The 144,179-nt window shown below is 43.0% G+C and overlaps 3 protein-coding genes across 16 annotated transcripts in view; 2 read left to right on the plus strand and 1 right to left on the minus strand.

The window, feature by feature from the left end:
• The window catches only part of UROS (uroporphyrinogen III synthase), a 34,974-nt gene extending 30,128 nt beyond the window's left edge, over positions 1-4,846 (plus strand). Inside the window, exons 10-11 of one of the 4 annotated variants that reach the window (XR_009559290.1) lie at positions 1,877-2,017; positions 3,715-3,851. Coding sequence is in view for 1 of the 4 variants with exons in the window: in XM_030832058.2 (XP_030687918.2) it covers positions 3,715-3,849 (135 nt within the window). In the remaining 3 variants the exon portion in view is untranslated. Of the gene's footprint in view, positions 1-1,876; positions 2,018-3,714 lie in introns of those variants that run through there. The other 3 variants (XM_030832058.2, XM_070043855.1, XM_070043856.1) reach the window with 3 other exon arrangements.
• An 11,507-nt stretch (positions 4,847-16,353) lies between these two features.
• On the minus strand, positions 16,354-56,277 carry EDRF1 (erythroid differentiation regulatory factor 1). Of its 3 annotated transcripts, none has more exons than XM_060286157.1 (25): positions 56,033-56,277; positions 54,846-55,054; positions 52,784-52,850; positions 51,999-52,124; positions 50,798-50,922; positions 50,401-50,557; positions 47,432-47,533; positions 47,043-47,164; positions 46,224-46,335; positions 44,559-44,706; positions 44,357-44,465; positions 43,930-44,041; positions 42,045-42,302; positions 40,222-40,293; positions 39,771-39,921; positions 37,403-37,591; positions 36,875-37,075; positions 35,059-35,277; positions 33,174-33,397; positions 31,649-31,807; positions 31,325-31,474; positions 29,652-29,805; positions 28,180-28,295; positions 26,606-26,757; positions 16,354-17,202 (listed from the first exon to the last, which is right to left on the minus strand). In XM_060286157.1, the coding sequence occupies exons 1-25, from the start codon at positions 56,138-56,140 to the stop codon at positions 17,034-17,036; spliced, it is 3,711 nt and encodes a 1,236-aa protein (XP_060142140.1). In that variant the 5' UTR covers positions 56,141-56,277; the 3' UTR covers positions 16,354-17,033. The 3 variants fall into 3 exon arrangements, with proteins under 3 accessions (XP_060142140.1, XP_030687911.1, XP_060142141.1); XM_030832051.2 differs by having other exon boundaries at positions 16,354-17,205; XM_060286158.1 differs by lacking the exon at positions 47,432-47,533 and having other exon boundaries at positions 16,354-17,205.
• A 222-nt stretch (positions 56,278-56,499) lies between these two features.
• On the plus strand, positions 56,500-105,558 carry TEX36 (testis expressed 36). Of its 9 annotated transcripts, none has more exons than XM_060286417.1 (10): positions 56,500-56,693; positions 58,022-58,208; positions 58,756-58,923; positions 63,274-63,473; positions 79,537-79,657; positions 83,377-83,492; positions 88,267-90,927; positions 100,868-100,999; positions 102,483-102,563; positions 103,568-105,558. In XM_060286417.1, exons 8-10 carry the CDS (start codon positions 100,886-100,888, stop codon positions 103,862-103,864), a joined length of 492 nt encoding a protein of 163 aa, XP_060142400.1. In that variant the 5' UTR covers positions 56,500-56,693; positions 58,022-58,208; positions 58,756-58,923; positions 63,274-63,473; positions 79,537-79,657; positions 83,377-83,492; positions 88,267-90,927; positions 100,868-100,885; the 3' UTR covers positions 103,865-105,558. The 9 variants fall into 9 exon arrangements, 8 of the variants coding, with proteins under 8 accessions (XP_060142400.1, XP_060142399.1, XP_060142401.1 ...); XM_060286416.1 differs by having other exon boundaries at positions 58,059-58,208; XM_060286418.1 differs by lacking the exon at positions 58,756-58,923 and having other exon boundaries at positions 58,059-58,208.
• Positions 105,559-144,179: the final 38,621 nt, after the last annotated feature.

The following is a 144,179-nucleotide window of genomic DNA, read 5'->3' on the forward strand; positions in this document are numbered from 1 at the left end:
CTTTACATTGTTGTGTTAGTTTCTGCTGTATAACAAAGTGAATCAGCTATATATACATATGTCCCCATATCTTCTCCCTCCCACCCTCCCTATCCCACCCCTCTAGGTGGTCACAGAGCACCAAGCTGATCTCCCTGTGCTATGCAGCTGCTTCCCACTAGCTATCTGTTTTACATTTGGTAGTGTATATATGTTCATGCCACTCTCTCACCTTATCCCAGCTTACCCTTCCCCCTCCCCGTGTCCTCAAGTCCATTCTCTACATCTGCATCTTTATTCCTGTCCTGCCCCTAGGTTCTTCAGAACCTTTTTTTTTTTTTTTAGATTCCATATATATGTGGTAGCATATGGTATTTGTTTTTCTCTTTCTGACTTCACTCTGTATGACAGACTCTAGGTCCATCCACCTCACCACAAATAACTCAATTTCGTTTCTTTCTATGGCTGAGTAATATTCCATTGTATATATGTGCCACATCTTCTTTATCCATTCATCTGTTGATGGACACTTAGGTTGCTTCCATGTCCTGGCTATTGTAATTAGAGCTGCAGTGAACACTGTGGTACATGACTCTTTTTGAATTATGGTTTTTTCAGGGTATATGCCCAGTAGTGGGATTGCTGGGTCATATGGTAATTCTATTTTTAGTTTTTTAAGGAACCTCCATACTGTTCTCCATAGTGGCTGTATCAGTTTACATTCCCACCAACAGTGCAAGAGGGTTCCCTTTTCTCCACACCCTCTCCAGGATTTATTGTTTGTAGATTTTTTGATGATGGCCATTCTGACTGGTGTGAGGTGATACCTCATTGTAGTTTGATTTGCATTTCTCTAATGATTAGTGACGTTGAGCATCCTTTCGTGTGTTTGTTGGCCATCTGTATGTCTTCTCTGGAGAATTGTCTATTTAGGTCTTCTGCCCGTTTTTGGATTGTGTGGTTTGTTTTTTTGATATTGAGCTTCATGAGCTGCTTATAAATTTTGGAGATTAATCCTTTGTCAGTTGCTTCATTTGCAAATATTTTCTCCCATTCTGAGGGTTGTCTTTTCGTCTTGTTTATGGTTTCCTTTGCTGTGCAAAAGCTTTTAAGTTTTATTAGGTCCCATTTGTTTATTTTTGTTTTTATTTCCATTTCTCTAGGAGGTGGGTCAAAAAGGATCTTGCTGTGATTTATGTGATAACAGTGTTCTGCCTATGTTTTCCTCTAAGAGTTTTATAGTGTCTGGCCTTACATTTAGGTCTTTAATCCATTTTGAGTTTATATTTGTGTATGGTGTTAGGGAGTGTTCTAATTTCATTCTTTTACATGTAGCTGTCCAGTTTTCCCCCAAGCTACAGTAATCAAGACAGTATGGTACTGGCACAAAAACAGAACTATCGATCAATGGAACAGGATAGAAAGCCCAGAGATAAACCCACGCACATATGGTCACCTTATCTTTGATAAAGGAGGCAAGAATATACAATGGAGAAAAGACCACCTTTCTTTCTTTTTTAATGTTTCTTTTTTAAAAACAGCCTTTTTTTTTTTTGGCCGTGCTGCAGGGCTTTGTGGGATTTTAGTTCCCCAACCAGGGGGCGAACCTGGGCCCTCAGCAGTGGGAGCGCAGAGTCCTAACCACTGGACCACCAGGGAATTCCCTAAAAAATAGCTTTATTGAGATATAATTCACATACAATAAAACTCACTTTCTATGAATTACATATGTACCCTTTTAAAGTGTACAATTCAGTGGTTTTTAGTAAATTCACAGAGGCGCGCCACCATCACCCTCTCGGTGCAGAACATTTCAGAGCCACGAAAGAAACCGCATGTCCATTAGAGTCACTCCCCAACCCCCTAGCAACCACTAATCCAATCTCTGTCTCTGCAGATCTACCTATTCTGGACTTTTCATATAAATGGAATCATACCATACGTAGCCTTTTGAGACTGGCTTTTTTCAGTTGGCATAATGGTTTCAGGATTTACCCATACCGTCATGTGTCAGTACTTCCTTCCTCTGTATTGCCAGGTAACAGTCCCTTCTATGAATATACCAGAAGGAGTTTCTTGTTGTGGTTTTGGTTTGGATTCCCCTAATGGCTAGTGATGTTGAGCATCTTTTCATGTGCTGTTGGCCATTTTTATATCTTCTTTAGAGAAATGTCTACTCACATCCTTGCCACTTTTTAACTAGGTTGCCTTTTTGTTCAGTTGTAAGAGTTCTTGTTTTCTGGATACAAGTCCCTTATCAGGTATGTGATTTGCAGAAACTTTCTCCCATTCTGTGAGTTGTCTTTTCACTTTTTTAACGGTGTTCTTTGAAGCACAAAAGTTTTCTTTATCTAGTTTTTATTTTATTATTTGTGCTTTTCATCATGTATCTAAGAAAACATTGCCTAATGCAAGGTCATTGAAGATTCACTCCTATATTTTCTTCTAGTTTTATGGTTTTAGCTCTTACATTTAGGTCTTTGATCCATTTGGAGTTAATTTTTGTTTATGATGTGAGGTAGGGGTCCAGCTTCATTTTTTTTCCTCAGGGAGTTTCTTGAGGGGTAGCTGCTTCATGGGGGGGAGCGTGGGAGCTACAGGAGCCCGAGCTTCTGTGAGACAGCAGCCTCCTTCCCCTCATTCCCACACGCGCTGGGGAGGAGTGTCAGGCCACAGCGTCCTGAGGTTGTGCAAGGGTGGTATCTTGTTCACACTACCGCCAGCCTGCCTGGGGGGGTGGGGAGGGGGCTGCTGGGCAGGGGCTGCCATTGTCGGGGGGCTCACCTTCACAGACCACTCCCAGGCGGGTCCATGTCCACGGTGTTAGTCCAGAGGGGCGTGGGGATGAGCACGTTCTCTGCCAGAAGCTGTCGATCTTCTCAGTTCACCCCTGCGCTGGCAACTGAGAGGCAGGGTCATTGTGCCCCTTTCACAGATGAGGAAACCGAGGATCAAAAAGGCTAAGTGATTTGTAATGACAGCTAGCGAGGGCCAGAGTCACAGCGAAAAATCCTGTTCAGCACAAAGTGAGGCTCTGGACGGGACCTTCAGACACGAGCTTGTCTGGAGAGGGGCGTCCTGCTGACGAGGCCCAGGCCGTTGGAGCTTCTAATCTGGGATAACGATGGTCCTACAGGTAGCAGCCGCTGACGGTCACTGGGCGTTTGTGCCAGGCATGGGGCCATGCGGGTGGTTACACGCATTGCTCAGCTAATCCTCAGAGCAGCCTGAGGAGGAAATCTCTTAACCTTTCTGCTTCACGGAGGAGGGGACGGAGGCCCAGAGAGGGCAGGTCACTTGCTGAGGCCACCGTCCTGTGCAGCTGCGATGTGAACCCGACCCTCTGGCTCCGGACCCTGGTCCTGACCGCTCTGCTTTCCTAGGGCCCAGCCACCACCCCATGCTGCACGCAGAGCCCCTTTCAGACTGTGTTCAGTGCTCCACCCGGCCCCGCCGTGGCAGGCGCTGATTGATTCCAGGCCTCTCCTGCCCGCCCCCCACCCCACCCCACCAAGCCCGGGCCGCAGGGCTAGCGAGAGCTCGCTCAGGCCGATGGTGAGGCTGTCAAGAGACGGAGGCTTTTTGCAGGCGGTAGAGCTGGGTTCACATCAGGAGGTGTCATCTCATTTATAAGCTCTCACGTGAGGAGTGATGTCCTAACAGACAGGAGGCAACAGGCCCTGATCCCATCGCCCCCTGCGGGTGCACTGAGGCCCCTCTGTCTTCTCCCTGCAGTTCGTGGCCATTGGGCCCACCACAGCCCACGCCCTGGCCGCGCAGGGCCTGCCCGTGAGCTGCACCGCAGAGAGCCCCACGCCGCAAGCCCTGGCTGCGGGCATCAGGACGGCGCTCCAGTCCCATGGATGCTGAGTGAGAGGCCCCAGCGCCCTCCCTGGGCGGAGCTGCCCCTGTGGGCCCAGGACCAGGTGCTACTGCGTCCCGGTGAAGCCAAGCATCGGGCAGGGGCTCCTGGGAAACCGCCCCCTCACACTTCTGCCTCGCGCCCGGGGGAGCCCCCGCCAACACCGAGGCTGGGCCGGGACCCGGGGCCGCGTCAGGCCCACGTGCGCCTGACGTCCCTTCGTGGAGTCCAGCTCGGACCCCCGCCCGGCGCACGCGGCTCCTGTGGCAGCAGAAGGAAATCAAATAAAGTGCACTGGCCACTCCTGCTGACTGTGCCTTGTTACTTGCTGTCTGTGGTTTCAGTGCAAAGCTGTGTTTGGCGCCCACGTTCTGAGAACTGACAAACCTGGTATGAATAATAAAGTTTGCTGTGTGTGAAGGAGTTTTATTCATCTTACAGAAGGACCTCGAAATTCCTGCTTTGTGGACAACTGTAATTCGAATACAGAGAGGCTTTCTTTCCTTCAGAGACAGAAAAACCGCATCAGTCCGCTGGGCTTCCCAGAGGCTGGCGAGGGGGCTCCCGTACTTCGAGGGGCTCCCGTGCAGATGCAGGGCCTGCAGGGAGGTTTCGGGAATCCGTCCCCGAACTTTATTCCCATTTTTATAAGCTTGGCCTGGCTTCTGAGCTGGGTTGAATGAAACCCGTGTCTGTCTGTCAGTCACGTGAGCTTGTGGTAGGAAAGATCCCTGTGCTCCCCGCGCATGGCGGGTCCCGTTGGAAGGCGTTTGCAATTGAGCGACTCCAGCCCCGTGCAGGGGCTTTGCCTCTCTGATGTCCATTCCCGTTAACAGCCCTCGGGAGTAGATGTCACTAGTATTCCCATTTCTCTGGTGAAGAAGAGGAGACTCAAGAAGTTAAGTGACAGCTAGTGAGTGACAGAACCAGGATGAATTTAGAAGGGGTTTGTGGACTCAGCACGTAGACCAGGACCGGTGACGTTCATACACCACCTCACATCAGATGAACATTAGCTCGGGGGGGGGGGGGCGGCCGTCTGTTCCTGACGTGGGGGCAGGGGAGGGGTGTGTCAGGGGTCGGGCTGCAGGGCTGCCTTAGGTGGTCTGCCCACCACTTTGGTGGTGCTGAGTGCAGGGGGCATGCCCAGTACCCTGTTTTTGCTCCCGGCTCTTCAGAAGTGGCAGTTGGGTTTTGGGGGTCTTTTTGTATCACGTTGCCCAGAATTTGCCCCAACGGCAAATGCACGCAGTTATTTTTAGTCCCTTATAGTTTCTTTGTATTTTGTTGCTCAAGGAGACGTTTGTCCAGGTGCAAGCACTGCAGCAAAGGGTCCCAGGGCCCAGAGCCCAGCCTGCTGGGTCCCATAAAAGACTGTCCTTTGGGGTCGATGATGCCCAGACTGGGTGAGCCGGTCCCCTGATCATGTGCTTGGGGGTCAGGGCAAGGTCAAGTTGGTATAGAAACGGTGGTTTCTGTACTTTTGGCTAAGGCAGAGTTGCAAGCACAAACCTTTAGCATTATGAGCAGAACTGAAAATTATAAAGCTATGTATAAAAATCCTTTTAACAATGCTGAACCACGGGAGTCTGCTTTGTTACTTTACTAAGTGCAATGAACATAGTTTTCCTTTCCTTTGTAATTGTTTCCTTTTCTTTCCATTATTCTCAAGGATTGAAGCCAGTGCCGTGGCCTCAGAACCCTTCTGAGACCAGGGGTGTGGCTGGCGCAGGAAGCAGAGGGAATCTGTTCTGACCTGGGGCGGAGCCCCGTGCGTGCCTCACCGTATCACTGAATATGTGCAGGACCAAGGGCCGGGAGGGGGAGGCTCATCCTCTCCAGGCGAAAGCAAAGGTAGAATTGGACAAAATGGTTACAAACAACCATTTCAGGGCTCTGGAATTTGACCTGAGTCAGACGACACATCGAGAAGCGTTTATTCTTGAAAACCCGCCCTTTGGGCCAGACCAGCGGGAGTGGCCTCGTGGCCTAGAGATGCCCCTCACCCCTGTGCACCCACTGCTGGGACCCTAGATTCGGGCAGGAGGAGAAAACCAGGGCTTTTTCAGTGCAAGGTGGTGAACCCTGTAGGAAGGGAATAGGAAAACCTGCAGCGTTGCTAGTCTGAGCTTGTGGTCCCAGTTGGGATGAGCCACAGACCAATCAGAAATGGAACGGGGACCTCGTGGGGATGAGAGCTCCACAGAAGGACTGACTGGGTTAGCCGACTGGGAGGAGTACTTGTGTGCAGTGCAGTGCCGGCCCGACACAGACCAGGGGGATGCAGGGTGCGGGCCAGAGGGAACTTGTGGGGCCACGGGTGTGTCCTATAACCGATCGTGGCGTTGGTCGCACAGGGAGGCCATTTGTCCCGGAGGATTGCGTAAAATAATTTGGAGAGCGCTGGGTTATACACACGTTTTTCTCTGTATTATCGAAGTGAAATAGGTTAGACCACGAATCAGGAACTCTGGCTGCACATGAGAACCACGTGACGTGCTTCTGCAAAGGGAGTTGCTTCGCCCACCCCCATCCTACTTAATTGTTTCCTAGGGCAAAGCCCAAGCAGCAGGCGTTTTAGAAGCCCTCCAGGTGGTTCCCATCTGCAGCCACATTTGAAAACCATCGCACCTGGCCAGGGGGCAGTCCCCGGTCGAGTCTAGAAGCTGGAGAAGTACGAAAGAGGCGCTGGGCAGCGGAGGAGGAGACGAGAAACGTGGCTGGAGGCGGGCGGGGAGACAAAGGTGAGAAGGGGTGCGTGGGCTGCAGTAGAGGGGCCGCATCACCCCACGGGGGCAGGGGCGGGAGGCGGCCCAGGGAGGGTGAGAGCGGGACTGGGCACAGGCGACAAGGATTTGCTAAATGTCTTTCATCCGCATGGCAGCCTGAAGTGACCTTTTGGAGAGGAGGTGACCAGGGTTTAAGGAGAGGCGGGGCAGATTTGGAAAGATGGAGGTCAGTTTGGGATTTGGAAGGGTTGCTGCCGACTCAGTCCATCAGAGGGAGGTGAGCCAGGCGTCGAGGGTGCAGGTTTCCTGGCCGTCGCTGTGAGTGGGGGACCTGGGCTTTGGCAGCTGGGCTGGGGGGCTCCTGTTAGCAGTTTAGAACGTGAGGGCTGGTAGGCAAACGTGAGTTTTAAAGTGACTGGGGAAGGACCCCTGGTTCTGCAGATACTGGGGACGGCAGAAGGCAGCGTCTCAGTAACGTTCAGCTCCGGAAAGTTAAACCCAGAGAGGCCACACGTGGTTCTGCTCACCCCTTCCCAGAGGCTGACAGTTCCTCCTAAGGCCCAGAGTTCTGCTGGTTCGTTGTCTGTGGGCTGGTAGGAGAGAGTGAATGGCAACCTCAGGACAGGAGCTCGACAGGCACAGGTCCAGCCTGGGAAGGGTTAGCTTTGAGGTTGTGGAGCCGGCATGAGGCACGAGTCCCACACGACCCTGATAGAGCCCCCAGCCCCAAGTTTCCTGTGTCCTTCCTGAAGATCAGAAGGGACAGAACATGAGGTGGGAGAGGACAGATCAGGGAGCAGACACTGAACAGAGGTGCTGTAGAGGGTTCGCCGTATTCTGCGTTCGCTCTTTACCTGGGCTCTTGTGCGCCCACCCCAGCCGGTGCCGCGGAGTGTTGGTGCAGGAAGACCTTTGGGAAGAGAGTAAAGCATCGTGCGGGAATCTGCGCGCCGAACCAGTGCTGGGCCTCGGGCCTGGGGTGGTCAGCAGTGAGTTGAAGGTGTTCCCTTTGGACCTTAGAGCTGAGCTCATAATTATGGGATGCGTTCTCGGGCGCTGTTCCAAGTTTTAGATGCTTTAACTCATTAGTTACATGTAATAACTCACCTAACGAGTTAAAATAATGGCTCCGTGCCAACTATTGGGTTAAATGTTGATGCAATTATGTTAATTGTGAATGGAAGGTAAAATAAAAACATTGCGATGTATATGGTTTTTTTAGAAAATAAACTAGCAGGAAATCATTTTACTAAAAATTCTAATGTGTAACATATTCTTAACAATAAGCCAAATAATGACATTCAGGATTTACTGCTGTGTCTGAGAGGTTTATCCAGTGCAAAGGTGACGTCGGGTCACGACCTCTGACACCTAATGAGTCTGGGCCACGTGCTGGGAACCTGGGGGTCAGAGACAGCACGGCTCCTGCCCTCAACGGGCTGCAAACACTGTGAAGGGACAAAGTCGGGAGGCAGCTGAGCTCAGCAGAGCTGGTCTGTACTTCACTCGGCAGGACTGTGGCCGGGAGAGGGGGGCGGTCCACAGCTTCACTCTCCGAGGCTCTGTCGCCAGGAGCCTGACAGTGGAGTCCCAGGATGGCCGTCTTCGAAACCGAGTCGCCTGCCTTTTGTGTCAGTGTCATTGTCATATTTTCCTGCAGAGATTTTATTTAAAAAACTAGATTCCTTTTTTTTTTCCTTAAATCCATTTCTTACAATTGTCAAAGGTTCTTGGCTGGGCAATGTGGTGTCATGTGACTTCAGCCCTCGATCATACCTCTCTGCCCCTCTCCCGAATCCTGACCCAATCTTTTCCTCCCCAAACATTTTATAAATGAGAAGGGACGTGGCACCAGGGCTGACCGGTCTGACCATCAGTGCCTGGTGTGCGCCAGCTCCAGGCAGGAGGTGCAGGCGAGAAGGGCAGGCAGCATGCAGGCCGCCACACTGGGCTCCTGGGGTCCCACCTCCCTCACAGGTTTAACTTCCCCAAACTGGAAACGTTCACTTTACCTCCTGGAAAATTGCTCCTCGGCGCCAGATAAAGTGAAAAACATTTTGGAAAGAGCTGCAAGTTAACGATGTTGACCTGCACCCCACGGCCAGGTCAGCCAGGAGCTCCACACAGCTCAGCTTCCCCAGTCCTGTAGGCCCCCCTCCCCGTCCCCGAGGACACCCCGAGAGCTCCCCAACTCAGGCAAGAGGAGGTCAGCTCGGCCCATCCTCTGGGTGAACAGAGGCAGAGACTCATTCACACAGTCTTCAGTCTGCAGTGCTGTGGAATTAGCCAGCTGAGGGTAAACTCAATGAGGCCAAGTGACAGCAAAGCAGGACAGAGCCACCCGGCTGAGAACATTCTACTTATGAGCTCACAGCCCCAAACCAGAAGGGGAAGAAACCAGGATTCTACACGCACTGCCTCTGTCGTCTCAAACTCTCCCGCTGTTCCTGACCTCACCCGGGGTGCGGCCACGGGGCAAGGGATGACCCCGCTCAGCACAGAGCCCCAGGACCCCCTTTGGGGGGGCTGTTAGCCACTCTTACCCTCGTTGCTCACTTCAGTGCCCTAGTCACTCTGCAGCTAAGACAGATGACACAGCACATCAGCAGGCTTGCAACGATCAGTAAGCCTCCGGCCGTGGTGAACATAATCTTGAAGTCAGGCCTCTCAGTTATCATCCTGATGTCAAGCACACACCCGGGCAGAGAAGCGCTGGGGCAGTGAATGTGCCCTCACCGTGCCCCAGCCACTTAGCAACCTCAACATGCCTCCTTCAGTGGAGGGAGCGTGAGCCCAAACCACAGAGCCTTCTGCGTGTAAAACGTGGATACATCTTCCTAAGCTGCTCCCGGATGGGTAAAGGGTTTATTTGTGGATGAAAAGGGACTGAAACGCGAAGTCTAGAGAGAAGGAAGTCAGAAGGACACATGGTGCGAGGACTCTTTCTCCCCCTCTCACAGGCAGTAACGCGCAGTTGCAAATCAGACAGACCTACATTTGAGCCAGTGACTTCGCTCCCAGACCCTGGGCCTCCATCACTTTCAGAGATATGTTCACTTTCAGAGATATGTTCACTTTCAGAGTCAGGCTTAAAAATCTCCTGTGGGAATAACTAAGGGAATGTCTTTTTTTTCAAAAATGTTGTGTGTGCAATGCCAAGAATGTGCAAACCCACTTTGTAAATGATATGTGTTTCAGGGGAAAAAAATGTCAGTTCTCCCAATGACAAGTAGGTCATGCCATCTTAGTATTTAAGGAAATTCTAGAAGCTCCCCGCCAAACCCTTCCCCCGGCTCCGAGGTGGAGAGTGTCCTGCACAGACAGACCAGGAGCCACCTTCGCCAGGAGCCCCTCTCCCTTATTCTCTCTTTATCGTATGGTCACACGCCTCCCTCAGCTATTTTTCTTCTGAAATCCAACTGATTTCCTCAAAATCCAGTTTACCTGGAATAAGCAATTTGGTTAATCAAATACCCTGAACCTTGAGAAGCCAGTCCCTTCAAAGGCTTGGTAATCACTGGAGAGGAAAGAAGTAACTCCCTGAGAAAAGCCAACGATTGGAATGGTAAGCCACACCTCCCTGAGTCCAGGCGTCCTGAGCTGCATGAAACCAAATAAAAATAAATTTAAAATAAAATGAATTGTAGGGAACAAGACCCTTCAGTAATAAATCCCCTGCTCCTATGATCCTAAGAAGGATCTCATTGTCATCTAGAGGGAGACCTGACTTCCAGATGTGCCGTCTTCCGCCAGAGCTCGAGGGAGGGACAGGCAGGTTCTGGGGCTTTGAGACCCGTCGGGACGCAGGCTGTGTGACATCAGCCTTCAGAACACCAGCTCCCAATCACAGACTTCTCAGTTCTGTCCTGCATTTAGGTTGATTTCCGCCTCCCAGGAAATGCAGAATGCCTAGATGTCAGCCTTCAGAACACCAGCTCCCAATCACAGACTTCTCAGTTCTGTCCTGCATTTAGGTTGATTTCCGCCTCCCAGGAAGTGCAGAATGTCCGGATGAAATTTGTGCATCATTTTGTTCTAAGTCTTGCAGCTTTGCAGGTTCTGGTTTCCCTCAGAGAAAATATTTAGGGTTTGTCTTCTAATCAAAACATAGTTTGAGATTTTGATAAAAAGATGGAAGAAAAACCCTGCCACGTGGTGGGGAGTCAGTGTCCTTAGACCCAAGAGTTATGGCCACATGGTGGACACTATGTAGCCACTTATCACAACTCAGATCTGTGTTCACTGACATATATTGATCTGATTAAGTAAATTGATAAATATAGCTGACATATAGTTGATATATATAACTATATATTGATACATAATTTTTGTTTGGTTTTTTTGTTTGTTTGTTTTGGCTGTGCCACATGGCATGCGGGATCTTAGTTCCCTGACCAGGGAGAGTCTTAACCACTGGACCACCAGGGAAGTCCCTATAACTATATACATAGTTTTATAAATGACTATATATATAAAACATACAATTGACATATATGTCAGAGGTCTATGTGTGGTTATCTATGTTATACAGAGAGCATGCAACTGACAGTATAGTTGAGAACTGTATACTGACGTCGATAACGTACCGTGCGGTGAGAAGAAGCTAGAGTTTGGTTCTGGTCACATTTCTCTGATCACAAGGTATGGAGAGCCTGCCAAGCCAGTTCCACTAGACGAGGGGGTTCATTTAGCTACACGAGGGCTCCTTACGGAAGCCCAGGGGCAGGAGGGGAGCAAAGTGGACCTCACGGGCACAGGCGTGGGTCTCTCTCTGGCTCTGTGTAAATGTCGCATATCAGAGTCACATGGGAAGTACAAGATGCCTGCGCGACACCTTACGTAATTTTATTCTGCCCTTCATCTTCTTAGTTTTTGTTTTACAGGAAGTTTTTAGCTTCTGATCAAAAGCTAATTTCAAATTTAATAAAGAATGAGAACACAGCTGAAAGTGTGAATGCTGCCTGGGTAAATGTGATAAGATTAAAGGGTTATTGCTAAGTTTTCAGGCACAATCATGGTAGGTCAGATGCTTTTCTTTTTCTTCAGTGTGTCTTGGGAGGTGAGGCCAGGGTACAGACTCAGGAAGCAGAAGGAGGGCCTCAGAGCTGAGCAGGAATGAGGTGCGGCTGCGAGACAGCTGCGCCCTGGGAGGGGCGGCAGGGCCCTCACCCCGGCTGAGGCCGGGCTGGAGAGACCCGCCAGCCTGGGTGCACGGAACACCAGGGTCGGGGGGACTTCACTGACCAGGATCAGTGGCAGTTTCTGAGCAGGAAGGGGCAGTGTTTGGCCGGGAGACAGAAGCTGAGGTGGGGCCTGCGGTGACACAGAGAAGGCGGCCGGGGGCCTTCCCCGGCCTCCGTGCCCAGGGCGGAGGCTGCCCACCTGTGCAGACCAGATGCACACAGTCTAATCACACACACAGTTTTGTGGTTGCTGCTTTTCCTTCCTCTGGCCACCCAGAAATAAGTCGTGGGCCCTCCCTCGGGCTGAATCCTAGTAGTAGAACCACATATCTTTAAATTGCTCAAAAAGAGTTGAGGCCGGAGCCAAGCTGAAAGAACTTTGCACACAACTGTTGCCATAAGAGACCTGTGCATGAATCCGGTTGTCCTTTTCCTTCACATCACACAGAGGAGGAATTAGTTCAGTGACATAAAGAAATGGCCTCAGAGCGGACTTTGATGGTTCGGATCTTTTGGAGTTGTAAGCACATCTTTCTGTGCCTTAAGAAGTCCAGAATTTATATTGGGAACACTCAAAGAATCTCAATTACAGAATTAGGTCATCACGGGGGTTTCTATAATTACAGCTGTATTTCATTCTTGGAGCTTTAAAAAACATCTTAAATTTAACTTGCTGTGAATACTCTAGATTCAAAAATCATTCCAGTTGGAGTGAATCATACCTTTAGCCAGACATGTCACACTCTTCTCAGTGGTAGACCTTTCAAATATATTGAATATTTGGTTGCTAAGGAATGTAACTGCTTGTGATGCTTTGTGCGTTGTGACCTCAAAAGTGTCTAACTCAGTGGATTTATTCTATTGCACACTGACAATATACCAGATACTCAGGGCAAGGAACAAATAAGGACCACTTAAAATAATCCTACGCTGTTTCAGAGCATGAAATTAGCATTTGGATCTTAAAATGAAACGAAGCAAAATTACAAAATATTCACAGGACAGTGGGTAAAGTCACCTGGGTAAAATTTGGGAGTCCCGGGCTGTATCCCTGCTTCAACCTAGGCTTCTGAATCGGGGTGAATTGCTTCAACTCTATTCCAGTTTCCTCATTTGCAAAAATGGGGCTGGTGGTGGAACTAGATGATTCTAAAGCTCTGGAATAAAGAAGAATCCAATAATAAGCATCATGATGTTTTTCTTTAAAAAGAGAGGATATATTAACTAGGATAGGAAAATGATCTGGGACAATCCATGGGCCCCTAACATGTAAAAGGAAAATCTTGAGACTATAAAGGAAGGAGAAGAAAAATAAGATGCCGATGTGAAGAAGACTGCATGGTTTTTGTTGTTTTGTTTTTGCTTTTGATGAGCACCAGTGGGCTGGGAGCTGCAGCGAAGATGTGAAAGAGAAATCGACTCCTGGGGTTAAATCTAGAGGTGATTCAAGGCCTGGGGAGTCGTTGCTTTGAGCAGAGGCCACTCGGATGGATGCTGCAAGTCCTGCTTTCTCCTGGAATCAGAGAACAGCACGGATGGCTGGGGCCCACACTGAAAGCTGTCTCTCTCGTTTCCTGTGACTTAATGGTAATAGAACACATTAAAACTTGTTTGGCTCTCAGAAAATCAATACCAGAGATATGACAGTGACAAGGACCAGGCCCAGACAGAAGATGAACAGGGAAGAAGCTGCCCCAGATTGATTTCAGAAGGATTTCCTGGCATCCCAAGTCCCTGGACGATGCCTTTTATGACCGAAGAAAGCAGTTCATTTACTTCTTCAAAGGGTCCCTCGTAATAGAAGGCTTTCCAGCCTGGTATTGCTTCTGTCATCCTTGACTGAAATTTGTCAGATGACCAAGTTCTTAGTTAAAAGCTGTTTTCAATTACTGCAGACCTATATATACGGCCATGGCAGATCATCCCATCATACAGAAAATTATTAAGAACTTCAAGCCCAAAATATTTGGTGCAAAGCCACAGATTTGCTTACCTCGTTGCTATTAATTAACCTAAAAATCAATGACTTCCAGAAAAGCCAGTCTTAACTTTGCTTTGCAAGTGTTTGCATCGATGTGAATAGAAATCAAGTCCTTGACCCTTATCCGATGAAGATGATTAAGGTTTTTTCCAGAAACAGAGCCACAAAGCCATTCTGTCAATGTAGACTCAGCTGACTACTCCTGCACTCACCGCTCGCCTTCTGCAAAGGCAGCACGTGCTGGAAAGTTGTCAATAGCAGGGACAAACAACAGATTCCTGGCTGCCTTCAAGTGGCTCATTTCCCAAGCAGTCTAGCTCAGAGCAGTGGCTTGACATCTGTGACGTTGATTCCTGCATCCTGAACTCGTGATGAGAAAAATAGGCAAATGGAGAGCCAGAGGATTTCTAAGAGAAAAAGTCCGATTTCTTTTACAAAGAAAACAAACCAGACTTTTAGTAACTGAAGCAAATATGCCTCCTTAACTTAAAACCCAATGGGAAAAGCATTACTTGAGCTTTTAAATTACTTGATTGGAAAATCAAATTTCTCAACAAATAATTTTACAAAAATTTTAGGAAAGGTTAGAAAAAGCATCCTGAGGAATACCTGTCTGCCTTCCACTCTGTCTAGGGCTCTGTAGCCACGTTTCCCAACACCCACCGTCTGTCCCTCCACCCACCTCGGCCCCAATTTCACCGAGAGACAGGAAGGCAGCCATAGCCATGGGTCCAATCACGGAAGAGGCCACTCACCCCCTGAACCCCAAGGGCGTGGAAATGATTTTACTGCACTGAAAACTCAGGGATTCAGTGGAAAAGAGCACAGAATTTGAATTAACTACACTCCAAAATCCCTGTCCTAACAATTTATCTTTTTCTAATACTTGACAGTGTACAAAAGGTTTTCATGTGTATTTCTCTCTTGCTCTTCACAACTCTTGTCAGTGGCAGGACAGATACTGCTGTGCACGTTTCTAGATAAAGAAACTGAAGTTCCCCAGTTGTGTCTCTGGCCAAAGGTCGACCGCCAGTCGCTCCTGACCCTGCTTCTCCTCACCCCAGCCTAGTGCCCTTGCACTCTCTCCTTTCACGTGGTGCTCTTCTGTTTGAATATACACACCTGCATCCCAAATGGCCCTGAACAGAACAGCTTTCCAGCTCGCTGTAATTCCTATAATGTGCTCCTCCCTCTTCAAGGCAGGAAACACTTTATATGGCAGCTTATTTATGTTCCGAGGGTTAGACTACCAAAATAAGACTCTTGAAGCTAATTGGATAACTTTATTTTTCCTGTATCAGTTATCTTAGCCATCATGCTCCTTTCACTTTTACATAATACATAGTATGGCCACCATTACCTGTTCTTAACATAAACAAACCCCCCCAAAATTAATGTAATAAGGACAAAATGTGGGCACTGAAGTTAAACTGAAAAAGAACTCTCAACGATCAGGCCACAAATACCCCATACTTCTAAAGACGCAGCTAAAACACAGGCACTTTAAAAAGCTTTAATTTAAATTAAAATCAGCAAATGACAAAAACATTTTAAAAGGATCTTTTCTTCCCCTGTAGGAACTTTCATGTTATTGCTCTGACAAATGAAGAGAGCTAGAATTGATATCTTCTTGCTTAAAAGCACATCTTCCTCTTGACTGAAAGGCTGTTTGCTAAGGAGAGAGGTAAGATGAGCGACTCTAATACCGTGAACTCCAGCTTCTTTCTGCCTAAGTAGAATATCCTTTGGAATTCATTAACCCCCAAATTAGATATAATCAATGGACATGTCCGGGTTTAACTAACAAGAGTTTTATTCTGTGTGTGCGCTTGCCACAAGGGGAAACAGAATGACAGCTGTCCTGATATGAGACATCGTTGATTTTGTACAACTGCTTTACAATTTAGGCAAAACTTTCAATGCTTCAGTGATTAGCTGATGCAGATCTGTCCCAAGGACAATGCAAACTGCATAATTACAAGGAAGTGGACAAATGGCAAGTGATAATTCTGCCAGGCTATGAGAGCTGCCAACTCACCAGTGTAAACATCTGAAAATCTCAGTGTACGAAAAAGGAGTCTGTAAAAATTCAGCTTAAAACAAGTTTATTCCAGACAGTTTTCTAGTTTAGTTCATATTTCTTCAGAAGGGTGTGGCTAGTGAGTGGAGGGGGGCTGCACAGTGAAAATCATCTGCACGTAGCACCGAGGCGGGTCGGCAGCAGCATGTCTTCCCACACTCAGGCCAGGCCAGTGGACTTGGTGGCGGGGCAAGCTCTTGTCTACAGAGGCATCATGCACGTAAATCCAAACCATCAACCCAACAGGACAGAGGATGCTGGATCTGTAGGTTATGGTATCTTTTGAAACTGAGATCAATTAACTGTGACAAGTACAGACAGCCTTGCATGCTGTAGGCACTGGAAAAAGAGAGTATGTTTTAAGCAACTGGACAAGAGCCATTTAGCAGCAAGTAGTAAGTATAATATTCTAGTGAGAATTTAGTGGGTGGCAGAATTTTATTTTTAATGATGTTTTCATCTTCACTTTGTAAAATTTATTAATTAAACCAGTTCACATCAAAGCTCAATGTGAAGAATGTGAAATGGAAAACTACAAAGACATTTTAAATAAATAATTTATTTATTCAAAATAGTTTTCTTACCTTATTCACAGTTTCAAGTTTAAAATGAAAAAAAAGGGGGGGAGAGTACCAATTCTTGATCAACTGTCATACAAAGTCAGAGAAAAGCAGATCCGTTCAGAACATGCACTGAAGAGAGACCTGTGCAATGGCTAGTCTTCGAAAAATCCTGTACTGAAGCTTAAAAAGGGCAGGCTTTTTCTGTGCAATTGAGAAGGGAACACTGTGGATGTACAGGAAGTTTCTTTAACTGACCTGAACCACTAAAATCATTTGGATAAAAGTTCCCTTGACCAAAGTAACATTTATCCAAGATAATTATCTCTTAAACCCACGTAGCTTAACATACTTCAAAAATATTTAAAAGTGTTAACTGCCTCACAGCAAGTCTATTAATACTGAGGTACCACATGCTTCTCAGAGAAACGAAGGTGGGAGCTCTAGGTCTGATTCTGATGTTGGCACCTCCAACGAGGAAGCCAAAGAACTCAACCATGACTGTTTGCCACGGGAAATGAGAACTCTGTTTCCATGCCGTGCCTGTTTTAAGTGGATATTTCCCTATATTTAATGAAACGAAGCACCAAATGGACACACTAGCCCCCGAGTGCAGAAGGCACTGACAGCATCTCTGCGGATGCAGCCCCAGGCGGGAGTCACTGAAGAGCACCACCGTCTCCGCCGCTGCCACGAGCCAGCTGGTCCAGCAAATGGACGAGAACATCAATTCTTTCCAGGAGAGATGCGTTTTTGTTCGCAGTAGCTCTTAGAAGCTGGGAGTAAATCTGCTTGTTGGTTTTGAGGACTACATCTTCTTCAAGGTTACTACTGGGTTAAAAAGAGAGGGAGATGAAGCAAAGAGTGATGCCCACCAACAGCTGTAAAAGAAATCCAAAAACTGAACACGGGCAGCCCTGTCATCACTTTTCAGGTGGCAGCAGGTGTTCTATTAATGCCGACTCCATTGACTGCTTATGGGCCTGTTTTTAAACATTTATTTCAAACATCAAGTAAGCCAATGATTATTCTTTTTATAAATATTCGACTACCTACTATGTACCAGGAACTACTCGTGGTCATGAACAAAACAGACCCAGAGCCCCTGCCTTCATGGAATCCACATTCTACTGAGGGAAGAGCTGGGGGAAGACATGTTGAGACGGTGAAGAGAACAGACTGTGAGATGACACGTGCTGTGAAGAAAACACAGTGGGGGCAGGCGAGGGCGAGAAGCCACGCGGTACAGCTTCCGGGCACACACCTAGAGCGACTGTGGGACTGCTCCCCTGGAGCGAGCACTGCCGGAGATGGACGCACTGCCCCTCGTCTAGCTGAAATGATGTGCAGCTTCTGTGTGAAGAGTGCCCCTCAGCTGGAGAGTTCTAGAGGGAATTTCCATTTCAAAACTGTCTTAACAAAAATTTCTTAAGTTTGCAGTTTATTTTGAAAATATCTCCCCGGTAGGGTAGATCGATGGATTATATTTATGTTACTGAAAAAGACTAGTAATCACGGCAGTTCATTTCTAGCATCCTTTTTATTTTTTGAGTCCGGATATAATAAATGCAGAGCCCTGGCCACACATACAGAGAACAGCTGAGAGTGCGCACATGCACACGAGATCTGCCCGTGACCCTGTCCCCTCGGGAGAGCAAGGACTGGTATCCTTATTTTGTAATGAAAACCTAAATGATGTGAAAACTAAGCCCAGAAGGGTTAAATAATTTGGTTCAAGGTCAAAATGTTTTCTGACTTCAAATGCTATGTTCTTTCCACTCTCCAATATGCAAATCTTCTACCTTTGCCCTAGTGCCTGTTGGTCAGGCCTGCCGGAGAGCAAACCAGCAGCCTGGACCCTCCCTTCTGCCGCAGATCAAGGCTCAGGCTGTAGGGAGCCCCACTTCTCTCACAGCCCCACTACTGCTCTTCGACAGGACCCACCTCAGGCCGCTGCGGCCGGCCTGACCACGGACGGGCCCAGGCTGGCAGCCAACGGGAGGCTGCCCACACCCCCCTCTTACAGACCCCTTTCTCCTTCCTGCTCGTTCTGACTTTCACCAGGCACATCTCCTCTCTCCACCCCACGCCCACCCAGCACCACCCACAGCACAGTAAAAATGACCGTTCAAAACGTATTCACTCTCTGCGGTTCGGGCCTAAGATGGATATGTTTTAGGGTTTTTTTGGTTTTTTTGTTGGGGGCAGGTTAACATTCACAAACCTCTGATAACCTTATAAGACATTTAAATTCCTATCTGACAGTAATCAAGGCAATAGCACTTAACAATTAGAAACACTGTCTGAAATATGAATTGGTCTCTGTGGGCAATGACATCACACTGTCATTTCAGCTGATGCCTAAGGATAATTGATGGGCTTCTGAGATCGTAAATATAAAACCCTTTGATTTGTTCTGATCATAATTCTGAATGTTAAATCTTTATCTTCCAATTTCTACAAATCATTCCCTTCCTTAAGCAACTCTCATCAACAGTTAATGAAACCTGCCCAGGTCCACAAAATAAATAACTCCGGGAATAGTGATATTCATATTTATGAGAGGACCTCATACACTCGTCAGGGGAATGCACTGGGATGGCTCAGCCACCTGTTCACAGGGTCTGATTGCTGATTGACTGCTACCTGATGTTAAATATTTTCAATATTACTTCTTTATCTCAGGGCTCATACAGAGCCCTGCCAGAGCAGTGGAATAGCAGCTCCAAGACTCACATCCTTGGAGGACGATTATTGGGCTGTCTGTCCACCTGTCAGTGATCACTGTGCTGGTCGCCACTCTGTTCTGGCCTGCAGGGGTGAACCCTTGGACCCCGTTCCGCAGGGGCTCTGCCCTCACCCCGGCACTGACTATGCTGGTTGGTCCAAGAGCAGGCGCTGCTCAAAGCCGCTTCTCTAGGAACCAGGTTCAGGCCCAGGACAAATTCAGTCTCTCTTCTCTATCATTTAGTCTCACTGTGCTTCCATTTCTCTATATCTTCTTTTCTCTCTTTCTCTCTCTATACTGCAAAAACTTAAGTATTGTCAACAGCCGTATCATGCAATCTAGAAACTGGGAAACTGAAAAAGGCAACCTGAAGTAAAAGAAAGGAATTTATCTTATGCCATTAAGTTCTCTATAATGTACTTCACATTTTATTGAACCGTATGTAATTGCCAGTATTTGACCATTTTAAAATTGACCATGCTTAATAAAAATTGACATGAAGTATAGTTCTAGCTGTGTTATTTAGGATTTACAATGGTATTGTTCTTTTCCATTTTATAATTGGTTTTTGTTCATGTTTATTTTTCCTGCAGAAATAAACATTATGGTATCTACACACACACACACACACACACACACACACACACACACACACACACACACACACACACACACAGTTAATGAAACCATGAACTCTATTCTGAGCCGTCCTATCATTTCTTAGGGTTACCTTTTTCCCAAAAGAAGGTAACCTACATTCTTTTATTTTCCTTTTCACTATTCTTAACCAAATGTTAGACGGACATACCTGGCCAGGAAAACCCATAAATCTAAAGGGTCTGTTCTCTGACTATGGCAGACGGCATCCAAACCCTCAGAGACTACTTCTATTTTTTATACTTTTTCATTATATTAAACCCCAAAGCCAGCAAAAGGTCAAGAGGCTAAAGCAGTGAATATTAAAATGCAGTACAAGCGCAAATAAATTCTTAATCCAAAAAGAAAAAACACAACCCAACAGACAAAACTAGTGTTTCTAGCAGGACAGTGCTGACACAGCCGTCGTAAGTGCCTACACAATCTCAAAAGGAAAACAAAAATTGTTTTAAATTAAATGCATCTTAATTTTCTTAGATTTCTTTCCAATTCTTTAGGATTCTAAGAATTAAATTACCAAGCTCAGTTTATTCTATTCTTTTTTTTTTTGGTGGGAGGGAAGGGAAGAAACAGTCAAAATAAAAACATATGACTATTTCCTTTCTTTTAAAGGCTAATTTTGATTTCCCTTTACTCCAAAAAGGAATGTTCATTAATTCCTGGTGAAATAACTGGGCTTGCAGCACAGGATGTTCTCCTCTCCACAAAAAAATTATAGATGTTCACGTGTGTATCAGTGAGAGAGAAACAGTCATTGACTTACTAGTCAATATGTCTCTATGTTGTGCAACCTGTCAACATACTAACCGTATTAACACATGCAGCACATTTAAGTCTTTTATTTAATAAACCTTAAGAAACTAACAGAGATTAGCTAAATAGGACTTTATGCATCACGTGTAAAAAGTTTAGGTTAAAACTTTTTAACTAGAATAGTAATAACCTGAATAAACAGAACGTTAGAGGACCCTCCACTAAAATAAAAATGACTTAGGTCATATACATATGACTGTTAACGAGTATAAAGGATACTATAAGACTGAACTGTTACGTGTTAGCCAATTGCTTAAACCATGGATTTGTGAAAACCAATGAATCACTGTGTTTCTCACATGTCATATATATTTATACTGCCACTTTGTGGAAACCAGTAAAAAATTTCTCAAAATTTACCCACTGCTGTTAAAAAGGAAAAACCGTGAGTTTTCCCAACTGTGCGTCACTACACGCACAGCTCCTTTGCCTTTTGGTTCTTCAGAAGATGGGTGTGTTGGCTACCCTTGCTGTGCACCAGTAACAGGACATGGAGTAGCCGCCCAGGGTTAACAATGGGGCTGAACGCACCTAATACCCAGGGCTCCTCTCAAAACGAACGCTCTTCTTAGGCCAGAGAGAATTACTCAAAAACAATTAGGAGAGGGAGTTTCTGCTTAGGATGTAGAGAGCTGGAAAAAGTATCATTCCCACCCTTACGAAAAAAACAGCAATAAACGCAGGACAACCTACAAGATCACGACTTTGCTTGAACCCATCAGAGAGCTGGGGTTGCAGGGCCACCAACCAGTCTGAAAACTAAGGACAGAGAGGCTAACACGGGGCGAGACAGGAAAGTTCTTTCTCACCTGGGGCGGACACAGCTGGACACAGCAAGCAGAATTCAGCTAAAATCCTTAATGAGCTGGTAGAGGTCGAGAGAGGGCTGGTGAGGGAGGGGCTTGCAAGAGCCCCAGCAGGAGCTGACGTGAGAGCCTGATGAGAGTCCCAGGCCACGCTCCCGTGGTGCAGGCCTGGGCGAGGGGAACAGCTGCAGCAGCAGCAGCAGCAGCAGCAGCAGCAGCAGCAGCAGCAGCAGCAGCAGCAGCGGTGGGAGGGGGCGGGGCAGGCAACCCAAACCCACCGGACCCTTCTCCGCAGGAACCAGAAGCCTGAATATGTGGGGTGGGGCTGGGGAGGGAGCAGCACTGGTGGTGAAGGTCAGTGCAGACAGGGGAAGGGAAGGGAAGAAACACTAGCCCTGGGGGAGGGGCGGGAGCAGGGGGAAGGCCACACCCCTGGCACTCAGGGACACAGGGTCTGCCTCAGACTGAGGCTTACCCGAAACAAGTGCGAAGCCTGGCCAACTCCCCCTCCCCTCCCTAACAGCTACAAAGCACGGAGGGACCAGCAAGTGGAATACAGCTGGGAGCTGTTAAGAGCATGAAGACAGGCCCTCTTTGAGATGCCACAGGAAGAAAAAGACCAAACGTGAAGATGGAGAAGGCGGTACAAGAGGCCTCCACAGAGCTGCTCCACACCGACCCAGGCACTGCCAGAGGGGCACGGGAGGTAACCAAGGCAACAAGAAAATCTCAACCACAGCTCAACACCAGACCTGAAAAATGAACTCAAACTTCCCACACTGAAGGCCTAGCATGAGACAGGTGTACAAACTTGCCAGGCTTAATAATCATTTCCCTCAGTCTACTATCCTACAGGAGATGCCCAGTTTCCCACAAACAATTACAAGATGTAGAAAGGCAAGGAAACCACACACTGCCAGGAGTCAAAGAATCAACAGAACCAGACTCAGACACGACACAGATGTTGGAACCATCTGATAGGGGATTTAAAATGACAATGATTAAAAGGCTCAAATGGAAAATGTGGACGACATGCAGCATCAGATTGGTAACTTCAGCAGAGAGAGGGAAACTATAAGAAAGAACCAAGGGAAATACTAGAAATGAGGAACACAGTGACAGAGACAAAGAATGCCTTCAACAAGTCCAACCGTATAGGACACAAAACTGAGTCAACAAACAGTGAACTTGCAGACAGGTCAAGAGAAATCGCCTAAGCTGAAACACAGAAAGAAAAAACCTGTAAAAAACAGAACACCTAAAAGCTGTGGAACACTATCAAACAGTTTAATATAGGTATAAGTGGAACCAAAGAAAAAGAGAAATTGGAGAAGATATAAAAACACTGAGGAGGGAAAAAAAAATCATACCACCTAGCCATATAATGCCCACACTGCTGGGGGAAGAGAAGGAAGAAATCTTGAGGGCAGCTAGAGCGAAAAAGGTACATGACATACAGAAGAACAAAGATCAGAACAGCAGACTTTGTCAGAAAATGGGCAAACCAGAAGGCAATGCAGCGACATCTCTGAAGTGTGGAAAGAACTCTACACCCAGCCAAAAGATCTTCTAAAAGACCTGAAGAAGTAATAAAGACTTTCACAAGAAAGGAGGAATTCCTTGCTAGCACACCTACACTATAAAAAACGATAAAGGAAGTTTTTCATGTAGAAAGAATATGATACCACACAAAAAAATGGTCTATCTACACAGAAGTTAAGAGCACTAGAAATGGAATAAATACAGGCAAAAAAATTCCTTGTTCTCTTAAAACTTTATATAAACAAAAGGCATACTATCTAAGCAAAAACAGTAGAGTGTATTGTTTATTACATGTAAAAGTAAAATGAATGATAACAGTACAAATGATGGAAGGAAAAAACTGGCAGCATATTGTTTTAAAGTCTTCACACATGTGAAGCAGTATAATATTATTTGAAAGTGGCCTCCGATTAAGAATGTAAATGCTGGGTCAACCACCAAAACTTTAAAAAGTGGTATAAATAATAAATCAATAGTGAAATAAAAAGGAATCATAGAAAATGTTCACTTAACTCAAGGAAGAAAAAGACAAACAGAAAACAGCAAGATGATAGATTTAAATCTAACTACATCAATAATCACATTAAATGTGACTGGTCTAAAAATATCACCTATAGGGCTTCCCTGGTGGCGCAGTGGTTGAGAGTCCGCCTGCCGATGCAGGGGACACGGGTTCGTGCCCCGGTCTGGGTAGATCCCACATGCCGTGGAGCGGCTGGGCCCGTGAGCCATGGCCGCTGAGCCTGCGCGTCCGGAGCCTGTGCTCCGCAGCGGGAGAGGCCACAACAGTGAGAGGCCCATGTACCACAAAAAAAAAAAAAAAAAAAAAAAAAAAATACCACCTATAAGTTTGGATTGAAAAAGCAAGACTCAACTATATGCGATCTATAAGAAACTCACATTTAAGTTAAAAGACATAGATAGGTCAAAAGCAAAAGATGGAAAAAGACATTAACCAAAAAACACCTGAGCAGCTATATTAATATCAAAGATGGACATCACATGTTATATAAGGGGCTCAGTTCTCCAAGTCCTAAATGTGTATGTGACTAATAGAGCCTCAAAATATGTGAAACAAAACTGAAAGAATCGAAAGGAGAGACAGATGAATCCACACAATTGTCACTGGAAACTTCAACATGCTTCTCTCAGTAACTGACCGAACAAGTGGACAGAAAGTGTGAATACAGAAGACCTGAGCAACACGCTGAACCAACTAAACCTAACCAACATTTACACAACACTCCACCAAACAGTAAGCTACTCATAATTTTCAAGTGCACATGGAACACCTGCCAAGGCAAACCATATTCTTGGCCATAAAACAAATCTAAACAACTGTGAAAGAAGAGAAATCATATGCAGTTATGATCTCAGCCCATAGTGCAATTAAAATAAAGCAATCAATAATGGAAAGATATCTGGAAAGTCCCAATATTCAGACATTAAGCAGCATACCTCTAAATAATACATGGATCAAAGAGGACATCTCAGGGGATATAAGAAAATTACTGTGAACTGAAAGAAAAGGAAAATATATCAAAATTTGTGAGACATAGCAAAAGCAGTGCTTAGAAGAAAATTTATAGTGGCAAATACTTATATTTAAAAAGAAAAAGGGTCTCAAATCAGTAATTTAGGCTTCCACTTTAAGAAACCAGAAAAAGGGACTTCTCTGGTGGTACAGTGGTTAAGAATCTGCCTGCCAATGCAGGGGACACAGGTTCAAGCCCCGGTCCAGGAAAATCCCACATGCCGTGGAGCAACTAAGCCTGTGCGCCACAACTACTGAGCCCATGCACCTAAAGCCTGTGCTCCAAGAGAAGCCACTGCATGAGAAGCCCACGCACCGCAAAGAAGAGTAGCCCCCGCTCGCCCCAACTAGAGAAAGCCTGCCCACAGCAACAAAGACCCAACACAGCAATAAATAAATAAATAAAGCAGATTAAACCCAAAATAAACAAAAGCAAGGAAATATAAGTGTAGAAATCGATGACACTGAAAATAAAAAAACAATGGGGGAAGAGAAACCAAACCAAAAGCTAGTTCTTTGAAAAGATCAATAAAATTGGTAAACTTCTAACCAGACCAAAAAAAAAAGAAGATAAAACTAATATCAGGAATGAGAGAAGGGCTATCACTAAAAACTCCTTTAGCTATTAAAAGGCTAATAAGGGAATACTGTGAACCTATATATTTGACAACAGATGAAACTCAAGAAGAAAAAAAGACAACTTGAATAATACTATATCTACGAAATGAAATTGAACTAATTGTTAAAACCTTTCATAAAGCCAACTCTACGTTAAAATGGTTTCACCAATAAATTCCAATCTCTTTCAAAAAACAGGAGAGGGAACACTTGCCAATTGATTTTATGAGGCCAGCATTGCTCAAATACCAAAACCAGATAAAACCATCACAAGAGAAGTATAGACTAATACCCCTTATGAACAGACACAAAAATTCTCAACACAATATTAGCAAATGGAATCCAACAATACATAAAAAAACAATACACCACAACAAAGTACAAGTTTATCCCAGGGATTCAAAGCTGGTTTAACATTAAAAAAAAAAAAAATCAATGTAACCCACTATATTAACAGATTAAAAGATGGAAAATGATAGTCATTTCAATGTATATAGCACAAGCATCCGACAAAAATTTAACATTCATTCATGATAGAAACTCTCAGCAAACTAGGAATAGAAGGGAACATCCTCAACTTGATCTACAAACACCTGTAGCTGATGTCACACTTCATAGCAGGAGACAGAATGCTTTCTCCCTGAGATACTAAGGAACTGAAATCAGGAGAGGAATTAACTATAAAGAGGCAGCAAGAGGGAATTTTTGGATTGATGGAACTGCTCTGTGCCATGATTTTGTCAGCAGACATACATATCTATGCATCTGTCAAAGCTTGAAGAACTGTACACCACAAAGGATAAATTTTACTATATATAAATAAAACATAAAAAGAGACAAAAAATTATCTGTATCCCAATTTTATAAACTGGTAAAATACGCACAGGATAACTGATAAGAATGAATATATTAGGATAAATGATTCTCCTTTTTCTATTTTTCAAATTTTGTAATATGGCTGGATTATACTTATACTAAAAAAAAATGAAAGGCATATTGTTTATATTATTTTCCTGATCTAGTATTTACTACCAGAATTTCAAATTAAATTAATAATCCCAACATAATAACTCTGGAAAACAACATAATTGTATAAGATGTTATAGGTGTATTTGCTGAGATGCTTACTCTTCTCTTCACTAGTTTCTTGGGTAGAGAGACTTTGATGTTCTGTCACCTACTTTTAATGATGCGCTTGGCCCTGAGTATCTAAACTATAGTTCTGACTTCCCATTAAACACAATGCTCAGAAAAGTTACAAGAAACAGTCAAGGTCTTCATTCCAGGTCATTCATCTCTCTCAGGGAAAATATTACAACCTATAGGGTATTTATCCTTAGGCAGTAAGATTTCTTTGTTTCTATAATCTCAACACGTTGTAGGCCACATGGAGATGATTCTCACTCAATTTAACAAATCACGAAAGAGCACCACTTAAAACACACAACAAAGAATGGGGCCCATCCTTTTACAGTATCAGTAATAAAAAGTATATAGGTAAGGTGCTTGGAAAGAAATTTCCAAAAAATTTACCTTGTTTTCTTTTTAGTTGACGACAGCAGTTTGATGGACTGAAGAAGAAGGAATGACAAGCGAGATTCAAATATACCCAGGAGTTTTATCACTTCTTCTCGATTGAGACTAGGAGAAGAATCAGCAGCTGGAGGGGTCTCTTCACTCTTAGGCTAGAAACAACAAAACGTTATTTCACTTAAGCTACCTCACAGTTTCATACTAAAGTGATGGAACCGCCATTTCAATAATCCAGTAAACTTTTAAACCAAAAGCAAAAAAGAGCAAACCTGAGATGATTTTTCCCTCGGGGACAGCCTGCTGGCAGCCTCATCATGGCCTCCTCCTCCCTCCCCTGAGACATTTTGATAGACTAAACCACATAAAAAAAATGTCTCAGACCTAAAAGGCACTTACGTAGTAGAAACTAATCCTGAACAAAAACCTCCTGACTTTCCAACGTCAGACGCTCAAGGAGCAAGATGGAAATGGGTCCTGTATGGTTTGAGAACCAGAGTTTGGAAATAGGCTGGAGGCCACTGGGACTCAGGGAAGCTTTCAGCAGAAGGCAGCATGAATGTGGGAACACCTGGCAAACTGGAAAGGCCTTCCCAAGGAGCCTGCTTAAGCCCAATCACCGTTCAACTGCAGACAGTTTAGTGGAAATTATAAAAGAAGGCACAGACCTTTCTCTTAAAAAATCAAACAGGGCTTCCCTGGTGGCGCAGTGGTTGAGAGTCCGCCTGCCGATGCAGGGGACACGGGTTCGTGCCCCGGTCCAGGAAGATCCCACATACCACGGAGCAGCTAGGCCCGTGAGCTGTGGCCACTGGGCCTGCGCATCCGGAGCCTGTGCTCTGGAACGGGAGAGGCCACAGCAGTGAGAGGCCCGTGTACCTCAAAAAAAAAAAAAAAAAAAAGCAAAACTTAATAGACTTTATACTCCCAGGGCCTTATTATTAACCAAGGTCTATGTGGTTATTTAAAGAAATAAGTTTTTTTAATAAATTTATTTATTTTATTTTTGGCTATGTTGGGTCTTCGTTGCTGCGTGCGGGCTTTCTCTAGTTGCGGCGAGCGGGGGCTAATCTTCGTTGCGGTGCGCGGGCTTCTCATTGTGGTGGCTTCTCTTGTTGTGGAACACAGGCTCTAGGCGCACAGGCCTCAGCAGTTGTGGCACGTGGACTCAGCAGTTGTGGCTTGCGGGCTCTAGAGCTCAGGCTCAGTAGTTGTGGCGCACAGGCTTAGCTGCTCCACGACATGTGGGATCTTCCTGGCCCAGGGCTCGAATGCGTGTCCCTTGCATTTGGCAGGCAGATTCTTAACCACTGTGCCACCAGGGAAGCCCACAAGAAATAATTTTAAAATATAAAAGATGAACTTGTAAATTTGAGCTTAATAATTCCACCAAGAAAATGTAATAATCACTGTTAACAGGTTTTTATGCAGAGCATATGTATTTATGTATCTGTACACACACAATGCATATAGACACATATATACACATACACGCATCCCATATGCCCACTATACACATCATGTAGCATTTAGTTTAAGACACATAAAAAACAATGATAAATCTTTTTTCCATTTACCTGGTCAAATTCCTCTACAAGCTCCTTTCTGATGAGCTGGAATGCATGCTTAGTTCTCACCATTATATCAAGAGCCCCAGAAAGTGTTTTTAATTTTCCAATATTGCTATTCTGACCTAGAGTGTCAAACACAAAATGATCATTCCTTTAAATATAAATCTAGAAACCCATCCAATGTCAATGTATTAATGAAAATTCCGATTTTCAAATGCTGTAAAGGTAGCTCATGAGAATCCCAAGAAATCTTCTAAATCCGACTTTTGTCTAATAATTATCCCTAAAGAAAAATAGTAAGACTTGACAAGGCAATAAACAATCACTGTTTCCCTGCCTCACTATCTGGTTTTACAGGCACAGTATTAAACATTTTTTAAAAAGGGAATTAAGCACACTTACCATCTTAGCAGATTTGTTCCCAGTATCTACTTTTTTTTTTTAAATAAAAACGATGCCTGCTCATTCTAAGGAATTCAAACATGGCAGAAAATTCAAAGATGCAAATTGGAAAAGAAGATCACCCCAGACTGCCCCCAGAAAGAGCTACTATTAATCCTGGGTGACCACCCAAGACATTCAGCTAGGCACTATATACTGGCAAACAGTTTAAAAAGATGCTTTTAGTAAAAAGTATTTCTAAAAACTGTTCTGAATAGGTAATACACTGTCAAAATGTATAAGGTACAAATGGGCATACACTGAAAGCCACGGAAGTGACAGTGCCGTCAGTTTCTCGTCCATCCTTCCAGAGATACTATATAAAGAGTCATGCCTATGTTAAATATTAAATTTATTTTAATTTTATAGAAGAAAACAACTGAAAAGAAACCAATGGAATTGCTGTACTTCAAATAAATGTCTCTTGTTTCTTTACCACACAAGAGATATTTCTCAAAAGATCCCTGTGCAGAAGGGGAGCAGGTGAACAAGACCAAGGAGGGAATTTAGAAAAAATCGCTCAGTGGTGGAGCGCCAGCTTACTCCGCCGTGGGAAATGATAAATGAAGCGCCACGCTTTCGCCCTCCCTGCCCTCCCACTTCATCGCCACCTTGCTCAGGATCTGCAGTTAAAGTCTGTTCTAGAACCACAATCCAAAGCTGCCAGTCTTGGTTCTTCGTTCAAGGGGACTCAGTGAGGCCCACCACTTCTCCAACACCGCTTCTCCACTCCCATCTTGTTCATGATGCTTAAAATCTTTAATTGTCTAAACTAACTTGTCATAATTTTTTTTTCAAGTAAGAAATCCCAGGCTATATTTCAGTATATCTACTCATTAAACATAAGCTAATGCATTTCTCTAAGTTTTAAAAAGCATTTCAAAAGATGTCCCTACCCAAAGACATTAACTATGGGCAAATTCAAAAGAAAACAACATTGCTTACATCCAAGAGAGATCCATAGTCTGCCTCACTCTAAGACAACCCAACACTAAGCCAATGCATACAAATCTGCGAAATAAAGAAGTGAGACTTACTGGTCATCTGAAATTCTGCAAATGCTACTCTTTCTAACTGTACTCTAAGTAGTTCACATGGAGCATCTTTCAGAAGCTGAAAAAGCTTTACAGCTTTGCTGTAATGAAGATCTGCTAGCACCCGGTGCTGCTTCCTAAGATATTCATCACCAACCTAGAACCAAAAATAAAATAAATCCTAAGGCTTTGATTTCACAATAACCACTTAACCAAGTCTCTGGACCACTAAATACTTTTCAGTGTTTTGTTATAAGTCTTAGAGTTTTAGCTCTTACATTTAGGGTCTTTAATCCATTTTGTTTATTTTTATATGTTATGTGAGGGAGGAGTCCAACCCTATCCTTTTGCACGCAGATGTCCAGTTGTCCCAGCATGATTTGCTGAACAGACAATTCTTCCCCCAGTGAATTGTCTTCGAATTCTCTCAAGCTTGCTTTTGCCGTGAGGATATTAGGCCATCTGGACAAATGTGAATTTAGGTTGGGGGCCCTCTGTGGCAAGAGGAAAAGAGTCTAGGGCCACCTCAGAGTGGAAAAAACCCTCTCCAGATTCAGCTGGACCTCAAAGGACAGTATTTCCAGGATAAAGGCATCCCAGAAGTAAACCCACACCCAAGGAACTGCAAGATAATTTGTCTTGGTGCTGAGCTAAGAAAGGGAGAACAACAAAACAATAAAAAAATATCCCTGAGAAACTATAAGCACAAGACTCCTGGCAGAAGCAAGGCAACCTCTCTGAAGGAGGGCACCTTCAGTTCAGGCCTCAAATTATCCTTAGAAATACATGCATTTGAGCACCAGGATTCAGGTACAAGACTGTTCATCATATTATTGCTAATAGCCTCAAACTAGAACAACCCCAAAGTTCACTAATCATAGAATGGATAAATAAACTGGGATATATTCATTTAATGAATACTGTTGAGCTGAGAAAATGAACAGCTACGTGTATCAACCTGGAAGAATCTCCAATACATGATGTTAACTAAAAAGCAGTAAGCCACAGAAGAATATGTACAGTATGACTTGTTCTATAAAGTTCACAGCCAGGTAAAATGTAAACATGCCGTTTAAGTGGTAAAGCACAGAAAAGGTACAGACATAATAGAAAATCTGGGACAGTAGTTAATCTAGGTGGTAAAAGACAGAAAAGGTACAGACATAACAGAAAATCTGGGACAGTAGTTAATGTGGGTGGATACTGAGAGAGACTCAACAGGGAGGGGTACACAGGGGATCCCTGAAGGAGTCTTCCATTTCTTAACCTCAAGGTGAGGTACACAGGGGTTTCCTTTGTTTTTCTTTAAACTGTATAAATGCTTCACATACATTTTCTATGTGCTTTTATATGCATGCTCTATTTCAAAATAAAAATTTTTTTAAATGAGCAATGCATACTTTAAAATTGACATAGAACTGTTACTATAAAGCCTAACTACATTTTAAAAAAATCTAAATAATACACCCAGGCAAACACATAATTTTGCAAACTAAGACCCAATTATAATAAAAAAATACATAGCACAGGAGAGAGGGGAAAAATACCCACAGTCCAAGTTTTTCTCAAATGGCTAAAAGAATAGATGGCATTTTAAATGTCTACAGAAATGTAAGAAAAGCACCAGAACACCTTTAAATGGACTTGGCACTTAACTTGAATCGAAATGGCAATACCTGATTCCTCAGACAACTGTGGTACATGGACGCCAGCCTGTGATGGATGGTTGCAGCTCGGTACTGACAAAGAGGCTGTCGAGCAGACACCAAGTCCACGTCACAGTATTTCAGGGACTTCATCATAGCCTCACTGACTTCTTTTTCAATCTGTGTATTTTTTTTAAGGGGGAGGAAAAAAATGACAATCCCATAATCTTATGTAAGAATCTTAAAAACATTTAAATACTGCTTGTCAAGAAAAAGACTATAACAGATGCTCCATATGTGTCAAACAAAGGAATAAGTAAGGTTAAGACTTCTTTATAATCCAGCAAATATTACCTGCTCTTGAGCTTTTCTAGATAACGGAGCATAATCTTGCTGTAGAGTTGCCATAGTAAAATAAGTAGTGGACAATTCCCAATTCACTGAGTCCCAAACAGCTGAGTGTGTGTCTCGTGTTCCCAAGGATCTTAGAGCTTTCAAGTAGTAATCAACAGCCTGCAAGGGAGGAAAGAGGACCATTGTGACTGTTTAAATATACACCATAAAGTAAAACATGTCTCGCAATCACCCCAACATTAATTTGAGAGAATTTATAAAAGACCAATATCATGAGGAAAGGAACAAAGTAAATCAGTGACACGGTTTCAATGAAGAAAGTGATTTAAAGTGGGCTACATGTTGCCCACATTTCCTCTCGAGTCTATCATCAGCCCATCTGAGTGTCTTATGACTCATGTGAAGCATAAGGATGCATTTTTTTCATTTGTTTTCCTTTCTTTCTAAATGAGAATTACAGCTTATATAACTAGCAAACTAGAAAAACTAATCTGACAAGTCTATGGATAAAAAATTTGCTGGGTTTGATTGTATAAAGAAGCAACCCTTCCCACCTCTGTCACCACCATGCTGAAATACATGGTCATTGTATGTAATCAAATAAAATCACACTGAATTCCATCACCCAGCAACAATTTCTACATTTCTGGTGTGTACTTATCCACTTTTTCTGTGTATATGTAGGCTTAAAGAAAAACAAGGTCACTTTTTTTTTTTAAGTTCTCTATGCAATGAACATTGCTCACTAATGTAATTTAAACAGCTTCAAAGTTCTCAACTAAATGAGTGTTCTTGTACCTCCCCCAACGCTGGATATTACCATTTGCCAAAAAATGTTCACAATTTGATTAAAAAAACTTGATTTTTAAATTTCATAAAAGTTTAAATTTTGAAATTTTTCTTACATATTAACCATTTACTTTTTTTTTTTTTTTTTTTTACACGTATGACTTTTTTGTTCAAGGTTATTTGTTCTTCTATTGGGGCAGTTTATTTTCAACGATTCTTAATTGTTCTTTATATATTCAGGATTTATTAACCTCTGATCTGTCATGTATGCTCTAAGTATTTTCCCTGGATTGTGGATTGCTTTTCAATTTTGCTTTCTGTTGTGCCTTTAAAAAACAATTTTTATGCATTTGAATTTATCCATCTTTTATGTCACAATTTTTGCTCTTTGTGTTATGCTGCAAAAGTCCTTTCCCATCCTATCAGAGAACTGTCTACCTGTATTTTCCTCTGGGACTTCCAGAGTTTCACTTCTCTGTGTCGATCTTTAATCCATATGACGTGCTCTCACTACACCGATGTAATTTACTGAACAATTATCCTTCCCTACCTGTCATCTTCACTACTGAATTCTCAGTATTCTTCCAGTTTCTAAGTGTTTTAATGATCTGTCTAGTCCTGTGCCATCACCACAGCTGTTAATTATTTTAGTTTTATAACCTTTTAGTGGAGCTGTGGCAAAGTGTAAAGGACAATCAGGTGTGAATAGATGAGGTCCAACATGTAAGCAAGTTACCTTATTGTAATACAAGCCTTCTTCTGGAGAAAATTCACGTTTAAATTCATCACCTGCACCACAGTGAGCCTGTGCACAAATTCGCATGAGTCGTCCCGTGTTACATAATAAAAGGGCAGCATTTGTGACATCGTCAATTGACTGAAAGTTGTGAATTCCCTTTTCAAAACAAGAAAAGCTTTTTTTCCACAACTGCTGCTCTGCAGTAGACACAGTTTTGCTCACTTCACAAAAAAAGAAAGAAAACAATGGTGTAAGCAGATATCACCGTAAACCCACCAGTGTCTCTGGATGAGATGATGAGAGCGTGGCAGTGACAGGATGTCTAGTGGACCACCAGCCACCTGGACCCACTGCAGCGCACTATTCTCATCACACCTGTGTCCCCCCCGCCCCCGCCCCAAATTCATGTTGAGGCCCTAACCACAAATGTTGACTAAGGTCTCATTTATGAGGTCATAAGGTGGGACCCTGATCCAAAATGACTGGTGTTCTCATAAGAGAGAGAGACGTCAGGAACACACACACAGAAAAGACCAGGTGAGGACACAGCAAGAAAGTGGCCACCTGCAAGCCAAGAAGAGAAGTCTCAGAGAAATCCAACCTTGGACTTCCAGCTCCACATTGTGAGAAATAAATTTCTGTTGTTGAAACCACCTAGTCTATGGCAGCCGGGCAGACTGACACAACACTCGGAGTCCTCTTCTCTATTAACCAGATAATATTAAAGCAGGCATATAAAAACATCGAGCAAAGCACTATTGCATAAAGATTCAAAAGACATGGTCCCATGAATTTCAAGAGGCACAGTCTGTGTCTTCTCTAATTCTCCTAGGTTTCTGACAACCACTTTCCATATACCTTCACCAACTTCCTCCTCCAGAGGCACCTTAAAAGCATAGGTTCTTATATCTCAATTTTAAAAATGTATTATATACGTATAAATAACAACAACAAAAAAGCACAGGTTCTCCCACCGGCAATGACCTCTGTACCCCTGTGGCAAGTACAGCTCACAGATCAACAGGCACACAATAACTTATTCAACCTACCTGCTGTCCTCAGTTTTATCTCGGCCCTTTTGGTTTCCCATGCTGTGTGTACAGCCTCTACAGTTTCACCCATTCTCATGGCTTCAACTATCACCCCTATGTGAATGGTTCCCAACCTATGCCTTGCTAACCCAAAGAGCTCTAAGCACACATTTCTAACTGACTACTAAATCATACCATTCACGTACATGTCCACTGGCTTCTCAAACTCAACATGGGCGCAGATGAATCCATCCCCCTCTGCCTGAATCACTGAAGGCAACTCGCTGCTCCTCTAAACACCCACTGGACACTATATCTTTGGCTCCTTCCTAACACTGCCTACTCCGGTCGAGACATCCCACCTTTCCCACATCTGCCTGCTGCAATCATATCATGTTGCAATCTGCCCAAACTACACCTTCTTCCCACAAGCCTTCCAAGAAAGCCACAACTTCAAGGAACGTCTTCCTTTTCCCCACTCCTCTACTGTACGGCATTTGTACTTACAGCATTTTTCAGAGATTTGTATTCATATCTGGCTTCCCAGCTCGGAGGACTACGTCTTAGCCAATTACATATCCAGTATAGAGCCTAGCACATGGCTGACTGTCCAACTCACTTCTGAAGTGATCAGATGGAGGACGGAGGACAGTGAAATGATGACTCCCAAGGGGAAATAATATCTTTTCCTACTTTTATTCCTTGAGAATTTAATAATAAAAGATTCTTTAATAGTGCATCCGTTTATGACATAAAATCAAATGCCACAGTTCTTGGCTTGAACCATGTAAAATCAGCATGATTTTCTAAGAGAACGGGCAATAAAGACAGGACCCCAGAGACGTACTCACCTACTCTCTCACTCTGTAATGCGGCAGCCTGATTCATGTAAAAGACACCGATTTCATTTCTAATGTTACCCATTCTCTTCAATACTTGTATATACTGTTCTGGATTTTGACTTTTTAAGTCAGTAAACTGCAAGATTTCATTAGCAGCCTCATAACATTTACAACTAACTGAAAGTTGACTTTCTAAGTCCGTAGACAAATCAGTTGCCCATGCAAATCCTTAAAAGAAAAAAAAGGAAACATCACCATGAGTCATATGAACCCTTATTCCTTAGTATCTAAGTAATCAAATACTTTTAAGACAAAATAACATATAGTAAAATTATGCTTATACCATAATATGCAATATAGTATAAACATAGTAAGATTCAGTTAATACAACTAAAATTTTAAATTTCAAAAGAAAAGATCTCTGAATTTATTTTAAAAACTATATTTTCTTGGGACATTAATGTTGGATTAAAAGAAATATTTTTCTGCCTAAAAACAACTCCCAAGACCCAGATTTTACCAGGTCCACTGCTTACTGGTACAGACCTAAAGTTGTCCACTGACACAAGGTAAACCAGTTTTTCCTTTTTAATTACTGGAAACAGTTCTTGAAATAAAGTTCGGATTGCTACAGAGGCTAGTTATGTACATTAGAATTTGCCAATGTAAGTTTATGTCACTGAAGAAGCTGACAGATAAGCTCTCAAAGACTTAAACGTGCCCTCTAGTGGAGACTGGAGTAAACTCAGGTGCAGGGCCCAAAAATTCAAGGGAGAAAAAGGGTAGTACTCCTGCTGATAACTTTCAAGGAGCACATCACTCTTACAAAGAAGTAAATTATATGAAATTAACATGATGGGAATGGCAAAAACAAACTTAAGGATTTTATCACCATGTTTATTAAAATAAAATGATTATTTGAGAAACTCAGAAGGAGAGAAGGGGAGAAAGAGGGCAAAAAAACCCCACAATAATACATTTCCTCCGCCAGTATACCTCTCTAGATGTTAACAGTCCAAAGTTTTTTGGGATGTGGATATAAAGTGATATAAACAATTTAAGAGCATAATAAAACAACTCCATACATTACAAAAGCACCTAATGTCTCACTTACTGCCCTAATTGCAAGGTGCTTATATATAACTGTACTGAGCTAAGAGGGAGGGATACTGCTCTGCAGACTAAATTCTCCTATCTTCCAAAAACAGACAGCTGTGAACTACATTTAAAAAATAATGATCACTGGGGCTTCCCTGGTGGCGCAGTGGTTGAGAGTCTGCCTGCTGACGCAGGGGACACGGGTTTGTGCCCCGGTCCGGGAAGATCCCACATGCCGCAGAGCGGCTGGGCCCGTGAGCCATGGCCGCTGAGCCTGCGCGTCCGGAGCCTGTGCTCCGCAACGGGAGAGGCCACAACAGTGAGAGGCCCACGTACCGCAAAAAAAAATAAAATAAAAAAATAATGATCACTGTATCTTAGCCCTCAGGAACCATTCAAAAGGTGAACCATTCAAAAAGTAATTCATCCACTTTTACCAACTGTTACTCCTTTTCAAAAGAAATCATGGCTTGGTTAGCTGACTAAAGGGTTTCCCAGAAAAACCTTACAAAGAGAGAAGTGTAAAAAGTCAATTGTCTTCAGAGACTATTTTTTAACTAGTTCTAGTTGTATAATTACTAATTATAAAATACTTCAAAACCACTTTATACACAAATACACAGGATCATGTTCAATTTAACATTAAGAAATGAAACAAAACAGCAATACCGAAACACTAACATTTCTGACATTTTTCTGAATCAAACGATGAGTCTCACTGGCATACCTTGACAACTGGACTCCCTGTGGAGGCTGTGTAATATTTCCTGGTCTTCTTTTGTTTGGTAATTAAACTCTTCAAGGTGTGCCGCTCTATTATTTGCATTCTGGGCCAGCATTAGTTGGATATCACCACAGAGTGTTAAATATTGAGAAAGAAATAGCAGCACTTCAGAAAGCATATTGGTGCAGAGGCAGCAGTAAGTATCTATGTGGAAAGGGTAGGAAGGAGAACAAACACAGCACATTAAAAATGAAGGAATACAGTAAAAATTAAGAAAATCTGTTACCAGCTGAAAGCTTTGTACCACTGTATCTAAGTTTATTTTATGTCACATGTCACATATGACTTCATGTATTTCAAAATGAAGCGATGTTAAACCAAAGTGGAAAATACTAGGAAACATATACAAGATTAGAAAAAAAAATTTGTTAAATTTAAAACAGAAATAGGATTAAAATTTCACTGATTCAGATGCCTTCTCCGTTCTCTCCTCCCAATGCCTATTAAACATTTTCATTTATAGTAACTTACCATGGCTCTGCAAAGCTAATTTAATGTATCGTAACGCTCTTCCATATTTCTGAAGACTCATGGCAGCATCAGACAAAACATAATAGGCCTTTGATGACTTGAGAATCAGCTGGAGTTTCATTTTATGTTGCCAGGAACCAGGGATCATTCCAGACTGACTGGAATAATTACCCTTCTGAAGGGAGCCCACTACGACATGAGGGAAAAAAGGCAGCACATGTTATTTGAATATAAGTCTCACTGTAAAAAAATTTTGCTTCTTGATAAAAACCCTCCAGGCCTAGGTACTATTAATAGCTACAACAAAACTGGTAAATACTGTATCTTACTACTTAAATACAATGAAGTAGAAGAGCAGTGTTTTGACATTCTCACTTGGGACTTCCAAAGGCCTGCTTCTCCGTAGCTGTCAACTCTGTCACTCTTTCAGGGTCACTAACATAACTAAGCTCATGACTGACATCTACGTCCTTTCTCTAGTCTATGCGTCGACCTGCCAAAAAGTTCACCTTCCTAAAGCACAGCTTTAATCACAGTGGAACTCCTGTTGTAAAACATTAAAATGGCTTCTCACCACTTATTCAATCATGTCTCAGCATCTCAGCCCACTTCCTAAGCTCCATTTTGTTTAGCCTTACCTCCTTGTACTCCACGCCTACTCTCCACCAACCAAAATCAAGGTGCAGCTTGTTGCCTACATAGACCCTGTTTTCCCTGTATCCCATCTGGGTTTACTGCTTCCTCCACCAGGAATACTTTCTGAAGTCCAGCCCATTACTACCCTCTTCAGCCAACAAATGACCACTTCTGTGCCAAGCACCGTGCTAGGCACCAGAAACAGTGATATGAAGTTATATGGCCTCTGTCCTTGAAGACCCCACAGACCAAGGCTGGAGATGGGCCAATAACATAAACCACAACAAAATATATTAAGTGCAATGACAGAGAGAAGAGCAAAATGCTGTGGGAACCCACTCCCCATCATCTCCCAGCTTCAAGATGTCTCATTTTATTTTATTTTTTTTAAAGATGTCTCATTTTTTGATCAGCTCCAACACTTGAATCTTTCAAAGCAATGAAAAGTACTTAGTCTCTTATGGTTTTATTTGTGCATGTATTTCTTTTTCCTCTGCTACTGTTATGCATTTTCTATATGCGAGGCATTGTGAGAAAACCAAAAATGAAGAAGATGAAGTTTTGCTCACAAGTGTGTTCGTGTGTGTGTGTGTAAAACCATTAGACACAGCTGATGATGACTGAGGCAGGCCTCAGTTAAGTGCTCACAGGACAGAGTGGTGAGGGAACCAAGTAATTCTGGGGATAGAGGTTAGGACGGAGACCTTAAACAAGAGCAGGATTTTCAACAGCTGAGATGCGGAGGAAGGAGGAGACAGAAAAGGCATTTCAGAGGAGAGAACACCATGAAGGAAGCACAGAGACAGGGGTCTCGAGTGCTGGTGTGGTCCTCCTCATTGTGGGTAGACTCAGGCTGGCACACAGGAAGCACTACATAAATGCTGGGGAAATGAATCCTGCCACGCACACTGCCCCCCGCCCCCTTATGTTCATGAAGGGAAGAAAAGACCTTTTAGAAAGCACTTGATACTATTTTAAACATACTGGCTTTCAAAACACTTTTTAAAATAACTGAAACTGATTTAAAAAAACAAAGGGAGGGGGATATGGTTGGAAAAAGAAATACAACTTAGATTAAAATAAATGAGAAATTCAGGACTTTGACTTCAAAGTCCACATGTTCCTCATGAAGTGATGTCCTTGAGGAACAAATCAGACCCTTTATAAGTGACTCCTGCAGCTTATCCAAGTGCCGTAAGGAGACAACGGCTACCACTCCTAAGGTGCTCATTATGTGCACTGTTCTAAGCACGTTACATACATTAACTCACTGAATCCGTGTAAGAGCCCTTTAAAGTAGGGACTATTATTGTCTCTACTTTGAGAGAAAACAAGGCTCAAAAAAGTCAAACAACCTGCCCTAGTGAAGCTGAGATCTGAAGCTGTGCGGTTTGGTTCCTAAGTCCTTGTGCTTAAACCCTTGACTGCATCTACTGAAGTGGGGCTTTCTCAGGAGAACCCCACCGTGCTGAAGGCATTAGTTCCTCACAGCAGGTAACAGGAGGAAGCAGGTTCCTTATGTTCTTCTTAGAACTATCTATAAAGGATCGAAATTATCCTGTTTTATTTTATATTTCAATTGAAAGGATATCTTCCCCCACTTTCCATTCACATGATATCCTTTTTCTGAATTCCTTTCAATGAATGCCTTAATTGACCTAAGTCTGCTGTTGAAAAGGCCTACTATATTATTCCGCTGAAAAGGCCTTATTTGCACTTCAATTCAACTTACTTTTGTCCAAAAACAAGGCCATCTGCTTCTCCAGACCCTCAGGACCCCCCCTTGTGGATTCATCTTCATATTTTAGTGGGATTGGGGTGTTGGGGTCAGCGGCAGGGAGGTCACTTTCTTTTTTGATGCTGCTGTCCACAGATTTTAAACCCTTTAAAAGAAGAGAAACATTTACTATACGTGTCACTGAACACCAACTGGAAACTAAATATAAGGCAATATCTGGACTACTAGATACATTTAGGAGAATTTAAATTTTGAAAACAGACTTTAAAAAACTACTACATTTGACCTGAAAATTAGGAGACATTAATTTTCAACTTATGCTTAAAGGGGGGGAAAATCACAGTAGAATATCATTCAGAATAACATGTAGGCACCAATAAACAAACACTATTTGCATATCAAGTACAAGTTTTACTGAAACGGTGCAGTCTACACTGAAACTTACCTCCAGAACGTAGGTAAGCACAAGTCTACAGCGCTCTTCTGTGTCATGGCAAACTGGAAATGCGCAACTGGGCTTCAGAAACAAACATTTAAAATTATTAATATGCACTGATATGACAAATTCCATCTCCTGGGAATTACTAAAACTCTACAAGTCAATAATTTTGAAATTTTCTGTATATTCAGCTTAGTGAGGTATCTGACATTTTAAGGCTAATGCACTGTTTAATTGCAGAGTAAACTGATATAAGCATCAACAAAAATCTTGCTTAAAAAGATCTTCCAGCATACATGTTGCTTTAAGTACTTAAAATTCAAAAAAATAATTCTATTACAACAAAAAAAGCAAGAATGAGAGTAGTAATGTTTTAAATAAATGTATACCTAATCCGACGGGTGAGCTTGACTCCTAATCAGCACTAGTTCTTGGTAACACACAGTTAATAATATCATCAATTTAGCAATAAGTTAACAAGTATTGCCAATGGTCTCACTGTATAATTTATATACTTAATTAGGAGGAGAACCAGTTAACAGCCTCCATCTACTAAGTGATATCATGTGTAAGAGCTTCTGCGAGGCATTCCATTTGGTGAATTTTATGAGGCTGGAATTACCATTCTCGTTATACAGAGAAGTAAACACAGATGTTAAGTAATGTGTTCAAGCACTCAGTGAGCGAGTGCTGAGGCCGGGGCTCTGGAGCCATGCTGTCTGTACTTCAAAAAGTACTGAGATAAGGCAAAGCTACCATGAAAGACATGTTTATATGAATACTATGACTGTATTTCTGAGTGCTTTCAATATTGATAGAAAGTGCTGTCTCTGTAAAAAACAAAAAAAAAATCTGTAAGCATACCATTCTCCAAATGTAATCACATTCTGTTACAATGCAGTTTCCCAAATATAGGTACCTTTTACAATCAATGTTTTTGTTTATAATCAGAAACATTTTTTTACTGTACTGCGGGGTTCAAGCTGCAAGTGCACTAAAATTCAGAAAGACGGTTTGTGAGAGACAGAAAAAAAGGCAGTGGGGCTAAGGTAAATGAGAGGAGAAATGAAGGAAGAGAAGGTCAGAAGGACAGGCAATGTTTTGGGGTGACACAGAGGTGTCCTCTAAAAACCTATTTGGATATAAAATTTCCACCTGAAAGTTAAACTCAGAGCTTAAATTAAGAGATTATCTATAAATATGACAGGAAATTAATTATAATTTAGAAAAATGAAACATAATTACACTGTCTAGAAAAAGATGGATGGTATGACAGTCAACACAATTGACACCAAGAGAAACCAAAAGGGCAGGAAGCTCTTAGGGTCTTTCGGGCTGTGACCAGAGAAGAGACATGTCCAATCCAGCTGACATGGCCACAGTCACTGAAAAGCACCATCCTGTAGCACAGGGACAATGTGCCAGATTTCTCCACATATGGATCAATAATGAGCCACCCATGTGCTCTGATTCTACGTGCACCAAGCAACCTACACATTCAGTCTCCCAGCAACACAGCAATCGGGAAGAAGTACCATGGTGAGCAGCCAGGGCTGCACACTGGTCACTGGAAAGGAAAATCTCCCACATAAAAATTAACATATTGATGTGGTTTACACATCAGCCCACCATAGGTCTGCATGTGGATCAGTTACCCTGGGACAACTATAAAACCAAGTTTCAGAATTCATAGAGCTAATGATTATTAGACCCTAGACCATAAAAGATTTACTGAAGTAATGCCATCTCTTGAGATGCTAACTGTATTCAATTAACGATTGTTTGTTTTTCCATTGATGAAATTTTAATACAAATTTCAATATGCTTACTCTGATTTGATGAATGGATTTGTATTTTTCTGGAACTGACAATTCTCCAACAGACTTAATTATAGCTACTGCTTTGTTATCATCTGATGGATCAGAACAGGTGCTGTAGGATACGTTTTCATCACTGTCTGGCATCTCCTCCTCCTCTTCACTATAACTTTCATCAGAATTCTCATTTAATGGAGATTCTGAACTTTCTTTTTTAGGTTCATCCAATTGGAAGAGTTCTGAAAGCATGTAATTGGCTGAAGCAATAATCTTATAAAAAGAAAAAAATATAAGTAACTCATCAAAATCGAGCATTCTAAAGTGGAATGAATTTTACTACTGTACTAACAAATTTTAAGAGACCTGCAGACAGGCTGTTTCCACCACAGACTGTTAATACACACTGAAATGTTCCTGTTTCAAAGTACCAACACTCTGAATGTACTCTGTAAAATCCTCATGGGTTGATATGTTTATTTCCTAAAATTATTCCATTCCCAGCCCTCTCTCTTAAGAAAAAGTGGCAAATGTATTTCACTGGAGACAAGTTTTCACGTATAAAGTGTCATAACTAAAATGTTAGCAACACATCACTCCGTATCAACCAAGAAACAAGAATTTCTCTTTACACGCTATGAACTAATTAGTTTATCTTTAATAGGCAACTAATATTTACTATACGACCTATGGTTCCAGGGGGAAAACCTCCACTAGCTTAATGAGGGAAAAGTCCAGAAAATCTGGTTTCTCTTAAAATTAGCATTTATATATTAGCATTTATTTTACTCTACTGTTTAGGTAATTCTTAGTCTCAGACATGCAATAGTCTTAACACTATTTTTAACTTATTAACCACCATCACCTTAATCAGCAATTAGACATTTAAGCCAGAAATTGCTTTGCCATTTTTCTTCAAAAACAGTTTATCTTGGTTTGGTCTCTAGGATAATCTTTATCTCCAAACTGCACGTGGCCACAACTAAAAGGAACTTGGATCTTTAAAAAAAAAAAATCACAGATACTACATATCTCTTCTGATTTAAATAGGACACAACTATCCTTACACTGAAACATACAGTTGTCAAATTCAGACACCTGAGGGTAATAAGGGTGGTGTAAAACCATGGGCACAGAACTGAGGTTGTTTTAAGAGACGCTTTTATATACTGAGGTACAGGATGTGGACCTTATTCATACTGACATTCATGTAAATGGATCTTTCAAGAGACTATAGTTTTCCACCTTTTAACAGTGATAATACAAAGGAAAAACAGCACTACTTTACTAAAATTGTGTGAATTGTACATTTATAGAACAGTGCTATCCAAGAGAAATGTGAGCCAGACACAAAATTTAAAATTTTCTAGTGGCTACATTAAAAAAAAGTAAAAACTGGTTGAAATCAATTTTTTCTTTTTTTTTTTTTGCGGTACGTGGGCCTCACTGTTGTGGCCTCTCCCGTTGCGGAGCACAGGCTCCGGACGCGCAGGCTCAGCGGCCATGGCTCACGGGCCCAGCCACTCCGCGGCATGTGGGATCTTCCCGGACCAGGGCACGAACCCGCATCGGCAGGCGGACTCTCAACCACTGCGCCACCAGGGAAGCCCGAAATCAATTTTTAATATTACACTTGATTCAATAAACAAAATATTTCATCATGTAATGTGTACACACATGCGCACACACACTCTTCAAGATTCAGTGTGTATTCTACATTGAAAGCACATCTCGATTCAGATGAAGCACACTTTAGTGCTCAAGAGCCACACGTGGTACCTGGTTACCAAACTGGATCCACTGGGCAGCTGCAGACTATGAATTAGGCGGCTTTAATGTCTAGGCAACAATTCTCTATCAGAATGCCAGAATTCTTTTAGAGAGCATATGTTAATCTTACTTGAGGATGCCTGCCTTTGTCCAGCAATTTAACACAATTCAGAAGCAGGGTTCTAACAGTCCCATAGTGTTTCTTATTTTGATTCTTCTTCATCATCATGTTGCAAGCAACCCTAAAAGAAGTTCATATCAAATTTACTCCCCATTCATCGTTCTCTACAAGACTCAAGTCTAGGCACACTCTTCTTTCCTTCCAGTGGAATAAGGGCCATAAGAAACTACTAAATGTTGTGTTTTATATACCTGCCCTCCCCCTTCCCCATTTATTTTGGAACAGTATATAGGTGTATATATACATACATACATACACTTTTTTTAAACTATGAAAATCTAAAAGGTATTTAAAACCTTGGCGTAGATAATGTGGCTATACACTTAAGAATTGTAAGTAAGGCTAATTCTTCATCTTAACTTCTTAAAGCACTCACTTATATAAGAGAATAGCCACTGGCATTGTGAATGGATTTTGGTATTTGTCTTCAGTTTCTTCACAAAGAGTAGTGAGATCATAGAGCTTCACTATATCACTGCCACTTGCTGGGAAAAAACAAAAAAAACAAAAAAACCAAATAAACCTCACTTTACAGTTGCCACTCAAATCAATTACTATTCATTCAAGAATTAGCTTACCTTTAAATAGCCAATAGGTATGTCCTTCTTTGGTACAATTAGATTTCAAAAATGATAAAATATTCTGTGCAATATCTTTTATGACTTTAGTAGAAAAATTAGAGTTTTCCAAATTGGGAATCTCTTCTGTCTTTATCATTTCATACTTCTGTAAAACAGATAGAAGATAGTTTAAGAGAAAACCTACACAGCAACACTTCTCTTATGAAAAAGCGACCAAACATACGAATCCCGCAACTAGAGACCTACGCAGCATGAGAGTTTAAGGCACTGGTTTTTGGTCTTTTTTCTGCCCTGATACTCCAAAGAAATCTGACCCATCCCTGCCAGCAATGTGGTGGTTTACCACAGGAATAATTCTCAAGGGGGAGTCATCACCTGATTTTGAACCACACACTTAGGCAGGATCTCATTTCTGTCCTAACCACGGAACAAGTCACACTGTACACTTTCTTCTATTCTACCCTAATGGTTTTCCACTGGGAAGGTGGTAAATGAAGGCAGACTTCGCCCAGTAAACTTTCTCAAAATATGTATTTCTGGCTTTTTCTTTCCCCTGACACTATAGTCATCTGGGCAGTGTCTCCAGTATATCCTCTTTTCCCCTTGAGCTATGTAGTCTATTCCTTTACAGAAATGGAGCATGGCGTGTGGAGGCAACAGTAAGAGTAAAGGCTGCAAGGCTATTACTATCACGATTTTTTTTTTTTTCCCGGTATGTGGGCCTCTCACTGCTGTGGCCTCTCCCATTGCGAAGCACAGGTTCCGGATGCGCAGGCTCAGCGGCCATGGCTCATGGGCCCAGCCACTCCACGGCATGTGGGATCTTCCCAGACCGGGGCACGAACCCGTGTCCCCTGCATCGGCAGGCGGACTCTCAACCACTGCGCCACCAGGGAAGACCACTATCACGATTTCTAAAGCGCCTCTGTAGCTTTAGCTTGTCTTCTGCTTACACTTCCCTAAAGGCCACTTACCGTATTTTCTGAAGTACTCTAAGACTAGAAACTACAAATCAGTTGGAAAATAGACCAGATCAAAACAGAAGTGATCTCACCCTTCTCTAATCATCCAGACTCCTGTGTGCACTACACTGTGAATCCTTCACCCACTGTCTCCAATTTTTCTCTTTGCACATTCTTATTTCCCATTAGGTTAAACCGTTTTGAGTAGTGACCAAACCTTATTGTTTTTCCTCCAACATTTCTGATGGGGACAAAGTCCCTCATAAATAGAATATGCTCAATAACAATTTGCTATATAAACTATTTACTTTTATGCAATGCTGGGGCCTTTCCTTAAAACTCTGCATAAACTGAGTAGGTATTTGTATACTGAATAAACACCTCTACTGTTAGGACACTTTCAGGTAATTACTGTGGGTTCCTGGCATTAAAATTACAGTTCTCTGGCTACAAATATAGATTTTAGTACTGTATTATGACCTGCCCACAAATTACCTGTAAAATTAGACTCCTATAACATCTAGAATTCTGATATCACCAACTCAAACGTGAAAACACTCAAATTTGAGTTTATCCATAGCTATCTTCCTTGCCAAAATACACCTTAGTATTTAACAGTCTTAAAAACTTTAGTGAGGTACTTTCTGCTCCAATCTGTATTTGAGAGATTATTTTAAAATTTGCACTGTATCTATCTTACCTGTACAATTCCATTTACATGAAAACACATGACAAGCTCTGGTACATTGCATATCAAGTTGTCCAACCAATAGTCGATTCCAGTTAGCACATTAATTGGTTTGTTGTTATCCCTAAAAATACACATTTCTAGTGTTATTTGATTTAATTAAGCTGTTCCATAGTCAATCACCTGAGACTTATTTCCCCCATTAAAATATTTTAATCTATTCTCCCTAGTTGGAGAATGCCATTTATGCTTTCTCTTCTGATGAGACACGCACATGTAGCTTATGTGGTGTGTTGTACTTAACATCCTTCCACAAGCTTTTCTTGGACTTCTAATGGGTGTCCATCAGAGTTTTCAGTAAGAATAGGAGGAACTACGACAGCGGATGACGGGGAGCCTACTGCACGCTCTTCACACAACCTGAAGTGAAAGACTGACCAGCATGCATCATAGTGCCCAAGTCAGAATTCACATGGACTAGCATGAACACATACACCTGGAACATTAAAAAAATGCTCACAATTAGTTAACAGAAAGCTGGTAGACCATCTCCTTGACTAGTTAAATAGACTACATTATATTCTCACAAGTTGTAGATTCAGACTTAAGACTAGGTCAGCACAGCAGATCTCTGACTCCACTCACTGAGGACTAGAATGAAAAGCCAGCCAGAGGGCTTTCAGCATTTGCTGAAACACTCCTTCCTCACTGCAGCCATTTCAACTGGTGGGGCAAGAAGGGAAGTGAAAACAACTAGAAAAGGCAACGATGCTGGAATGGAGAAGCGAAAGCAGACGGAAGGCTGATCTAAAGGGACACGAGCCTGGTTACCTGAGGCGCAGGCTGACTGCTGGGTATCTGCCTCCTCCAAATATAGGCATGTTGGAGCCAACCAGCATATGTATGTCTTCAAACGTCCATAAAATATTCCGAGCAAAATCATTTTTAAGACCCTGTGATTTAAAATCAAATAGAAAGATTATATAATAAACAGGAGATCAGTAATCTCCCCCCATGATCCACAGAAAGATTAGAAAAAGGAAAAGACAAGGGAGACAAGGTAAATTAAAGCCACAGAGCTATAAGATCACAGAGATGCTTAGAAAGAGATTCAGGATCAAGTGGATTTCTTCCCCTATGAATCCAATTTAGACTAGTTTTTAAATGACGAAGTAGACTGGGGATTAGGTGTCTCACCTTGGACACCACGAAAAGCATACCTGACTGTTCTCCCCGTCATTGAATAAAGTAGTCAGGTTTTGTTCTTTAGGTGCTGAGGCCACATGCCCCACTATGTATGAGGGTTCAAGAGGCTCACCTCCCTGTGAAAAGTGCAAGGATAAGGAGTGATTCTGCTGCCGTAATTACTTTAAAATGGCCTACTGTTAAAGAGTATCACCTAAACATTCAAAGCATACACATCAAATCTACTCTTGTAAATCAGGGCTAATACAAATCATTAACTCTCATCACTGGGTGACATATTTGAGCTCCTAATTACCGGTTACTATAATAAGCTAATCACATTTAGATATTATTCAAATAACAATGAAAGATGATTTTAAGCTTTCCAAGCTTTTTTCCTTTTTTTGGGTGAATCAGAAGAGCACTGCTCTTTCAGCATACCCCATCCCTACTGGATTAAAAAATTCCTAAGAAACCTCAGCCGTATTTTTGAGACACTGGTCATCAGAACAGCCTCCAGTTTCACATTTCCTAGTGTGTGTTTCACAGAAGTCTAGTCCCTGGGTGAAAAATTTCTGGAGTCAGGTTTGAAAAACACTGCTTACCAATGATTTGCTTTTGGAGAGTAACAATTCTTATTACCATTAAAAAGCCCCTAAGAGGTCCTGCACTGGAAAAACCTACTTCGCCTCTGTATAATCCAATGTTCTCACATGTATCTGATCTCATAACACTTTCTTATTCTTATTAGATTCTGTGGAATATATTTTGAAAACACATAGGAAGAGGAATCTTTGACATGGGTAAACACAGTCCACCACTCAACTTTCCAACCATAAGGGCAGTTGCCATTAAAAAACATTACTTTAAACCTTTAAGAAACATTACTTTAGACCAAGATGAGCATGCATATGTGCATGCACATGTGAGTATGTGTGTGCATTGCTTATTCCTATGTGTGTGCTAACAGGCCTAGCACCTGCCTGCAAAGTACGTATAACTGCAAGCATGGGGGGGAAATCTCCAGTGCTTCTGCTATGTCTTGTCTTCTTTTCAAAGGGTCCTTAAAGGATTTCAAACATTTATTATATTGTTTATTTACACAGACAAGTTATCAACCCCCCAAACTGTATTTGCCAGGTAGCTGCTTTAGTGGGAGTTTGGGCTCTAGTTTATAATGTCCTCAATAAAGGTTTGGCTCACGGCCATACCACAGAGACCTACTTAAACTCTATTAATGCTTAACACAGGCCTCAAACTAGCCGTTTTAGTGTTGGGAGCAAGAATTCATGAGGTGATAGCTTACGAACAAAAATACATCTCTAAATGTTGAAATTTAAAGATTTATATATGTTATAAAAAGTATTCTGTAAAAGATTATTTTTAGGCAGGGTAGCTCTACTTAGGAATATGCCATTGCTAAGACAACCTGACTGCTTACAGGGCCCTTCTAAATGTGGGGGATACATGGGCACACTGGAGTAATGCTGTGAGAACAGGCCTCTGAAGTCAGAAATATCAGGGTTTAGACCCTAGCTGGAACTTCATCAGCTCTGTGGCCACAGACAAACATCTACTTTTTATGAGCTTTATTTACTTATTTGTAAAATGATACCATCAACACAATACATATGCAGCTCCAAGGATGAAACAAATTTATACGCCACACGTGGAGTAAAGTTCACGGCCTAAGAGGCATTAAGTAGATTCCAGGTCACTTCCTCCACATGCAGGTCTGCATATTCTCAAAAGCCTCCAAGGTTTTTCATAGTAACCCTTAAAGGACAGATGATAACACTCATAAAGGAGGAAATGGGTGGTAGAAGACTAGTATTTCTATTATGTGGTCTTTTTATAATGTATTTTGAAGTCAAGGAATACTAAGTAATTTTTTAGAAACTCCTTTAGTGAAGTATAATCACATATAGGAAAGTACATAAAACAAATAATACAGAATACAGTATAATGACTAGTTAGAAAGCAAATTACCTATGTAACCACTACCTAAGTCATGACATGGGACCCTCCTAGCACCCAGCACCCATGTCCCTTCTCATTTATGTAACATACCCACCTCCTACAGTTATCACTAGATGGACTTGCATGGTAATTACTCCCTTCCTTTTCCTTCCAGTTTTCCCAACTTTGGAAAAAATTTAAGGTCACTACAGTTTAACGAGGCATCTCTATCTGAAAACCTACTAAAACTAAAATCAAGTTAAAGCTATTTGTCCCCTATAACCTTATAAGTTGTGAGGATAGATAGTATCTGGACAAATGCTGAATGTTCAACGTGTGAGAATACACAGCAAGAGGAAAAACACAATTTACCAAGTTAAAGATCTTATTTTTACCTTCCTCAAGCTTGTCAATATATTTTCCTAAAAATAAACATGCACAATTTACATCTATGGAGTTATTTTATTCTTTGATAGACACAATAAGGACAAAAACAAATGAACAATAAGAACCAAGAATATAAGAGACAAAAGAGGTAACAGTCTACTCTCTCTTCCTTTCTAAAAGCTTTATAACATTAATGTAGGTTAAGTCTTAGCAACTTCATCTAGAAAATCTGCAGGGCTATTTCAGGCCTACCAATCTGACTAAAAGTTAAGGTAGAAGATCAGTATTTAAATTACAAACAGGCCTGTGAGTCTCAATATCTGATAGGTATTTAATATTTCTACAGTTTAAATATACTGTATCTCTTTATGACTTTAAGGAGATAATCAGTATCAATAAACATATTGATAAGCTATCTTAAATGTGGTAAAAACTTTTAAATGTTTTTGAATTATTTCTTAAAAAACATCAGATCTAGCCATTCACGATATCCCTTGTAAATTCCATATTGAAAAACTAAAGAAAGTACTTTTTGTAACTGTGAAGACATAAATTGATGGAATATTTTTCACTCCGGTTCGTCTATTTTTATTAACAAAATAATTGATTTTGTCTCCTTAAATGAGTTTGCTGAATTAGCATCTAAGTACTAACTAACCTGACTGGAAGCACTGGGGTCTTCAGAGACTGAAGAAGGCATTTCAAAGGGGGCAGGCCAAGAAGCCCCATCCGAATCGTTTGTCTGATCTGCGCTGGACGATTTCTGCTGTTTTGCAGTAGATGGGACAGGCTGAGCAGCTCCATCACCATTGATACTGGCCAAATCAGACAGAAAAAAAACCACACTGTTACTAAGTTAACTTTATGTAACAGGCCACCAGTTTTTAAAAACCAGATTCTATAATCAAGCACAAATCTCGTTAAAAAAGCAATATAGGGCAAATGTCAACAATAATAGCGGCAAAACTTAAATTACTTTTGCTGGCTTCAAATTACGTTTTAGATCAGAATTTCATTTTTCCTCTTAAGATAAAAATAAACAAGTAGCCAAGTACCTGTAATATAAAAACTTCGAAAGAATAGCCTTCTGATACCAGTGTTCTTTGCTTTTTTTCTTCCTCTGCCACTTCTGATCAATAAGTCTTTGATAAAACTCTTTTAACCACGTCCAATCACCAGTCTGAATAACATAAGAAATTGATAAATTAACCAAGCTTGCAGTCAAAACAATTCCTTACCTATTGCCCTCTTATAGGAAATACTTTTTATTTTTTAAATTCCACTTCATAAACCTACACTCGTAAAACATTTACCTTTCTAGACTCAGTCCCTATCAACTCTTTTAGGAAATCTCCCTGTTCTCCTCCTCTCTTTAAGCCAGACAAGGAGAGGTGACTCTCTCTATAACATGTTCTTCAGTGCCTGGAATCAGTCCCACTATGCACACTGCATTAAAATTATCTGTGTGTTTATAACCCCCAAATTATAAGCTGTTAGGAAGCAAGGACTGTGATTCTCAAGATCCTGCCCAGTGGCTAACATATACAGACTGAACTGAACTGTGGTCTTTTCAAATGGAAAAACATTTATTTTAAATGTCAATTTAAATCACTGTAACTTATTTTCCTATATCAAAGCACTGCAGGAATATTCTTTAAAGAGTAGACTATGGGAGTGGCAAGACCATGAACTATTTGCAACCATGAACTATTTATAATGACAAGGTAAATACAGAAGTACTGAATAAGCTTTCAGAAACTGAAATATTATTATATTATTATACTTTACAAAATAATAGGGGGAATAGTCATTTACCACATACAGTTTGAGAAGCTCTACTTTAAGAGAACCAATTAATTCTAATATAACTATATATTCATAGGAATAATTTTTTAAACATTTTTCACATTTCCTGGCAGCCATGTTTCATGAAAATGTCTTTAATGGAGACATCAAAGGACTTTTCAAAAATTTAACCAGTCCCTGAAATTTCAGATTTTTCACAACTTTCTTCATTCACTTCACCCTTTTCCTTGCAAGAATCCTGGTTGTTGGTTTCAATGAAGTAAGTTTCTTCACCGTTCTCTTTTCTATTTTTTCTTTATTAAAGCTTTTTTATCTTCAGTGAACCTTTTCACTTCTTGGTTGAAGTACTCAACCACATTTCCACTTTGGCCTTTCTTTGAAACAAAATCACATTTCTAGTTCCCCTAAGTTGTTAAAATAGTGTTTTTCTTGTTATTTTTCACGTATTACCTGAGATGATCTCATAAAGAGTTCCTGAATATCTAACTCGTCTAATAAGAGAGTCCTTCCTATGCGGTGCACTGCCATGCTCACGTGCGATTTGCTGTAGGGAATCTTCAGAAGCTTTTTTATGTTCTTGAAAAAAATCAAGAGAAAAAAACAATTTAGAAAGACCTTTGTAGTGTGATCTGGAATCTTTCAAATTTTAACTTCACTCAACTTTAAAGCATAATAAACCTTATTTCCTTAAGGTCATACAAACTGTATTTTACACAAAGAGCTACCTATAAACACATAGAAGACAGAGCTTTAGAACCAGAATCACCTACATTTTACCAGTCACCCTGTGTTAATGTAAATGACAGTCAAAGATTTATTTGTACACGATGGAATTTCATAAAGTATGTACAGGTCACACTGTTGCACTGACCCAGGCTTTTAGCATCTCAGATAAAATTGGCCAACTAAGGATCAACAGATTTTACCAAAAGTATCACATCTAATTCTCAACTAGTAACATTACATAACCCAACATTATAATTGCTATCATCAAAACTGCTATCATTAAAACACAACCATCAATACTAATATTAATTACCACTGCCACTATTTGGGGGGTTGCTCCCTCCTCTTTGAGGAAAGACGCAGTGAACAGTGTTACTTTAATAAAAAAGGTATTCAATAATCAGATAGTTGTAGCTTATTTCATCACTAATTTTTCAAGACTGCAGACAAAGCAGGCTATAAATCCCCAGCACAAACATCCCAACTACATTTGCAATAAGAACACTTACTTCAGAGTCAGAGACAACATCCACATCATTTCCCACTGAATCAATAAAGTCGTATGCCATCCCAAAGCTGAAGGAGAAAACAAAGGCCACAAAAATCACGTTCAGGGTGGTGCAGGTATTGTTTATAATAGAATACTACATTTCATCGTTTCTTGGATACACGTTTTTCACATTCTAACACCTCCGAAATCAGTATGCCTATCACCATTACAGTTGGCTAGTTTTTCCTTCTTAATGGTACATAAAATAATGGGGTCACTTAACAGACATAGAAAACAGACTTGTGGTTCCCATGGGGGAGGGGGAGAGGGAGAGGGATGGATTGGGAGTTTGGGATTAGCAGATGCAACCTATTATATATAGAATGGATAAACAACAAGATCCTACTATAGAGAACAGGAACTAAATCAATATCCTGTGATAAACCACAATGAAAAAGAATATGTACATATGTGTGTGTACGTGTGTGTGTGTGTGTGTATACATATAACTGAATCACTCTGCTGTACACCAGAAACTAACATAACATTGTAAATCAACTATAGTTCAAGAAAAAATAAATTAAAAAAAATTAAAATAATGGGGTGACTTAAAAATCAATAGCATCTTGGATTTGATAAAAGATAGTAATAACAGAATAGTAATAGAAGCAATTAATAGTAAATATTTAGAATAAAAACAATTAACAATTATTTTTATTTTTGTAGTCATGAAGTCTAAAAAATATCCAATAGAAAACAGTCAGAGTTATTATTATTTTTAGGTGGGGAGATGAGAAAAATAGCAACAGAAACATTTATCAGAATTTTTGTCTCTGGGATTATGTTCCCAGTGATATACACTACTACCCTTTTAAAAAATATATGAGAAAAAAATGCACATGAAACCAATTCAACCAGAAAGAGAAAAAACAGCTAACTGAGCACCCAACTTGTGCCAGGTACCACATGAGGCACATCTATAATCTGCAAGCCTGAAAGGCAGCCGATGTCACCATTTTTCAGTTTGTAGGAGGCAGAGAGTCAAGATACTTATTTAGGACTGCCTCACTTCAAAGCATGCTGACGATTTACCATGTGGTCTAGGCAAGTTACTTAACCTTTCCAAGCTTCAGTTTTCCGCAGGAAAGTTAGTTAACAGTACCAAACTCAAAGGGTTGTTGTGAGAATGAAATGAGATAAACATATAAAGTACTCAGCACAGTGTCTGTACACAGTCAATATAATTATCATTTAAATCACTTTATAACATTTAATTCTGTTGACCTACAATTTATTAAGCCATTCTTCTAAAAGAAGATATGCAGACTATTTCCAATTTTTTTTTTGCTAGTATAAATAGTGCTACAAACAAGCAACATTTTACAAATATAACTTTTACCTTCTGAGACATTAGGATAATTTCCAAACTACTGGCACATAAGGTACTAATGTATTTATGGCTCTTGCTATATGTTATGCAGAAATATGTTAGGTTCAATTGCTGAGAGGAAAAAAGAGAACCCCATATATTAAACGGTCTACAAGAATATGGACATCATTATATTTTTCTCTGTAAGACCCAGGCCACTCTCTCAACTTTAAATACCACCACCAAGTGTCAAAGTCAAGGGGGTACATCACTCGACATGCTGTGTTTTTACATCACTGCTTTTTCAGCCCAGACAATCCACCACCATTTAATGAAAAATTCCACAAGACAGGTTAGGCAGTGTTAAGGGTTTTCCTCATCATGTGCCACCCTGATTCTCTGCATTCACACATTCAAAAGGTATGTAAATTGGCTAAAATTAAAATAGCTAATGGAATTTTAGTGGTCAAAACTCATCTTTGTTAATAACATGATGCAGACTTGAAAGAAGCATATGCGATTGATATCTTCATATTTTAACAGAGTCTTATTATCAGGGGGATAAAGGACATTGAAAGTCAAATACAATCTTTTACCAAAGCGAAATCTTGGCACGTTGATGAGCATTACAAATTAAACTGAACAGCGAGTATTAAGAGTTTTAAGGTGGAGGGTTGAGGGACTGGTAAAAATGCCATCAGTTAATATTTACCTTGAAAATGGCTTGCTTTTCCTACTGTTGCCAAGAATGGTAGTTCCTGCTGGTCCTAGTTTGGCACTCTCTCGTAACCAGTTGGCAGGTGGGAGTTTCAAGTCTGTTTTCTCTTGGAGGCGTGCAAATGCTGTCCGAGGAGGGGCAGAAGAGTATTTCACCACAGCTCGGCTCTTCACTTCATTGCCTCCAAGAAATAAAGCTGATCCCTGATTAAAACATTAAATGAAATTTTAATATACACTACTAGGAATAAAAATACCCCATCTTAATAATAATAAAAACCCTACCACATCAGGCTTACAAGAACATATACTACATGTTACTAACAGCAGTTAATAAATGTGAGCGTGAATGTGTACCATTTACTTAGCTCTTTTTCACATAATTTCAAACAAAAAAAGATCAGTCGAGGAGTGTGATGGGTTATTAGCTAGGAAACAGGCCAACCGAACTATGTTTTAAAACATTCATAAAAAAGTGTAGAAGCAGAAACCAAGGAGTCAAGAGTAGCACGTTAACTAAATGCAAAATTTAATAAAACCTCTGTTCAATATTAAAGATGTATTTCAATGTCAATAACATACATCATTTAGAAAGTAGTTTGTGGTGAGATATCTGGGCCTTTTTTGTTTTTAAGTAAGCGTTTAGCAACTGATTAGTCAGTTTACGACACAAATACTCTGAATGTCTAACTTCATAGCAAGTCCCTGGGGGGTGCGCACAGATTTCACTTGCACAGCCCCAAGAAAGCTCAGGGTCTAAGTTAACTCTTCCAACCTTCCTTCACGTAGCCCCGCTTCGGCCTGGCAAACACTTTGCGCCCTTCTAACATTAATTAGCTCAGTGCCATCTCGGTGAGCTTGCTCTCTTCTCCCTTCAGCTCTGCAAGGCTGTGCCGACTTGGGAACCACATATTTACACGTACGCTTCTTGAGAGCGAAGGTCGTGTCTAACTCACCTGTCGGTTATCTTCGACTGGGAAGCCAGGACTGCTTTTGATACGAATGATCTGCAAGTAAATGCCTGAGTACACCGACAGGCACACGGACTTCCACTCCGTTTGGGGGGCCGTCGGGGAGGCGTGGAGAAGGCGCCAGAAGCCGCCGGGAACCGTGACATCCCTCCCGGCCGAGCGGGCCCGCAGCCCACGGAGCCCTGCAGGTCCCGCCCCACCGCGGACTCACCTGTGCAGAAGGTTCCTCGGACTCTCCTTGGGACAAGAGGCTGAGCCCTCCCCGAGCAGCGGCCCCGGCCGGCGGAGCCTCGGTCCCGGCCTCCTTAGAGTCCCCCATCACCTCGGTCCAGGTGAGGCGAGGTGAGGCGAGGCGACGCGAGGCGACGCAAGTCTCGACCCGAGAAGCCGTAACAAGTTGCCGGGCCCAGAGGCGCTGCTGGCCAGCAGAGCAGGAGCCAGATACGCCCCGCACTTCCGGCCTCTGACAGGAAGAACTGGACCGAACGCGTTCAAATCTCGCGACTTTTGCTCCAGAGGCCCGGCCCCGCCTCCCCCGGTAGATACCAGCTTCGCGGCGGGGGCGGGAACTGTCGTGCGCTGATGTCTGCCAGAGTTTCTGCGGGAAACTACTTCTCGCGTTATCTGACTCCCAGGCTCCACCCCTTGCACGCCGGTCTTTGTTGGCCAACCGTCCTCGGGACTTGGGCTTTGGGCGGAGTCAAAGTCGCAGAGGTCCTCTCTGCGTGGGCGGGGAAGAGCGGCCGTAGTTGTAACCAGCGGCTCCCGTTACGTAAAGTAGTGAAGTGTCAGCGCTTTTCCCGCCACAGCTTTCAGTGCCCCTTCGGTTTGCAGTCGGGCTCACAGGCCCAGGAAGGGAAAGACATGCCCAGGTGAGGGGCCGTCCAGACTCAAGCCAGCCCGGCCTCGGCGTACTGTCCGCTCATCGCAGTGCGTGCATGGACCTCGCGGTCCCGAGTGTAGGAGCGGCGGGGCTCCGCGGGGAGAAGAGGCCCTCCGCCTTTGCTGAAGGGATGGATTTCAGAGGAGACGGCACCGCCAGAGGTGCAGAGTTTGCTGTTTAGTGACGCCTGGAGCATCTACGGAGAGCCCCGTATTTGTCGGGCCTTAGGGAACTAGCAAAGGGCATTCCGGTGGTCCAGGGACTTCTCGAGCGTTAAAGGGCTCAGGAAACACCTGGGGATCTAGTTGACATGCAGATTTTGATTCAGTTGGTCTGAGAGGGGCCTCAGATTCTACATCTCTACCAGACCCCCAGGAGATGATGCCAGTGCTTTGAGTAGCAAAGAGGTAGAGAAATAGCCAAGGTCTGTGTAAAGCTTCGAAGGTGCTCGGCTCTCTTAACCTCTGAGCCGAAACCCAGTATCGTATCGTTACATGCAGCCACAGCCTTCATAAAACTGTTTTGTTTTGCAGTAAAATATTGAAAGTTTCTTGAAAACTTAGTTTTGCCTTGGCAATTACTTGGCTATCTCAATTTGTAATTTACATCAGGTGCTGATAATACACTAATTATCTGCAGATTTAGAAGTCCTTGTAACTGTTAAACTCAATTTACAAATTGTTTTCAATTGTAACAAAACATTTTTATGATTTATATTTAACAGTGAATTTAATATCATAGTATATTTTGTAGAACTTAAATCAACATGTATTGGTTTTGATATCTATAATTTTCTGTTTGTATTTTGCAGTCAATGTTTTTCATTTTTTGCAAGTAACACATTGTTATTTTACATTATAGTAAAAAGTTGAACACAACTTAAAGGTCTAAGGACATTAGGATGGTTAAGTCTACTTTTGGTACATAATACCATTAACTTGTGCAACTATTATCAATAAATTGTTTTTAAAGAATATTCAAGAACATTTAAATTGCACATTGTATGTTAATATAAGTGTACCTGTACTGTAAGATCCTGTGCGATGTTGTGATAAAAAAAAGTAAAGCAAACCTGTGATAAGATCTTAATTTCACAAACATGTTTATTTCTGTGTCAGTGTCCATAAAAACATCTCTACGGGGTAAAATGAAATGATTTAAAATTTATTCTTTAAAGCTTCATTTTCCTGTTTTTCTTTCTGATTATGCATTATTTTATAGTAAAATGTCATTTTATTAAGCTTTTATACATATATAATTTAGCTTCTAATCATCTTTGAATTCTGTTGTTTTATTGTATAATTCTGTGTTTGCAAGAAGGGATTTCCTGATGTAGCAGTGATTCTTTCTTCAGGACTCACATATACTGCAGGCCTCTTTGAGAAGTAAGTGCCTGAACCCTTGTTGATAATGCTTCGGGAGAAAATGTGCGGAAACAGCCTGTGAAAAGGCAGCGAGAAGAGTGAAACACAGAGAACCGGGAACGCAGCACAGAAAAAGAGAGGTCAGCGGCAGAGGGGACTATGGGAGCGGGCGTTGGGCTGGGGGAACCAGGGACGCCCAGGAACTGTTTGTGGAAGGAAACCTGAGGAGGGACCAGATATTCTGGGGCCTCTCACAGGGCAGGACTAGAGAGATTTAGGTAGTGAAGGAGGATGATCCCTGATGGCAGGAGAAACTAAGCACATCTGAATGACATAAAGTTTACACATTCTTCTAGCTCTAAGTGCTTATTAATTTTTTTCTTTTCCCTCTTCAGAAACGTTTATGTGCTGTGGGTTTAAGTTAATCTAATTGTTTTTAATGTCTGTGATTGAAATATAATGTGGGAAAACATGGGTCATTACTTCCAGAACTTCACATTTTAAGACACTTATTTATGTTCATTTTTATATTTTCCCAGTGTCTGCCTTCCCCTCCTTCCCTGCCCCCCAGCTCCCAGCCCCCGTCAAGGTGTACTTCATCATCTGTGGCTTGCTCTGCCCTGCAGGGGCAGTTATCCTGGATCTTGTAACCAATCAGTGCTCTCACATGTTTACCTGTCTTCCCAGTGCCTGACGCCATCACCACTGAAGAGATGTTTGCTGAATGAATGAACTGCTTATAGTTTGATGCTTCAACAAGTTGTCCCATAACCTGTGTCTGCTGGTGCTTTTCCTTTGCCTAGAATACCTTTCCCTTCCTCACCTGGCTCATTCCTAAAGACTCATCCGTCACAGGTATCATCCTTAAAAAGTCTCTCCTGACACCTCCCTCTCCTTACCCCATAGGGTCCCTTTCTTTGTTCCCAAAACTTGTATGTAGCTTTTTCCTGCACTTGCCCCCTTATAGAAAAATTACGTACTTGTATCTACGTCCCTTGCTGACTGTGAGCTCCTCAAGGGCTAATGTTCTGTCTAATCATCTGTTTCACCAATGCCAACGCAGCACCAGCCCACAGAACTGTTTTAGCCCTCGGGCTAATGCAGCTAAAATGACTGGTGCCAACAGGCTTTTAAAATGCTTATCAAAATGTTTGAGACATAAAAACAATGTTGTTGGCTCCAAGATATACATATTTTTAATCTTGCAAAATGAAAGCTACAATGTTTAATGAAGTAGCTACAAAATTTGCAGTGTCAATGTCATTAATTATTAAAGTTAGTATTCACACAGTTTGTTCCATTCTAAAACTATTTGTATGTTAGATTTTCTCTGCTTACAAAAATCCTCCCAGAACCCAAGATGATTTCAGAGAAATGCCAATCAAAAATTCATTTAGTTACTCGTAGCACACAGTACTTTCCAAAGCAAAATGAGAAATCTTTTCTAAAACTTTTACAGTTGCATGTAAGGCAGATATGCTTAGGGCCCTTGGAATTCCCGAACAGCCCCGCCTACAGAGAAGAAAACTTCAGGGAGTGCTTAGACTGAGGCTTGGGCCCTTCAGTCTGTTTGCCACCGTCCCCTCCATGACCTAGTGTCTTATACCTACTCAGCCTCGCTTGTGTACTTTGCCTGCTGGTCACTGAAAGTCCCTGGTTTTCTGATTCCTGGTCCTGGACTTTGAGCTGGAAGAGAGATTTGAGATTATCTGAGCCAATCCTGTCCCTCTTTAGATGAGAGCAGTGCAGTCCAGAAAGGAGGATAGAATTAACCTGTTGAATATCGTGCAAAGGTAGTTTAAATAGCAAAGGCAGGACTGGTACCCAGGTCCCGGAGTACTAGTAAGTACACTTAGTCTTTAAAACAGTCAAATTGCAAACACTGGCCAGTGGAACTTTGATTTGCTTCCGAATCACCTGAGGAACTTGTTAAGCGAGCAAATCCTCTAACCACCTCCAGATGCTAAGTCAGTATTGCTAGGCCAGTGCTGGGGAATCTATGTTTTTGGTGAGTTACTAGTGTCTGACCACCTTGGCCTGCAGACCACAACTTAGAACAGTGATCTCCAAGGATTATCCCCTGGGGTGCAGGAAGAACTGTGGCTTCTGTTTTGTCTTGTTTTTTTTAATCTGGAAAGTAAAGGCAAAATTAAGCCTTACTAATGCTTAACATACAGGTTGACACAGGTGCCCTTCCTTGGGCCATGGTCAGCTGGTGTATCAGTCCAGTATGATTGGGTTATGCAGCCAAAACAAATGATTCCCAGATGTCAGTGACTTAAACTAGGGATGCCAAATAAAATAAATAAATATAAGATAAACAGAAAAAATTGGGGGTAAGAATTTCCAAATATTTAGTAGCAGTATGTCATATGTGACATTTGGGACAGACTTTCACTGGTCCAGGTAATTTTTACTCCAGAACCCAGGTTGATGAAGCAACCTGCATCTGGAACTAGTAGGGGTGGTGGGGCAACAAAGAGATTGGTGAACCATAAACTAGCTCCTAAAGCTCCGGCTCAGAAGTGAAAAACACACTGCCTCTCACTTTTTTTGGCCAAAATGATACACGTGGCCAAGCTTAGCATCCAGGTGGTGGTGAAGACTAATGGTCCCCTAAGGAAGGACATTGGGTGTCTGTGGACCATTATGCCGTCTACCACGGCATTTGGTGGCTTGGATGGGCCACTGGATGCCATCCACAGGGTAAAATATGACAAAACAAGACCATTAGGGACTTCACTGGCGGTCCAGTGATTAAGACTTTGCCTTCCAATGCAGGGGGTGCGGGTTCGATACCTGGTTGGGGAGCTAAGATCCCACGGGTCTCACAGCCAAAAAAACCAAAACGTAAAACAGAAGCAATATTGTAACAAATTCAATGAAGACTTAAAAAAAAAAAAAGACCTTTAGAAGAATCTTTTCAGAGTTTTGTAATAAGATGGGGATGACCTTGAAAATCTCATGTACCACACAGATCACAGATCATCTTGTGACAAAGCACTTGAAAGAACTGTCAAGCTTAAAAAATGAGTTACTATATTTTGTTTTACAGAAAGTATTCCACATTTACTCATCTTTTCTGTGATGACAAGTAGCTGTCATTAGGATGGTGTAGGAGAGAGTTTCACAAAAATAAACAGACTTAATCTGTTCCTTCATGATAACGGTGATGTTTTTAACAATGAGTGAGAAACTCATTGGTTTTCAAAAGAACTGAATCCTATGGAGAGAGCATTTCTGAAAATAGAGGTTTGCAAATCTTTCCAGTGTTACATGATTTTGTTGCTAAAAGTGATATGTATCGCTTATTAAAAAAAAAAAAAGGCAAATATCCACACAAAACTTAGAAACTGAAATTTCTCACCTCTTTAAAAAGCTCTCCCAGATGGAGAGTTTTGGGATCCATGTCCTAATTGTTTTCTTTGATACTGCTAGTTGGCCTACTCAGAACGCCCAGACTGATCTCTTTGTCAGTCTCCAACTGATTTGTTTACCCCCAAAATGTGCATGTAAGATTCACTGTTCCCAGCTGCCAGCAGGGTTTTTCCTCTCTCCTCTATTTTATACATCCTGTTTTTAATTGTGTTCCATGACAACAGTCAATTGACCTTTCTTCCTCATGTACAAGTAAATGAATTGCATGTGAAACAACTAGCTAAGCATCTCTGAATTATTCCTTGACACCATTTAATTGGTTTGTAAAAGGAGGATTGGTGGACTTCAGAGACGATGGAGATTTAGCCAAATTTCATTTAAAACCTTTGCATGATTTGTGGAAACAATTGAAATGAGCAGTTTGACTTGGTAAGCGGTGTGATTCTTCCTAGTTAGTTTACTTATCTTTTGAGATACTTTAAGCAATGACAGCCATTAAAACCAAGTTTTAAAATAAACGGAACTTAGAAGCACACTTCAAATTGTTATATCACAGCGTTTTCAGCCAAGAGTCACAAAAATAAACCTATTTGACCACTTTATTCTCTTTAAAAAAAATGCTAGCGAGAGCAGAACTAGTTTGCAATCAATAAATAAAATATTTAAAATATTGTTTTAGACTTTAAACATTTTCTACTTTTGTATTTTTATGCTAATGTATTACTGCCAGTATATTATTTACAAATAAATTAAGATGCATATATTGGGGCTACATGTTCAGAATTTTTTTCAACTAATAATAGTATATGATAAGAGTTTATACACCACTGCTTTTAGAACCAAAAACCACATGCTAGCTACTCTTTAGGTCAAGAACAGTTAGTAAATTAATAATCTATATTTTCCTTTACACTTTAATTTGACCAGAGTAGAAAAATTTTAGAGTATAAGATAATGCAAACCTTGATGTGCCATTTACCAGTGTCATAGCAAGGAGCCCTCGGTTACAATTACAGGATACCTTACATACTTACTCTTGATAATTATTTAATTGTTGTTCTGTAGGCTAATAACATTTAAGCAAAATACTTGAAACTATTTGGAAATCATTTCGACTGCATTTGAACTCAATGCAGATACTTTTCTAGATACACGATGAACTCAAATTCTTTTGCAAGCTATTAGCCTTGACTTTCAGAATCCAGCACAGATGATCGTAGGGGCAGGTTGTCTCTGCTGGGTGTTACTTTCCCAGCAGAAACGTCCTTAGAGTCTTTGTGAGTTTTATCCCCCTTAGCTGATTATTACCCTAAATGAATCCTAGCAAAAGTTCCAAACTCACTAACGACTGCTCTCCAGGCACCTCAGTGGTGGCTGGAGCACTAGTGGTGGTTCATGCTGGGCACACACCTTAGGCTGAGGGTGAGAAGGAAAGAATTCTCAAATGAACCTTCAAATCAATCCCTCAGGCAGGCCTCTGCCTTTCCAGTTAAGGGCTTGGCCTTTGCAGACCCTAATGAATCATTTAGCTATTAAGCATTTCCAAGGAAGTTTCCAGTGGAGAGAACAAAAGGAAGGCATCACTTAGTGCAAAAGTGTCCAGTGTCAGAACTGGACCTTTTTACTAAACATTTCTATATTTGTCTTCCTGTGGGCATTGAAGAGATCTATTTTACCTTGTCAGTGTAATGCAGTCACAAGGCTGCACCCAGGAATGGAATCCACTGCAGGAGCATGTTGGACAGAATGGTAACTACTGGATGGACCATGAGTGTTATCCACATATGACAGTTTTTTACATATTTATTTACATTTTGTTCTCTCCAGGAAATGAAGCCAGAATCCACAGATGTCATAATCCATCTGCACGCTTTTGTTTACTACCCAGAAGGCAAGAATATTGCATTTTAAAAGTGTCCGGACTTTTGTTCTTTCTTATCACAAATGACTTGAGAAGATCTGACCATTCACAGTTACCCAGAGTGGAAGTGCCAAAGACATGCTTCCTGGAGCGCTTTGAGATTCAGGTACAAAAGGCATTTTATAAGCACAGAGTGCAAAAGCATCATTTATATTCATTTGCTGCTGTGGCATTTCTCTCTGGAATCTTCCTCGTGTCTGTCAACATCGTGCAAAAGGACTGGCCTCATCTACATTACAAATATCTCTCCTTTAATGGTCTGGAAGTAGGAAAGGGACTGCATAAGAGTGAGCTCTCGTGTTGGAGGGTCTCCCGCTTGTTTATTCCTAAAACTGGTTGGACGTGGTCGTTGTGGATGTCATGAATTACTTTGGAAAGACCTGAGTATGAACTCAGTACAGTGCTTTGTGCATCTTGGCTGCAGTGAATGTGTATTATCTGACTTCAGTGACTCATGGGAGAATCACAGCCTTAGGGAAGAGCTTCTGAGGGGTCATTTAGAATGGAGCCATTCTGGACAGACGGTGGTCAGTTCTCTGCTAGCTTCCGGAGTGGAGAAGTTTCCACCATGATGGCTCCTTTGACCCGTGGCAGATCCTTTCTTGCAGGGTCCCTGCTTGGTATGATTTGAGAAGCATCAAGGACTTTCTGCCCCAGAAGATCTCAGTGTGTGACATCACACACGTGGATGAGGGTTTGCCAACTGTATTAGTTAAAGTAGAGCCTGGCTTGGAGGGGCTCCCATGCCTCTCTGGGAATGTTCTAGAACATGGGGCATTACCCAAGAGACAGAGCCTGGGATGGTGTTACTCAGGTCAAAGGTCTGAGCGTGGGGGGCCATATAAATGAGTGGTGGGGCGGTGTGTATAGATGCAGGAGAGGTGCTTGGAGAGCAGGAGTGCTGCTACCAGGAGAGATGGTTCCCAAAGGGAGAGACCCATGTGCCAAGCCCTTCTCTTTTTCCTCTGCCCAGGGTCCCTTCTGAATCTGCAAATCAGCTGCTGCTTCTCCTCCTCCTTTGCCTTCTTCTTCAAATCTTTTCATCACAAAAATTTCAAATATATACTTAAGCAGAGAGAACAGTAAAATGAACCCCCATGTACCCATCACCATTAGCCACCTTGAAAACTGACCAACACCATCCAGTCTCCTTCCACACACCCTCCCCTTCCTCAGATGATTATTGAAATTAGCTCATACTTTTTTTAAAAAAATAAATTTGTTTATTTTTGTCTACGTTGGGTCTTCGTTGCTGCGCAACTAGAGAAATCTAGTTGCGGTGACCCGGAGCTACTCTTCGTTGCGGTGCGCAGACTTCTCATTGCGGTGGCTTCTCGTTGCAGAGCATGGGCGCTAGGTGCACAGGCTTCAGTAGTTGTGGCACATGGGCTCATTAGTTGTGGCTCGTGGTCTCTAGAGCACAGGCTCAGTAGTCATGGCGCACAGGCCTCGTTGCTCCGTGGCATGTGGGATCTTCCCGGACCAGGGCTGGAACCCGTGTCCCCTGCATTGGCAGGCGGATTCTTAACCACTGGGCCACGAGGGAAGCCCTCCTTAATTATTTTTAATTTAATGCTCCCTGTTGCATTTTTCTGGCCATTTTCTTCTGTCAATCACTGTCTTAAGTCAGTCTCCTGGATTGGCTATGAAAAGACACCTTTCTCAAGGGAGCCCTAAGCAGACACATTTCTCAAGGGAGAAATGTTGAGACTGGCCAAACGACGTAGGCTTAATTCAGTTCCACCCGACAGACACGCATCTAGTCCTAGGCACAGTGCTGGGTTAAGGATGTTGGCAGAACAGGGTTCCTAACCTCAAGGGCATATGATCTAGTTCTGGGAAGAGGACAAGGGCTGTAGCAAGTAGTCAGCAATAGGAGGCGGGATGTCACCACTGAGGAAGGGAAAAGACCAGCTGTGGGGGACCTTCCAGGTTGAGACAGACACACTGGGCTGGGAGGGGTGAGGGTTCAGGGAGGTCAGCAAGGGCCATGGAGCCTGAGGTGTTGAGGAGGGACTTGGAGGGTTGAGTGTGGGGTGGAACAGTGAAGGAAAAACACTTGCCAAAACGTGGAGGTGGGAATAGCTGAGGGAGCTGTGGGAGTGCCCCAGTTGGCTGGAACACAAGGTGCAAGGGGCTTGGTGGGAGGAATGGGGGAAGGAGGGGTGGCTGGGGGAGGAGGGCAATTGGTTTTTCCTAGGTTAAGAACTAGATAATACTTATTTCTAAGTAACGAAAACCAAAACTGGATTTTTAGGGCATGGCTATGAAAAACATACTGCAGACCACACTTAGGAAACCGGAAGAAATCAAGGTGGGCTTAATGGAAGTTAGGCAGCAGGGGTGGTATAAGAAAACTCAGGTAGCTGCCTGAAATAAAGTGGACCCAGCTTCCACTAGCCAGGCGATGCATTTTTTAAACATATAAATGAGGCTTATTGTGATTCCCCACTACATAAAATGTAAGTATAACTGTGGTCTTTTTTTTGCTGCTGAGTTCTGAGAAAATATGGGTTTTTTTGTCTCTGCCAGTGAAATAAATACATGGACAGAAAATTCCTAGCATTGCTTCCATGTAAGGGAGGGCAAAGAAGATGGTGAGCTTTGGCAAAACGTTCATGTTTTGTAAATGAAACAGAAAAGTAACTTGATTTTTCAAAAGAATAAGGTTTTCATTACAAATGTGGGCCCGTTTATGTTGGAAAATTCAAATGTAGCAAAACGCAAAAAGGCAAGAAAATGCATCGTCCCACTATCCAAAGAACATAATTTTTAATGTTTTTGTGTCATATGACGATTTGGGAACATGTTTTTGATACTGAATGACTTCGGTAATTCACCCCGCCCCCCTCCCCACCCCATTCATTGTGCTTATCGAGTGTTGGCATTAGTATTTCTATCTCAGTTGACTTTAAGAGTCAATCCTCCTTTGAGCTCAGATTGCAGATGGAATACAGGGGATCATCTCGATATTGAATGAGAGAGAAAGTTTATTCTCAGATATGCATGAAACCAGCCCTGTGCTTGTTTTTTGATTTTTGTTTTGTTTTTCGTTTGGTTTGGTTTTTTTTTGCAGGGCCTGGGGAAGACTGTAAATGGAGTCTGCAGAGCGTATGGCTAAATATCTAAGGTATATATTCAGCCAACAAATTATTAAATAAAATATGTCCTATCCTCCTTCCTTGGCTAGTACACCTTCATCACAGCCACCCCTTGGAGACTATTAAAATGTTCTATCCTCTGACCCTTCTAACAGGTGCCCCCTGGCCACCCCTTGGGCATAGGGGTACAAACACCAGGTCCTCTGGGCGTCAGGCCTAGGAAGCACACTGTGTGGGCCCCGAAGCAGGCTTGGAGCCATTAGGGAAGGCTCTCAGCAGCTCCAGGTGGACCTGTGTCCCTGTGTGTTGCAGGGGGGTTAGGGCAGGGGTGGCCAGAGGAAAGCCAGAGCAGGTGCCCCTCTGACTCTGATTTGAGTGAATTATTCCATGTTTCCATGTACAGGTGGTATGCTGGGTGCTGGGAACACAAAGGTGAGTGCAAACAGTTTAGTGGGGGCATATGCAGAAGCTGTCAAGGAAGTTCCCCCTCTCAAATGTGAACTTGCAACTATGACTTGACCCAGGCAGTAAAGTCAGGGAGGAGGTAACTAGGCAAAAAGGGCAGAGAAGAGAATTCCAGGCAGAGGGAAAACATAGGTGAAGTCCAGGTATCAGCGGAGAGAGGCACAGCCATTGTGAGGCAGGGGAACACGGTGGTAAGGCTGGGATGGGAGCCACAGGAGCTTGAGATGGGAGGTGGGGCTGGAGAGGCAGGTGTGCACTGACCAGGGGAGGTCTCGGTGACCTTGTTAAGGAATTTCTCAGGATCCTCAGTGAAAGGCTTTGAGCAAAGGGTCACAGGATCAGGGTAAACAAGGCTACCCCATCCTGAATTGATCCTGGCTAGACATAATGGTTCTTTGGACCAGTGGGATAGTGATGGAGATGGAGAATGGCAGACAGGCTCCAGGGAGATTTGGAAAGTAAAATGGCCAGGACTTCGGGGGGATTGAATTAGGGGCAAGTGGGAAATACATATCAGGGGAAATTGGTCAAATAAATGGGGTGGACAATCTGGGAACACTGAAAGGAGGTGAGGTTGGAGGGGTAGGTCATGAGTTGGCTCTGGGACATACAGGTTTGAGGTACCTTTGGGGCACCTAGGACGGTCCTCAGCAGGCAAGAGGATATACCGCTTGAGCAGTAAAAAGAGGTCAGGGCTGCAGACTTAGGTGTGCGAGTCATCTCCACAGAGGTGGTGAGCCAACCTTAACCTTAGGGTTAGGATTAGGGTCCACGGATGTGATGTCTGGGGAGAGACTGTCCACTCACCTGATAGAAATTAAACAACCCAAGCTTTCTGATGCAGATGAGAACCTTAAGAGTGGAATCACACCAACTGTGAACAAAAATGACAAAAACCTTCTAGCAGCCTTGCTCATGACATTGGTCACTGTAAACAGGCTTGTCATGCACAAATCACCTGCAACAACAAAGAGGATTAGGGATGAGTTGGTCACTGTTGCATGGGGACTTTTTGTGCTTGTGAGTTTAAATCAGATTCCTGTTACTTGCACACCATTTTGCCATGTGTATTTGTAAATATATCTTGCTGGCATATTTTATGCTTCAGTTAATTTAGTTGACATCTAATTTAGTTGACATGTAAAAATAAAATCAATTTTCAGACAAAATACCCATAAAATAAGTGGAATGCAATAATAGGTTTCAAGAAATTTAAATGTAATATATTTAGGCTTCTATTCTAAAGCAATTTCATCTAGAATGGTAGATATTGTAGATGTAATTTTTTCCTGAATCTCTCTCAATTATACAATAATAAATGTGGCTACTATATACCCAGAAATTTATTTTTTTAACATCTTTATTGGAGTATAATTGCTTTACAATGTTGTGGTAGTTTCTGCTGTATAACAAAGTGAATCAGCTATATGTATACATATATCCCCATATCTCCTCCCTCTTGGGTCTCCCTCCCACCCTCCCTATCCCTCCCTTCTAGGTGGTCACAAAGCACTGAGCTGATCTCCCTGTGCTATACAGCTGCTTCCCACTAGCTATCTATTTTACATCTGGTAGTGTATGTTAAGTCCATTGCCACTCTCTCACTTCATCCCAGCTTAACCTTCCCCATCCCGGTGTCCTCAAGTCCATTCTCTGCATCTGCGTCTTTATTCCTGTCCTGCCCCGAGGTTCTTCAGAACCACTTTTTTTTTTTTTAGATTCCATATATATGTGGTAGCATATGGTATTTGTATTTCTCTTTCTGACTTACTTCACTCTGTATGACAGACTCTAGCTCCATCTACCTCACTACAAATAACTCAATTTCATTTCTTTATATGGTGGAGTAATATTCCATTGTATATATGTGCCATGTCTTCTTTATCCATTCATCTGTCAATCGACACTTAGGTTGCTTCCATGTCCCGGCTATTGTAAATAAAGCTGTGATGAACATTGTGGTACATGACTCTCTTTGAATTGTGGTTTTCTCAGGGTATATGACCAGTAGTGGGATTGCTGGGTCATACGGTAGTTCTATTTTTACATTTTTGAGGAACCTCCATACTGTTCTCCATAGTGGCTGTATCAAAATACATTCCCACCAACAGTGCAAGAGGGTTCCCTTTCCTCCACACCCTCTCCAGCATTTATTGTTTGTAGATTTTTTTTTTTTTTTCCAGTATGCAGGCCTCTCACTGTTGTGGCCTCTCCCGCTGAGGAGCACAGGCTCCGGACGCGCAGGCCCAGCAGCCATGGCTCATGGGCCCAGCTACTCCGCGCCATGTGGAATCTTCCCGGACTGGGGCACAAACCCGCGTCCCCTGCATCGGCAGGCAGACTCCCAACCACTGCGCCACCAGGGAAGCCCTGTTTGTAGATTTTTTGATGATGGCCATTCTGACTGGTGTGAAGTGATACCTCATTGTACTTTTCATTTGCATTTCTCTAATGATTAGTGATGTTGAGAATCCTTTCATGTGTTTGTTGGTAATCTGTATCTCTTCTTTGGAGAAATGTCTATTTAGGTCTTCTGACCATTTTTGGATTGGGTTGTTTCTTTTTTTGATATTGAGCTGCATGAGCTGCTTGTAAATTTTGGAGACTAATCCTTTGTCAGTTGCTTCATTTGCAAATATTTTCTCCCATTCTGAGGGTTGTCTTTTCGTCTTGTTTATGGTTTCCTTTGCTGTGCAAAAGCTTTTAAGTTTCATTAGGTTCCATTTGTTTATTTTTGTTTTTATTTCCATTTCTCTAGGAGGTGGGTCAAAAAGGATCTTGCTGTAATTTATGTCATAGAGTGTTCTGCCTATGTTTTCCTCTAAGAGTTTTATAGTTTCTGGCCTTACATTTAGGTCTTTAATCCATTTTGAGTTTATTTTTGTGTATGGTGCTAGGGAGTGTTCTAATTTCATTCTTTTACATGTAGCTGTCCAGTTTTCCCAGCACCACTTATTGAAGAGGCTGTCTTTTCTCCATTGTATATTCTTGCCTCCTTTATCAAAAGTAAGGTGACCATATGTGCATGGGTTTATCTCTGGGCTTTCTATCCTGTTCCATTGATTGATGTTTCTGTTTTTTTGCCAGTACCGTACTGGCTTGATTACTGTAGCTTTGTAGTATAGTATGAAGTCAGGGAGTCTGATTCCTCCAGCTCTGTTTTTCTTTCTCAAGATTGCTTTGGCTATTCGGGGTCTTTCGTGTTTCCATACAAATTGTGAAATTTTTTGTTCCAGTTCTGTGAAAAATGCCATTGGTAGTTTAATAAGGATTGCATTGAATCTGTAGATTGCCTTGGGTAGTATAGTCATTTTCACAATGTTGATTCTTCCATTCCAAGAGCGTGGCATATCTCTCCATCTGTTTGTATCATCTTTAATTTCTTTCATCAGTGTCTTATAGTTTTGTGCATACAGGTCTTTTGTCTCCTTAGGTAGGTTTATTCCTAGGTATTTTATTATTTTTGTTGCAGTGGTAAATGGGAGTGTTTCCTTAATTTCTCTTCCAGATTTTTCATCATTAGTGTATAGGAATGCAAGAGATTTCTGTGCATTAATTTTGTATCTTGCTACTTTACCAAATTCATTGATTAGCTCTAGTAGTTTTTTGGTGGCATCTTTAGGATTCTCTATGTATAATATCATGTCATCTGCAAACAGTAACAGCTTTACATCTTCTTTTCCGATTTGAATTCCTTTTATTTCTTTTTCTTCTCTGATTGCTATGGCTAAAATTTCCAAAACTATGTTGAATAATAGTGGTGAGAGTGGACAACCTTGTCTTGTTCCTCATCTTAGGGGAAATGGTTTCAGTTTTTCACCATTGAGAATGATGTTGGCTGTGGGTTTCTCACATATAGCCTTTTTTATGTTGAGGTAAGTTCCCTCTATGCCTACTTTCTGGAGGGTTTTTATCATAAATGAGTGTTGAATTATGTTGAAAGCTTTTTCTGCATCTATTGAGATTATCATGTGGTTTCTCTCCTTCATTTTGTTAATATGGTTTATCACATTGATTGATTTGCATATATTGAAGAATCCTTGTATTCCTGGGATAAACCCCACTAGATCATGGTGGATGATGCTTTTAATGTGCTGTTGGAATCTGTTTGCTAGTATTTTGTTGAGGATTTTTGCATCTATGTTCATCAGTGATATCGGCCTGTAGTTTTATTTCTTTGTGACATCTTTGTCTAGTTTTGGTATCAGGGCGATGGTGGCCTTGTAGAAAGAGTTTGGGAGTGTTCCTCCCTCTGCTATATTTTGGAAGAGTTTGAGAAGGATAGGTGTTAGCTCTTCTCTAAATGTTTTATAGAATTCGCCTGTGAAGCCATCTGGTCCTGTGCTTTTATTTGTTGGAAGATTTTTAATCACAGTCTCAATTTCATTACTTGTGATTGGTCTGTTTATATTTTCTATTTCTTCCTGGTTCAGTCTCAGAGGTTGTGCTTTTCTAAGAATTTGTCCATTTCTTCCAGTTGTCCATTTTATTGGCATATAGTTGGTTGTAGTAATCTCTCATGATCCTTTGTATTTCTGCAGTGTCAGTTGTTACTTCTCCTTTTTCATCTCTAATTCTATTGATTTGAGTCTTCTCCCTTTTTTTCTTGATGAATCTGGCTAACAGTTTATCAATTTTGTTTATCTTCTCAAAAAAACACGTTTAGTTTTATTGATCTTTGCTTTTGTTTCCCTCATTTCTTTTTCATTTATTTCTGATCTGATCTTTATGATTTCTTTCCTTCTGCTAACTTTGGGATTTTTTTGTTTTTCTTTCTCTAATTGCTTTAAGTGTAAGGTTAGGTTGTTTATGTGGGATGTTTCTTATTTCTTGAGGTAGGATTGTATTGCTATAAACTTCCCTCTTACAAATGCTTTTGCTACATCCCATAGGTCTTGTGTCATCATGTTTTCATTGTCATTTCTTACTTGGTGTTTTTTTATTTCCTCTTTAATTTCTTTACTGATCTCTTGGTTATTTAGTAGTGTATTATTTAGCCTGCATGTGTTTGTATTTTATACAGATTTTTTCCTGTAATTGATATCTAGTCTCATAGCGTTGTGGTCAGAAAAGATACTTGATACAATTTCAATTTTCTTAAATTTACCAAGGCTTGATTTGTGACCCAAGATATAATCTATCCTGGAGAATGTTCCATGAGCACTTGAGAAAAAAGTGTATTCTGTTGTTTTTAGATGGAACGTCCTATAAATATCAGTTAAGTCCATCTTATTTAATGCATCATTTAAAGCTTGTGTTTCCTTATTTATTTTCATTTTGAATGATCTGTCCATTGGTGAAAGTGGGATGTTAAAGTCCCCTACTATGATTGTGTTACTGTCAATTTCCCCTTTTATGGCTGTTAGCATTTGCCTTACGTATTGAGGTGCTCCTATGTTGGGTGCATAATTATTTACAATTGTTATATCTTCTTCTTGGATTGATCCGTTGATCATTAGGTAGTTTCCTTCTTTGTCTCTTGTAAGAGTTTTTATTTTAAAGTCTATTTTGTCTGATATGAGAATTGCTACTCCAGCTTTCTTTTGATTTCCATTTGCATGGAATATCTTTTTCCATCCCCTCACTTTCAGTCTGTATGTATCCCTAGGTGTGAAGTGGGTCTCTTGTAGACAGCATATGTACGGGTTTTGTTTTTGTTTCCATTCAGCCAGTCTATGTCTTTTGGTTGGAGCATTTAATCCATTTACATTTAAGGTAGTTATCGATATGTATGTTCCTATTCCCATTTTCTTAACTGTTTTGGGTTTGTTATTGTAGGTCTTTTCCTTCTCTTGTGTTTCCTGTCTAGAGAAGTTCCTTTAGCATTTGTTGTAGAGCTGGTTTGGTGGTGCTGAATTCTCTTAGCTTTTGCTTCTCTGTAAAGGTTTTCATTTCTCTGTCGAATCTGAATGAGATCCTTAATGGGTAGAGTAATCTTGGTTGTAGGTTTTTCCCTTTCATCACTTTAAATATGTCCTGTCACTCCTTTCTGGCTTGCAGAGTTTCTGCTGAAAGATCAGCTATTAACCTTATGGGGATTCCTTTGTATGTTATTTGTTGCTTTTCCCTTGCTGCTTTTAATATTTTTTCTTTGTATTTAATTTTTGATAATTTGATTAATATGTATCTTGGGGTGTTTCTCCTTGTATTTATCCTGTATGGGACTGTCTACGCTTCCTGGACTTGACTATTTCCTTTCCCATATTAGGGAAGTTTTCAACTATAATCTCTTCAGATATTTTCTCAGACCCTTTCTTTTTCTCTTCTTCTGGGACCCCTATAATTCAAATGTTGGTGCATTTAATGTTGTCCCAGAGGTCTCTGAGACTGTCCTCAATTCTTTTCATTCTTTTCTCTTTATTCTGCTCTGTGGTAGTTATTTCCACTATTTTATCTTCCAGATCACTTATCTGTTCTTCTGCCTCAGTTATTCTGCTGTTGATTCCTTCTAGATAATTTTTATTTTCATTTATTGTGTTGTTCATCATTGTTTATTTGCTCTTTAGTTCTTATAGGTACTTGTTAAACGTTTCTTGTATTTTCTTCATTCTACTTCCAAGATTTTGGATCATGTTTACTATCATTACTGTGAATTCTTTTTCAGGTAGACTGCCTATTTCCTCTTCATTTGTTTGGTCTGGTGAGTTTTTACCTTGCTCCTTCATCTGCTGTGTGTTTCTCTGTTTTCTCATTTTGCTTAACTTACTGTGTTTGGCGTCTCCTTTTCCCAGGCTGCAGGTTTGTAGTTCCTGTTGTTTTTGGTGTCTGCCCCCCGTGGCTAAGGTTGGTTCAGTGGGTTGTGTAGGGCTTCCTGGTGGAGAGGACTGGTGCCTGTGTTCTGGTGGATGAGGCTTGATCTTGTCTTTCTGGTGGGAAGAACTGCATCCGGTGGTGTGTTTTGGGGTGTCTGTGACCTTATGATTTTAGGCAGCCTCTCTGCTAATGGGTGGGGTTGTATTCCTGTCTTTCTAGTTGTTTGTCATAGGGTGTCCAGCACTATAGATTGCTGGTCGTTGAGTGGAGCTGGGTCTTAGCATTGAGATGGAGATCTCTGGAAGAGCTTTTGCTGTTTGATATTATGTGGAGCCGGGAGGTCTCTGGTGGACCAATGTCCTGAACTCAGATCTCCCACCTCAGAGACACAGGCCTGACTCCCAGCCGGAGCAGCAAGACCCTATCAGCCACATGGCTCAGAAGAAAAGGAAGATAAGAAAAAAGAAGAAAGAAAGCAGAAAGAAAGAGACAGAGAGAGAGAGAGGGAGAGAGAGAGGGAGGGAGAGAGGGAGGGAGGGAGAGAGAGAGGAAGGAAGGAAGGAAGAAAGAAAGAAAGAGAAAGAAAGAATAAAGTTAAATTACTAAAATAAAAAAAAATTTTAATTATTGAAAATAAAAAAAGTTCAAAGTAATTTAAAAGAGAAAAAAAAAGAAAGAAGAGAGCAACCAAACCAAAAAACAGATCCACTAATGATAACACACGCTAAAAACTATACTAAAAACACCAAAAACAAACAAACAAAAAAACGGACAGACAAAACCCTAGGACAAATGGTAAAAGCAAACCTATGCAGACAAAATAACACAAAGAAGCATACACATACACACTCACAAAAAGAGAAAAAGGGGAAAAAAAAATCTATATATATAAAAAAAGGAAGAGAGCAACCAAATCAATAAACAAATCTACCAATGATAATAAACTCTAAATACTAAACTAAGACAGACATAAAACCAGAAACAAATTAGAAGCAGAAAGCAAACCCCAAGTCTACAGTTGCTCCCAAAGTCCAGCGCCTCAAGTTTGGGATGATTCGTTGTCTCTTCAGGTATTCCACAGATGCAGGTGCATCAAGTTGATTGTGGAGATTTAATCCACTCCTCCTGAGGCTGCTGGGAGAGATTTCCCTTTCTTTTCTTTGTTCGCACAGCTCCTGGGGTTCAGCTTTGGATTTGGACCCGCCTCTGTGTAGGTCGCCTGAGGGCATCTGTCCTTCGCTCAGACAGGACGGGGTTAGAGTAGCACCTGATTCAGGGGCTCTGGCTTACTCAGGCCAGGGGGACGGAGGGGTATGGAATGTAGGGAGAGCCTGCGGCAGCAGAGGCTGGCATGACATTGCACCAGCCTGAGACGTGCTGTGTGTTCTCCCGGGGAAGTTACCCCTGGATCATGGGACCCTGGCAGTGGCGGGCTGCACAGGCTCCCAGGAGGGGAGGTGTGGATAGTGCCCTGTGCTTGCACACAGGCTTCTTGGTGGCGGCAGCAGCAGTAGCCTTAGCATTTCGTGTCCGTCTCTGGGGTCCGCGCTGATAGCCACGGTTTGCGCCCCTCTCTGGAGCCTGTTTAGGTGGTGCTCTGATACCCTCTCCTCGCGTACCCTGAAACAATGGTCTCTTGCCTCTTAGGCAGGTCCAGACTTTTTCCTGGACTCCCTCCCGGCCAGCTGTGGAGCACTAGCCTCCTTCAGGTTGTGTTCACGCCGCCAACCCCAGTCCTCTCCCTGGGATCCGACCTCCGAAGCCTGAGCCTCAGCTCCCAGCCCCTCCCCGCCCCGGCAGGGGAGCAGACAAGCCTCTCGGGCTGTTGAGTTCTGGTCGGCATGAATACTCTGTGCGGGAATATCTCTGCTTTGCCCTCTGCACCCCTGTTGCTGCGCTCTCCTCTGTGGCTCTGAAGCTTCCCTGCTGCTACCCCCCATCTCTGCCGGTGAAGGGGATCCCTAGCTTGTGGAAACTTTTCCTCCTTCATGGCTCCCTCCCAGAGGTGCAGGTCCTGTCCCTATTCTTTTGTCTCTTTCTTTTTTCTTTTGCCCTATCCAGGTATGTGGGGAGTTTCTTGCCTTTTGGGAAGTCTGAGGTCTTCTGCCAGCATTCAGTAGGTGTTTTTTAGGAGTTGTTCCACATGTAGATATATTTCTGATGTATTTGTGGGGAGGAAGGTGATCTCTACATCTCCTCCGCCATCTTGAAATTCTCTCTGAGAAATTTATTGCTTGGAGTAGTTTGTAATGAAACATGAAATTTTCTGTGGATGTTTCCTTTAAAATGTCAAAAAACCTAAATACAAATACTTTGTGTGTTGATGTTTGGCTGTATTTAAGCCATGACAATGATTATTACTTTGGATATAAACACTATCAAATTTTCATTGGGTGAGTTCTTTTTAAATTAATGTTGAGTTATGTTCTGTTTATTATCCTGTTTGCTTATGTTTCCTGCCATTTTCCATTTGTCTGTTTGAATCCTCTTTTTTAATAGTGAGTTAGCAACTGATAATGTGTATTGATTTCAGTTTTGCTTCTAATTTACATTTTTATCTCTTTGGTTGATGTATTTGGCTTAATCATTTCATTTTTATAAGCAGCTGCACAATTTGTTAATTTAGCTAGATGATTAAATTTGGCTTTTAAAGAAAGTTTGTTTTAGAAAATGGTCCCTGAAGTAAATTAGCATTTGGTATTTCCAGCATGTCAAAGGGGCTGGTCTCTTGAAGATAAGTAGACATGTAACTCTAAAATTTAAAAGTGGTATTATAATTTTGAAACCTCTAAATATATAGATCTATATTATCCAGTAGGTGGTGCAAATCGACTCCATTTCAAATGGAAACGTAATTTAAAATTGTGATGTAACTATTTTCACTGTAAAAATAATATTTCAACATGTTTTCTAACTGAAAAATTGTTTTCCTCTATTTCTAAAGGAAGCTTGATTTACTGTCTCAGTGCTCATTTTTCTTGTTTTATTCCACAGGTACCATTATGGTGATGATCACTGTGACAGGGGAGCTGAGAGGGAAAATTGGGGGGGGAGCTGCAAAAACCAGGGAGACCTGTTAAAAATTATAATACAAGAGATATTTGGGAAACACTCCTGTTTACCACTGCAACAAAAAGAATAAAATACCTAGGAATAAACCTACCTAAGGAGACAAAAGACCTAGGAAACTATAAAACACTGTTGAAAGAAATTAAAGATGATACAAACAGATGGAGAGATATACCACGTTCTTGGATTGGAAGAGTTAACGTTGTGAAAGTGACTATACTACCCAAAGCAATCTGCAGATTCAATGCAATCCCTATCAAACTACCAATGGCAGTTTTCACAGAATTAGAACAAAAAATTTTACAATTCACATGGAAACACAAAAGACCCCGAATAGCCAAAGCAATCTTGAGAAAGAAAAACGGAGCTGGAGGAATCAGGCTTCCTGACTTCAGACTATACTACAAAGCTACAGTAATCAAGACAGTATGGTACTGGCACAAAAACAGAAATATCGATCAGTGGAACAGGATAGAAAGCCCAGAGATAAACCCGTGCACATAAGGTCACCTTATTTTTGATGAAGGAGGCAAGAATATACAATGGAGAAAAGACAGCCTCTATCAATAAGTGGTGCTGGGAAAACTGGACAGCTACATATACAAGAATGAAATTAGAACACTCCCTAGCACCGTACACAAAAATAAACTCAAAATGGATTAAAGACCTAAATGTAAAGCCAGACACTATAAAACTCTTAGAGGCAAACATAGGCAGAACACTCTATCACATAAATCGCAGCAAGATCCTTTTTGACCCACCTCCTAGAGAAATGGAAATAAAAACAAAAATAAACAAATGGGACCTAATGAAACTTAAAAGCTTTTGCACAGCAAAGGAAACCATAAACAAGACGAAAAGACAACCCTCAGAATGGGAGAAAATATTTGCAAATGAAGCAACTGACAAAGGATTAGTCTCCAAAATTTACAAGCAGCTCATGCAGCTCAATATCAAAAAAACAAACAACCCAATCCAAAATGGGCAGAAGACCTAAATAGACATTTCCCCGAAGAAGATGTACAGATGGCCAACAAACACGTGAAAGGATGCTCAACATCACTAATCATTAGAGAAATGCACATGAAAGCTACAATGAGGTATCACTTCACACTGGTCAGAATGGCCATCATCAAAAAATCTACAAAGAATAAATGCTGGAGAGGGTGTTGAGAAAGGGGAACGCTCTTGCACTGTTGGTGGGTATGTATATTGATACAGCCCCTATGGAGAACAACAGTATGGAGGTTCCTTAAAAAACTAAAAATAGAACTACCATACGACCCAGCAATCCCACTACTGAGCATATACCCTGAGAAAACCATAATTCAAAAAGAGTCACGTACCACATTGTTCCTTGCAGCTCTAATTACAATAGCCAGGACATGGAAGCAACCTAAGTGTCCATCAACAGATGAATGGATAAAGAAGACGTGGCACGTATATACAATGGAATATTACTCAGCCATAAAAAGAAATGAAATTGAGTTATTTGTAGTGAGGTGAATGGAGCTAGAGTCTGTCATACAGAGTGAAGTAAGTCAGAAAGAGAAAAATACCGTATGCTAACACATATATATGGAATCTAAAAAAATAATGGTTCTGAAGAACCTAGGTGCAGGACAGAAATAAAGATGCTGGCGTAGAGAGTGGACTTGAGGACACAGAGATGGGGAATGGTAAGCTGGGACGAAGTGAGAAAGTGGCATGGACATATGTACACTACCAAATATAAAGTAGATAGCTAGCGGGAAGCAGCCACATAGCGCAGGGAGATCAGCTTGGTGCCTTGTGACCACCTAGAGGGGAGGGATAGGGAGGTTGGCAGGGAGATGCAAGAGTGAGGAGATATGGGGATATATGTATACATATAGCTGATTCACTTTGTCATACAGCAGAAATTACCACAACATTGTAAAGCAATTATACTCCAATAAAGATGTTAAAAAAAATTATAATACAAAGACAAGTCATTTGCTTCTATGATTCAGTTCCATAATAAAATGAGCATAATGTCAGTATCAGTGTTATTCCAGTAGCTTTTATGCCCACATGATGAACTGAATGCCATATTTCATCTTTTGTAGAAATTGGGGGTGTTCCACTCCCAGGAATCTGATATTCTCACACTAGCACATAAAATATGTATACAAGCATATTTTTAAAAGTAATTTTTTACTTGTATCACAGTAATACACATGCATTAAAGGCAGCAAAGTAGAATGATTAGGAGCAGGGATTCTGGAGTCAGCCCGCCTGGGTTGGAGCCCTCTCCACCTCCCTCGATCTGTTTTCTTCCTTTCAAAATGTGGAACAGACACCTACCTTGTAGTGGTATGAGAATTAAATGAGCATATACAGAAAGTGTTTAAAGCAGGCCTGTAGGAGTGTGAACACTGTACCTTTTAAAGTCAAACAGTGCAAAAAGGGCTGTAATAAAAAGGAGCAGTCTCTGGCCACATTCCTCCCGTCTCCCCATATCGCTTCCAGGTAAGTGCTCACAACTCCCGGCTGTTGCTTCTGTTGGTTACCACTGTAACTCCAAATATTATTCTTACACAAATATTTCTTTTAATCCATTTAATCCATTTTTAAGTGTGCAGTTCAGTGGCGTTAAGCACATCCACAATGTTGTGGGACCATCACCACCATCCAACTCCACAGCTTTTTTACCTTCCCAAACAGAAACTCTGTGCCCATTAAACAATAGCTCTCCACTCCCCCATCCCCTCAGCCCCTCATAACCTCTATTTTCTGTCTCTATGAATTTGCCTATTCTAGGTATCTCATAGAAGTGGAACCACAATATTTGTCCTTTTGTGACCGGCTTATCTCACCGAGCATAAAGTCTTCAGAACTCATCCATGTTGCAGCAGGTGTCAGAGCTTCCTTCCTTCTTAAGGTTGAGTAATATTCCATTCTATGTATATGCCACATTTTGTTTATGCATTCCTCTGCCTGTGAATTTAGGTTGTTTCCACCTTTGGGCTGCTGCAAATGCTGCTGTGAATGTGGATATCCAAATATCCGTCTGAGCCTCTGCTCCGTTGTTTGGGATGGCTGTTTCTTTTTTTTTTTTTTTTTTTTTTTTTTTTGCGGTACGCGGGCCTCTCACGGCTGTGGCCTCTCCCGTTGCGGAGCACAGGCTCCAGACGCGCAGGCTCAGCGGCCATGGCTCACGGGCCCAGCCCCAGCCGCTCCTCGGCATGTGGCATCCTCCCGGACTGGGGCACGAACCCGTGTCCCCTGGCTCGGCAGGCGGACCCTCAATCACTGCGCCACCAGGGAAGCCCTGGATGGCTCTTTCTTGGTTAATCATTTTTTAACATTATCTTTTAATTTCCAGACATGTTAAATCAGACATGTGAGGACTTAATTACAACAACTCCCTACTTTTCTACACACTCCCCACCCCCACCCTCGCATAGTTTTGGTTAAACAAACAACCAGTGTTTTGTCTGTTGTAACTTTACAAATGTTGTCAGCTGCTGAGCGAGACGTGCTCCAGTCCCTTGTCTATTTTCCAGAATACTTTTTTTTTTTTCTGGAGTTAACAGTGACATCAACTTTACATTTGCTCAGTTTTCTATGTACTATCATCACTACATTTTCCTTAGTGCCCTGCTACATGTTTACTGATAACAAGCTCCACTGGGGCAGGCATAAGGTTCTTTTTTGTTTTGTTTTTCTTCTTTTTGCAGAAGCCCAATATCCTCCTGCTCCAGTCTGGAGTGGATGTTTCTTTGCACCACTGCATCTTGTGTCTTCCCTTCTTTCTCCTGCTATTTCCCGCATCCCATCTGTGTAGTTCGAAGCACATATTTCAATAGTTTCCTGAGAAAATTTACATGGGGTATAAAAATGTTGAGTTCTTGCATGTGTTAAAAATATATTTGTTTTACCCTTACTATTTGGGAAGATAGTTTGGCTGGGAATAGAAACCTGAATTGAAAAATCATTCAGAATAAGGCACCCTTGTTACTGGTTTTAGCTTTCAGTGCTGCTGCTGAGAAATGGTTATGCTACTTGGATTCCTTTTTTTTTTTTTTCTGTTTTATTTTGAAAAATTTCAAGCCTACTATTAAAAAAACCTAAAGAACAGAACAATGAACACCTGAATACTCCACACCTAGCCTCATTATTATTAACATTTTGCCACATCAGCTTCCTCTGATTTTGTCTTTTTCTCTCCTGGTCAGTTGGTCTGTCATCCATCCATCCACTTATATTTCTATCTCTCTATGCATATATTCACATATATATATCTATATGAGTATAATTTCCTTTGTTGAATATTTGGAAGGTACAGGTATTGTGATGCCTCCATCCTAAATACTTCAGCATAGCTCTTCTCAGAACAAGGACGTTCACCTATATTTGCATAATATTATTATCATAAAATAAAATCCAATAGAGAGTCTGTATTTGAATTCCCCAATGGTCTCATGTCATCCTTTATAGCTGCCTTTCTTCTTTTGCTGATCCAGGATCAAATTGCGGCTGTCACATCACACGTGTTCATTGGAATGGACTCTATCTGTGCCCCGCCCCTGTCTGGAGACCATTCAGTGTGCTCTGGCCAACTTGTGGCTGCCAGAAGCTGCGTCCCTGTGCCTAAGGGCTTTTCTCCAGATTAGCTGTGATTATTAGCCTTGCACTGAATTGCCCATTTTTAGTCCTGTGCTCCTTCACCTCCATGTCTCATGTCTCACCTATGAAGGCTCTCGGGTTCATTTTATATGGAGGATAAGCCTCCGCTCGCCTGCTGGTGATGTCAGAGTGGAGACGGGAGGAATAGTTGCTTGGCTACATAGGGTGGGAAAGGAGTGAGGGTTTAACCCTTCTGTCTACAACTTTTCAACCAATCCTCTGTTTTCAGCCCCTGACTTGCCCTGCCCCCACTTTCCACACTATTTGTGTCTCCCAGTTCTGTGTGTGTCACCTGGCTAACTTCCTAGTGGCACCTGAGATGTAGCAGCTGCTCTTTGCTGCATCCGCTACTGTCTCTCCACCTGCTTTGTATATTCCAAAAAAATCTGCTGCATCTTTCTTTCCTTATTGTCTCCTCTTTAGTGCTCTTCGCTCTTGTGGGTCTACACCTTTGAAAAATTCCTTTATTGGAGGGATTCCAGAAGGAGAGGAAATAGAAGCATGTGGTAAATTGGCCATGTTGACCCAGAAATTTGTCTGTAGCATATTTTTAGTAGAAAAAAACCTGTCATTTATTCAAGAGTATTAAGCACCTGCCATGTACCAGGATGTGGGGGTGAGAGCAAAACCAAAGGTAATTCCTGGGTTTATGAAGCTAGTAGAACACATGACATATTACAAACTGTGATGGGAGCTTTGAAGGAAGGTTCGGGTTTCTACACTTACCTGGGTGAACCGACTTGGTCTAGAGGACGTGATGTTTAAGATCTGAAGGATGAATAGGAGTCAGGGAGATAAAGGAGTAAAGGTGGGCATGGGGCAGAGCAGTGTACTAAGGTCAATGGGAGCAGATGGAGGTCTGTGGAGGGAATGCAGAAAGGGAGGGGAAGATGGTGCGAGATGCAGCCAGAGGCAAGGGCAGGGGCCAGAGCGCCCAGGGGTTTCTGGATCCAGGAAAGGCTGTCTTTGTGCTCAGCATAGTGGAGACCTCTGAAGGGGCTTTAAGAGTTGACATGGTTTGATTTACATTTTCAAAGCCCACGGGGTGCAGGATGGCTTGGTGAGGAGGGCGGTGTGGATGTGGGGATTCCTGGAGGGAGGCAGCCACCCAGTTGAGAAGTCATGTCACTTAAACCAGGGTGTTGGAAGCAGAGTTCAAGAGAGGTGGATGGATTAGAGAGATATGCCGAGACTCGGGGATGGCTTGGATTTGGGGAGTGGAGGAAAGGACGGTACGAGGATGACACCCAAACCTTTGGTGTGTGGAACTGGACGGATGGTGGTGCCACTCACAGAGGCCAGAAGCTCTGCAATATAACTAGATGTTAGATCAGAAACAACTGAATTGTCCAGCAATAGAACAAGCAAATGGATTGTCACAGAGGCAGAGTTGGAGCAGCTATGGCTTCAACCAACGGGAAGCCAGAAAGTTGAGCAGACTAAGGAGAAAGAACGCGGGTGGTGATTATAGAAGATAGGGTCAGGGTCAAGGTCAAAGAACTGGTGATCAATGAAAGAGCCTCTCAACCAATCCCAATCCCAGTTTTTAGAGGACAGGATTAGAGAAGGGGGCTCAGAAGGAAAATTCAAGGATGTTGGGTAAGTCCTCCTTTTATCTTTTTATTTTTTTTGATTGGGGTATAGTTGCTTTACAATGTTGTGTTAGTTTCTGCTGTACAATGAAGTGAATCAGCTATATGTATACATATATCCCCTCCCCCTTGGACCTGCCTCCCCCCTCCCCCATCTCACCCATCTAGGTTATCACAGAGCACCCACTGAGCTCCCTGTGCTATACAGCAGGTTCCCGCTAGCTATTTGTTTTACACACGGCAGTGTGTATATGTCAATCCCAATTTCCCAATTCATCCCACCCTCCTTTCTCCTCTGCCCTGTGTCCACACATCCGTTCTCTACATCTGCGTCTCTATTCCTGCTCTGAAAATAGGTTCATCTGTACCATTTTTCTAGATTCCACATGTAAGTCTCTCCTTTTAAAATGTGATGTCTCCATTTCCGAGGGAAGTTGGTCATCCCAGATGGCCACAAGGAAGAGATGGCTTGGCCTCCAACACTGAATTATTCAGGTGGGTTGTACCTGATGCCACTTGTCTGGAATGGGGGGGCAGGCTAGGCAGAACCAAGTGGCCTCTACACAGAGAGGGGCAGTGGGCTTCAGCCAGATGCAGGGAGGGGCTGTGCTCTGAGCAGGTATTGAGGTGCCTCTCTGCTTCAGCCCTCCCAGGCTCTCAGCTCCAGCTCCAACTTCAGTCCCATCCTGTACCACCCTCTGTCCGCCAGGGTTCAGCGGGAAACAGAGCTCGCTCCAGACGGTTTAGTGAAAATGCGTTAATGAAGGCATCACTCATGAACCCACGTGGGACTACAAGCCTTCGTCCCTACCACCAGGGGACCAAAGGCATAAAGGAGGGAGTGGTGTTCTGGAGCTCAGTGAAGACTGGAACCAGGGCAGAGGTGGAAGGAAAATAGAGGTTACCAGGGAAATTATGCCAGAACAGGAAGGAAGTAGGGAAGAGATATCCCAGGTTTTCCCACCTTTCTCTTCTCCCGCGTCCTATCACTCAAACCTGCCAGAAAGCCAGAAGGCAAAGGAGCCCAGGTGATGCTGTTGGCAGGGTCAGCCCTCTGGACAAGTCAGACAAGGATGGAGAATGGACCAGGGAAGGGGGCAGGTGGAGAACCCCTACCCACATCCCATCCTGACCTGCCAGCAAAGCTGCCCGTGCTCTGCAGTGGCCACAGTCCACACAGCTGCTGCTGGGAGATGCCTCCCTCTGAGGGTAACCTCAGCTTGGGACCTGCCCAGACCTCAATGTGCGCCCCAGATCTGGCGGGGAGGCTCGCATATACCCACACTCAGAATGAGCACGGAAACTTCTCCCAAGGCCAAATGGAAATGGCTTTTGGATCACCCACCATTTGGCTGGATTATCTGCACCATTGCCTCCGTCCATTACTGAGGAGAGCCAGGAGGGTCTGGACTGTCCTTGGAGTTCCAGGATGACCTTGTGGAGAGCTGATTACAGTCTGTGTGCGGAAAAAGAAGATGTCTGACTGTCATTTTTTCCCTCTCTCTGGTTCAGCGAAGCTTGATCTTTGGCCTGTGGCTAGATCCCATATTGAAGAGCCTGTCACTGCTGGTGATTTTGCTTGGAAGACCTCAATTCAGACTGAAGCAAGCCTTTCCATTAGCAAAGCTGTACAGAATCCATATTTGCCTTTGAGACTTACAGGCTCCCCATGTGGTGCTTGGGGGGCCCCTTCTGCACAGCACTGCTCCTCGCCCTCAACCCACTCACATGCCACCTGGCTGCACCCCACTACCTCCAAGTCATAAGAAGAACAGATGCCAACACAGCTGCAGGGGGTCCTCATGTCTGAACCAGGAAGAGAATGAGAGGCAGAATCCAAGGTCAGGGCCTGGGAGAATCCTGGAGAAGCCATCTTTGAGAATTACGATGTCTTCTTGGTGGGCTTTTCTGGTTGGCCCGGAGAGCATCTACCTCTGCCACAGCCTCCTTTACATCCCAAAGCCCTGACTCTATGGAGCGGCCTCCAGAGCCTCAGAACGGGTCCTTAGCTCTGGTCCTGCCCACCTCTGATTTCCTAGGCCCCCTCCTCCTTCTGCCCTCACCACCACTGAGTTCCCATGGGCCTCTTGACAAAATTCATGCACTTTGGGGGACCAGTAACATATAGTCAAAAGAGCTAACATTTATTTCCACCTAACTATGTGTCAGGCACTTTTTTGTGTACATTTGACCTGCATCAACAGCTTCAATCCTTACAGTAACCCAAAGCGGTAGGTACTAGTTTTTTATTTCCATTTTACAGGTGATAAAACTGATGCACAAAGAGATTAAGTAACTTGCTCAAGGTCACACGCCAAGTAAGTGGCGGTGCAGGGCTGCAAGCACCCCATGCTGTGTTCTCACCCACCGGCCAGCGCTGCCTCCAGACGCCATCCCTGCGTGGGTTTCCCCAGGGTTTTTGCCACTGCTTATACATTTCTAAATGTTGGAAGTTTTGTCCTGCAGAGAAATATTGAGAATATTGAGAAATACAGAGAAATATTGAGGTACTAGCATTCAGGTGGCTTTTGCTTCACTGTACAACTTAGAGAACACACAACAGATAATTCAAGATACACTTTTAAAAACTCTGTTTTCCTCCACTGGATTGGGTTAGAACAGAGATTGGCAATTTTTTCAGACCGAAGAGTCCAACTGCACTAAAATCCAGAAAACATGGTCAACAAAGATGCAGGATGAAAATGCCTATTTTGTTTAACAGAGAAATATGTTACTTTAAATGATATTGATAGGGTGATTAATAATGGAATGAATTAAATATGGAAGTTATCAACTCTGGTCCTTAAGACTGAGCCTTGGCCTTGATCACTTGGCCAGTGCCCTTGGGGCCTGCCTTAACCCCCTGTCAGGTGGAAGTCTGTCAGGTGATCTATTAACTATAAAAATTAACGCTTGTATCAAAGAAATCACGGCAAAAGCTTTTCAGTAGTGGAGAGGAGGGGTATCCCAAATTGACCTGATCTATCTTTTTGGGGTCTGATTCCTGAGGATGTGAAGCACTGACAGTTTCAGATTGTATTCAGAAGAGCCCGTGAAGACGTTTGAGCATGTCTTAACATTCCTGCTTAAAGACCTCAGCAGCTAGAGAGCTTCCAGAGCTACTGCTGGAACTTGGAACTGCATTATTCCTCATTGTTTGACTTCAAGGTCTTACTGTTAAAAGTCTGGGTTACGGGCAAGGGTCAGGCTGCTGCTGACTTTAAGCTTTATATGATTTTACTTTCCATAATGCAAAGCTTATCAAGGTGGATTCCACTAGAGCTGACGGGGGAACTTTGCCTGCCACCAGTGTGGACGCATTCCTCACTCAGGCCGTGGGCCCTCTAGAGTATGAACCACTGATAACTGACCATGGTACCATCAGCACCTAACGCAATGTGGAGGATTGCCTGTAAAACACTTTCCTGGAACACATGTAAATTCATGACTTGACCATAGTCAGTCTAGCCCTCTCTGCTCTAAGCAGACATCATGGATTCTCTATATAGCTTAATTTACATGCCCTTCTCCTTGTCCGGGCCTGAACTGTTGCAAGATATTGATCATGCATTACTTGCTTTGCTATACCTTCTTTTAAAATTCTTTTCGCTTTGTTTCCTACCACAATAACAATACATGCTCATTATGGAAATTTGGAAAAGCTCAATGAAGAAAAAAAAGAAATTCAATTAATTCTAAAATTTTAGTGTAACTTTCCATGAATGTGTATGTACATTTTTACAAAAGAGGATCACCCTGTAGAAGTATTTACCTTTCTTTCTGACTGTACAATGCAATGTAAACATTTTTCTGTTGTCATTCTTCTATGTTTTTCATGACTGCATTGGGTTCAACTTTATGTTTCGATTTTTTTTTCTCTAACAAATAGTATAATGAGCGTACTTCGGGATACATCTTTGTGCAAACATGTGGGTATTTTCTTGTGGTAAATTTTCAGAAGTAAAATTACTGGATCATAAACATGGATGTTTTTAAGGCTTTTGGAGAGCTATTGCAACCAAATCACTCTTTGCTGCCAGTAGTAATTTCTTAATTCTTAGTCCTGATGTCAGTGCTGGCAGCATCACTGGACAGGGTCTAAAGTGCTCCTGACTGCCCAGTGGGGTATGTGTTACCAAGAGGTGACCTTTGTAGATGCGACTTTCTGCTTCAGTGGTCCTTTGTTCCTTACAGATGAACTGGTCTTTAAGGGTTCGATGCTTCCCATGGCTTTTTGTTCAAATGTCTCTTTTAAAATTGATGTTGAATGCAGCCTCCAACTGGAGATCATGTACTGTCTGTTGCTCGATCACTCAGCTTCCATTCTTGTGGATTTCCCACTGAACCAACCTCATTGATTTCTCCTCAAGGATGGCCTGTAGGTAAGGGCTCCCTTACCTGAGAGTACAACCTTCTCTCTAGAGGCCAACTTTGTGAGGGCTTTGCCATGTGGAACTATTCTACCCACAGGGATTATTTTGCCTTAGACAATGCCCTGCTCTCCAGGATTGGCCATGGGGATCTTGCTGGGAAGTGAGTTGAGGTGTTTCAGCACGGCAGTTTTTTAAAACTGGGGTCTGACTGTTCTCTGCGGCCTTTTCAGATGCCAGCAACAGTTGGCCACAGTAGGAGATGCTCACTGGAATGTTCCCGGGCTGTCCGTGCACAAGTCACAGTTGCTCTGGCCAATGGGAAATGAGAGCTAATTTGCTCTAAGGGCCCTAATTGGCTGATGGTGCAGTTCCGTGCCTACTATTTTAAGGCTGTGTTTCTGGCCCCAGCTTGGCAGGCTTGCTTGAGACATCTGGCAACAATGATCAGAATGCCTCTTTTTTTCAAGGAGGCTCACCATCGATTCATCTATGGACTCACAAGGAAAGACTCATTTAGTAGAGCCAACATGTTTCAAAGAAAAGTATATTTTCATTAACTAGCCTCAAAGCAGTAATTACATGTTCAGAGAACTCAGTAAAAATTTATTTCTAAATATTTGGCAGTGAAATGTTGAAGGCAGCGCGTGAGTACGTGTGAGTGTGTGTGTGTGCGCACACACGTGTCTAACATGTTGCATGTGTTTTAAATAAACCCAGCGTCTAAAAGGAAGCAGGAAATACAATTGTAGACTTTGAAATTTAATTTTTAGCAACAGGATGTGTTTCTGAACACTGCTAATATATCAAAAGGAAAATGTGTGTTTAAAGGCTTTAAAATTGTTATCAAAGCAATTGTAAAGCAAATGAGGTGGCTTTTATTTTTTATTTTTTTACAGTGGTGGTGTCTGAACACTGGAAACCAAATTTCAACTGAGGATCAAAAGCAACGGTGATGTCTTTGCATGAGATGCAGCTGAACTTCGATGCTCCCGCAATCTGATTCACAGTTTATAATCACAGTTATCACAGAACCATTAAAAGCCTATTAACTTGAATTCCCACAATTCCTTGGGGGCAAGGGCAAAGAGAGAGCAACGTAACTTTGAATGTAAATGTAACACAAGGTTCGAACAGAGAGAATCTCTTTTAACTGTGCCAGTGGAAGATGTCGTATGGATGCATCTACCCTAGCAGATGGCTGATGTAAGAATACAACGTGAAGTCTTAGGAGGCTCGGGATGTTATGAAAACGATTTCTCTGTGAAGCGACTGGTAAAGTGTCTGTCCGCCCCAGACCTCTTTCTGGGAGGAGGAAGAGGAGGTGACTTGTTAAAATGTGTTAACTGCACGCTGGGTTGGCTGGACAAACACTATGCGGTGTCTGATCGAATCAGCCTGAAAAGAATCCTCGGCCCCATTCAGCGGGAGCAAAAGCCCAACTGCTGTCCAAGCCCTCGTCATGTGAGAAATCTGATTTCATGTTTTTCCACCCTTCAGTGCCTGTGCTGACATTTCCCCTAACAATGCTATTATGTGCTGTACAGCCAGACAGTGCAGTCAGTAAGCTGTCCTGAGACTTCGGATAAAACGGAGAGCTCTTATCTCACTGCAAAACAATTAGAGACCTCGTGCAGCCGTGAGCTGTGTGCATGCCAACATACCAACGCTGGTCTGTTCCCAAATTTCTGAGCCCTCCCTGGAGACATACACGCCTGCACATTAGGATGCTCGCTCTAAATGGCCCACATGCGTGTGCCCCTGGCGAGCTGGACGTGGTCCTTGTCTCACCTTTGTGAAGGAGTATTGGAATCACCTGAGGAAAGAAAGCGCATTCTCTCTGCCGTCTCCAGCGCTGGTTCTGAAATAACTAATTCCAATCAATCCGTCCTCACCTCATATGAGTTCTTCCTGCAGGAACTGCCCACATTCACTGCCCAGTTTGATCCTGTTCCCACGATGGAGAAAGCAAATGGCTTGGTCCCGAGGGAGCAGGTTATTGACTACGTACTTAATTAGGCACACAGCCCCGATGGGGTCATTCTGCCACTGTCAAAACGACTGGACCATGGCATGGCGGAACCATGAATTTGGTTTACTATCATTTGCCACCGTTGAATCAATGGGGTAGGAATCTAAATGAAACGTTAAGACAACCACACTGCAGCCTGTTTATATAACTGTGCAAAGAAACAGCATGTGTCTCAGGGTCCTCTGGGGGAAAACCTCTACTTCCCTACTTCCGTATCAGGCACACTGAGGTCGGTGTTATGCCTTCTAGAACGGTTTTAAGCGCCGAAGGGAAAACCTCCTAGGAAAATAGGATATAAACTCTTTTAGCCTCCTACTTGAGTTTCCAAATCTTTAAAAGTCTAAAAGGACAGTGATCCTTGCCCAAGAATTAGGCTGCAATTCTTCTCTGTAGGTACAAGGTCAAATGGGCCCACGGGTGCCCTGAATCCTCTGTCTTTTCACAGAAAGACCGAGAAAGCCTCAAGCACTGACCAGGGCCTTGAGATTCTCCAGGGTGGTGCTTCTCAAACTTTATGTGCACACAGATCACCCGGGCGTCTTGTTAAAATGCAGATTCAGATTCAGTAGGTCTGGGCATGGACCTGAGACTCTGCATTCCTAATAAACTCCCAAGTGGTGCTTGGGTTGCTGGTCCAAGGACCACACCTGGAGCAGTGAGGCCTTGGTGGTGGGAAGGTTCCTTACCTCACAGCCAACTTAGAAGGAAGTAGGGAAGAAAAGACCTTGCGAAGGCAACATCGCAAGCCTTGACACTGTGTCCATTTCCTATCTGCCTTTGCAAGGACCCCCGGTGACAGAAATACCCTGGACTGTGAAGAAAGAGCAAGCAAGAAAGGACAAATTGGTGGTCATCCACACAATTAACTGAATTGATGAACCTCGGATCCCAGTCGAGCTGGAGGAATCGGGGTGTAACGTCAGGACTCAGCCCACGTCTGTCATTTATGACTTTGTCTTATTATCTTTGTAACAAGGCTCTTTTATTAGCTCACAGTTTGCTGCCAAGGTGATGAAATGTACCATATGTTTTATGGTACACGGTAAGAGGAGAGAGGGGATCTTAAAAGACCTACAGATCTCTTCTTCGTTGAGGGACCTCACCTCCTCTCTCTCCTCCCCGCGTGGGATGGAGATGAACTTACCATCACGTTCCAAGACACTGTTCATTTCCTCTTCAGCTGAAAAATATATATGGCTGTTTTGCTTTATGATTGTGGAGGCCGGCATTTTCCATTCCAGTGCTCTCTGTTCTGAAGCACACTTGTAATTACTGCTGTCTTTTATTCTGTGTCTTCGGAGGACTGTCCCGTTCAAACTGCGAGAGGACAAAAGCTGCTGTCTTTCCAGGGGTGGAAACAATAGCATCGAGTCTTCACGTAAACCTCAACCAACACGGAAACACAGAAGTGAAAATGGGAATAACAAGCGCAGCCAGTGGAGAAATGGAAATCAAACTAAATATTTCCACCTGTCTTTTTCAGAATTTGGAGAAAGAATAAACTCGGCACGCCTGCTGCATCCTAAGGGTGAGTCTTATTTCTAAGGTGATTTTTCTAAAAAAGCAAAAGTTCTTAACTGGCGTGTTGTTGTTACCTGTTCCTCAAGTCTCTGTCTGTTACCGACATTGGCCAGATGGTCAAGGTCACAAAGGGCAAGGTGCCAGTCCACAGCTCTTGGGTGGCCTGGAGGCCCTGAATGGCCCGCCTTCTGCTTTTTCCTCTATCATCTCCACCCTGCACGGTCCTCTGACCTCCTTTTGGTTCCTGAGTGAGTCAAGCTCCACCCAATATCAGGGCCTCTGACGGGCTTTCCCCCTACCTGGCACGTGCTCCCCTCAGTTCATTGAAGTCATTCTTCATTTCTTCATCACCTTCCTGGTCACCCTTCAGATTCGTGCAGGTCCCACTGTCACATGGTCTTGAGCACCCAGTACCTCTCATAACTATAACCACTTATCTGTGTGGTAATGTCTGTCTCCCCACAAGACAGCCAGCTTCGTGAGGACAGCGACAGTATTTACTGTGACCTTAACTGTGTCCAGTACAATTTGCTAGATGGCAGCAATTTTTTGAGTGACCAATTCTCCAAGTTATCAATGAACCAAAAGCTTCTCTAGACACGATTTGAAAAGTTTATAGCGATTCACGTTTCAGCAAGGTTGTCAAAAATTGTCATTACCTGGGCAATGTCTCACATCCTTACCGACTCATGCGTGTCAGCAGAGTCAAGCGTTTTTATAAATGTTAGTGTTTCTACCTTTCAGCTGCACAAACTTCCAGGTTGGTCAAGTTCTCCTTCTTGTCTTTCAATTCGTCTTACTTGTCTTGATCCAGGAATTGTTTTCTTGAGTGGAAGGGAGAGAGATGCAGTTGATTTTCCAGATAGTTTGCAACACAGGGTAAAACAAGCAAACAAAAAATGTGCTTCACGTGACAGGTGCCCGAGTACTTTTCAAGATGATGTGCAAATGGGTCGTGCATCCATTGTAATTTCCATGAGTTCCGTACGAATCATGAACCATAATAAAAACGTACAGTTGAGTCACCTCAATTCTGTTGCTATTTGCAGAAAGAATCCAGATAGTTTACCTTGCAGGGTGAAAAGAAAACGTGTTTTATAATTCAGATGCCTGAGAATTTCTCAGATGCTCAACATTTTACATGCAGATGGCTCGGCTTTTCCCATATGCAAGTTAAGTCGTCCGGGATTTGTGGACGTGAAGGTGGAGGTAAAACTTCTGGTGGCATGATGAACTGCAGCATGCCTGTGTGTGCAGGTCTGAGAGTTGTGCGGGCAGCACACCTGGGCGCGTGGCCGATGCGTGTGTGAAAACACACCCGTGGTTCCACCACTTTCCCACCAAAGACAGCAACTTGCTAATTAAAACAAGGAATGGCACAGTGCACTAAAAACACGTGGAAGAGATAGGCACAGCTGCTTTTCATAAGGTCCTTGACACTTCGGATGTAAAAGATCTAAAAGTCAAAGTACACAACAGCTGTCATTTCGAAAAATACATTGGGTGGAACGATTAGATACAAAGGTTGTAGATAACTCACTGAAAATAATTTTTGGTTAATCAATAATTGGGGGTCCTAGTCATCTGATGTGTTGGCAAATCCATGATTTACTACTTATGAAAAGTTGATTTTGGTGATTGTCTTCCCACTGTTTGAACACAGTGCTGGCACACAGTGGCTGTTCCCGTCAGTATTTGTTGAATGAACGTGCCCGTGTCTCAGCACTGCCTTCACAGCTACCTTTAACAGGCGGTGTTGCATCACTGCATTCTGAGCAGGGCCCAGCTCGTGCAAAGACCCAAAGCAGGATGGAGCTCCACCCTCCGGTGTTCTCGGCCCCAGTGATCTTAGTGCCCTGAGTGCTACAGGACTTGTTTTCAGAATGGGTCTCCAAGTTCAGCTCAGTAATTCAAACCTCCAAAAAGAATAACATCAACAATGAACAACCCCACCCCGATCTGCAGCTAGGAAATCCTAGCTGAAGAAAACTTGAATTTCATTTTTCCTGGCCGGGTTTTCTTTATTTGCTTTTGATTTTCTTGGACAAATCTTTTAGAATTTTAAACAATCGTTCAACAGGGGAAAATTGGAATACACCTTAACCAGTGATTGTATACCTTGTTTAATAGCGCATAAGACTAAATACAGAGGAGATGAAGAATATATTTAGAAACGGGATTTTAGATCTAAAGGATTTTCTGCTCCATCGGTGGAGACAAAGGGAATGTCTGTGAAATACTATGGTTTGGAAATGGCACCGTTGCTAGGCCTTTAGTCTCAGTCTTCAGCTCCCTCCCTCCTTATTGCTTTACTCTCAGTCTCTTGATGTGGGAGAAGCAGCATTCTGCATTCATCCTTCCCCTCCATTTGTGCAGCGCTCCCTGGCATGACATCTGCTGGGGAGGGAGGGGCCCCCCCACCGGAGGAGCACATGATGGTAGTCATTTGACCCTTGGCCTGCCAGAGCTCACAGTGAGGAGGGATCATGGCTAAGAGGCCCAGTTTCATGCAGATTAAAGAAAGGGAGTTAAAAGCAATCCTAGAAAATTCACTGCCCAGTAATTTAATGTGGTCAGGGAAGTACAGTGAAACGAATCCTGTTTGATGCTGGCATTGAAATTGGCCTCAGTACATCTGGGTTCTAGTTTGGACTTTGCTACAAATTAGCTGTGTGACTATGGGTGCGTCCCTCCACCTCTCTGAGACTCCCTTTCCTCATCTGTAAGTGGAGATGGTTACTAACACCTGCTCAGTTTCAGTCTGTGTTCCACCTCAGGCATCTCATCCAGGAACACAGCTCTCTGGGCCCCCGGTGCTGGCCAGAGGAGAGGTCCCATATCACTAACACGGCAACTCTTGTTAGGACACCCTCGTCGATGATTAGGGGAAGAGGGTCTTGAGGACACAATTTCTTAGCAAAAAACAGAGAGTTGGACAAATTCTCCCATTGGTGTTTACTCTTATTTCACATGGAGTAGCCAAGAGAATTGTCAAGACACAGAATTTTAAAAAGGAAGGAAGGGGCTTCCCTGGTGGCACAGTGGTTGAGAGTCCGCCTGCCGATGCAGGGGACACGGGTTCGTACCCCGGTCCGGGAAGATCCCACATGCCGCGGGTGGCTGGGCCCGTGAGCCATGGCCGCTGAGCCTGCGCGTCCGGAGCCTGTGCTCTGCAACGGGAGAGGCCACAACAGTGAGAGGCCCGCGTACCGCAAAAAAAAAAAAAGGAAGGAAGGAAGGAAGGGAGGGAGGGAGGGAGGGAGGGGAAAGAAAAGCAGAAATCACGTAACTGAGTAGAAGTGAGGTAGGACTTGAGCGTCCGGGCCCCAAGAGGAAGGTCAGCTCTCAGGAGCCACCTCTGCAGCTTGGGGGACGCCAGGTGGCCCTCGAAAGGCTTGCGAGCCCTGGAGCTGTCCCGTGACCCGGCGCCCCCTCCACTGGGTACGTGGCTCTGTTTCCTCATTTGTAAACCCCAAAGGTTCATGGAGAAAAAGTAAAACACGTGAGCGCTCAGCACAGCACCCGGTATTTACTAACCACTCATGATTGCTGCTTCCTCATGGCCTCAGCAGCGTGCAGTAGGGGAGTCACAGTGGGTGAGCTGGGACGTGCAGGCAGCCAGGAAAGGAGCACGTGGGGAGGCCTGAGTCCTGGCTGGGTGTAGACAAGGCAGAGTCAGCTCACTTCTCTGAAAACTAGGAGATTGGAATAGATGGTTACCGTGAGGATATTCAACTCAGAAGTCATCAGAGGATTTGGAGGGTACAGAGTTCGCCATTATCTCAAGACTGTCTGGTCCACACCTGTGTGATCTGTGTGTATGGCTTTCTCACCTGGGACCTGGAGGCTTACACACTGGGGAGCGGCAGCTGCAAGGGACCCGAGGCAGGAGCCCTTGGGGGGCTTGGAACACCCGCACTCCTCCCCCATTGTGATGGGTGGGCTCTGATGCTATGACAACAGGGACCACTCCCGGACTTCCCCTCCTGGTAGAGGCTGAGAATTAAAGGTCAGGAGCAAGGAGGAGTGGCTTCCCAGGTATAGAACTCATGAGGCGATGAAGGGATAAGAGAGCCAACCTCAGCCCCCTTCAGCTTCCTGCAGAAAATGGCCAAAGGGAGACGCTTCAACCCACCTTTAGACAAGGATGGAAGATGGGTAAGAAGGATGATGCCCTCTCTCATCTTTCTCAGGCCACGTGGGTGTGGTCAGGATACTTCTGCTACTTACCATAGTATGACGTCTGACAAATCACTTCACCCAGCCTCAGTTCCTTCATCTGTGAAATGGGACTCTCATAGTATCCTTGGGAGGATCAAATGAAATTAATCTGAGTGTAAAGCGCTCAGCAGGCTGGCAACTTGTGACTGTTCACTAAGCAGTCACTGGTGTGCGCTCTGCGTTTTCTCTTTTCTATAACATCTATCTTCTGACACACTGTATAATTTATTATATAAACTCCATGAGGCTGGTTATCTTTGCCTTTTCTTTTCCCCACTGGTTGTATCACAGAAAATAGCGGTACTAGCCTCTTCTAGGGCAGTAATACATAGAAATTTTTTTTAATTTGTTTGTTTAAAAGGAAAAAGAAAAATGGAAAACGTCTTGGAAAATTTGAGCCTGAATGCTTTAAAAACCCTAAGCAACTTAGTCTTTCTAAATCTCAGTCTCTTTGTCTGTTAAATGGGAGCATAATATACTAAGGTTAGAGGCCGTGGTGGGGATTAATGAGATAATTCATACAAAGGTGCTTAGTATAATGCAATGGAAACATAGTAACCACTCAATACTTGCTATTATATAGATAATATATAACATATGTAGATATGTAATATATCTATGCATATATGTCCACCATGCAGAACCCACGGATACTGAAGGACAACTAAGGGACCTGAGCATCCTTGGATTTTGATACCCACAAGGTGGGATGGGGGGAACCAATCCCCCACAGATTCCAAGGGATATATATTTATACTGATATTCTTTCTTGTATACCCTGCTCCATTTCACAGATTTAAAGTAATGAATGGAAAATATTCACAATAAAGTAGTAAAGTATATAAAAATAAGAATTCAGAACCAGTTTAAATATAATTTATGAGACTGGGAAAATATGTCACATAGACATGCAGGCCATATGGCCTAAACAGTAGCTATTTGGATATAACATTTGACTCTGAGTTTCATGGCAGCCAAAGTAAAATGGGAAATAACGTGAACTACATACACTAATTGGTTAGGAAGAGACAACGTAAGCTTCTCAGACTTAATAGCTTGGCCTCTTTTTATCACCTACAGTATCAGTTAGGGCTGTGTTCGACTGAATATTATAAAAAGCTGACTACGGTGCCTTATGCAGACAGGGGTCTGTGTTTCTCTAGTAACAATCAGTCCAGAGGGAGGCAGTTCAGGGCTGGTACAGATGCCCTAGGGCGTTGTCAAAGGCCCAGGTTCTTTTCAGCCTCCTGTCCTGTTATCCTTAGTGCAGTGTGTCAACTCAGGCAGGTAAATCAACGGATTTACCGGAAAGAGGAAAGTCAACGGATAAATAGATGGAAGGCAGCTGTCAGCTAAGTTTGCCCCCTTTTCTAGGGGAAACAATCTCTTTCCCACGAGCCCCACCCACAAACTTCTGCTTTCATTTCAACTGGTCACATGGCCAATTTAGCTACAAGGGAGTTTGGGGGGGTATTTTTTAACCAACCACGTTGCCACCCCAAACAAAGTCAGGGTTCTGTTATAAGGCAGAAATCGAGAAAGAACGTTGCATCTCCTATTGGTGTCCCAGGAATGTACCTGGGCCCAGTTTAAGTGGGGAGCCTTTGGTGTGGGTCCTTTCTGCTGCCGGCACCTAAGAGCATAAAAAGAATAGTGCTGACGTGAAGTTTCCCAAAGTAAATTGTTGGGAAAATTAAAGAAATTGTTGGCTTTGCATCAGCAGCAGCCCATTTGGGAGACGAATTGCCACATTGGAGGTGACAGTCATTTCGCAGTTGACCTTGCTGGTGGTAATCTGGCTGTTACTAGGTAGAAAAGGCTCTCTGCACACACTTTCACCTTCCTATTTAATATTTCAGTCATTGAGTGATTGAATGCAGCAAAAATTTCACTGCCAACTAGTTAAAAAGCTGTATTTCACGGTTACAATATCTAACAGAAGGGTTTATTTCACAGCTATCATGTTATAGCCATTAAGTATATATTTTAAAAGAGTGAAATTAAAATGCTAGAGACATTTTTTTTTACAGTGATTTAGTCCACAGACTTGCAGAATACAAATGAACTCAAGTCAGTTGTCATTTAGCTGGTGACAGGGATCCTTCGTGATGTAGAAAAACTCTCCACCTTGGCCTGATTTTGCATAACTTGGAAAATCAGATTGGAGGAGGGGAAAAGGGAAAGGTTCTGAGTCTGGAGGCCCTCCGTATTATTTATATTTACTTAAAAATTGTTTAAAAGCATTAAAAAATATATAATGAATTAGAAAAATATATATGAATTAGAAATGTATAGGTTGATTTTGAAAATTTTCTGGGATATATTGTTAAGTGAGAAAAGCAAGGTGTAAAATAGTGTGTATCATATGGTCCGATTTTTATAAAGCAGTGTAAGTCCCTTTTATAGGTACGGGTGTTTGTAAAGGATCGTACGAGAGCTATTGTCTTTACTATTGTTATCACTGTTATCTGGGGTGTTGGTGGGGGTGACAAGAAAGGGAAGGAAACAGAAACCAAAAGTTACCATTAAATTATAAAAAGGCATTTATTGCAAATCAAAACCACAATGAGGGATCACCTCACACTAGTCAGAATGGGCATCATCAGAAAATCTACAAACAACAAATGCTGGAGAGGGTGTAGCGAAAAGGGAACCCTCCTGCGCTGTTGGTGGGAATGTAAATTGGTGCAGCCACTATGGAGGTTCCTTAAAAACCTAAAAATAGAATTACCATATGACCCAGCAATCCCACTACTGGGCATATACCCTGAGAAAACCATAATTCAAAAAGGCATATGCACCCCAATGTTCATTGCAGCACCATTTACAATAGCCAGGACATGGAAGCAACCTAAACGTCCATCGAAAGATGAATGGATAAAGAAGATGTGGCACATACATACAATGGAATATTACTCAGCCGTAAAAAGAAACGAAATTGGGTCATTTGTAGAGACGTGGATGGACCTAGAGACTGTCATACAGAGTGAAGTAAGTCAGAAAGAGAGAAACAAATATATATTAACGTATATATGTGGAACCTAGAAAAATGGTACAGATGGACCGGTTGGCAGGGCAGAAGTTGAGACACAGATGTAGAGAACAAACGTATGGACACCAAGGAAGGAAAGCAGGGTGGGTGGGGGTGGGGGGATGAATTGAGATTGACATATACACACTAATACGTATAAAATAGGTAACTAATAAGAACCTGCTGTATAAAAAATAGATAAAATTCAAATAAAAAAGTAAAACAGATCAGAAAAATAAAAAGGTCACATTTATAATTTTATAAATTTATAATTTTTGAAGCCACATTTATAATATGATCCTATATGTGCAAATTATGCATGTATATGGGTGTACAGTTGCACAAGGATGCATGACGAAGTTGGTCACCAAAGAGTTAAGGGGAGGACTTCCCTGGTGGCGCAGTGGTTAAGAATCCGCCTGCCAATACAGGGGACACGGGTTCGAGCCTTGGTCCAGGAAGATCCCACATGCCGTGGAGCAACTAAGCCCATGCGCCACAGCTACTGAGCCCGCGTGCTACAACTGCTGAAGCCTGCGTGCCTGGAGCCCGTGCTGTGCAACAAGGGAAGCCACCGTAATGAGAAGCCCGCATACTGCAAGGAAGATCCAACACAGCTAAAAAAAAAAAAAAAAAATAGTTAAGGGAAAAGAGTGATGGGATTTCAGGGGAATTCTACTTCCTTCCTTATGTTTTTCTTTATTGTTTGAACTTTTAAAAACCATAAGCATGTATTATAACTCTAATCAGAAACAAATACAATTATTTTCGTTGGGAAAACGAGGCAATTAATAGATGCACTTCATTAAGAAACATATAAACGATGGCAAAAAAGTCTTCCTTCCCTGGTGCCCTCCTCCGAGGTAACCCTGTCGCTTGGCCGTGGAAGAGCCCGTCCACATGATGGTGTGTTGATTTGTGTGGTTGTCTCCTTGCCCTTGATCCCTGTTCCTGCTCTGCTCACCCCACAGGCAGCTATTCACACGTGTATAATGGGAGTTCTTTTACTGAGATGGGTTCTTGTAAATTATGTATTGTTGTTTTGTGTGCATGGATTATTTATTTACATAAATGGTGTTGGGTTATAGATCTCATTTTGTTTCTTCTTTCCACTCAGCACTGAGTTTACAAGATCTCTCTGAGGCTATGTGTCATCTGGACAATTGGTTCTCCTTTTCTCTGCCAACAATGCCCCACCAAGTATACCACATAGATGACATAATCTCTCTACCTTTTGACATAAATAGTAGCATACTGAACACACTCTTGTGCAGAAATTAAACAAAAGCCATACTTATATGTGCAGTTATATCATGACTTGAGAAGGAATGGGAGAGAGTGGCAGTGTTAGCTAATATCATTATAATCCCAAAGAGAAGGAAGGACTGGCTTTGGGTGTGACAATGGGTTTGGTGACAAGGGAGGGGACAGCTGTGAGCAAAAATAGAACCTGCCAACAGCTATTGAACACTCGCTGGGTGCGTGCATTTTCTCCCTTAATCACATCTACGTTATCAAATAAGTATTGTTATTTCCGTTTCACAGATAAAGAAACTGGGGCCTGGAAAAATTAAGTCTCTTGCGGAAGGCTGACCTCATGGGAGAGAGAGCTGGGATTGGTCTCAGGGCGTTTGAATCTACTGTTTGTGGCCCAGCACGTTATGCTTCCTCCCTTTTCAGGAATTTTCACTAAGAGTCACGGTCCTGCCTTCTGTTTGTATTGTAATTTCCACTCATATTCCTCCCCTTGAGATCCCTGCTTCAAAGTCCACTTTGTTGGGGTGGCTTTTAAGAGGCTCTGTTTATATAAAATTGGGGTGGGCTACAGAGGCTGTCAAGCACCACTCGCATCCCTCTTCAGGGGGAATTCGGGAATGGACTACTTGCGCAGCTGCTGAAAGTGTGGCCTGGGAGGTCCACCCCTAGATATTCCGTGGCTGAAAAGAGCTGCTGCCCCAAGGTCACTTCCTGGGTCCCCACCATCCTCTTCTACCCAGTGACTGATTGACAAAGGCTCACAGGGCCCAGTCCTCTCACTCCATCAGGCTGACTCTGAGAAGGCATCCATGTCTAGAGCTCCCTGTGGGGTTGGTCCAGGCCTTTGTTGGGACTCTGCCTCCCTAGGCCCAGTCCTGCTTCCTTCCCTTCTGTTCACAGAGAGATGCTAAAGCCCACCCCCAGCCATCCAAATAATCTTCCCACCCTCTACCATTCTCCATGCTCCATGGAGACTCAACGTGACCCTTCTCTCCTCCCCTTCCCCGTGTTCTGAGGTCCACTTCATACCTGCAGGAGGTAGGCTCACCCCTGTGAACATGGGCTGAATCCTTGGCCCCAAGTGCAGAGAGCTCCCTTACCACAAGGAAGATCTCAAATAATGCATTCTGTCTCCTCAGAGCACATCAACTCCCTCTCACGGGGCCACACCCTCCTCACCAGGCCTCGGAAACATTTCCAGGCTCCGAGCGGCAGGGTGGCCCCTGTAACTTGAAACAACCGGCAGTGGTGGCCTCGGGCCATGACAATATTTTTTGTCTTGGAAAGAATACTTGAAAATTACAAAAATTATGCCATTTCCATCGCATGCCAGAAGCACCCAAATTGCATTTTAATCCCTTTACAGAGGAAGCCCTGATACTTGGCTTAGAGATTCAGATGTGTCTGGTTTTAATCAAGGCGTGTGCTGTTTTTCCAGTTCCCTCACATTGGACAAATGCAAAAGACACCAGAATCCATCACACGTACCATGTTAAAAGAGTCCAATAGTCCACGTTTATCTCGGAGAGTGGAGGAGAAGCTACCACTGATCTACAAAGTGCGGGAGAAGGTGAGTCCTGAGAGCTGGCCGTGTGCCCCCCTGGCTCTTCAAGGGGGTGGCACCGCTGGCACCAGACAACTCTTTCTCAGAGGGAACTGCTCACTTGCTCTCCCTGGACCCCTAAACTCTGGTAGCATCCTACCTCACACACTGGTCAGTACGATACCTCAGATGGTCTTGAGAAGGAAATACCTCTGGTCCAGACAATAAAGTTAGGCTCCTCTATGGATAGAGTTCTTTTCTTTTCTTTGTGAAGATTTTTTTTGGATGTAGACCATTTTTAAAGTCTTTATGGAATTTGTTACAATATTGCTTCTGTTTTATGTTTTCGGGTTTTTTTGGCCGTGAGCCACGTGGGATCTTAGCTCTCTGACCAGGGACTGAACTTGTACCCCCTGCATTGGAAGGTGAAGTCTTAACCACTGGACCGCCAGGGAAGTCCCTATGGACAGAGTTCTTAACATGCACGTTCTTCCTTGCTGGCCAGTTCATGAGCAACTTTAGGGGCATGAGGTGGCCGGAGGGAGAAACAGGGTTAACTTCACATTTAGCCGCCCTGGACCAGAGAGCTCTGGTCTACTAGAATCCATATTGGGCAGAAGAAGAAGGTGGCCTCAAAATTCCTCTCCAGCTTTCAATTCCATGCCTACAGACTTTCCCTTCCTTGTCTCTCAATAAAATGTTTTAAAGAGAATTTTTTTTTTTTTTTTTTTTTTTTGCTGTACGCAGGCGTCTTACCGTTGTGGCCTCTGCCGTTGCAGAGCACAGGATCTGGACGCGCAGGCTCAGCGGCCATGGCTCACGGGCCCAGCCGCTCCGCGGCATGTGGGATCTTTGCAGACTGGGGTACGAACCCGTGTCCCCTGCATCAGCAGGCGGACTCTCAACCACTGCGTCACCAGGGAAGCCCTAAAGAGAATTTTTTATGATTTTCAGCAATCTGGCAATAAGGTTGAGTTTCAAAGCCTTGAGCTGATGCACACACCCAAGACCTCACCCTGTGCCGTGTGTGCCATCGCTGTCCATGAATTTAATTCTTCTTTTTTTAAATAAATGTATTTATTTTGTTTATTTTTGGCTGCTTTGTGTCTTCGTTGCTGCGCGAGGGCTTTCTCTAGCTGTGGCGAGCGAGGCTGCTCTTCAGTGTGGTGCACGGGTTTCTCATTGCAGTGGCTTCTCTTGCTGCGGAGCACGGGCTCTAGGCGCACGGGCTTCAATAGCTGTGGCGCGTGGGCTCAGTAGTTGTGGCGCATGGGCTTAGTTGCTCTGAGGCGTGTGGGATCTTCCCGAACCAGGGCTTGAACCCGTGTCCCCTGCATTGGCAGGTGGATTCTTAAGCACTGCGCCACCAGGGAAGCCCTGATGGGTTTAATTCTTACTTAGAGGTCACTTTGCCTCCTCCGTCTTCCTTCCATGCCCCTGTAGGTGTGTTCTGGAAACATACTGGGGTTCTGATGTGTGCCTTTTCATCTCTTCCCTTGCTCTTTTCCAGCAAGCAGTGAATAACAACTTCCCCTTCTCTGTACACGACAATCGTCACAGCGCTCAGAACTCTGGATTCTACCTCGACTCTGTGAGTATTTCTCTCCAAGTTGCTAATAAAATGAGAAGCGACATTAGGGCTCTTGATTTTCTGAGACGTGTTGAAGATAGAGGACTGACCTCAAAATTGGAACAAGATTAAACCCTCATAACAGGTTACGAGGGGGGGAAAAAAGCATAAAATTCTCAGAGTCCCACGTAGCTTTCAAAATCTGCACCGGCCTTCCTTCCGCCTAGGTTTCTGTGAATTTCATGCTCATCAAGGTGCTTTCCCATCAACTGTCTCATTTGTGAGATTTCTTGTGAAGATCTGTCATGGGAAGGACGGATTGCCTGTGTGTGTGTCTCTGGATGGCAGAGCCAGGATCCATGAGGAGTCAAAGGAATGGATGGGGAGCTTACATGATATAAAGAAGGACTTCCTAATAACTGCAGTTGTCTTTTCTCTGGAGGTGGTGTTTCCCCATCACTGAAGAAAATAAAGTCTGATAGCACTGGTTAGTGGTGGTTAACAAAGCACTGGGCGACGAAAAGAGATTGCGAGCGCATATGTAATTTAAAATTTTCTAATGGTCACATTAGTAAGAGTTGATGAGGAAGCCTGTGATCAGAGACCCAAAGGTGCTGCTTTCTTCATTGGGAATCCTCTGGGATAGGAAAGAATCTTTGGATCTCTCGGTGTAAGAACCATCCCACTGAGTGCTGGAGATGCAGCCTGGGGTGGAAATGCTGAGGAGCCACCTGGGTGCAGAGAACCTACTTGGGGTCCCAGGGAGTCCAGGCTGTGGTCTCTCCGGTTCTGCCCTCCATGTCTCTAGAAGTCCAGTCCTCTTGGTGGGAGTGGAAGGCTCTGAGAACCAGGATGTTGTGAGTGTCAATTTATAGCCTTCAACAGGTTGATAAAGGATGTTTCTTGTAAGGGTGGTCATACTGTGCTTTTAGAGATAGGATGTCATGAAGGTGGTTTTACTAAAGACATCCGAACTGTGTGACCCTGAATATTTTTCTCCTAACCTTCTTGTGATTCTTCTCCAGGGCCTGGGACGTAAGAAGGTCTCCTCAGAAAAAAGGCAACACATTTCAAGAAATTTCAATCTTTGGACCTGTGACTATGTTCCATCTTGTCTCGATGGCTTTTCAAATAACCAAATATCATACGTCTATCAGGAAGCTGTGGTGGTCCCAATTTTCAGACGCTTTCCAAGACATTATGATGAGTTATGGAACACTTTTAAATTTATTCCCCAGCAAAGCTATACAGAGTATTTGAAAAAGAATCCAAAAGTAAGGTTCACGATTAACAAAACGGCCGGTTCTCCACTGAAGCCCTAACCCTTCCAGAAGATTCCTGATGAGTTTTGCAATATTGTTATTTCATCACACATTCTAAAAGTATGTATTTTCTGATCCAGCACTGAGGTTTGACATAAGATTTGTTTAGGATTAGAGAATATAGACTGTATGTGCCTCAATGCTGAGGTGAAGTTTTCTTGCAGTGATAACATAAAGAAACATAAAGTCCTTATATAGAGAAACCAGAAAGGCAACAGGTAATGTTGCCACTCCCCCACCTTTAAAGTATTTTTATGGTTTTAATAAGGTTGAAAAATATTCAGGTCCTTATAAAATAAAGATACGTGATGACATACACATTTTAAATGAATGTGTTTTCAACAAAAATGTGCTTAAATTTTGAAATTGCCACATTAACTTTTGGGAGAGGTTTTAAATTACATAATTAATATAGGCTTACATTTTTATCTTGAAATTTCAAACAAACAGAGAAAGCAGGAGTCCCCTTTGATTTCACCACATCTCTAATCCTTGTCCTGTCCCCAGAAGTAAGCTAACCATTTTTTTTTAATTTATTTATTTTATTTATTTATTTTGGCTGTGTTGGGTCTTTGTTGCTGCATGCAGACTTTCTCCTAGTTGTGGCGAGCGGGGGCTACTCTTCCTTCCAGTGCACGGGCTTCTCACTGTGGTGGCTTCTCTTGTTGCGGAGCACGGGCTCTAGGCATGCAGGTTTCAATAGTTGTGGCACGCAGGCTCAGTAGTTGTGGCGCACAGGCTTAGCTGCTCCATGGCATGTGGGATCTTCCCGGACCAGGGCTCGAACCCGTGTCCCCTGCATTGGCAGGCAGATTCTTAACCACCGTGCCACCAGGGAAGTCCCTAACCATTTGTTTTTATTCTATGCTTTTACAATCACATGCATGTGCATAACTATTAATACATTGAAATTTTGAACATAAACTGTGTTACACAGTACATATGTTCTTGAAGTACATAACTGATCTTGAAGTTCTTGCAGTGTCAGTATGAATAAACTACTGCACTGTATCCCTTAATATGGATGTACCATGTTTTAAAAAACTATCTTACTAATGAGCCTTTGAATTGTGTCTAATTTTTGACTGTCAGACGTGGTGCTACATGAACATGCTTTATCGGGCTCTTTGGGTGCATGTTTAAATGTGCTCTGGAGTCATCTCTGAAAGTTACCTTCTTAGTGCCAAGTTGGCCCGTAGGCACAGAGTATTAATAAACACCGCCAAACCACCTTCAAAACAGACTGGAACAATTAAACTTCCATCTACAGTATCTGTGAGTTTCTGTTTCTCTGCCCCCTCAAATTATCTTTTAGATATTTCAGGATATTTAAGGACAAAAAAATGGTATCTTGTTATTTTCTTATTTTGCATTTCTCTGATTATTAGTGAAGTTGGCCATCTTTTCCCACTCAGGGGCCATTTATGTTGCCCTTAAAATGAGCAATGTCACCATCATTCTATATCAAAATTTTCTCGTTTCTATTTAAATATTTTTCTTATAGACGAATTTTAGAATAAGTTTGTCAAGTAAATCCACTGGCAATTTGATAGGAACTTCCCTGAATTTAGATATTAATTTATAGGAGAATCCACATCTTTATACCGTGGTGTATCTCTGCATTTATTCAAATCTTATTTTATGTTCTTTGGTAAAGCTTTATAACTCTTTTTACATAAGTATGGTATGTTTCTTTTCTGTGTTTATTCCTGTATATTTTGAAATGTGGCTATCTTGAATGCGTGTGTGTGTGTGTGTGTGTGTGTGTGTGTGTGTGTGTGTTTAAGTTACACTTTTAGGTTGGTTTTGTCTGATGCATAAAAAAGCTACTGATTTCTGTATGTGAATCTTATATTTATTTGACTACCTGGATAAACTTCTTACAATACATAAAAAATACTCTAATAAAATAAAAAAGTTCGAATAATTTTTCAGTTGATTCTTTTGGATTTTCTATGTGGATAATTATACCATTTGTGAAAGTGATAATTTTTATCATTTCTAGCATTTATACCTCCCCCTCATCTTATTGCACCAGGTACAATTTGAATATTAGCACAAATAGTACATATCCTTATTTTATGTCTGAATTTAATGGGACTGATTCTAATGTGTCACTCTGATGTCTGACTGTTGTTGTGGGTTTGAGATAGATAACCTTTATCTAATTAAGAATATTCTCTTATATTCATAGTTTCCTGGTTTTTTCCCCTTAAGATATATATTTTTAAGTATATGTACATGGGAAAATTTCAAAGAAAATAAAAATAAACAGTGAAAAATAATTTCCCTCACATCCCTGACTTCCAGTCCCCATTTTCTCTCCTAGCACCAGTTCTGTCACCTTTTTCTTTAAGTTATTATTTTTTTAAATTGAAGTATAGTTGATTTACAGTGTTGTGTTAGTTTCTGATGTACAGCAAAGTGATTCAGTCATATGTAAATTTATATGTATATTCTTTTTCATATTCTTTTCTATTATAGTTTATTACAAGATATGGAATATATTTCCCTGTGCTATACAGTAGGACCTTGTCATTTAGCTTTTTATATATGGTAGTTTGTATCTGCTAATCTTAAACTACTAATTTATCCCTCCCTCACTTTGATAACCATAAGTTTGTTTTCCATGTCTATGTTTCTGTTTTGTAAATAAGTTCATTTGTATCATTTTTTTAGATTCCACATATTAGTGATATTATATGGTATTTGTCTTTGCCTGACTTACTTAATTTAGTATGATAATCTCTAGGTCCATCTGTGTTGCTGCAAATGACATTATTTCATTCTTTTTTATGTTGAGTAATATTCCATTGTATATATGAACCACATCTTCTTTATCCATTCATCTGCCTGTTGACATTTTTTTATGTGCATCCTTCTCTAGGTAGGCTCTGCATGGATTCTCCCTGTCTCTGTCTCTGTCTCTGTCTCTGTCTCTCTCTCACACACACACCCTTAACAAGCACCAATTGTTCCATGCCACTGTTGCTTTCTGCCACAGCACTACCAACTACACTTTTGAATATGTCATTCCATATCAGTGCTTATAAATCTACTTCTTTTTCAAAAACATGACTGCCTGGTATTTCATTTCATGGATATGTCATAGTCCCTAGAATCTTCTGATGGCCATTTAGGCAGTTTTCAGTCTCTTCCTACTATAAACAATCTGGAATAAACACATTTATAGGTAAACATTTGTATTCATCTATGAGTATTTCTAGATGTTAAACTCATAAAAATAAACTTGTTCAACTAAAGAGCATGTGGATTTTTAATTTTAATTCAAAGTTTCTAAAAGAGGCCATGCTTCAGCTTACAATTTCACTAACAAAATATGAGATAGATGCGTTACAAGTGTTTTCTGTAGTTTGTTGTTGTTTGTTCCTCTTTGTTGATATAGGTACATATACATACATATACATATATATTTTATGTTAATAGACTTTATTTCTTAGAACACTTTTAGCTTTATAAAAAATTGAACAGAAAGCAGACGGTTCTCATATACCCACTCTCCCCACATTCTCACTGCCCCCAGTTTCTCCTGTTATTAGCATCTTGCATTGGTGTGGTGTATACCATATTTTAGCCCAGCATATATTATAATGTAGTAAAATGTATGAGTCTCCTACTTAATGGCTTCTGGATATCATGTCTTACTTAGGACTTCCTTTTTTTGAGATTATTAAATAATTTGAAGAGTTTTGTTGTAGTTCTTATTGTTCATGTAACAGGTGACATTATAGCAAATGGTATTTTGGCATTTATTGAGATGATCACATAAATTTTCTATATTAATCTGTTAATGTAATAACATATTAATGGATTTTCTAACGTTGAGCCTTTTTAGCTTTCTTAAGACAAACTCTAGTTGCTTATGATGTAATGTTCTTTTGATAAATTCAGGACTTCATATGCAAATATTTTATTTAGGATTTTAAAATGTATTTTTACTATGCTCTGACACTGCTTATATAAATTGCAAATGTCCATAGAATTTGCCATTTCCATGAAGTCTCTTGGACCTGTCGTTGTTTACAGGTGCGGATCTTTTTTTTTTTAAATTTATTTTATTTTATTTATTTTATTTTTGGCTGCGTTGGGTCTTCCTTGCTGCACGCGGGCTTTCTCTAGTTGCAGCAAACAGGGGCTACTCTTCGTTGCGGTGCACGGGCTTCTCATTGCATTGGCTTCTCTTGTGGAGCGTGGGCTCTAGGCACGTGGGCTTCAGTAGTTGTGGCACGCGGACTCCGTAGTTGTGGCACACGGTCTCTAGAGGGCAGGCTCAGTAGTTGTGGTGCACAGGCTTAGTTGCTCCACGGCATGTGGCATCTTCCTGGACCAGGGCTCGAACCCACATCCCCTGCATTGGCAGGCAGATTCTTAACCACTGCGCCACCAGGGAAGCCCCAGGTGTGGATCTTTGAAAATATTTTCAATATACTTCATGGAGATTGGTCTATATGGTGTTTCTATTTCTTTTTTCCCTAATTTTGGACATTTTTAGTTTTTGAGGAAGTCATCTGTTTTATATGGATTTTAAAATTTTGGATGTTTTAATATATTCTTTTTAATGCTTTAAAGTTACATCCCGTCCTTTGACATGCTGAATGTTGCTCACATATCTTTGTTCACCAAAACTACATTTTTGTTGCTGCTGTTTGCTTTTGATCTTGATAATTTATGCTTTCATGTTTACTAATTCTGTTCTTGGGCTTATTTTGATTTTTTTCTAGCTTCTCAAGGTGAAAGCATAACACAATTCTTTGCAGACTTTCCTGTTTTCTTGTAAATGCAGGTAAGGCTGTTTCTTTCAAATGCCACTGTGTAGCTACATCATGGGCCTCTCATGATTGTTTAAGTAGCTTGTAATTGTTTTCTTTTTTAATCCAAGAATTATTAAGCAGTGTGTTTTCTAATTTATTTTTTCTTTGTTTTTTTCATTGCCCACATTTTATTAATTGCTTAATTTTTGCATTGTGGTCAGTGATTAAGACCTGTATGATTTCTGCTTACTGAAAACTTTTAAATGTTCTTGTGGCTTAACACATGGTCAGTTTTTGTAACTGTTCTACATGTATTTGAAAAGAATGTGCAATCTTCCATTTTAAAACCTTTTTTATTTGAAATAATTATAGATTCATAGAAAATTGTAAAAAAAAAATAGTATAGAGAAATTCTGTGTCTCTTTCACCCACTTTTCCCTGATGATAACATCTGGCATAAGTATAGTAAATGGGTGTATTAATTTTCTATTGCTGTGCAGCAAATTACCATAAACTTAGTGGCTTAAAACAACACCCATTTACTAGTTCCCTGTTCTGTAGATCATAAGTCTGGGCACTTGTGGCTGGATTCTCTGCTCAGTCTCACAAGCTAAAACCAAGGGTTGACTGTACTGCACTTTCACCTGTGCTCCAGGGTCCTAATTCAACCTACGTGGTTGTGGCAGAATTCAGTTCCTTGTGGTTGTAGGACTGAGATCCCTGCTCACTTGCTAGCTATCAGCCAGTGGCCATTCTTAGCTCCTAGAAGTTGCTGTTTTCCTTGCTACATGGCCTCCTCCAGCTCCAAAGCCAGTGATGGAGTTCAAATCCCTCTCACATTTTGTGACCTCTCTCACCAGGAAGAGTCCAGTCTGTTTTTAAGGGATCACATGACTAGATCTGACCCACACAGGATAATCTCCGTATGTTTTTTTGTTTATTTGCTTATTAACAATAAACATTTATTTCTTACAATTCTGGAGGTTGAGAAGTCCAAGATCACAGCGGGGCAGGTTCAGGGTTTGATGACTGTTTGTGCTCTCTTTAACGTCACGTGGCAGAAATGCAAACTCCATGACTTAAGGTCAATGGACTTGGGGCCTTAATTATATATGGAAAATCCCTTTTTCTATATAACTTAAGTATGGGAATTATATTGCATTATATTCACAGGTTCTGCCCACACTCACAGCCAGGGGATTACAAAAGTGAGCCAGGGGATCACAAAAGTGAGAGTCAACAGGGTCATCTTAGAATCCTACCTACCACAAATATCACAACCAGGAGATTGATGTTGGTACAATCCACAGATCTTATTCAAATTTTACCAGCTTTACATGCATGTGCACATGTGTGTGCACGTGTGTGTGTTTATATTTTTATGTGTGTAGCCTCCTTTTCTGGCTACAAAATATATATAGATTATAGTTAGCTTGTTGATTGGCTAATCAAGTCTAACATTTACATGATATATATACTTGGAAACTGGGTGGGATATTTCACTTTTAGGATCCTCGGGTTTTTAATTTTATGATTTTGAGGGGGTTTTTTTTGTTATAGAAAATTTTCTTCAATTATTTCTTTATTTTCTTACTTCCATTTTCTCCTTTTTATTCTAGAATGCTTCTTAGACGGATATTGAAATATCTGGATCTCTCTTCCTTGACTCTCCAGTATTCCTTTTTATTTTCTATCTGCTTGTCTATTTGCACTGAATTCTGGAAGAGCCTCTAAACTTTGTCTTCCCGTTTACTAATTGGCTCTTCAGTGACCCATTCTGCTATTTAGCCAGTGTACTAAGATTGTCCTATAACCAAACAACAGTTTAAACTTCAAGGTCTCTATTTGGCTCTTACTTATGGATGCCATGTTTACTTCTGTCTGATAATAATTTTACTTATTCTAATATCTTATTTTTCTCCATTTTGTTGCCTCGGGTATTGCTATGTCTGTTTGCCTTTCTAGTGTGGGGCAAACATTTAGTGACTTTTGGTTTTATGTGAACAGTGTGTATGTTCTTCCCACACTGTTGGCGTGAGGATGGGTGAGAGATAGGACACACCGCCTGGGGTGTGGCCAGCAGCTCTGCTTCTGGGAGAGGGTTCCCAGTTCATCTCTTGCCCTCTTCCTAGCGCACTGCCCTGACCCCCAGCCCAGGTAACCATGCACTCTCAATCCTTTTGCTTTGGCACAGACTCAGATCCAACTCACTGCTTGGTACAGAGATGTGATGAGGACCAACTCTGACAGATAATCTCTATAAGTAACCGCACCACGTGCCCTGGATGCTGCCTCTTCCCAAATCCACTACCACCACACGAGGACCCTTGGAGCAGTTACCGAGTCTGGAGCATCCCTGACGTGCACACTTCACTCCTCCCTTCCCTCTCATAGAAAATCAAGATCACTTCTCATAAATAGAAAGTAACCTAAAAGTAAATGCAGTGAGGGAAAAAAAAAAACCTAATCCGAAGTGATTGAATTCCACCCAAACATCATTGCTTCCTCAAAACTTCTTGTCTGAGGCCTGCCCATGGATTTTTGAAAAGAGATGTTAGTAAGTGTGAAGAGGTTTAGACACGCCATCACCAAACCCAGGGCTTTCTCCCCAGCTCAAACAGAAGGTTTAGAATGGAGTAGAAAAAGAAAAAAATTTCTTAATATGTAAGCCAATATTATTGAATGCTGCATCAGTCAGCCACCTAAAAGTGTCTCCTACACTTCAGGAAAGGGTTGGGAATGGATGTCCTCCAAGTTGTCTTCTGACACTGAAAGACTAGGTCTCTGTCCATACTGGTCATGTCCCTCCCCTTGAGGGTGCTCACTGCTCTCAGTTACATTTCAGGGCACCCTCATCCTTGTGGCATACAGGTGCCACGTGCAAGGCAGGCTCAGTGGATGTTAATCACAATTTGCAGGGAGTAATTTTTAAACCCTTAAACATTGGTTTCTTTTCTGTAATATATGATTTCACATCTGGACAATCGAGTGGATAACAATTTTTTACCCTGAAAACTACATAATGTTTAGCAAACCAAATATTTTAGAGTCTTTGTGTTGACTTTGAAGTTACAGTGGTGACTTCCCATCTAAGAAGGAGGGCTGGGCTCACCTCGGCACCACCTCTGGTAGAATTCACTGTGGAAGAACTTCCAATCTTAGGAGAAAAATAGAAATGAGACAGTGGAATCATAGCCAACCCTGTCACAGCCTTTACAAAGTGTTTTTATATTCACTAAATAAAAATTTTTAAATGACACACTAAAATAAAGAGACTATCCAGCGACGCATTATACATCTTAAATCATGGGCGTTTCCATTTACTGTTCCTTTTTTGAGGAAAAGTGTGGGTGATCCCTGTTGTCCCCAGTTTCAGAGAGATGCTTTGCTTTTGTTTTGGTTTGGTTTAATAGAATGCCAGATTCTATTCACAGGCAGATTTTATGATACCTGAGCCGCTTCTGATGTCCAGCGCTGCTTCTTGGATCCCTGATCCAGATGGTCGAAATAATTGAATGCTTGAAAATTTGGGGGGAGTTGCACTGTAGCTGACTCTCAAGTCCACATCCCCACACACAGGGTTATATGACGTCAGCTCTGTCTGGGGTAAGTTCTCTGCTGGTCACAGTCTGACTCCCTGACATTCAGGACTGCTGTTACTCACCAGGTACGTTTCTTTCTATTTCCTTTTCTTTTCCCAAGGTCTCCTCACAAACCCTCACTGACTGAACCCCTGTCTTGGCTCACCTTTCTCTGCTCAAATACCAACAATCTCCAACAAGAGTGACTCCAAATTCAACGTACTGGAGATGAAATTTAAAAAATTACCAAAAAGGTATATAGAACCAAGTCTGCGATTATGTGAAGCAGGGAAGTGAGGATGGGGTAGATCAGTCTCTACTCTTTGGGATCAAAGAGTAGATTTACTGTCTCTAGAAACACAAGTTAGATAATTTGCCCTTAGAACTAGTCTTTTTCCACTTAATTGTTTTCTATGTAAAAAAATAAATGACACCGTCCAATGCCCTCACAGGTCTCGGTCCAGTGAACCAAGAACAAAAGGATACAGCATTTTAAGGAAGAGGTTGGTCTTAGGGGCTCCGGGGTTGATGCCCCAAATACAATAACCCACTTTGCAAAAATAAGTCTTTAATAGCTTGGCAAAATGTCAGAGAATGGACTTGAGGACACAGGGAAGGGGAAGGGGAAGCTGGGATGAAGTGAGAGAGAGTCATGGACATATATACACTACCAAATGTAAAACAGATAGCTAGTGGGAAGCAGCTGCATAGCACAGGGAGATCAGCTCGGTGCTTTGTGACCACCTAGAGGGGTGGGATAGGGAGGGTGGGAGGGAGACGCAAGAGGGAGGGGATATGGGGATATATGTTTATGTATAGGGGATTCACTTTGTTATACAGCAGAAACTGACACACCATTGTAAAGCAATTATACTCCAATAAAGATGTTCAAAAAAAAAAAAGGAAGAAACTTGGCAAAATGTCAATGACTTGCCTCCTTGGTTCTTTGTTTTAGTGTGTTGTTTTAAACAGAGGAACAAACAGCCAGTTAAAGAAACCCCAACTTACTAATCAGTTACATGCAGGTGTTTATAGATTTCTTCTGTTTTAATGAATTAGACTTGGCCTTGTGCCATCCTAGAAATGACTTAGACAGTAAAAGAATGGCTGATGGCTTAGCAATAACATTTTGGAGTGATGCTGCCTTGTATCCATTCTAGACTCAAACCAGGAAGCTTCAGTTAATTACTGTGCGTGTTTTAGGCATGTGCATAACTATTTTTCTTTCTAGTTTATACTTGCAAAAATCAGATCTAAAGACCCTTAGACACGATAGTTTAAAGAGCAGAGTGATGATTTCCTGTATGAGACCAACTCTTACGCTGTTTTTAGGCAGAGAAGCACACTCTCATTTGGTCTGTTTTGACTTTTATGACTAATTTTAAAGATTGCTCTGTGCCCTCTCTTTGTTTTGCGTATTTTGTGGCTGTCTTTGGCCACGGCCATCTCTGTTCTGATGGCTCCACACTTGAGTCAGATGTGGTGGCTGTGTTTCCCCTTCCACGGCTGATACGACAACCATTGTGTGAACAATCTCCTCTCTTCAGGTTAGTGGTCAATTGTCACTCCGGTCAAAGCTCAGGACACATCACTGCTGGCCCGTGGGTCAAGGGGAACAGACATTTCACTCAATTCAACATTTTTTTTTTTTTTTTACCTACAGAATTGGTACCATATTGAGGCCTCGGAGGGGGGAGATAGGTGTGGGGGAGGAAGAGTTTGAAATGATAAGCTAAGTATAGGTTTCCCATATGTTCTGCTGAGTTCAGGGAAGAATCCATGCTGTTATGGTAACACCCTAAGAACCATAAAACAAGCAAGAAGAATAAATTTTCTCCTCTGAGCTCTTTGCTGCCACCCACAATCCTTGGTCCTAGCGTGGTGTCTTGAGCCAGCGATGGGGGAAGACCCCCTTCAGCTCGGCTCTGGGCTTTGGGATTTGACAGCACTGCTCAATCCTTGCTTTTCTCTGGGTGAAACGAGGCTGCCACTTCCCAAACACACAGGGTACTTTTTGTGGGAATCCTTGTGCCGCGCGGACTCGGAAGGGCTGCGTAAGTGTGAAATGCTGTACATTGCCTTTATAAGTACCTATCAAAACAAATGAAAACATCTCATTTAACACACAGTATTTAAGTAAACACATTACGGCTACACCAAAATAATCCTCCCAAATATTAAACAACAAATCAACCCCCTGTCAGAGCCTGACTCACTGAATAAATGGAATGAATAAAATTGTAACTTATGTGTTTGACTACGGCTCTATGAAATTGTTGAATCTGTTAGGTGTAGCGTGTGATTTCTGCACACAGTTACCAAAATAACTTCAAATGCTTTATTCTCTCTCCCAATTGAAATCAAACAGATCTGCAAGTTCCCAAATCGGGTAATACAGGCACAGGAGCGCAAATCACATTTGCTTCTCTTCTACCCCTCCTCCTGCCTGAATAAAAGCTAGCACCAGAATGTTCAGACGCAAGGACCATTATTTCCACTCCACCTGAGCACCGGTCGGGCTGCATCGTTTGTAGTGGACCATCATAGTTCCCAGAAGAACAACTCCGCCCATTACCCATGTGCCATCCAGTTGTTCACAGGGTTATAAGTGACCATAGCGGAATACAGCCTTCTCTGCCCGAGAACACATTGCTATCTATTCCTTAGGCCTGAAAGAGAAACACTGCACCTGTCTTAAATATTCTCCCTCTGTTTATAACCTTCGTCTAAGCTTCTGTGACTGTTACCAGCCGTGAGTAGTATACCCAATCCTTCTCCAACAAATGTCATTGCGGTTCCAAAAGAGGATGGGAAAGTCTCAACATAATCCCACGGGAGAAATCTTATTGTTCCTCCAAAGCGTATTTTGTATCGAAACCAATGCCTAATATCTGTGACATTCTAGAGCGTTAAAGGAAGGATTTGGCTCTGCTGGTGCACAGCCGTCTGAGACTCCAGCATCTTCAGTCAATCAGAATAGTTCTGGTTAAAGCACATATGCTGGCCAACAGAATCAGGGCTGATTTCCAGCTCATTCCTAATATGCCCCTGCCCCCACCCCTGCCCCAAACACTCTCTCAATTGTCCCACTCCTTTTGGGCCACGTTCTCATGGGTACCATTGTGAATACACGTTACGACATGCCCGAACACCCCATGTATTTACTTACCATTCAATGACTATTTTTCAAGCCCCTGCTTTGGGTGTTGGACTACAAGGGTGAGCAGCAACACACTCATCCTTGCTCAAAATGTATGCAATCTAGACTATCTGTCAGAGGACAAAATGCTGCAACCCCCTTGCAACAGCCAAGATTTCAAGCTAAGAATGCCAATTAAATGTCGATCAGGTGATAATAATGCTTTGAAAGGTCATAATTATAATTTTATTAAGCTGTGATCAGGGAGATAAGATAAATGTCATAGAAATGTGTTTAATATTGGTTACATATTACATTATAGAAAAATTATGAATTTGTGTATCTTGTGTACATTCAAATTTGGATATGTTTAAGGGCAAAAGCCGAGTCTATTTTTTTTTTTTATCTGCTGGATGAGGAATTGATTTTAATTCTTTCTCTGCTAATTAAAAGAGAATTAGAGGGACTCCCTTGGTGATGCAGTGGTTAAGACTCTATGCTCTCAATGCAGGGGGTCTGGGTTCGATCCCTGGTCAGGGAACTAGATCCCACATGCATGCTGCAACTAAGAGCTCGCATGCCACAACTAAGGAGCCCATGGCTGCAACTAAGGAGACCAAGTGCTGCAACTAAAGAGCCTGCAAGTCACAACTAAGACCCGGTGCAACCAAATAAATAATGAAATAAATAAAATAATAATCATCATAAAAATTTTTGAAAAGGAGAATTAGAAAAACAAACTACTAAAGCACTAAATACATTTTGATTACTTATGGATATAAGCAGTTATTTGCGTTTCATTCCTTTGCTTACTGAAAGTATAATGATAGGTGAAATTAAGAGTTAATAGTGTAATAGTGAGGGTTTATTTGGCAGATGGAATGAGGTCTGCTGTTTTCCCACCTTGTAGTTGGGAATGTGAAGTTACAGTGTTTGCTCTTGGGTAAAGTCATGCAGCATTTAGCCCCTATTCAAATAAATCGAGCTATTCAGGAATGGAAAAAGGCTCCAGCTGGGGTAGAAGGCGATGAGTGTGGTTGCAGCTGGGCTCCATTTAAGGTGCCTGGGGGAGCCAGGGAGAGCCCTCCAGCAGACAGCTGGGCAGGGAGGGTCAGCTCAGGATGGGGACCGGATATGAGGGAGGAGATGGGATGATAGCTTGATGGAGGAAGGTTCAGCAGAAGGAATTTTTTTGGCTTAGAACAACACAAATTTATTATCTTACAGTTTTGGAGGTCAGAGTCCAAAATGGGTCTCAAGGGGAAAAAATCAAGGTGGAGGCAGGGCTGTACTCCTTCCTGGAGGCCCTAGGGGAGAACCTATTTCCTTTCCCTTTCCAGCTTCTGGAACCTTGGTTTGTGGCCTCTTCCTCCTACCTCAAGGCCAGCAGTGTTGGGCTGAGTCTTTCCCACATGACCATCTATCTGGTTCTGTATTCAGATTCCCCCTCCAACCCCCCTATTTTTCTTTTTTAGGATTTTTTTAAACATAGTGAAGAGTGGCGCTTACAGACCAAGGCAAAGGAGAGAATGGAAGTGGACACACTAGGCTGCCTAAGGATGAAGGTGGAGTAGCTGAGGCTACTGGTGCATATTGGGTGGGGTGTGCTCCTGGAAGGGGGACCCGCTTCTCGGTGAGGGGCACATGGCGTGAGTGGGTGGGGGGAGGAGATGAGAGAAACCTTCAGCGGAAGAGGGAGGACTTGAGTCTCTCCGGAGTGACTGCTTCCTCGTACGGAGGTGGAGGGTGGGTCTTCATCTGAGAAGAAGGTGCCTCAGGTGGGACCTTGGAGAAGGTGGGCGGGGCCACCAGCTGGAGGAGGCCCCGGAGCTGGGAGGTGGTCTGGATTTAGAGAGGGTCCGTGATCCTGCTTTGGGCTTTCCTAACAGGGTTCAGCAGATCTGGAGTGAGATGGGAGAAAATGATGGGAGGGGACTGAAAATCACTCCTGCAGGCAAAAGTGAGGAGATGGAGCCACGAGAAGGCCGGGGGCAAGCTTCCTGAGGCTGGCCGCCCAGTTAGTCGCCTGGGGAGGCTTCGGCAGTGCCAGGGCTGGGGTCCCACCCAGATCAGTTAAGTCAGGTGTCTGGGGTGGGAGCCAGCTTTGGTATATTTTAAACGCTCCCCAGGTGATTCCAGGGCCAGTCAGAGCTGAGAACTGCTGGTGGGACACAAGGAAATGCACCGTCAACCTAGCAGAACTTTTGGAGAAGCTAGAAGGGGACTGAGGATGCCATGGAAGATGGGAGGAAATGAGAGGAACTCACCTGAGCACGCACAGGAATGAGTGGTGGACATGTGTACACACGATGTGTGTGCACACAAGCAAGGTAAGATGGTGGCTCAGCACGCAGAGGAGATTTATAGAACTGGAGCACAGGATTGAGAAAAGTGTATTTGTGCGTGTATTTGGATCTTTTAGAAAGATAGCAAAACTGAATCTCATTTGACTATTCATTTAACAAATCACCTTTATAAAATATTTGAGCAAACATGAGGAGTAAATATTTGAGTGTCCTAGAAGTTCAGGCTGCCCATCACTAAGGAGAGAGATTTAAAGAGTCCTGGAAACTGGGGTCCAGTCTGTGCTGCAAAGGAACTCCCAGCTCCGAAACTCATTCATGACTCAGAGAAGGAGCGTTGGCTGGTGTGCAAGGAAAACAGGAGGGAATGCGAGAAAGTAGGCGGGGTGCTGGGGCATGAGATGACACCAGGGCATGATAAGGTTCTCAGGCCTGGATGATGGCAACATTTGGGGACAGAAGAAGACCATGCACCCCCCCCTCTGCTGTACCCCCAGACCCCAAGACACCACACCCGCCCAGCATACAGGCATTGTTGAAAGGGACTACCAAAAGCGCGTCCAGAATGTCTTTGCAGTGGACAGTTATGAAGGCTGGTCTTTGTTTACTGGGTTAGCGCAGTTTCGGTACACAGTTCGGTTATTTATTACCTTTGTGGAATCTGGCAAGTTACTCCTAAGTATGGTTTTCACATTCTTATATTGGGGCTACTTATAAAACTCACCTCCTAGGATTAAGGATTACATGAGAGGATGCATGCAAAGTGTTTTTCACAGTGTCAGGTGCAGGGTGAGAGTTCTGCGGGTAGGCACTCTGGCTACCTGGAAGGTTCCAATGGCCAGTCGGCAAGGCTGGCAGGGTGACCCCTCTGGGTCCCTTCTCCTGGGTGCATGGAGCTGTGGGGCGGTGCCCACTTGTTATCAAGACTCTTTGCCATTAAATCTTCACAAAATCGGGTCCCTAGTTAAATTCTCTTGCACCAAGAGTGGATTGCATTAGTTCCTAGAGAACTGAGGAACACTGGGTGGGTGTTGGGTCTTATGTGGTCTTGACCCCTCATCCTGCCTTGCTAAGGGAAGACCTGGCCATTCCACCCCGACCCCCAGCTGGAGGTAACGTTTCTCTTTTCTCCTCTGAGCTCCCTCACAGCCCTGAGCTCACTGCTTTGTTAAGTATCTGCTTCATTTTCCTCCTAGGCTGCAGGGCCTTAGGGACAGGCTCACATCCATCCCTTTCACCTTTACCTTGTCACAGCACTTAGTTCTCTGTCTGACCTTCACCACCCACTTATTGCACTAATGAACGAGGGAGTGTTTCAAAACACCAACCACTAAAACAAGTATATGCAGATCTGGGCATTTTTTAACCTTCTTAATTTTAACAAAATGGACATTTTCCGTTCTAGAAGTGGCAATGATCATTTTGCTTTACAAAGCTGCCGCAGCTGCTTTACAAAGTAAAGATGGGTCTACAAAGATGACAACGTTTTACTGAGGTCATACTGGTGGAAAAGAGCTCTCCAATTTTTCTCCTCTGAAAATAGATTCCCTTTAGTTATTTATTTAATAGCTGTGATCACAGGTAGAGAAGATAACATTTTTTGCTCTAGAGTAAATATATATGAAGAGATACATTTCACGAGAAAAAGTGCCCAAAGCAGAAACCGCTTTCCCCCTGGAACTCTGGTTACGATGAACAGCCCCAGTGGGCTCTCAGAGGAACATGTCATAACAACGTAGTCTCTCAGGGATGTCACAAAAACGTGCTGAGGTCAGACCACCTCCTCCGTTCCGCATGAAAGAGACACACCAGAAAGCTGGAAACTGCCTTCCTGGGCTCTGCAGAATGAATCACCCCATCTATATTTTAAGTCCCCAAGCACTCAAGTGTACACAAGATTAATCAGATTCAGAACGTGGCTTTTAAAAAGTCACATATGCAACGAACTCCCTTTACCCTTTCCCTTAAATGACTACAAAGATCAGTTCATTGTTCTTAAACATTCGGACAGAAACAACAACAACAAAAAACCCACGTAGGTAATTTTTTTAAACCAAAGAAACTAAAGGTACCTAATGCCCAAGGAGCAAACCGGAAACTTGAAAGCAGCTGGGCAAGTACTGATGGCCCCATAAAGCACTGCCCTGCCTCTGCCTGATGCCTAATTACTCATCGGTATGGCCTTTGTTCAGCCAGTGCCTGCTTTTACAATGCAGTCAAACAAGGTAGAACTGTGTCCATTTATGGGAAAGTCAAAGACCAATAAATAAAAAGTTTAATTTCCTGATTCCCTGAAGTCGATGGGGCTTAGAAAATACTCACCAATCCTTGCAATGAGTCTTTTAAAAAACCGTGTGAGCAGCACCTCGTATCAAATTTCATTGCTCATAAAAGAGAATCAGATTATGTTAAGTGAAATAACAGCAGGGTACGCCGTGCCTGTGTGTTTACAACTACAAAACTATCTGCTTAGGGCAAAAGACTGGAAATTTACAATTGCTATGAGACGTTGTGATGGGGGCAGGATTTGGGGAGACTGTTTTCCCTGTTTTCTAAATTTTCTGCTGCTATTTTCGTTTCACAACAGCAACAAAAAATTAGACATCAATCGGTAAAACATTTAGTTAATTGTTCAGCAGATCTTACTCCTCAGAACAAAGAGCATCACATGAGGCTTCCAACGTTAAGCGAATCAACTAAAAACCAAGAAATTCAATTAAGTATCGGAGGACTGAGCGTCTTAGCTTTCATCTGGAGGACGGTTGATTTTTACAGATGTCCAAAGTAACTCCATTAATAGAAAATAATCCTTCATCACGTCTCTCCACTTACTGAATTCTATCAGGTCATTAATAATATTTAAGAAACTTTTTCTCCCTCACTTTGATATGGAAAGATGAGGCAATGAACCGGGTGTATAATTCCTATCTCTCGTCATTTCCCACTGTTTAGAAAATGGCTTGGGAGAGACTAGCTGGATTGCTCACATGGACTGTTTACAAGGAGCAGACCCTGCATGAAAGTGGACAGAACATGCACTGACTTAATGCAGCCCACACTGTCAGGCTGAGCAGGTCAATGCCAGCTTTCCATCCAGGGACTGTGTCCAAGGGACTCACTGCTGGGCTGCTGCTGTGTCAGCTGACATGGAAGAGCTGGAGACGAGACATTTGCTGGGCTGGCTCTCTTGCCTCCTCCTTTCTGCTTTTCCCCATCACCTTCACTGGCTTCCCTTTTTTCCAACCATTTCTCAAATGATGGTCCTTAGAGTTCCGCTCTTTGCCCTCTCCCTTCCCCTCCCTCCTCTCACTTGCATGCATTTTGTTGGTCAATTACTTAGGTAGACAACCATTTATTCAGCAAAACTGGCTGCACCCTCTCCAGGGGCACAGGAGCTTCAAGAAAAAGGAGAGTGGCTTCCCTCTGGGAGGGCACATTCCCGTGGGGAGGAAACATGCAGACCAGCAGAAATGATTTAACTTTAACCAGATACATGCCCCAAGGCAGGGCCTGGCTTGGGCTGGCTCCTTACATGTCCCAGAAGCACGTACCTCAGCAAGTCCAAATGTTAGCTCAAGCTCCCCTCCCCCTTGTACCCCACATTTTGGTTAAAGACACCACCATCTATCTAGTCACCAAAGCCCAGACCTAGATGCCTCCCTCCCTTCTCTCACCCCCAGCATCCTGTCTTTCTGCCTTAGGAACGTCTCTTGAATAATTTCCTTCTTTCCGTTCCCATCACAACTGGGGCACAGCCATCCCTCACCTGTCGTCATCTTTCGTCATATGCTCTTGCCCCTCCATGGCCACCGGGCTCAGAGTAATTACTCTAAAACACACCTAACTGCATGGTGCCCTTGCTTGAAAAACATTCAAGGCTCCAGGCAGTGAATCAAGTTCACTTCCCTGCCGTAGCCCTCAGCCACTACTGTCAACCTCCACGTGCAGCCTCTAAACACACACTTCCTCTGCCACCTCTGGGCCTTGAGTGCCTGTCACTTCCCAAGCACATGGCGCTCACGGACACCACCGAGCCTTGGTTCATGCTGTTCTGTCTACCTAGACCGCTTCCCCCACGTCCTATCAGAAGGAGCAATCCTGGGAAAAATCCTGTTCGTCTGTTGTTCGGGTCCCAAGTACAGTGCCATCTTCTCAGGATCCTCTCACTCCCCAGTCCTGCCCCTAGGGTGTCTCCTTTCTGATAAAAACACAGAAAGTATTCGCCATCAGGAGTGAGATCTCCAAGAGATCTTCTAGCTACACCAAGAGAGCTTCTAGCTACACCAAGAGATCTTCTAGCTACACCAAGAGATCTTCTAGCTGCACCAAGAGAGCTTCTAGCTACAGAATCGTCCCGGCAAAGCTTGTGGGTAGGGATCACAATACCAGGCCTTGGTATTTCTGAGTACTAGGAAATTTTTTAAGATTAAAAAATACTCATATTTTTAAAAATAAAAAAATCTGAATTAAGACTGAAGATATACTCAGATAATTATAGGCAGCAGTAAATTTGCAGATTAAATGAGGTTGCACTCATTGAGAAAGCATTCTGACCACACCTTTCCCGCCTAAAAAATTCCTCTCAGGGTATCTGATTGTTGCTCCAATGTCTGTTTCCAGGGTTACTAATGAAATTGAGGTGTGTGTGTTTTAATGTGTATTAGTAATTCGTATTTCTCCCAGAGCCCTTGATGAAATCCTCTTAAAGTGCAGGTGGAGGTGGGAGTAGGGAATGGGGGCAGGGGCCGCATGGGGGGAGACTTCTCAGAAGAGGAGAGTAGAGAGAAGTTCCCATTCCCTCCCTTCCTGGAGCCTGACCACCTCCCACCCATCTGTGCTAGAGCCCCTCCCCTGCCCTCCCTTTTTTCCTTCAAGAACAAAATCCTATACAATTTCACTTCTTCCCTGGGACGATTTACTCTCATTGGGACTTCTCCCTTGGTCCTTCTTCTAGAGACACTTGATCAGGAAGGATAGGGGCCTTCAATCCTAAATGCTGACCCACAGTTGGCTGGAGAGCATGTTAGGACTAGGGGCAGAAGATGATGACAGTCATACCTCACATAAAAATAAAATACAATGTAGGTTCGTTATTGAAATGTTTGCAGTCATTCTTCAAGACTGTCCCCAAAGATGCATGCCTCACTGTATTCATGCCCTGTGTAGTCCCCTCCCAGATTGAATCGGGGCTGGCTTCTTGTGACCAACAGAAATGGTGGAGGTGATCACACTGACTTCTGAGGCTAGGTCATAAAAATGGATAGAGCTTCTGCCTGGCATTCTCTCTCTCTGTCTCTTAGGACACTCGCTAGGCTCTGAAGAAGCCCAAACCGGCCCTCATGAAGAGCCCTGTGCTGATGAAACTGAGGCCCCCAACCTACAGCCAGCCTCCACTACCAGATCCGAGTAGGGAAGCCTTCAGATGTTTCCAGCCCTCAGTTTTTAAGTCTCCACACAAGACCCCAGAGAAACCATCCCCTTCCTGAATTCCTGACTCACCGAGTGGTTGTTCTGCACCATTATGTTTTGAGGTAATTTTTTATGCAGCCTCAGCAGCTGGACCAAGATAGTGAAAAGCCAGTAATTAGAAGTTTTCCCCAATATTGTGATCACCAAGTGTGAGCATGCCTCACAGGCTCTAAGGTCGAGCAGAGATGTCTGATAAATGCCTGTTGGAAAGAATAGCTATTCACGGACGAGGCTCTGTAGTTAGATGTATAGACAGACAGCTACGTAGGATATTGGTTAAGATACCCATGTTCAAAGTCTTAAAAATGCATGGTAGGCGACCATACAGATGAATACCACAAGAGGGCAGGTGTACATATGGAAATAGGGCTTTCATGGACTTAACCCTAGTCTCTCATGTTGACTTTTTTTTTTTTTTTTGCATTTCACTGATGATTTTGTTAGATATTGATCACTGCCTACAGATGGGCTTCATTTTGAAGAAGTGAATCTACATTTCAAAACGCAACCATCTAGGAAAGACTTCAGTAGGAAAGGTCCCCTAACAGTTTATTTAACAAAGCCATATTTGTATTTCTTATAAAACATATTTTTGTAATGAAAACACCTACAATTTCATTACTAAGAAAAATTGAGCTGCTATTTTTAAATGTCAGTGGGATAAACATTTACTGACTTTATATCACTGCATGAATGCAGATGTGCTATTTACTCAATCTCATTTATTTCATAATGGGATTAAATAATGCTTCATTATTTCATAATGAGCAAAGTAATATGTGATTTTGAAAAAAGAAGCAATTACACTTATTTTTCTTTCACCTCAGAACCCCCCTCCCTCAATGCATTCTGGCATTAAAATGAACTAATTTGTTGGGTAATTTAAAGTCGCCTCAATTTCTCCAGAAAGATGAAGAAATAGGCTTCTCAGACCCTGGGGTTTTACTGATTACAAATGTTTTACTCAAAATGTTTCTTGTAAACTCCAGATAGCCTCGCTCATGGAGTGCTTCTTACACAATACGCATTCAGTACGTTTTTGTTTTTGTTTTTTTTTTTTTTTTTTGCGATACGCGGGCCTCTCACTGTTGTGGCCTCTCTCCCGTTGCGGAGCACAGGCTCCGGACGCGCAGGCTCAGCGGCCATGGCTCACGGGCCCAGCCGCTCCGCGGCATGTGGGATCCTCCTGGACCGGGGCACGAACCCATGTCCCCTGCATCGGCAGGCGGACTCTCAACCACTGTACCACCAGGGAAGCCCCATTCAGTGCTTTTTTGTGGCTGGTCAGTGCACAGTTTAATTGCACTTATGGTACCAACAGCGCTGAAACGCTGAAGGCTTTAATGGGTCACTCACTTGCAATTTGACCCTCACCAACCCAGAGCCGCCGAGTGGAGGCCCTAGAGCTCAATGGTAGAGTGTTGGTGTTAGGAGTCCTGTGACCTTGGACAGCTCAGGAGCTGCTCTGAACCTCAGCTGTCTCATCTGTAAAATGGAGCTCTACTTCCGTTTTTCTCAAGAGGGTGTTGTGAGGATGGCATGAGATACGGACGTAAAGCACTTGACCTTGTGCCTGGCATATAGCGGGCTGTTCTACCTCCCCCCACCCCAGCTATGCCTCTCCTGTGACCACACAACACCTGTGGGGCATCTCCTACATGACCTGGGACATAGCAGCACTTGGCAGACAGTTAGCTGAGATTACTGCCCTGCTTTTTGTTCTATAAACATCTTTAAAAATGATTTCGAAAGTGAAGATGCTAAACAAGTGTTGCATCTCCATTACTAGCTGTGTACAAATGCATGCCCTCTCTACAGTCTTCTAGAAGATTCCTCCAGAACGGGTGTTCCTTTCCATGCTTCCATGCTGCATCTGAAGATACAACTACTACCACTGGAAAAACTCCCAGATCAATGAAGGCTTGAGTCCCATTTTCCTGGTCGGTGATGGTGGAGACGGACACACTGATCTATTACAAAAGGCAGTGACTTCCAAAGCAGCCCATCTACTGGTTTCCCCTCTGAAGGTTTGCTGCAAAGGGATTCTAGGAAGATTTCACACAACTGCCACAAACCCACATCAGAGGCCACAATAACAAATTAGCTGTAGAGGGACATTAGCTGTGTTTCCATGTCCGAGGTGCTGAGGTGGGAATCATTTACGACAGAACATGCACTGTTTGCATTAAGCAGACCTGGCTTATGCAGTGACTCCAAATGGAGTTCTTTAAAGCTATGCTCCCTTCCAGGCCAGCACACAAAGTCAGATGTTTTTATACAGGAGAAGTCTTACAACAGCTGCATTTTTTCCCCTTCAACATGCCAAATGCTTCTTATCATTTCATGGTCCCAAATATATTTTACTATGAGTTTTTTTTTTTTTTTAAAGCACCAGTAACTTGCATAACCTTTAACCTGTGAGTGTAAACATGCTAAATTTGGACAGGCAGTAAACTGTGACTCTAGTCTTAAAGCCACTTGGGTTAGCCTGGACAAATCTCTTAACCTCTCAGCTGGAGAATCTTTTAAGAGACTTTTGTGGCTTTAACATTCCCAGAGTCACACTGGGCACTTCCCAAATCCCACGCTGGGCGGGGTTGGTGCCCTCCTCTGGGCTCCAGGGTGCCCTGAGCTCACTTCTGTTGGGCGCTGCTCCTCTGACCCTGAGGCTCTCCTCACTGGTTAGTCTCCCACTCCACAGTGTGTTCCTCGAGCACAGGGACTGTGTCTTACCACTGTAGCATCTGTCATAGTTCAGGCAGCTGTAACAAGATATCATAGACTGGTATGTCTGAAACAGCAAACGTTTATTTATTTATTTATTTATTTAAAAATTGGGACTCTTTTTTTTTTAAGATAGATTGTATTGATTTTATTTTATTTATTTATTTTGGCTGTGTTGGGTCTTCGTTGCTGCATGTGGGCTTTCTCTAGTAGCAGCGAGTGGGGGCTACTCTTCGTTGCGGTGCGCGGGCTTCTCACTGCAGTGGCTTCCCTTGTTGCAGAGCACGGGCTCTAGGTGCGCGGGCTTCAGTAGCTGTGGCACGTGGGCTCAGTGGCTCGCCGGCTCTAGAACACAGGCTCAGTAGTTGTGGCGCACGGGCTTAGTTGCTCCGCTGCGTGTGGAATCTTCCTGGACCACGGATTGAACCCATGTCCCCTGCATTGGCAGGCAGATTCTTAACCACTGCACCATGAGGGAAGCCCAGCAAACATTTATTACTCATTGTTCTGGAGGCTGGGAAGCCAGCCCGGTTGGGTTCTAGTGAAAGCTCTCTTCCTGGTTTGCAGACAGCTGTCTTCTTCTTGTAACCTCACATGTCAGAGAGACAGAGAGAGAGAAAGAGAGAGCGAGCGCTCTGGTCTCTTACTCTTCTTATAAGGGTGCCGACCACATCATGGGGGCTCCACCGCATGACCTCCCAAGGGCCTCACCTTCGAATACCATCACACTGGTGGTTAAGATTTCAGCACATGAATTCTGGGGGGGACACAAACATGCAGTCCACAACAGTATCCCAAGAGCCTCACACAGACCTGGACCATCTCCCAAGATCACAACATGAATGGTGCCCCCTGGAGTTGTACCATATGGTGGCCCATCTTATTAGCACTCAAATACTTGTTGAATAAGACATTTAATAAATGATAACATATTTCTGATTCAAAACTTTTTAAAATATTTTTATTCCAGTTAAGTTTGGTGTTGTTTCATAATAATGTAAAATGCAATGCTTAAATAGAAAAGGACATTTTAAATTAAAGTCATGCTTTCAAAGAACTTAAGTTAATAGATTTTTTTTTTCCTGAATGACTCTAAGCATGACTTAAATATTCTAACAGGCCAATGGTTTATTGATCAGAAAACTTAGGTATTAAATTACTGGCTGAATACTGCCCTAGGAATCCCATTTGTCTTTAGATTATAGGGTGATTAATTTGATAAATATCCAAGATATATTTTCCTCTTTGTAACATCTAAAAGCATAATCTGATGTTCATTGTTCTTCTCTGCAGAGACGTTCTAAAGAAGGGTCTGATCCCCCAATTAAGCAATCGAAATTTTTTCCACGTGTCAATATGCCCCAAATTCAGATTAGTGAAAACATCTCCCTTACGTGTATTTTTTTAACCTTGTTCTCTCAAGATTCTTCCCCTACTGGAGACACAAAATTAAACAAATCCTGTTGACTCTGGAAAGTAACAAAGATGGATTTAAGTTAATCCAGTGCTTGAAGTGGGACCCGGGGCAGCTTGCCAAGATCATGTTATTCTTTTGTTTGGAATCCTACCATCCACCACCCACTGCCAGGAAGCTCCCTCCTTCCCTTCTTACTCTCCTCTCTTCTTTCTTCCCATCTAGCTGCCTGGGGTCCCAACCACCTGTGCCAAGCGGGAAAGAAGACCCCTGGGAGGTCACACAGGGGGAAGGGGGAGGCCCCTGGGCTCCGCAGACTCTGCCATCCTGGGGTAAGCCCGTGGAGACCTCAGGGCGGCTCAGTCTGTACGTAGATATATCAGTGTCAGGGCCTGACTGTAAGTGTTGGTACTGGGTTTAGTGATCTCACTGATGCTGCCTTGCAGCTCCTGGCTCAGCCGGGTAGCTCATCCCCTGGGAAATCTCCGCTCTCTGGTCACCGTCCTTTTCCCCACTTCATGGCCTCTCCTAGTGTGGCCTTCAGAGCCAGGGAGAATTCTCCATTTTGGCATCAGCCTTCTGCTCTAGCCTGTGAGCTCTCAGAGGGAGGGAAAGTTCACTTTCTTCTTCATATCTTTAATCTTGGTGCAGAGCAGGCCCTTCACTGGCTGGAAAAGTGAATGAATGAATGAGCAGAAACCAAAGGAGAGAGTGTGCACGGAAGTGCTTTGTAAACAGCAAAGCACTAGGCGAAGCACATGAACGTCAGTGACTATTCTCTTTACATCTGCCACTGCCAGGGCCTTGCCCAGCATGGAGCAGGAGCTCAGCACCACCTTTGGAAATGAAGTCTGGAAGGCTGAAGTGAGCCCACGGCGGCAGGCTGGGCCCCAGGAAGCAGAGACTCAGGTGCCGTCCAGTGTGCAGATGTTCGCTTGGGAGAGCTTTTGGGACCAGACCTCTGGGAGGGAGGAGAAGGAAGTGGGACTGGCAGAGGGAGAAGTTGGGCTGTGATACTAATGGCCCGATGACAGCCTTGGCTGTCCCCATGGGGAGACCTGAGCTAGGATGGCCCTTCAGAGTTGTTCTGACTTGGGTCAAGATGGCCTGGCCTTTATCCCCTGCACTGATCAGACAGCGGATGTGGGTCGCCCAGGAAGGGGCATGACTTTGGGCCAGGCAGCCCTTCAATCCCCAAAGGTGTGTGTGGCGGGGGGGTATGTCTGGCAGCACTACAGAGTCTACTACACCTGCTCTTATGGAATCCATGACCCGAGGGAGCATACTTGGAGCTGAGGAAGCTGGGCTTGGTGAATCCTTCACCCACAGTGGAGGCCACCTTGAGCTTGAAAAACACAGCCTGGTGTATACATGGAGGGGGGCGGGTCTTTGCTGCTAAAGTGGCTCTGTACTAGGCCAGGTGCTGGGACCCTCAAAAGTCCAAGGCTAGGCCTCTGGGATGCTGGAACGTTCTGTCTCTTGCTCTGAGTGTGGGGTTACATCAAGTGGTGCACTTATGACACTGACTTTCCTATATACGTTATGTAAACTACATCTCAGTAATGCTCTTCAAATCATTTTAAAAGTTTGCAAGAAATGTGTCATGTTCAATCTTCCAGTCTGCCTCCTGTTTCTCCTTTTAAAAGAGAAAACATCATGGAGGTTTTATGACGCACAATTCTGCCAACCCCAAGATGGAAACAAACACTTTAAAACTAAACTATGAACTGAGCCAGAACATCAAAATAATCTTTGGAACAAAAGCTGAATTTCACTTTACATTTGGACACCTCTCCATTCCCTACTCAAACCCTTTAACAGCCTCCCATCTCACTCAAAAGAAAAAATTAAAACTTTTTTTGTGGGGAGTTGGGATTGCAACTATTTTTAATTTTTTTCACCAAACTTTCACTGTGCCTCTACTCTGCCAGCCACTGCTCTGGCTCTGGGCTTGGAAACAAGGGTGAATGAGGCCCAGTCCCTGCCCACAAGGGGCACACGGGAGCTTCCATGCACACGTGCCAGCTATGTGGTGGCTGAGCTGGGTGCATGTGTTGGGGGGAGACGAGGATCAGCAGGGACTTTCTGGAATGAGTTCTCCCTTGCCAGTTTCAAGAAATTGTGATCTAAATGGTCTGGCTTGTCTCCTGGAAACCCCATTTTGCTTGCGTCTGCTCTCCCAACTCCAGATCACCCTGGCCACTCCACGGTGATGGCTCCTATGTTGCCTCTGTGCGTTTGTACTCTTGCCTTTGTACGCCCTTCCTTATCTTTCTGTGCAAAAAGGCGCTTGCTCTCAGATCCCCGGGCTTGCTGCTGGAGGGCCAGTGGCTTCCCCTGGAATCCTCTGCACCCAAGCCTCCTCTCACAAAACCCTCGCTGCAGTGTCTCCAAGTTCCCTGTTCGGTGCTCCATTAAACTCATACAGAGTCAGCTACTGTTCTCTGGTCTCTTTTTTTAAACGGCAGAACTGTACATCTCACCTTCTGGAAGGTTCCTTCCTCATCTCAGTCCTCTTAAACTTCCATTTAAGATTAGCCCACAATACCAAGGTGGGCGTGGGAGCCTGGGGGACCTGAGGGCCTGAGTGACACCTTCAGACTGAGCCTGACCAGCAACGACCCCCCCACCTCTTCCTTCAGCCCCACTGATCCCTTTTCTCTGGAAGGTGTAAAGAACCAGATCTTTTGTTTCCGTTCAGACCCCAAACAGCCTCAAAACCACAGGACACACGCTGGTGACGTTTTTGGGCTTTTCACTTTGTTGTCTGCCCTCTCGCAACACTCCCACAGCGTTGCTCCCAGCTCCAGGGGAAGGAGCATCCTGCCAACGACCTTTGGAGCATCAGGCGTTGTCCCCGTATCCTTTCACTATCGTTTGGGAAGTTCTCAGAGTAATACTGGGCAGCAGGGAGTCTTGGGAGATTAGGAAACTCAGCAGCCAGAGGGTGTTTTGTTTCCACAAACCCTGGAATTCATTTGCTTCTCTTGAGCCTGCTGCAATTCACAGCTGGGAACAGAGATCCAGGACTACAACATTTGTCCAGCTTAGAATAAAAAAGTCACTGCAGATAATTCTGAAAGGCTGAGACTTAAGAATTGATGATACCAAGAGGGAAAATAATCATTGCCATAGAAAACCTTCCAGCCTGTCCACACACGTCAACCCAGCTGATTCTCTGTCCCCTCCAGAGCCCTGTCTCCAGAGCCGGAGCAAGGAGGCGACTGACTATTTGTAAATTCAAACTGCGTAGACTGCCATTGAAAGTAATTGACCTCAAATCTTTTCTTTAATGTGTTTTTAAATCCCTGGGTACATATTTGCTGATATAACAGTCATAGCGAGGCTGCGGAGAGCTGGAATGAACCTAAAATACTTTTCACACACCTACAGGGTCACTTCAAACCTACCTATCAACTCTCTGTAGAGCCTCACACCTTGATGTTTCAGGGCCTGTGGAGGATTTCGTTGATTGGGGACTGACGCAAGCTTCCTCTCTCATTTTGAAATTGGCCAATCATAGGGGTGATTTCAAGTCAGCTTCATATTAAAGATGTTACAAAAAAAGAATGAGCTAATGCAGAAAGACAATTCCTCCCAACATTGTTAATGCTACATACAATGACGGCAAATGCGATGTCAAAAATCACCTATTGGGCTTCCCTGGTGGCGCAGTGGTTGAGAGTCCGCCTGCCGATGCAGGGGACGCGGGTTCGTGCCCCGGTCCGGGAGGATCCCACATGCCGCAGAGCGGCTGGGCCCGTGAGCCATGGCCGCTGAGCCTGCGCGTCCGGAGCCTGTGCTCCACAACAGGCGAGGCCACAGCAGTGAGAGGCCCGCGTACCGCAAAAAAAAAAAAAAAAAAAAAAAAAAAAAAAAATCACCTATTGTAAAGAAATAAAAATGGCCAACAAGCACCGGAAAAGACGTTCAACATCACTAATCATCAGGCAAATGCAAATCAAAACCACCATGAGATCTCACCTCACACCCATCAAGATTACTACTATCAAAAAAATAGAAAATAGCAAGTGTTGGTGGGGATGTGGAGAAATGGGAATCCATGTGCACTGTTAATGGGAACGCAAAATGGTGCAGCTGCTGTGGAAAACAGTATGGTGGGTCCTCAAACAATTAAAAATAGAATTACCTTATGATCCAGCAATCCCACTTCTGGGTATATATCCTGAAGAATTGAAAACAGAGTCTTGAAGAGACATTTGTACACCCAAGTTCATAGCAGCACTATTCACAATCGTCAAAAGGGGAAGCAACCTAAGTGTCCATCAGTGGATGAATGAATAAAGAAAATGTGAAATATATATATATATTATATACACAATGGAATATTATTCAGCCTTAAGAAGGAAGGAAATCCTATCACATGCTGCATCATGCATGAATCTTGAGGACATTACAATAAGTGATATAAGCCAGTCACAAAAGAACAAATACTGAATGATTCCACTTATATGAGACCCCTAGAGCAGCCAAAATCCTAGAGACAGAAAGTAGAAGCATGGTTGCCAGGGCTGGGAAAATGGGGAGTTGTTAAATGGGGACACAGTTTCAGTTTTGCAAGATGAAAAGTTGCATAGATTGGTTGCACAATGTGAATACACTTAACAAAACTCAACTGAATACTTAGAAATAGTTAAGATGGTATGTTTTATGTTATGTGTATTTTACCTTAATTTTTAAAAAATTACATGTGGTTGCCGCCCCACTGTAATTGTCATTGAACATCCAGGAGTGTCCTGCTCAAGTGTGTGTCACCCAGGTGTGTTGAGTCCTTGACTGTATCTTCCTGACCCATGCCCACCATGGTCCCTGGACAGGGTCTGGCAAATAGGTGATCGGCACTCTTTTACTGAGGAAAAGAGGGAGAGGGGGAGGGAGGAAGGGAAAAAGGGATGAATAGAAAATCCACCAAAGATAAATTACAAATGGACAGTAACCAAATGAGAAAAGTTTCAGCTTCACTAGTAATCAAAGAAAAGCCCATTAAAGCAACAATGAGTTTCCATTTCTCACCATGAAATGAGCAAAGATTTTTATTATTGTAATTTAAATACTTAATGCTAGCAAGGATTTGCTGAGATGGATAACTTCAGACAGAATTGGTACATTTCTATAAGAAATGTAGTGGTACATATGAACAGCTCTTATAAAAATTCATATCATTTGACCCAATAATCCCCTATCTAAAAACATATCCTAAGGAATTGATAAGATACTTAGACAAAGATTTAGGGGCAAAGATGCTTATTACAGAGTCATTTATAATAGCTCAAAGACCAGAGCTAAATATCTGACAAATGGAAAACTCCTGGGTACGAGATGAAAAATTTTGTAGTTACTAAAAATCATATCTTAGAAAAATATTGAATGATGTAAGAAATTGTTACAGTGATATATACATATAGATTATGCATGTAATAAGACCGGTTTTGTAAAAAAAAAAAAAAAAACACATTGAAAACAGAGAGGAAATATAATACATCAAAATGTAATGCTTGATTTCTAGATGAGGTGACTAGTATTGATTTTCCTGTACCTTTCTATATCACCTAAATATTCTAAAATAAGCATTTGATATTTTGTAATTAAGAAATATGATTTGAAAACCACACAAATTATGTCACCATCTAAGCATCTAAAAGGGCTCAGGGAAGGCAAAAATGACGAGGCATGTTCCCTGTCCTCAAGCAGCAGACAGCAGGGTGGGGAGACCTCCACCATGATGCTAGGAGCGTTGGTGTGTGGGTGACTGGACAGGGCGAGGGAAGTCTCTGCAGAGGGGCGGTGCTTGGGCAGCTGTGAAGGATTTGAACCCTTGTCTCTGCTTCCACTGGGCTTGGTAGTGCTTCCCGCTGCCTCTTCTTCCCTGATATTGCTCGCCTTGGGCACTCTGTTCTTACGGTGGGTTGACAGTGCTTTAGGGTTTATTCTCTCTGTGATCTATGTAGACTCAACTCAGCCAACACAGGATATTCTCCAAGGTTTATCTCCTTAATACCATGGCTGCAGCAGGCTTTCAAGTCAGTGCTTATTTAAGGCATCACTTGGCTTGCATCCACCCTGGCAAGGATCACTTTGCTCAGAGAGCAGGGTCTAGGAGGTGGCAGGTCCCACACTGCCTGAAGGGCCATTCCAACACAAGCCTGGAGTCCCAGGCTGCAGAGCTGGGAGGCAGGTGCCTTGATTGGAAAGTGGGGAAACACCCATAGTGGGACAGTGACTTGTCCCAGACAGGATGCCAGCTCAGGGTCAGAGCTGGGACTCGGTTCTAGCTTTCCTGACACCCAGACGGTGTGCACCCTGGTGCTGCTGGAGGGGCATGACCCTCGTTTTCCACTGGAACACTGGACTCACTGCAGTGGTGCAAAAGGAGACCAGGGCAGGCTGCTGGGAACGTGGGGGTAGGTGGTGGCTGCTTTTAGTACTGGTATGAGAATGATGAAAATTATCTTTGTGTGCACATCAGGAGACCATCTAGATAGCTTTTGAAATTTAAAATTGAAAGAAATTGCAACCTAAATACAATATAGCCATCTTCTATTTTTGGTTTTATATAGTTTTTTTCTTCTTGTTTATAAAAGAACCACAAGTCCTGGAAGTTCTAGCCAATGCAATAAATGAAAAATGTGAATTATGACTGGTAGAAATAAGACAAACTAAATTATTTTTAGATATTATGTTTGCTTGCTTATAAAGCCCAGGGGCACTACCTAGAGAATTATTGCAGAGAAGAGAATGACACTGTCAAATGAGCCAAGGCAGCCCCTTGTCTGGCTGCAGACTCATAAGAAGGATGGGTAGGATACAACTGTATAACTATAAAACTATAAACATAGATATGTGTATATATATGTGTGTGTGTGTGTGTATACATGCATATTAGTTAAGCTAAATAGATATAGGTAAGGGCCAGTAGGAATAAGTGGAAATTATCAGGTGTCCTAAACAAAGCTAGAATGGTAACACGAGTGGATGCAGGTGCCTGGCACTTTGATGGGTGCTGGGGACACAAAAGTGGAAGAGAGACAGAGATCCTGCCTTCATGGGACTTGCATGCCATGGAAGGACACAGACATTAGTCAAAGAATCACACACCATAAAACATAACCATCGAGAAAGTGGTAAGAGAGAAGGTACCCGGGGTTCTGCAAGCATATAGTAGGGGGATTTCACCACACTGGAGAAGTCAGGAAAGACACAGTTGCCACCTGCAGAGTGAGTGTAACTAACAAGTGAATTAAACAATGAAAAACAAAATCTAAAAGAACTGAAAGAAAACATCACGGAATGATTTTGGGTAGGACTTTCTTTTTTCTCTTAGTATAATATTAAAGGAAAACATTGCTAGACTTGACCATATTAACACTTAAAGCTTCTTCATGTTGAGAAACTACCACAAAAGTAAAAAGTAAAGTGCAAATTGCAAAAACAATTTGCAATCTACATAAGCAAGAATTGTCATTTTTTTTCATATATAAAAAGGTTTATCCATAAACAAGAAAAAGACACATGCACCTACACATAAATAGGCTTCAAACAGGACAGTTTCACACATAAATGTTAAAATAAGTAAATAAAAAGGCCAATAAACATAAAAAATGTTCATCGTCAGTTGTCATAAAAGGCACATGAATTACAACAGTATGTCTTTATTTGTTTTTGCCCATGAGATTGGCAGGGATGTAAATGCTGAGGAATTAAAATGTTAGGAAGGTGGCAGGGAACAGGTGGGAATATAAATTGGTACAATTTTTCTGGAGGGCAATTTGGCAAAATCTATCCAACGCTTTAAAAATATGCCTACTTGCTAATTTCACTCAGAGAATTTACCTTAAATCAATATGCGTTTGAGCAAAGATTGTGTGAAGGATATTCACCCCCAATGTTGTAACAGAGCAAAACTGAAAAAACGTTAACAGCCTAACAAAATGAAGGATGGCAGACTACTAGGCAGCCACTGAAATTTACATGGTAAAAGAACCTCATTATGGGGACAAAATGTGTTGCAATATTTGGTTACCTGAGAAAAAAGTAGGTTACACAACAGAAGAATCTGAGTAGGGAGACCAGAGACATGAACCACACGTGTATGGAAACTTGATATATGACCTATGGCCGGGTGGCATTACAAACCCGTAGGGAATAGATAGATAACTCAATGAGCGGCTCTGGGGTAATATCCATGTGAAAAAATAAAATGAAAGCGTTATGGCACACCACAGACAAACAAATTCCAGGTGGAAGGACAAGCTGTGAAAAGAAACTTTAAAATTTTAGAAGAAAATATAGCATGATGTCTGTATGATCTCAGGAAGAGAAGAATTTCTTAAAAAACAAAGAGGACATACAAACCATAAAATAAAATTTTGGTAAATACTACAATGTTAAACATTAAAAAAAAAAATCTGTACATGAGACAATAGAGCCAAAAAACGGAAAGATAGCGACAGACTGGAGGACAATGAATTCAATGCACATAAAAGATGAATTACTGCAGAATGTGTGAAGCAGTGTTGCTCAAACTGGTACCGACTGTCCTGAGTCAATCCCCAGCATAGGTCCTTCTGCTCTGTGTCAGCTAAGTCAATAGAATGAGATCGAGCTTGGTTCAGAAGAAAAGGAGACCTTCCAGCTGCGCTCTGGAGCACGCGGTCTGCAAGCAGGCCCTGGGCGGGGCTGCCCTACAAGGGTGTTGTCAGCCGGGAGGGGAGGGGGCGGGGTTTTTGCAGGGCGGAGTTCTCGCGAGGCTGGGCAGGTGCGCTGCTCACGCTCCAGAGCCAGTGCACTGGGCGGGCGCAGCCTCTCTGCACACGGCCCGCCGCCACCATCTTGAATTGTGGTGTCCTGCACAGCGCTTCTGCTCACGACCCGCGGGGTGAGGCCTCTGCACGGCCATCTTGCACCAGGGACTCTGTTCTGAAGAGACGAGTTCGCAGCATCTTCACGCGGCCCCCTGTGAGCAAGTGACACCAGACTAAGTACAAAGGAAAAAAAAAAAGGTGAGACTTTATTTTATTACCCAGATTCTATTTTTATTTCCCAGGAATTGTTAACGGGCTTTGCAGGTGACAAAACTTTACTGTGCACAGGAATCACCAGGAGATCTTCTGAAAATGCAGGGCTGTTTGAGCGGGTGTGGGTGGGGCCTGAGAGCCTGCATTTTTAACAGGTCCCAGGTGAAGTTTATGCTGCCGGTCCACAGACCACCTTTTGAGTAGCAAGGATATAAAGGACTCCTACAGGTGACTAAGAAAGTAGAAATAAGCCCATCCTACGTCTGGCAGAGGGTCTGAGCAGGCAGAACTCACAAGACAAACCCAATGAGCAATTAAAGCGTCTTAGTTGGGATGGGCTTCTGCTGTCACATCGAGGCCCCGCTATAGAAGTTTATTTCTTGCTCATGTAAACGGGGCACATATTCCAGGCAGGTGAGGGGCAGCGGCGGGGCTCTCCCCTCACAGCCCCCAGGAGCCCAGGCTGCTGGAAGCTCTGCCCTCTTCACTGTGGGACTTGCAAAGCTGCCCCAGGAACTGGGCAGCTGGAAGAAGAAAAGAGGTTTTTATGGGCCGGACCCGGAAATGGTGAGGACGCTACTGCTCGCCTTTTACCGGTTGGAACTCTGAGGCCACAGCCAACGGCACGGGACGCTGGGAGTGTAATCCAGCTGGACCCGGGAAAAAGAGGAACCTCGTTTGGTGACCAGCTAGCAGTCTGCCACACATCTGAAGAGATGCTCAGCTCTCCAGTAATCAGGAAAATGCAGTTAAAACCACAAGACATCATTTTACACCACGGCATTGGCAGAGCAAAATATCAGGACTGGAGGAGGCGCCATGCACGTAGAATAGTCTCTCCTCCGCCTCTCCATCCCCCTCACCTGGTTTAAGTTTTTATTCTATGAACGTATTACCCCCAACATACCATCAGTTTACTTATTTATAATGTTTTTTATTTATTGTCTGTCTTCCATCTGACTGTCAACTTCAGCAGGGCAAGGATATTTGTCTATTACGGTGATTGCTATAGTCTCAGTGTCCACAGCAATGTCTGGCATACAGCAGGCGCTCAGCAAGGATGTGCTGAGTGGAGGCGCGCCAGGTGACATTCTTCCAGTCACCCCAGCCTGGAACCCAGGCACCTAACATGTGAGAGCGGGGGGCCTCCTAGTGACTCAGCCCTCAGCCATTTTAGACACATCCAGCCTGTAGCTCTTCCCAGCTGAAGCCGCAGGATAAGCCTCCCTGCTATGTCAGCCCAGATTCCAATCCAGAGTATCCATGAGTATAATCAGTGGCTGTTGTTTACAGCCTCTGAAGTTGTTTTTGTTTTCATTTTTAAAGTCAGTTTATTAAGGTGTACATTAAGTAAAATTCACCCTTAAATTTTAGGTGTATGGTTTGGTGAGTTTTGAAAAATGTATAGTCATGAAACCACCATCACAACCGATATATAGAACATTTCCATCATCCCTCAGAGTCCCCTCCTAAGCCGCTAAGCTTTGGATACTTTGTCACACGGCAGTAGTAACAGGGAGCACATTCTCTTGGCTCTGTTATGTCCTCAGTTGATGACTGTTTTTCCTGCTCTGGGAATCTCCTCTCTTGGGAGCTCTTGGTAAAGGTCTGTTTTCCCATTAGACCAGAAGAAGCTCTGTGTGGGCTGCATAGTTGTTCCTAACATAGTTCCTGGCACATAGCAGGTGCTCATTAAATCATTGTTTAGTAAATGGAATGTGAAGGAGCTTGATGGTCTGGAGACTCCGGCTTCAGTCATGCGTGAGAAAGTGACGTGACTTCTCAGCCTCATGCCATTTGAGTATCAGATAGTCATACTACCCAGCTAAAGGCGAAAGGCACAGAGCTGGTCCAGATAACTCCCTCAGTTATATCTCAATGTCTTTTTTTTTTTTTTTGTGCGGTACGCGGACCTCTCACTGTTGTGGCCTCTCCCGTTGCGGAGCGCAGGCTCTGGACGCGCAGGCTCAGCGGCCATGGCTCACGGGCCCAGCCGCTTCCCGGCATGTGGGATCTTCCCGGAGTGGGGCACGAACCCGTGTCCCCTGCATCGGCAGGCGGACTCTCAACCACGGCGCCACCAGGGAAGCCCTATATCTCAATTTCTAATAAATATTTATCAAGCACCTAGTGTGTACTAGGTGTTGAGGATGTGAAGGGGAACATAAGCAGATGTAGTCCATGTGCTCATGGAGTTCACCATCTACTTGGGGGATCACACGTTAATGCAATGATCACAGATCACGTGCCCTGGTAAACGATGGTACGTGCCATAGAAGCCCCCCAGTCCTGAGCTAAATGGTTCTGTAATGTTCTCTGGAGCATGAATTGCCATGTTAGAATCGTTGCCCAGGAGGGGAATTGTCTTCTATCATGGTTATTTGCTATCAAGGTTAGAGATGTTCTGAGAATCACCCTGTTTATAATAATAGTGGATTCTTCTGAAATAAATGTGTGGAAGGCAGAAAATGGGCAAAACCAGCAGGCGGTTGCTTCCCTCTAATAATCTCTGGCTTTAAAATGACAAAATAGACCTTTCAGATAAACCCAGCAGCCTCATAGAAGTTGTCCTGAGAATTCAACCTGGGGACACTTGCTTGAGAACACTGGAAGTTTCAACTGCCTCCCCCCTACACTTCAGTGACTTTACGGTCAGGGAAGAAGCATAGTGTCTTATAAATATTTCCCATTATGGAACTTTCTGGTGAGCTCCTCAAGTAATTTTAGATCTCAGCTAGTTTTGTTCTCCCTGCTGCCCAATACAATATCCTTCCGGGCTGCCGCACAGAAGGGATCTAGAGAAAAGAGAAATTAAGACAATTTCCCAGCGTTGTGTAAGCATTTGCTTGTGAATGCAGGCAGTCCTGCTGTTTGATAAATCAGATATGTAAGAAAAGCACGAGAGTCAAAGTTCACATCCAGTTGGATGCTTTAGACGTACGTTGCTAAGGTTGCTACAAAATGTGATAATATCCTTCCAAGTATATGACTAATGAGACTACGTATAGCACATCCGAGACAGCTCAAATGTGTAGTTATTGTGAGGATTTCACAGACACATAAATATAATGATCTTCAGCTAAGTAAATTGCTAGCTACCAATGAAATAAATAGGGTCCCTTCAGAATTCGAAATAATTTGGAATGGTAGGTGGTGGGAAATGATTCACCTTAGCTGTTATCTCTGGAACAGTAATGTAGAAATATATCTGCCAAGTCTGGTGCATTTACATTGTTCTTTGTATCCTGCGGAGTTTGTCAGAAGAGCTCTGAGCCCTGCTGCCTTCCGCCCCTTATTCTGATAGGCCTCTGCGCAGCGTGGCTCAGCGCTGGGTAGGAGCAGCTAATGTTATTTACCTCGGTAGGCATCCCAGCCATAATATTTTTCCAAGAAACACTGATGTGTTTAAAGGTCAGGTTGATACTGATTTGACAGGGTAACATAAATTCATCTTTCCAGCAGTAAAATGGTGTACATGACTTGGTTTAAAGGTTAAACTGTTTTTCGTGCACTGGATAAGTCAGAGATATAAGACTTTAATACACAAAGTATAATTACCTGTTTAGACAGACAGGGAGATGTGGCCCAGGGTTTGGATTTTCGGAGAGATGTTTGAAAACAGGAATCTACTGACATCTTGTCATTCTTGAATATATTTCATTATAGGGGGAAAAAATCCTATAAGGATGCTCAGTTAAAAGGACTTTCTCTTTCCTACTAGTAGTTATATGACTGTTGGGATTCCAGGAGTTGAGTTTTAGGGCAACAGGAGAGTCTAAGAATGTTCTCAGATACAAAGATCCCTCAGGGCCAATAAACTCCCCAATACAAAAATCATATAGTAGGTGATTCATTGGTAGATGAATGAATTAAATGGATCGTTGTTTTTTTTTTAACCCACAAAGTTGGTTTTGATAAATAAGGAGAACATTCTCTGTAACTAGAATCTAAACATAAGCCAATCTTGGATTCAAGGAGTTTCCTTCATTCATTCCTTCGTAAACTTTTTTTTTTCATTCAAAAAAATTTTTAGTAAGAACTTACACATCACTGCACTATGCTGGATACTGAGATGAACTGGGAGGGCATGGTCCTGACCTCACAACGTACAGTCTGTCTGGGAAGAAAAGTAAAGTGAGAGGAGTTCATGGGAGGGGAAAGAGGGCAGCAAGGGAGCGTGGTGCCCTGGCCTGGGGCTAGCGCCTGGCCGCCGCACAGCACCCTCCTCCCCTCTCCCTGGGGAAATCGTGCCTCTTTTCCTTACGCAGGTGCTTTCCACGTCCCTAGTGGGTCCTGGGAGAGGCCTGGGCTGAACCAGAGATGGGCCAGGAGCAGCCTCTTCCCCCCGACGCCCCGCCCCCTGCGCCCCATCAGCGCCCCCTTTGCTCGCAGGCACAGGGCACCCCCGAGGCCCCACTCTCATGTGCTCTCAGCTGGGGCAGGAGCAGCTCAGGCTTGGCAGCCGGAGGGCGGGCTGTCATCTTCAGTACTAGGATTGCGGTGGGGAACCATGGGCGCTCTGTCCTTCAGGGGAAAGAGGAGACAGGGGTCTGCCCTGCTGCTCCCCCAGACACGAGGTCCCCGCACTGGCCGTGCACCCCCAACCCGGGACCCTCCGCCGCTGCTGAGTTCCGGCCAGGCCACGGCTTAGCGGGTCCCCGACTGCCATCAACCCCCGCCAACCTCTTAGACGTAAGAATCATCCCACAGCCTTATTCCTGTAGGCTGTGAAGTTTCAGTGTTAATCACTATGGTTGGGGGTCATGTTAAAGGAGGAAAATGCTGGATGGCTGGGGGGTGGTACATGAAGGGGCGGAAGATGCGGGAGACAGAGGGGGAGTAATGGGGGGCAAGGGCTTTCTTATGAACCGCAGCCCCCTATCTTCAGGTTTCTGGTGTGGAGGTGGGAGGGTCTGGTCCTTGGATGTCAGAGAAATCTAAGTGGAAACCATCTGTTTCTGTAGTTACTAGAGCGGAGAGGTGAGGAGTGGTGGTACTTGTATTTAAATCATTTTAGTGACAGGAAGACCACTCGGCCTTACCCCAGGCAGTACTCACATTTGAGAAGTTGTCCTAATCTCTTTCTGCCCCTTTTCTGCCCAGGGGAGCCGTTCATACCTTTCCTGTATGGTGGGGCACCAGGAGGGCCTGGGCCCAGGAAATGCAGATACAGGGAGAAGGAAATCTCCAGGTGCCCTTTAATAATCACACTCCACTGGAAGGCCTCATGTGTGCTGCATTCGGGTGGTATACTTTGAAACCTATTCCATGGAAAGAACAACAGTGTTAATTTTTTTAAAAAAAAGTGAAATTCTATATAGCTTAGAAATACAAGAATATAAGCTGGATGGAGAGAGTTTGGGGATATGTAGGCTTATTCGGTTATGTTTCCACCTGTGCCCTGTACCTGCCTTGGATGCCACGTGGCTTCTCTGGCCTCTGTTGAGCATCTCTTGGGCAGAGAAGAAGCACTCAGGGTGTGTTTGATGAATGACTGAATGGTTCAAATACAAGCCAGAGTAATACAGTGCCCTGCGGGGGGCACACAGGAGGATGCCTGAATTCCAGGTAGAGAGGCTTCCAGAGGTGGGAGCTTCACAGGGGGCTTCAGGCTGACTTCTAAAGCGTAGGGAGGAGGGGCAGAATGTGGAAGGGCAGGAAAGCACCAGGCGGGATGTATTGGGAGCTGAGTCTTTTTTTAATAGATGAAAAGTGCTTCCCCTCCTATATCTTAAAGCACACGAATGACAATTTTCACTCCAGATTTTATGATGAAAGGGAAGGCCTAGCGTATCCCCAGAAATGGGGTGGAAATATTGGTGGAGGATCTGCTAGGAGATGGGCCCTGGGCTTGCCCTGCATCCCAGGAGTAAGCAGGACAGTGTCTCAGCCTCGCTGAGTCACAGCTGAACCCTTCCCCCTCCCCCAGGCCACTGCCACCCCTTCTTTTGGACAGATAAGGAAGCTGAAGCACAGAAGAGGGGTAGTGACTTGCCCAGCAGGAGGGGCAGCACCTGGGCAGGCCTTTCCCCACTGGAGCTCACTAAGAATCTGTCCAGTTCCCTCTCGGGGGCAGCCAGGGTGGCCCCTGGATGTGTGGCCCAGGTCTCCCACAGAGCATCAAGAGTAGGGACAAAGGAGGCTCCCAGAGGTCAGTTCCTGCCGCTGGACCCTGTCCAGAGCAAAGGCGAGGGCACTCTGAGGACCCTGAGGATGCATTCCATCAAGGGTTGCTGAGCATCTGCTGTTGCTCCCAAAGATCTGCAGTCAGTGTTCCCAGAAGGTATCTCACAACATCCCTAAAGGATGCGCCAGGGCCGCAACTCACCCTGCAGAGGTAGAAGTGAAGCCAGGGGTTGCCCGTTAACAGTGTAGGGTGGTGGTTGGGGCGGGGGGTGGGGCGTTCCCGGATTCCTGCTTGAACCGTCGGCATTGGGGAGCAGCTGGAAGCATCAAGGACCATCTTTTTCCAGCATTTTCTAAAGCAAGCGGGCAAGCTGGTGAGCAGCATTGTGCATAGGTAATAACTCAGCTGGAAACAAGTGTCATGATTCACGTGTCACGGCTAATGTCTGGCTAATATCCCCCAGCGGGGATGAGCAATTACAAATTCCTGAATTATCTTCCCTGTCTGTACCTCAAACAAACAAGCAATCATCTGTTTCCTTAGCTAACCTCCCCTGGGGTGAGATGGCTGAAAGGTTGAAAGGGACTGGGCCTCCGAGGTGGAGGCCTGGCATTGCCACTTCCTGGCCGTGCATCTTGGGTGGGTTCCTGGGAGGGTACCCATGTAATAATTATTTTCATATCTGCAATAGTATACTTGTTCCATAGGGTTACTGTGAGGATTGAATATGATTATTAGTTAAAAGTTCCTTGCACATACTAAGCACATAACAAATGTTAGCTATTATTATTAACTGAAAATTAAACCAAAAATATTAGGATGTGAACATTAATAGATAGAAGCAGGCTTAGATTTCACAAATATGTTTAATTTTTCCAAGTCCTATGTTTTAACAAGAGAGCCAAATTGAATCAACACTTACACATGCCAGCTCCTGTGCCCAAGCAAGAAAGCTAAAACAAAACCGCTTTCAGACTTGGCAAATATATTGTATTTTTCAGCAGTCACTCCTGTAGGCTAAGGTCATCAGCTGGGCTTTTGTTATTCATGCGTTTCAGGTAAGACCCAAATAGAAATGGCCAGGTGGTATTCAGCATATTACATTTACAAAATCAAGTCTTCTTACTTTTTCATAGACAATGCTTCATGTCATGCTTCCTTGAAATACTAATGAGATGCCAAGAGATTTTCAAGTCTTTCCATGGGGCTGTATTTAGAAACAGACTGATTTGTGTTTAGTTTCAAAATGGAAGCGTGTATCTTGCCCTCTTGAGCTGTGTAATTCTAAGGCCATCACCGTGAGGGCTGTGATTGGGACCCTAGGGTATCACTGGGCAGCCTGGGTTCAAGCTCCTTGATTAGTTGTGGTCCTTGGTTTCCACAGATGTTGAAAGTGGGTTGGAACTGAGCGCTTCCTTTTCTCTGATTTTAAAAAATTCACCCACAGTAGCTTCAGCAGAGGAAGGTCTGTTGTCAGTTCAGCCAGGAAGGCTCAGGAATTCGGGTTTCCAGGTAGAATCGTTCTCACAGGAGTAGGGACAGCGGTGGGACAGCCATGTGGTCTTTCCTGAGACCCCCCTCCATCTCATTTTGCATCTGCCCAGATCTTGCTCTTCTCTTCCGTGGGTTCCCAGTCTCCACTCCGTCACCAACCACACGGGACCCATCACAATCTCCCCGGCCCCCCTACGCAAACTCATGATAAATCCCTGCAGTCAGCTGTCCCAATCTCTTAGTTTTCTCATGCTGAC

The sequence above is a fragment of the Globicephala melas genome, chromosome 16 (assembly GCF_963455315.2).
Source record: "Globicephala melas chromosome 16, mGloMel1.2, whole genome shotgun sequence".
NCBI lineage: Eukaryota > Metazoa > Chordata > Mammalia > Artiodactyla > Delphinidae > Globicephala > Globicephala melas.

Coding starts and splice junctions, on each gene's coding strand:
- EDRF1 (XM_030832051.2), bottom strand. CDS start 56,140: ATGGGGGACTCTAAGGAGGCCGGGACCGAGGCTCCGCCGGCCGGGGCC. Junction 44,466..44,558: donor TACCTATTGGCTATTTAAAG/GTAAGCTAATTC, acceptor GTTTTTTCCCAG/CAAGTGGCAGTGATATAGTG. Junction 17,206..26,605: donor TCAACTAAAAAGAAAACAAG/GTAAATTTTTTG, acceptor TTTTTAACCCAG/TAGTAACCTTGAAGAAGATG.
- TEX36 (XM_030832048.2), top strand. CDS start 95,028: ATGGCCAAAGGGAGACGCTTCAACCCACCTTTAGACAAGGATGGAAGA. Junction 101,000..102,482: donor TCTACAAAGTGCGGGAGAAG/GTGAGTCCTGAG, acceptor GCTCTTTTCCAG/CAAGCAGTGAATAACAACTT. Junction 102,564..103,567: donor CTGGATTCTACCTCGACTCT/GTGAGTATTTCT, acceptor ATTCTTCTCCAG/GGCCTGGGACGTAAGAAGGT.